This window comes from Pleurodeles waltl, chromosome 4_1, assembly GCF_031143425.1.
Source record: "Pleurodeles waltl isolate 20211129_DDA chromosome 4_1, aPleWal1.hap1.20221129, whole genome shotgun sequence".
NCBI lineage: Eukaryota > Metazoa > Chordata > Amphibia > Caudata > Salamandridae > Pleurodeles > Pleurodeles waltl.
In genome coordinates this window covers 734,499,708-734,621,603 of record NC_090442.1, presented here as the reverse complement: position 1 = coordinate 734,621,603, position 121,896 = coordinate 734,499,708, and the positions used below count along the sequence as shown (strand labels likewise).

Sequence of the window (121,896 nt, the reverse complement as noted above, 5' to 3'; positions counted from 1 at the left end):
ATGCCTCCGCCTGGCTTGTTTAGGCGGTATTTGTGTTGGAGTTTGTATCCCTTGGGGGTGGCTATGGCTATGTCGGGTTCTGAGGAGAGGTTGGTCTAGGTTTCTGTGAGGAAGGCGATGTCAGGTGAGTGTGTAGTGATGAGGTCCCAGAGTTCTATGGCATGTTTGTGAAGGGAGCGGATGTTGAGTAGTAGGCAGTTCAGGTGGTTGTAGTGGGTGGCGTTGGTGTGGTGCGTGAGGGTGTTGTTGTGGGGTGTGTTCTGGTTGTGGGCTGGTGTGCTGCGGGGTTGGTTGGTGGGGGCAGGGTGGGTGAGTTTTGTGTTGGGCTGTTGTGTTTGTTGAGGTTGGGGTCGCTATGGTTGGTGTGTGGTGTGAGGGATGACGAGCAGGAGAAGTGGCAGGTGTAGCAGGTGAAGGGGCCATGAGTCTGTGTGGGGCTAGATAATGGTGCATGTGGGGTAGGGGCCTGGGTTGAGGGAGTGGAGGGTGAGGGGGGAGTAGGTGTGTCTGGGAGGGCCAGGGGTTCTGGCGCTGGGCGCGGTCCAGGCGCGGACGGGCACAGACGGGCTTGCCTTTGGTGCGCCTTCGGCGCTCGCCCGCCCGCTGTGCGGCCGCGCCGCAGCTGCCATAAGAGGATGGGAGGGTGGGAGTGGCAGCTGGGAGGCGGGAGGGCCTTTCCTATGAGAGGGCTGGGGGGTGGGGCGGCAAGGGATGCAGCGGCGGGTATTGGAGAGAGAAGAACGGTGAGAGAAAGGAGGGGGAGGCGGGAGGGGCCGCAGGGGACGCAGCGGCGGGGATTGGAGAGAGAAGAACGGTGAGAGAAAGGAGGGAGGAGGGGGAGGCGGGAGGGGCCGCAGGGGACACAGCGGTGGGGATTGGAGAGAGATGAACGGTGAGAGACAGGAGGGGGGAGGTGGGAGAGGCCGCAGGGGACTCAGCGGCGGGGATTGGAGAGAGAAGAACGGTGAGAGAAAGGAGGGGGGAGGCGGTAGGAGCTGCAGGGGATGCAGCAGCGGGGTTTGGAAAGAGGGAGGACGGGAGAAGGAGGTGGCGCGGAGGGCAAGGCGGGGAGCGACCTACCTGCAAGCAGGGTCGGAGGTTGCAGGCTTCTTTGCTTCTCATACTAATTTGCTCACCATTGTTCCGTTCCTTACCTTTGTTATTTTGCTCCTTGTTCTGTTCCTCCTATTCTCTCAATTTTGACTTAATTTTAGATTACTATTTGGCTTGTTTGCTTTCCTTGTTCTTGTTTCCCTCCAACCCATTTTCCAGGATTGCTATTAACCTGTAATTCGCTAGTACCGGCTTAAAGCTCCAGTATAGGTTCACTATGGCTTACCGCTTTGAAGCTGGTAAGCATAACAGCTTATATTGCCACAGTTTACTATACTGCTTGATGTCTGTGAATGATATGACACATCTTTGAGTTCTGTGTATCCATAGTGTACACTTAATGTGCCTGAGAACGCCAGTTTATGACAGTGATGTTGCAAATGCTTAGAAGCCTGAGAGACACTCACCTGAAGAAACCACAAGTACTAGCTGTCTATTTTCGCTTTCATTCTTATTTCCTCTTTTCTTCAGTATGTAGTTCTGCCGTTAGTGCTTACTCACAGCTTACTCACATATTTACAGGACCACATTCTGGAGAGTGGGGCAGATTGACATCAGCCTCTCCTGTACAGTACCTTTGAAACCTGAGAGAGCCCTCCTGTGCACGAGACCTCACAGAACTTAGTGGTAGCAGGAACTCACACAGGTGAATCAGAGCCCAGCTTAATGTCTTCTGTTCTTCTCCCATGGGGATTGCAGCACTTAGCGAATCAGCTTCTTCTGGCATGTGTGCATCCTCCACACTACACATCTAGGTATTCATCACAAGGGATGACTAAGCTTTGCAGACAGTTCAGGACCTCGCCTTTGACCTTTTTACAAACTTCTCCCAGCTTTTCATCCTGATGAATGTCACTTTGACAAGGAGAGGACAATGCTATGTAAGGAGGATTTAGGCATTTTGCTCAGAAAGTAGACAACAAGAAGGGATTCTTCCTCATTGGATCAATAATGTGTTACTACCCTCTGCATTTTCAGGACGAAATTTGACATATAGATCAGGAATCTCAGTGGTCCCCTTTGTTATAGTAATTTCATTATTAAGGATATTTTCACATATGAGGAATTCTCTTCAGGAATTACTGTTTATCAGTCTGAATCTGAAAGCTGTCTTTTCTTTAATTTACAGCTGGGGATCAGGCCTGAATTTAAGATTTAAGACTCCTGTCTACTGAAGTGGAGTCAGAAACTGACATATGCTGTGTCCCCTTTTATGCTGATTCGAAAACAATGTCAGAGATGTTCAGGTAACAGGGATTATAGTTCTAGTTGTGCTGATCTGTTTGAACCAGTCCTGATTTGGTCTTCTGCATCACTTGTTTTCTCAGGAAATGGTGCTACCTCGCTAGCCCTGATTGACTTACCCGCACCTTTTGAACCATTCCTCTCTTCTCATTTGCCTCTCTGAACTGGGCATCCAGGATAGCATTTTTGGGTGGATCTTTGTATTTGTTTTCAACTATGTCCAAATATTCTCTCTTTCTCCTTACTGTTCTTCCTCTTATCTTTCTTGAGCCCCTCCTGACTTCATTATCGATCCAGATTACCATGAACTTTCAACATTCAGATGTATGAGTGGTAGAATTTTATTTTCCTATTGACAATAACTAAATGGCCGCAAATCACCTAAAATTAAATTCTAACAAGAAGGAAATACAGGAATGTGGTCTCAAACTCAACCAGCCTGTTACTGAATGAAAGAAATTTGCCTCCAAATTCCCTTTCAAATTCTATATTTGTATATGGGATCACATTTCACTTTCCTTACAAAAAATCCACTGGCTGTCTGTGCACCAGGTAATCTAATCAAGGCCCTTGGCAGTATACATTGAGCTGTCCATGGAATAAATACAGCAGTTATACATTTCAAATTGCACTGCTACCGGCTAAATGTATCCTTCGCTCAAAACATGGTTCTGTACCAAGGTCCCTTGGTTTTACAAATCAAGCATGGAAGGTACTTCATTCTCAGTACAAACTACTACCTACTAAAACTCTCTACCTACCTGCAAATGGAAAATACCACCTCTTTTTGGTAGGCCTGTTAAAGTATGTTTTTCCTTCCACCAATACGTGGGGCAGCATTGTTCCACTGTACAACCGAAATGTCTACCTGACAATAATGGTGATTGTCCAAACCTGGCTACTCTAAAGTTCAGGACTGACAATCCACAGTTGACCTAAGGGTTCACTGAAATATATTTATAATTGATGTAACTTGGCATGACTGTTTTGTTCTCTGTAGAAAAAAAGAAAATGTTGTAGTGTCATGTTATTGCTGAGAATGCATGGGCGGAGTGGACATTCTGTGGAACACTCAGTGTGGATGCTGTGAGGTTGTGATAAATGCCTGGTATGCTGGGGTTCTGTGTGCTGGGGTTACCCTTGCAGTCTATTATATTTGAAGGGAGGATGGGGCCTTGACACGAGCAAATGATGGCATGGCTGTAACTAGGGCTTAACATGGATTAAAGAACCTTTCTCCTACCTAAGTGGCACCAAGGTAATTAAATCCAGTGAAGGTAAGTAGGGTGGGGTAGCTGTTGCTATGTCATGGTGGTTCTGTGGGGACAGGCAGCTGGGTCAAGGGTTCCCACCATCAGAGCTCAGCGAGGCTGCGTCTACCGAAAGCCTTTTATTCCCACGTCTAAGTGGAATGAATAGTGCATTCTCTTTTTATGGGGCATTCATGATTCATCCAAACGATAAATGACCCCTTAAAAAATGTATTTACTGTTGCTAGTCCTGATGAACTCACCTGCACCTTTTGACACTGGATATCATTCCCCTCTTCTCCTTTGCCTTTCTGAAGTGAGCATCCAGGGTAACATTTTAGAGGGGACCACAAATATAATTAGACCCCTAGTCTTTTGCCTTCCCGAATGTCCACCGATTTGTTATGCTTATTTTCAATCTTTTTTGCATTTATTTATGCCATATATAAATATTTCTTCCTCCATGACAAGATGTCTTATGTCTAAAGTGGTTCAGTTTTCATAATTTACTTTCCCAACATGACTCTTGATACCGAGACTTATCTGGCTCATAAATAAAAGCTACCACACTAAGGGGCATAGTTACAAGAATGTGGGGCTTCAGCTCTGATGCTCCACTTTTCTTGTATCGCCCTGCGCCCCCCTGACGTCACCATAGTAACGCTGTATTTACTATACAGCGCACCATGGGGCACTTTAGCACAATAACATCATAATTTATTACACTTTTGTGGCGCTTTGCTGGATTAGCGCCATAAATTATGGTGTGAGTCCAGCAAAACACAGGGAGGCCCATAGGTTATTATGGGAATGTCAGTTTGATGCCTGCCCTGAGCAGGCGTTAAAAATGACTGGAAAAACTCTTGTAAATTCACTGCGCCATTTGTTTGGGCCTTCCTGCATGGCAACGCCCCTGTGCATACGTTATACCTGGCGCAGGTATAATGTGGTGAAGGAGTTACAGAGTGTTGCAATGCATGTATTGCACTATTTTATAAATATAGGGCACAGTGGGGGCCTCCCTAATGCCTCCTTAGTGTAAAAAGAAATGACACTAGGGCAGTGCAGGGAGGAGAAAGGGGCTTGTGAATATGCCCCTAAGAATTTCCTTCACTTTCCAAATTATAGACAACGACTCACACTTCCTTGTTTACTTTAGTTTTCTATTCCTGTTCTCAAGGATGACATTTCGTTGGCAGAATCCAGTACTGACTAGAGAAATATGAGGTTGATTTGCATACTGTGTTCTGTTAAGGTACATCAAATTTCAGGTATCTGTGATAATTTCAATTGTTGCTTTTGTGCTTTCATGAATGTGTCTCCAATGGCCACATGTCTCCTGTTACTGCTAGAATGGCTTAAACAAGCATTGCACAATTTCCCTCTGAAGTGTTGTATTATTATAAAGTAAGTAACAGAATGAGCATTCCATTCATCATGTACCTGAGACAATACAGCCAAATACAGTTTTGTAGAGTGGTGGCAATAATTCTGGTTATGGCATAGGAAGTTGTCTCTAATTACTGGAAAGAGCTAGTAAGGGCACATTGAAAATGCACATTCTTTATTGTCAATAAATTTTCCTGTGGAGTTGATGATCAAGCAACGTATCACCAACAGAAATGTGAAGATTCTAGAAGATCCCGGGGGCCTCATTTAGACCCTTCTCAATGGCTGTTGCGCATGTGGGGTGGCAAAGGCGTCCCCTTCACTGCTCCAGCCCGACCCCACTCACTATGTTTTGATATTTTCACCCATTCACCTTGGATATTAATCTTTACGTTCTTCTGCTGATATGGTGCGAGGTCTTTGCCAAAAAGTGCAAAGCCAGCCTGCCAGCTGGAATGGTGGACTAGTGATTTTTGTTTTCCGTTTTTAACAAACAAACCCCCAAAAGCAAGACTTGTTTTTGTTAAACAAAAACAAACCAATGTCCCTGACGTCCTGGGAATTTTCACCTAACATGTGAGACATTATTAGTTTTTTTCTGACCTAGAAAGCCATACTGTACATAACAGTCTTGAGCAAGTAAAAACATGACTGGTATTGTGTTGGAGGGCTTGCCCTAAAGTGGGTGTACCTTAAGAAACCATGTTTTTGTTATCTGCCTTTGGCTTACTCTGAGTGGTTTTCCAATGGCATAGGCTCCACTGTTGGAAACACTGTGGTTTTTCTCCTCTGAATGAGGTAGAGGTATAGAGTAAGACAGCTATTGATTTTTTTGCAGATGTCCAGCTACCACCAACCTCTAAATGAGGATCTACATGTTCTCCACATTCAGTCTTGAATTTGTTGCACTTTGGACAAATGTATATAGTTACATGTCCCCATATTTCCACATTATGGCAATGAACATCATACTTCTCTAATTTGACATACACTTTTCCCTCATGTATATATTTTAGTACTAGTCTTACATGTCATGTATGTCAAGAAAAACGTAATTATATTGTTAAGGCGTATTATTCAGAAAAATTGAAATATAGCTGGACCATAACAAAATCCTGAGGGCCAAAATGCTGCTATTATGTCATAAGCACGTTTTTTTTTGTCTGTCTTCTTTATTCTTGAAACTGTCAGAATTTATTTCTCAGGTGAGGGGCTTGGAAATTCACAGGAGAGACAAGAATCATAGGGTGACTTGGTGCTTGTGGCATTTGGGGAGATGAAGACTGTGGAATCCTCATCACAGTTATTGACATCCTACCTGTCTCAAGGCGGTGGAGGTTCCCTGTGTAAGTAAAAGAGATTAGACTGAAGCAAGTAGGGGTTTAAATGTCCTTCCTGGTCAACATGGGCAAAGCAATATTTAAGGACTGCATTATCAATCAGTCTTTGCCTGTCATCCGTGTGTATTGTAGGGGTATTCGATCATCCTTCCAGTTTGCAACAGCTTCCCTTCCATTTGCACATTTTGGCCCATATATATACTTTTTAGTGCCGCATTTGCGCCGCTTTTTGACGCAAAATCGGCGCAAATTTACAAAATACCATTGTATTTTGCAAGTTTGCACCACTTTTGCATCAAAAAGCAGCGCAAATACGGCACTAAAAAGTATAAATATGGGCCTTATTGTTTTCTAGCACTCCTGTGGGCAGCTTCCCTAGGCAGAAATCATTGTATTGTTATTGTTGCTGTGTACCTCTCGTTCATCCTCCTTCTACTCCTATTGCCATTTTATAATCTCTGGATACAGTCTAGTGACAACGCTGTACTATAACCATTAGGTGCTGAGTGCATGTGGTTGACTGTGTGTTTTAGGGTTAGACTTCCTAACTTTCCAGTTTGGAAGTTCTAGTCTTGAATGCATGTGCCTTTTGTTTACAGGTGGCGAAAGGGGCTTCGTCCAAACTGACCCTCTGGTTTTTTCCCCTTACTGTTCCTCTCTCCCATGTTTTCCCATGGCCTGATTCTACATGGTTGTGATTATTTTAATAAGTCTGAAGAATCTTAGGCTCAAGAATGCCTGGGCTTATCTCCTTAGATAGCAGTTAAAGCCTAGGTTGAGACAGCAACTTTCTAAGATGTCCCTATTTCAAATTTAGAAAAAAACTGTTTCTCCATGCGTTTAATCCAAAACGCAAACAGTGTAATGTTAATCCGGTATACGAATATAATTTTAGCACTTGAAACCTTTACAGAGATGAGAGCACCTGTCTTTTTCAGTAGAAAAATGGTGCAGCCACTGCAGTTTAAGAGAAGGGTTGAATAAATCATTTCTGCAAACTTACCCTAATAAGTTGAATTTACTGCTCATTGCTTTGTTAAGTGTGATGCATACAGTTGTTTTGTGCTGTTGTTAGTAGCAGTGGTCGAAGTGGGCGCCATCAAAGGGGTATGGTGTGCCTATACTTTTTTGATTTATGGAACACAGGCCCATATTTATACTTTTTTAGCAAATACAATTGTATTTTGAAAGTTTGCGCCGATTTTGCGTCAAAAAACGCGGCACTAAAAAAGTATAAATATGGGCCACAGTTTCCCTACTTTTTGTAAAAAGACAGCAGTTAATTCCGACAGTTTGAATGCCTCAGCTGAAGTATCATTGTGAAACCAGAGCCAGGCAGACAGCTAAACAAGCCTTCTTGCCAGGGTGCCTGCTTGCCTGAAAAAAAATGAAAATGTGCACTATGAGTAAATCTGTAAATGTAAAGTAAGCTTTGGAACTGGTACTGGCTTTAATTGACTCAGTTTGATAGTCTGGACTCTACACGTTTTGTTGCTCCATCGCACTGGGGTGGGACTACGATTCCCAGAAACCCTGCCTGGAAGGAGTGGAGAGCCAGGGCGAGAGATTCCTGAATTGCACTAAAAGCGCGAATGGTAGCCTGCGGCACGGGTTTCTTTGATTTTCCAGCTTTTGCTTGTTTTTCTGGTCCATCACGCTGGGGTGGGACTATTATACCCAGCAACTCTGCATGGAAGGAGGGGTGTGGCGGGGCAAGAGATTCCTGAATTGTGCTAAAAGTGGGACTGGTAGCCCGTGGCACAGGATGCGCCCGAGCCAAGACGGGGCCCGCCTTCGCCCATCATTGGCCAGAAGAAGCTGGGCTTGGCCAGCTTATTTTGATCTTCGGGCTGGTGTTATCGTGTAGTAAGTTAGATTTTATTATTTTATTTCCACGAGCTACTGATCGTGATTATGGGCAAATGCAATCTGGCATCAGGGAAGGACATCACATCAACTAATCCTACTACTGGTACTACTCTGGACTCATTTTTGGTGCGAGCCGTAAGTGTAGTAACAAAGGAAATCGCACTGGCAGAAAGGCGGTTGTCACTGGATCTGGGGGATAATCCAAGCACTGTGACCACACGGTCTAGCCCTTCACAATTTGACTCTATTGACACAGTTTTAGGAAAATCTACAAAGATAGCACTTGTTGAGGATTTTATTCCAAGTTAGTGGGACTGAGGGAAGGTGGCCTACATCTGGTCTTTCTTGTGCGAGCCCTCTGCAAAAAAGAAAAGGAAAACAAAATCAGGCCCAGCTTCAGTCAGTTCTAAAAATGTGGCCCTAAATTGACTCGACTCAGTATGGGATCTTTCACCTAGCTGGTTTCTGCACCTGCTCTGAACAAAGATTCATGTCTACATGTCTACAAACTTTCCCTGGGAAGGTTTAGTGGACAAAGTAAAGGCCATTCTTGCGTCGGCTATTGCTCCAATTCTGGAAAGGTTAAGTGCTTTGGAAGGGGTAGTCAACAAACTAGTTTCTCAACATAAGTCTATTTCAGGCTCTCTAATCCCCATATCTCCCCATGAACTAGCAACCATCCTTAGTGGGTCGAACACTAGTAGGGGCTCTGGTAAGCAAATCCACAACCTAAGGAGCTAGGCCTGCTCCACTACGGCTTCTGTGAAAATATCCTGTCTTTGATGCAACGAAGAGACTTGCTCCATCCCCGGTAATTCCCAAACGCAGGCTGGGCCCGGCACTGACAGGCCTACTGACCATCCTATCACCACCGGCCATACCCCCCAACTGAGGTCCTAGTTGAGGCCACCTCACGTACAGCAGTTTTTACACTTGTCACCTGACTGTTGCTCTTAAGTGGCAGTGCTGGTGGGGATACCTCCAGTTCCATCTTACATAGACAAGAAATACATGGCTTTAAAAAACAAACTGTCATTGGCTTGCCAGAAATTCAGACTTTAATGTTCAGGAGTAGGATGACATCCTCATGGTGAGGAGAGTCAGCTGGATTGGACCTTTGCCAAAAGTCCTAGAAGGGGACTGTATTTTTGTTAGCTGCAGGAACCCTGCTTTGATTGATAAGATCTGGTCAAAGGAGCGGGGTTAAGGGAACCTCTGATCATTGTATGTTGTTCAGTTGAGTTATTTTTATCAGCTATTTGACCCATAGCGGACAGGTACCTGTGCATATTTACTGGGAGTTCCTGGGATCCCAACTCAGAACAGATTTCAGATCCTCTTGGCGTTAGACTCTAATAATTGACTTGACTGTCACGTTGTTCCCCTCAAGGGGCAAAGTTACCAAAAAGGAGGATTTGCCAGATCTGTGTTTAATATTTCCCTTACCCCCTAAAGGGCTAATTGTCGAGGAAGGGGTGGCTTATGAACCATTTGATATCTGGTCCCATAATCAGGCCACGGTGTCCTTAACTTCTGGAGATACGGGCTTGTTTAACCCTTGCTGCACTATGTAGAAGGCTGTAGGTCTAATCTTTTTAATATGTCAGATACCAATATTAGGGTTGGCAGGATACAGCCATTACAGAAAGGGTTGTTGGTCTCCGGTAACATAGAAGAGCCATTGGCATTTATTCCCAGCCCAAAGAATCTTACACTGAAACAGAAGGAACCCCTACCAATTAAGGATAGCTCTCCTATACAGGACTTACGGTTCCTCTCTTGGAATGTGACAGGGCTTTGATCTTTTTGTAATAAGGAATGGTTGAGTTTTATCGAAGCTTTGGATATTATTTTCTGTCAGAAGACAAGGGCTTATGTCCATATCTCAATTAATGGATTTAGGTCTTTCTGTTCCCCTGCAGTATCTTTCACTGCTGGTAGTGGGAAGAGAGGACTTTTAGTACTTGTATCAACAGCGACTGGGAATGTGCATGTTAAGGAATTGTTTTTTAACTCCCACTATCAAATACTGAAGTTATCATACCCTAAAGAGTTTAACATAATCTTAATACATTTCTAATATAATTTTCATGTGACTCAACTGGTGGGGATTATTGATGAGTTGGAGTTTACGCTTTCTGATTTAATAGATGAAAAGCCCAGTGGTGTTCCTTTTTATGGGTGGGTGATTTTAATGTAACTAAATGTAGCTTTAGTTAGAGCTATGTTTGTGGAAACATTAAGGGACAGGATGACCCTGTTGGCCATTTTTTGTATTCTGCGTAGAGAGAAGCACTAACAAGAATAGTAGTAATCAATAATCTGTCCTTTTCGATGGACAGAAGAGTTGATAAATCTGTGGACATTCTAACTTTTGTAGAGAGGGATAAAGGCTGTATTATTGACCACATTCTAGTGTCAGATGACCTGGTTCCATTGCTGAAAAATCACGAGGACTGTCCCTCCTCACGGAATGATCATTATCTTATTACTATCACTCTGGCTCTTGCTCATCTAGCCCCATCTACTCCCAGAAAGATTCAGCCTGTAACCTATACTTCTAATAAAGGGGTATGCAGAAAAATGGCAACATGTTGATCCTAGTAAAAAAAATACAGACGTGGTCAGTAAAAATCACACAGAGATTTAACATTTTCTCAGAGAAAAGAGTGATCCAGTTAGTATTCATGACAACTTTACTAAGGGGCTTGTTACGAGTTTGGAGGTCCCAACAAAGGGCCTCCAACATCGCGGGGAGGACACCACCGCCATGATGGTGGTGGGGTTTCTCCCCCCGCCCTGTCCCAAGTTTTCCGGTGACCTGACCTAGCTTTTCCAACCGCTATGCGTGGTGTGGTTTGTAGTGTGTCCAAAATGATTAAGTAATGCCTTAAATTGAATGTTTGTTATTGTAAAATGGTTGTTTCCAGAAAGGTTTTGGGTTATATTAAGCATATGGAGTAAGGAAGTACGAGCGAAGAATGCCAATAGTCTAAAAATGGCCCCAGGTTCCGGATGTGTAAGAACAGATGAATGCGAGTATTTCTGCATTCCAAGCATATTTTTAGGCGACGCATGCGCACACGCTAATTAAGTATATTTAACGTGAGCTTTTTCTCTTGTCACATCCTTAGCTGACAGAGAGAGACTGCGCGGTTTGTCGAGAGACATTCTGGCAAACAAAAAGGTAATGGGCCCTTTGGGGATGAGTGATGAGCTTTTCTTGGAGCTTTTTTTGATAAAAGGTTTCTAATGGATTACATTGAAATGGATCTTGGTCTCATTTTCAGTGAGGCAGGTTTTGTGCAGTGTAAAAGAGGGGTGTGGGGGTGTATCTGACCGAATGAGGGGTCAGTAATGGTGTCTTTCTAGTAAGAATGTTTTATGATGAAGTGTATGAGCCTTAAAAAGTATATAGGCTGGAGTTGTTCTTAAAGATGTACAAATGAAATTTAGGAAAATAGGAAAAAATAAGATTGGAAGAAATGATACATGGAAGGATTCTGGAGTGAATCGGATTGAAGAAAAAATTGGGAATAATTAACCATATGAATTTAGGGTTAGAGTGAGTTGTTAGTGTTTTGTGCATAAGTAATTTGTTTGGTATGTGAGGTGACTAATTGGGTTCCTATTTTCATTTATTTTTTAGATTGTTGGAAAGTTCAAGTGATAATGGTGAAGATGGTTGTTTAACAAAATACGGAGCAATGTGGGTGACTACTGAGGTGGAAAGTAATGCAGCGTAGTGGTAAGGAGGTTGAGAGGATAATAAGAGGGCTGATGTATTCTTTTGGATAATTTTAGGTGTCCCCTGTCGACTAGTCCTGAGGAAGACCCGTTGTGGAGTGTGGAATTGGCCCAAAAGCTAGATGGGGTCGAAACGTCAACGATGATGCTTTAGCCTGGATTTGTTTTTTGAATATTTAATGAAGGACTTAATTGGGGATTGAATCCTGATGAGAATAAGTTTTGATTCAATGCGGAAAAAGGATTAACCAACAGGTTGATATAGATTTTTTAAAGTTTATTCTTTTGATTGGTTTAGTGGGAGATTGACTATCTCTTTTCTTTTCTAATTCACAAGCACTTGATCTGCTTGCACTTTGTTCTGTCCTTCTGTGGTGTTACGATGGGGGATCTGTTTTATCTAATTTTGTATAAGAGTAAAGAATATGTTTTGTATACATAATAAAGGATGTTTTCATGAAAGAGTATGTTTCTATGCTGCATGTTGGATGTAAGGGATATTGTGGTTATGGTTGTCATTGTTTTCTAAGGGGGCATTGTTGTTTTGTAATAAGCAGACAGTGCACCTACCAACAGTGCTGGGCAGGGGGTCTGGTGGAGAGCAAGTGTTATGGGCGTGGACAGCGCAGGGGCCCCTCTGTGCCCCCCAGCACTTGTACTTCGTCAGTCTTTTCATGGTAGGGAGACCGCCATGAAAAGGCTGGCGGAGAACAAGGTTGTAATCAGCAGGGTGGCACCTCAGTTCAGCGTTGCCCTGGCTAGTTACAACCAGGACCACCGTCAGCCCATCGGGATCTTTGATTCTGGAGAGTCGCTGGTCTTTAGGTGGGTCCTCCTGCCAAACTTGTATTGTGGTGGTCAGACTGCCACAGCCGCGGTGGTCCGACCGCCACCGTGAGGCTTGCAGTCTTGTGACCACCAGCCTCGTTATGAGGCCCTAAAACTTGTAAATCATACTCTGATATGTTCAATACTCCTCAGACAGATCATCCTGCCCGTGCATGGTTTAACTTGGAATGCACAAAAACTCACAAAACTTTTGAAATAACACCCCCCACTAGCTGACTCCGCTGTTACGTCCATGGCCCTAGTTGAAATTAGTAAGACCATTCAGTGGGAGAAGTGCAATCAGCCATTCTGTGATCCACGGCAGGAAAGGCTTCAGGCCCAGATGGAGTCCCAGGGGAGATTTTCAATTATAACCTTGAGTTCTGAGTCCCATTGATTACAAATATGTTGAGGGCTGTAATAATTGAGGGGACACTGGAATCCTTGAGACAGTCAGGTACAGTCCCCAAATACAAGAAAGGAGACAAAAAAGCTCCCTCAAATTACCAGCCTATCTGGTTGCTTGAGTTGACTGTTCAGATTTTTGGCAGGGTCATTTGAAGGAAATTGGAAGCCTGAGTGAAAGAAAAATCTTTTTCCACAAAAGCACTGTATGGGTTTCGCCCAGGATTGTGTACTGCCGAGCAAACTTTAAATCTTTCCCTGATTTTAGGTAGGTTTGTCAAGGCCAGGAGAGGTGCCATACATATGGCTTTTATGGACCTCTCCTGTGCCTTCGGCCTAGCACATAGAGATAAACTTTGGGAGATTATGGGCCAGGCAATTATCGATCCTCCTTTATTGTATGTTTTAAAAGGTCTCCATCAAGATAACACCAGGAGAGTGCCTTACTCTCAGCCAGGTGATCAGACACCCCCCTATTCAAGTTACCCGTGGGATGAGACAGGGTTGCATATTGGCCCCTTTCTTATTTTATTTTATATAAATGCTCTGGATTCATTTTTAGCAACTTGTACCTCTGATGTCCCCATAATTGGTTCACCACTAGTTTCCGTACTGTTGCACGCGAATGATGCAGTGCTGTTAGCTCGTACTGCAAATGGTTTGCAAGCACTTTTAGATAGGTTGTACAGTTTCATGCAGGGCTGAAGCTCAAGGTTAATAGAAGAAATCTTATATTTATATTTGTGTAATTTTTTTACGCTAAAGCTGCGCAAACTTACAAAATACAACTGTATTTTGTAAGTTTGCGCCACTTTTGCGTCAAAAAGCGGCGCAAATGCAGTGCTAGAAAAGTATAAATGTGGGCCTTAGTTGGTGATACCAGGGAAAACCAGAAAGATTCAGGGCCCACCATTGCACCAGCTGATAGGGAACTGGTCATGGAAGAGGACTTTTCTGAACATTATCATTTGCATGCATCCACAGGTAAGAAGGTTCCCTAGAGGATCATCTGCTGAGCAGGTGAATTTGGTTAGCTAGTTGGAGATGAGCATTGTAAGGAGAATGTTGTGCGTGATCTCCTTGCAGGAGACGAAGGGGTCGAGAAGGATAAAGACAGTAGTAGATAAGGTAGATAGTCAGACAGTGGTATGTGCAGAGGTTGCTAGATAGACTTGGATTCGAAGGCAGTTTTAAATGAGAATGGACGGTGAATGGTTAAGCTAGGATAGGTAAAAGAGTGTGAGTTGATGAGGGATCCGGTAGTGTGTACTGTAAGGGCTGTCCGGGAAGAAAAAGAGAGATTCAAAATGACACAGAGGGAGGAAATAAGTGCACTAAAGCAAAATGCCTTGGTATGGCTGTGAGCACACATTAGGAAGGTAATAAAGAGATAGTATGTTGTTCCAAGTTCTGTTGTATGTAATTTCTGCTATTCTGACATTTTGAAGTTTAGCTTGGGAAACTCTGGGATTTAGGACAAGGTACTCTGGAGGAACAAGTGTAGAAAAGGCAGTAGGCATTTGACTAATTGGGCAACATAGTTATTAAAGCTGTGGTGACTATGTTATTAAATGTCAAAAGAATCGGGAATGTCAGACAAAGCTTAATAGGTCAGATCCAAGTATTGAGGGACACATTTGGGTTGAAATGTGTGCTTGTGTATGGGGTGTAGAAATGGCAGGGCAAGGAGAGGATGTTGAAGGGCATGCGCATGAGATATCGGTCAGATAAGGACAGATTGAGGGTAAGCAGAGAATGCTGTATGGGACTACTGCACGTGGCGGGGTTTGGGAATTTCTCACAAGAGCTTGGGTAGTTAGGTGATGTTAGTGGTATGATCAGAGTTGAAAGCCATGTCTTGACTTAAAGTTCCTATACAATATTTGTGTTGACGAGGTTAACGGTATCCACAAATAGGAGGTCATGGAAATGTGAGGGCTATGTTGTGGACTTGCTTCATTGTAGGAGTATATTTGTCAAAGAATGGATTTTGAGACAGGTCATGGTGTGTCCAAAGGAGAGGGAGTGAACACTGAGACCGAGTAAAGGGTGGCAGTGAGACTTTAGAGCCATGCAGGCGTTTTTTCTGGCACGTGTTCATTGTTTTCCCTTCTAAAGACTCCCAGATTTTCCCTAGTAAAGAAAATCCAGACTACTGGGGAAGCCAATGGAACAGTGAAAGGGGGAGTCTCTGTTTATCACAGTGCATTTCTCGCTTGGAATAATTCATATGTTGGCCGAGAGTGGGAGAGGAGAGAAGTGGTTAGATGGAGTAGGAGTGAGTAATATAATGTTTTTAATTACAGATTAACCTGGCAAACCCAGGCAGGGCCAGATGAGATGATTGTGAGACTGGTACCTGTTGAGGCATGTATGTGAAACATAACTTGGAGATGTGAAGCAGGGAGGTTTCAAAGGGTGCTGAGAAATCATCAGAATGTGGGATGTGGGTGGAAGATGTTATATGATTGGTGGGTGAGTGGTGAGGAAATTACATTGATAAAGTTTGATAACTGTGAGGGTGGAGAGGTAGAACAGGAGGATTTGGATAGCTGGGATAATGTGGGGAGAATGGGTTGGCTGAGTGATGAAGTGGGAGCTGGTTCGTGTTTACGGTCTCCAGAGAAGTTGTGGGAATTCAAGGTTGCTGGCTTGAAACACTGGCTTTCGATGGTGGGCCACTGAAGAGCTTCTATAAAGTGTGAGGGATGATGGTTAGTGCAGTGGTTAGGGAAGCAGGGTAAGAGATGCCAGAGGCTTCGTTGTTGTGGAAGCCATGAGATTCAATGTCTCTGGAAATGCCAGATGGTGGCATACAGCTCAATACAGCTGTCGAAGGGATGGTCACTTTTGTACTGGGTGGTAGGGCATGCAACAGAACACAACACTACACAGCTGAACAACACTGCACATTGTGCGATTCCCTTAGAATGTTCACAGGTACTTTCTGGCTTGTTTTGGGGCTTTGCAGCTGGTTGGATGCTTAGGTGTAAAGATGTCCATCTGCATGCGGTCCTGGGTAAAAGTGGTAATTAGGTGCAGGGACTTCTGGGAAGGGTGTTCCTTCCCTACCTCCTCGCGGTTGTGGAATATTGCTGTCTTGCACACCCTTCAGTTAAAATTCGTATTGAACTGGGGAGAGGCTTTGAGCCTGTCAAATGTGGCTACTTTTTTGTCTCAGTGTTGCTATTCTGCAAAGCATTAGAATAGAATATCTCGCAGTTGTTGTTTTAGACTGCTGATTGATTAGTTTTGTGAAAATGACATTTTTATATTTATGGTGTGATACAAGAGGTTGTTACATAACTGAAAGGCACATCACAATTACCGGTGTAGTCATTTCAATTAAAACTACCACATCCAATGATGCAAACTTTTTTTAATAATCGTTTTCGATTTTTTTTTTATTTTTGAAATCCCAATCTGCATACAAAAAAATCAAACTCAATAATATTAATAATAATTAATTAAATACATCTGCATCCTAGAATGGGACTTTAAAAACATCAGTGCATGGAAGAAAATGGAGACATGACAACATCTCTGACCTGGTCACGAAAGGAGAGGAGCCAGGCAGCTAAGAGATGGTGTATGACACAATGCAGCTCTTTAGGACCGAAAACACAGCAACGAGTGAACCATTTGCACAACAGAAAGTTCGTCCCCCTCCACAGAAGGGGATGTGGAAAACGGACTCTATCGAGAAAGGGTTCCTCAGGGTGTGTCCCTACAACTGTACAATCAGTCTTGCCTCATCTTACGCCCATCAGGGCCTATTTGCTTTTTCTAGGACTGGCTTTCACTTCCTTCGACCAATCTGAGCCATCAACTGGGCATTGGCCGCGGCCTTCGCCCGCATGTTTTTTGCCTTGGCGATATTAAAGAGGATATTCATGAGGTTGGTGGGAACGTCCAGCGAGAGCGTAACTTTGGTCCGGCGGTCGCTTTTAGCCTTGTTCTGGTACACTTTTCCCTTCAGATGGGCTTGCGAGACGTATTTGTAGCGGGCCCCTGGGAACGTCCTTTTCTCCTTGTCCTTGTCATCTTCTTCCTCCTCCTCTTCGGAGAGAAGGTCCTCGCCAGGCAGGTAGTCGAAGCTTCTCTTGCTCAGCAATGAATCCTCCTCCAAGTGTCGCCTTTTGGCCTCGGAGAGGACTTCGTTGAGGCAGTTGAAGAGGGGCTCGGCTTTGTAGACCTTGTAGGAGAGGTTGGTTCGGGCAGCACACAGCATTATCAAAATAAAAAAGAGTCTGGGGCGAGGCATCATTCCAGCCCGGACCTTTAGAGAAGGACAAGAGTAGAGGCAACAATGTCAATGGTGACCAGAGGAAAAAAGTGACACATTTGTAGAATATGACAAATTGCCTTATTTAATCAAACACACATTTTTGAAGACTACTTACTGTTCCAACAGTTTTACTGTCACCCGGAATGGAGAGTTAAAAATTTATATTTTCTTAGGAATTGCCCAGACAACTGGTACGTATCCCCACTGATATGACCCTGAACATATAAATAGTAGAAAGACAAAATCTGCTTTCAAGTGTTTACCGATGGAAAAAGCGAAGATGACAGCGGTGAGCGGAATAATGCTAAAAAGCTCCACTCACTGACTGTCTTCTAGAAAGTGAATATCATGGGACAACAGAACAGAAGCAGACCAACAACTTCAAACAGACGTTTTATACCAGTGTTGTTGACACAGGAAAAATACAACAGTTCACATGTCTCAGAAGAGGCAAGTAAAGGAACAAAACGGTTGAACTTAAGATAGTGGTACTGTGGCCAGCAGGTTCTGAGTGGGGTAAAGGTGGAAGGGAGTGGTGGAATGCTGGGTAAAAGAAATTACACTTCAGATGTCTATCAGCTCATCACAAACACAAGTAAAACATTAACCTTCAAGGAGTATCAATGACAGCTGTAAAATAAAAAGAACTGTTGTTTAACAGTAAAGAGAATAGCATCAGATCTGTGCAAATGGCTCTGAGATGTACTAGAAATATACACCAGCAAAGATAAAAGTAGTGGAACTCTGTTTCTACTAGTTCCATCTCACCTTGATCACTGGAGGAATGTCTTCTAAAGCTTATTGCATGACTGGTAGAGTATGTTCATTCACAAGTGCTACATCAGTACTGAAGCATCTTAGAATGCAAGGAACATTGTAGGGGAAAACTGATGCAAATTGCAGTTTTCTGGACAAATCTCAGTCTGACTTGTGATACTAAAAGAAAATCAGATTTTTTGTGACTAATTCCACGTTGCAAAACTACCACAAATTATGCACTCAGTACTGCATTCAGTAGACATTTGGCAGTATATTCTCTTCTGTCCTTTGCAGAATTTTCTTTAGCCAGGACAGTGACAACGTCAATGAACATAGGTTTTTTTTGTATCAGTCCGTTATGCGAGAGTCTTTTTGGTCAGAATGCTGTTGCAATAAATATAGAAGTCTAAAGGAAGCGGGTGGGCAGGACTGATCGTGTTTATAAGGGTAAGGGCAACAGAATCACTGATACAAGATCTGTGATGAGTAGGCACTCAGTGTACCTGTCATTACTTTTGGAGAATGGGTTTGAGGCAAGAATGGTCAGGTATTCAATTCTTTACACATTGTGGGAATTACGAGAATAATACCGGTTATCATAAATTAGGGTCCAATATCTTGTTGCGATGATAACAGTAATAGCGCTCCATAAGGGGGCCCTGGTCTATTTTTCTTAGCTTCAGCAAGATTAAATATGGTTTCTTCTCTAACCATCGACAGTAAGTTTATTTTGTTTCTCGGTCCTTAGGTACGAACTGTACTTCTACTAAAGACCGAAAAAAGGCAGGGTATCATCTTAGATGCCCACATTTTGGAGCTGTGAAGAGGGAGATTCTGAAAAAAAATGGGGGAATTTATTGTTCCCATTGACTTGCATTGAAGCAGAGGTAATTTTAGGTGGGAGCCGTGCTTAGGCCCATATTTATCATAGTGGTGATTTGCACTTGTGTCACACAAGAGGGGGCGAAAGGGAAAGGTGTCCCTTCCTGCACATTAACAATCCTGCTTACAACGCAGGCACCCTTGCATCATAATGCAAGAGTGCCTGCATTGGCTCTAGGCAGCAAAAGTGTGGCAGTGCAAGGAAAAGACAGGAATGTGCCATATGATGTTCAATAAAGCATATTCCTGCCCTTTCACACAGTGCAACGCAGCAAGGGAGCTTGCTGTGTTGTACTGAGTGAAAGTATGATAAATATGCCCCTTAATTTGAGCCAGTGGTTTCCGGTGCTCGGCACCTGCACTTCATTTTCAATAGTGGCTCTTATGATAGGTGCCACATGGGGGCGCTGTTTATCTAATTTGAAGAAGAGAGAACAATCAATCAATCAAATCATTTCTTAAGCGCACTACTCACCTGTTAGGGTCTCAAGGCTCTGGGGGGGGCGGGGTTGCCGGTTACTGCTCAAAAAGCCATGTTTTAAGGTGCTTTCGGAAGGTTAGGAGGTCCTGGGTCTTGCATAGGTTGGTGGGAGGGAGTTCCAGGTCTTGGTGGCGAGGTGGCAGAAGGATCTGCCGCCGGAGGTGGTGCGTTGGATGCGGGGGACTGTAGCGAGGGTGAGGTCAGCGGAGCGGAGCTGTCGAGTTGGTATGTGGAAGTTTACTCGTTCGTTGAGGTAGGCCGGTCCAGTGTCGTGGAGGGCTTTGGGAGCGTGGACAAGGACTTTGAAAATAATCCATTTGTTGATAGGCAGCCAGTGTAGGAATCTAAGGTGGGTGGATATGTGTTCGTGGCGAGGGAGGTTGAGGATGAGACGTGCGGTTGCGCTCTGAATTTGCTGGAGTTTTCTTTGAAGCTTGACTGTGGTCGCCGCATAGAGGGCGTTGCCGTAGTCCAGTCTGCTGCTGATGAGGGTGTGGGTGACTGTTCTTCTTGTTTCTAAAGGGATCCATTTGAAAGTCTTGCGTAGCATGCGAAGCGTGTTGAAGCAGGAGGATGATATGGCGTTGATTTGCTGGGTCATGGAGAGGGATGAGTCTAGAACGATGCCAAGGTTCTGTGCGTGGGTGGTGGGTGTTGGGGGTGGTCCGAAGGTGGTGGGCCACCAGGAGTCGTTTCATACTGTCTTGTTGGGGCCGAACATGATGATCTCTGTTTTGTTTGAGTTTAATTTGAGGTGGCTTGCTGTCATCCATTTGGCGACGTCGAGGAGTCCGGCGTGCAGGTTAATCTTGGCGGTGGCTGGGTTCCTGGTGAGGGAGATGATTAGCTGGGTGTCATCTGCGTATGAGATGATGGTGATGCCGTGGGGGTGGAGGATGTTGGCGAGAGGAGCCATGTAGATGTTGAAGAGGGTATGGCTGAGGGAGGATCCTTGGGGGACCCCACGGATGATCTTGGTGGTTGTAGACCGGAAAGGAGGGAGGCGAACTCTTTGGGTTCTTTCGTCGAGGAAGGAGGTGAGCCAGTCCAGAGCCTTGTGGCGAATTCCGGCGTCAATAAGGCGTGCGTGGAGGGTTTGGTGGCATACAGTGTCGAAAGCTGCAGAGAAGTCTAGGAGGATGAGGGTGACGGTCTCGCCCTTGTCGACTCTGGTCCTGATGTCGTCTGTGCAGGCGATGAGGGCGGTCTCAGTGCTGTGGTTCTTGCGGAATCAAGACTGGGAGGCGTTGAGTATGTTGTTTTCTTTTAGGAAGCGAGACAGTTGAGCGTTTACTATCTTCTCACCGACTTTTGCGGGGAAGGGGAGAAGAGAAATGGGACGGTAGTGTGTGAGGTCTTCTGGGTCTGCTTTGTTAAATAATTCAATATATATTAAAAACACCTAATAGCTAGAATAGTCATTCTTATGGCTTTGGGGGCCTCAGACATTCTGAACTGTGACGCTTGTAGCAGCGCGTTGGTTGGTAGTTGTGCAGGTACTGTCATTAGCAGCACCGGCAGTGGCAATGTGTAGTGTGAGCTGCGGTGAACTCCTGACAAAGGCTCTGGCACTTATTACATTTTTACAATTTAAGCAGTGAGCGAGAGGCAGCTAAAATAAAGCCACTTTGGCATTAAAAATCGCGAGTTTCCCGCCTGGTCTATTGGCATGCACGCAGCCATCATGGACTTGTGTGTTCGCCTGCATGACATTTTACGAAAGCACAAGACAGCTTGGACTGTGTGAGGTATACAGTGTTTTCTCTGTTTTGCTGTCAGACAGTACCCTCTGATGGCGATAGGAATGTACTGCATTGTTTTAACTAGGAACAAATGTATTTGTTTCCCTGCAGGAAACAGCAAGTGTAGTTACAGTAAGTATACATATATCGCTGGTTCTGTTTGCCGTTCAGTGTGCTCGCGAAGGTTAGTCTCGCCTAATTGGAAATAAACGTTATCAAAACCCTAGAACATAGATGATTACATTTTACGGCCAGAGGTCATGATCTGTAGCACTTAGTGTAGAGAGAGCACGAGAGAAGAGAAAAACAGAAATCCAATTGAAATGAGGAGTTCTCTGCAAGAGGAGGAAGAGGGGATCAGAGTAAGAAAGAGACTTTAGGAAAAGGGAGGCGAAGGAGAGACAGAGTCAGACAGAGACTTGGGGGCGGTAGTCAGAGCGGCGTTGCCATGTTGTGAATGAAAAAAATATATAACTACATTGAAAATGGTCGAAATCAGACACAAAGTAACCATATTAAGCCCCACGGTTGTGAAATCATCACTCCAGCTGTTGATATTTACATAGCGATATACTGCAGCCCTGCCCAGAGCGACGCATCAGGTGTTAGACTGGAGCAATTAAGGGCCATATTTATACTCCGTTTGCGCCGAAATTGCGTCGTTTTTTTTGACGCAATTTCGACGCAAAACTAACGCCAACTAACGCCATATTTATACTATGGCGTTAGAGGCGAATAGCGCCAAAGTTCCCGGAATGTGCGTCATTTTTTAGCGTGAACCCCTTCCTTGCGTTAATGATATGCAAGGGAGGCGTTCCCGTCTAAAAAATGACTCCCAGGCCTTTACGTGGTATTTATACTCCCGGGCAAAAGAGACGCCCGGGAGTTGGCGTGGCTAAAAACGGCGCATTTGCGCCACTTTTTAACGCCTGCTCAGGGCAGGCGTTAAGGGGCCTGTGGGCTCAAAATGAGCCCACAGGTGCCCTCCCATGCCCCCAGGGACCCCCCCTGCCACCCTTGCCCACCCCAGGAGGACCCCCAAGGATGGAGGGACCCACCGCAGGGACATTCAGGTAAGTTCAGGTAAGTATAATTTTTTATTTTTTATATTTTTTTTTGGTGGCATACGGGGGCCTTATTTGTGCCCCCCTACATGCCACTATGCCCAATGACCATGCCCAGGGGACAGAAGTCCCCTGGGCATGGCCATTGGGCAAGGGGGCATGACTCCTATCTTTACAATGATAGGAGTCATGTTGATGGGGGATGGGCGTCGTTAAAAAATGGCGCAAGTCGGGTTAAGACGATTTTTTCGACGTAACCTGACTTGCCCCATTTTAAGACGCCCATGCGCCATTTTCCCCCTACGCCGGCGCTGTCTGGTCTACGTGGTTTTTTCCCACGCAAACCAGGCAGCGCCGGTCTGATTGCGCCGTCTAACGCCATTCCATAAATACGGCGCCCGCTTGGCGCTTCAGAATGGCGTTAGACGGCGCAAAACTTTTTGACGCTAAACTGCGTTAGCGCAGTTTAGCGTCAAAAAGTATAAATATGGGCCTAAGTGTCGTGGTCCTAACTACCATACTAAAATGCATTAATCATGCATTTTTAGCACCTTGACAACACCTGCCCTCGGTGAGAAAGAACCAGGGAGTGACCCCAATCGTCAGAGCTGCATTTACAGTAGCTCGGCGAGAGTTGTGCAGATGGCACTGCAAGACTCGTACTGACCGCTCAATCAGGTCTGTGTGTTAATAAATTCACTGATATATTGATTAAACAACATTAAGACTAACTTTCATTCTCATGATTCCAGAGAGGCGGCACCGGTCGGCGAAGGCTGTGGCAGGATGTTTTTAATTTCAATTTCCTGCCACCCTGGGCCTCCTAGGAATTGCTGCTGCCACCGGGCTCCGGAGTTAAATTATAGGACATGAGGGGTCCATCCTCCCTGACCTCGACACGTGCTGTTGCCTTCGGGAGGGCAGGGGTTGTGTCCCATCAGATAAGTCAGTAATTAATTTGGCACTGCATGGGCGGGCCGGCCCGGAGCTTCACTGAAGCTGAACCTGGCCTGAGGAATTTCGTTGCCGTTCCACTGCCAGTGTAGTCCAGTGTCAAAATAGCATGTGTCTGTGACATGTCTTTGTGTGGGATGAACAGGGACGGCTCCTTTGCAATGAAAATATATTTCACTATTGTTTTATTTTTAAGCTGCTGGCTCAGCCAGCATGTGCAGGGAGGGGTGGGACTGGGTCATGGGAGGAAGGAGGAGGGCAGAAGAGGAGTGAAGTAAGTGCACTAAGTGCGCATCTCAGTTTTGCCGGTCATCTTAGCCTGGCCAAACTGACATGCGCACTTAGGTTTCTCCAACCCGGCTGTGTGGCACAGCTGGGTTGGAAAACCGCACAGACTCCAGTGCACTGTCTCAGAGGAAGACCAAGCTGCTCAGACCAATCCAGACGCTGTTAGGTATTTCATGAGAACAGTCCCTAGATTTCATGGGGAACCTGTGCTGGTGTCCCAGGGATTGCTGTCACACCACCACCGTAGGAATGCATGCTATGGTGAATAGTTCAGAATAGTTCAGAAGCTAAGATGAGGATATATTTTCTATAAGTATCTTTTGCATCCATGTGGGAAAAAAACATGACATGCTGAGTAAAACACATACGTCCAACAGCAGCACCAGCCTTTAAGTTGATTCCCCTAAGTTATACTGAAGTGCCACCACACAGGTCTAAAGAGCATGCAGAATGCTAACATTCTATTTTCATGGCAAAGTCAAGGCACTCCTGGATGCCATTTTTCTGAGTGTGCGGTGTGGGGAAGCATAAAATCAGGATTCACAATGTAATACAGTAGTTAGGCTTGAATTTACTAATAATTTATTTCTACTAAAAAAAAAACTTTTCAGCAAAATTAGGATAACCAAAGGCTGGGAAATAAAAACATAACTTCTTAAACTGTACCAAGCAGTTTGCATGCAGCTCTTTGAGGGCAGTTCACAACTCACTGTATTAGATTAAGATTGTAATTTATAAACTGCGCAGTAACAAAAAGATCTCTATGGCAAAATAAGTATCCCACTGAGCTATGCTCATAAAATACTGTTCTGGTATATTAACCCTCTACGCTTCCTTTGATGAGTCAAAACTGCCAGTACACAAAATTCCGGTCTCTCTAGAGCAGGTATAATAATCACCAGAGTTATCTTGCCACTTTTATTGTTGCCTGAAAACTGTTGGATATACAAGGAACTCTGCAGTGCTTTTAAAGCTACTGCACAGCTGCAAAAACGGTCCACCAGTAACAAAAGAGGCCTCTCACCCTTCCAGCCTCCCGGGTAAACGCCTGATGCCCGGTACCACCAGTCCGGCCTTGAGCAAGTTAGAGGGAGTGAACTGAACAGGGAAGGAGATGCACAGAGATGAGAGAAAAACAGAGAGAGTAAAGTTAAAAAATAGAGAAAAAGAAGTAGAGCACATGCTTGCAACAACACAGTAGTGAAAGAGGTGAAGTGTAAAGTAAAGAGGTAGAAAGAGAGAGGGGAGGTGGACACTTGAGGCTGCGAATGAATGGTGAAATAACTTGAGTGGTCAGGTAATTAGATGTGAGACAACGAAAAGGAAGCATGTTAGAGGACTAGAGAGAGGTGAGATGGAGAGTTATGATCTAGATAGAGCTGGGGTATGAGAGAAATAAAGATGTGAGGTAAAGAAGAAGATGAGGTTGAGAGGGAGGTGAGGTGAAGTTGATGGAGGAGAGATACAGGCATATAAGATGGAAATAAAGAAGTGAGGTGCAGAGAGGGGGTTAGATAGCAAAAGAGTACAGGTAGAGAAAAAGGGGAGAGCATCCCACCTACTCTGGGTGAGCAGTTTGCATCCTCTTTAAAAATGTACTACTCAGAAGTATATGAGCAACCACTAGGAATAAATAAGAATGCTTCTTTACGAAAGAGCAACCAGGCCTTGTTAGTTTGGAGATCACATTAATAGTGGGGTGATTGTGTGTACAGCCTGAGGGGCAGTGCTTAATTTGAGCAGGTGGGTGCACTTGGGGCCCACTGGCAATCATTTTTGGTGACCAGCACTTATTTGGTCTTGACAGACTTTGATCTAGAGCAACAGAGAAATTGACCAAAGTGGGAAAAAAGGAGGAAGGGAAAGACAGAAAAGCAGTGACAAAAGGAGAAAGTAAGGATAAAAGGAATCGTATGGGTGAGATAAAGAGACCTGGAGTGTCTGGTTGTGGATTAAAGAGACACAAGGTGGAATCAAGACTAAGCAGGTGTGGTATTTGGTGCCACAACCTTTGATAACGCTGAGAAAAACTTTGGGCCACGCATTTATTCTTTTACAAATTAAATGCTGCAGAAGGGCTGCAGGAAACACCAAGCTTGACTATGCGAGGATATGCAGACACCTAGAATACACAGGCAGCACGCATGGAACCCTTTATCTGATGCAGTTACTTTGCGAGACACCCATGCTCCTCCAAGGACTGCACTTGTGTTCTGGTTGAATACCTCCATACATTTACTCACAGCTGGACAAACGTCAGTCCTGCGGACTCCCCACCCTGCACCTCTCTTTTTTTTTTTTTTTGAGTCTTCATTTACGGCAAAAGACCAGAGAGATCTTACCATGTCACCGCCCTTATCAGGTCCCAGCGCTGAGAGCGGATACCTGAGACGCTTCCTCCATCAACATAGAGAGAGGAGATACGGGGAAGGGCACAGGACCTTATCCACCTCCCCCGCCTCCTCTCTGTTGCATCTAAATTAATCATTGGACTCTTGCCATGATCAGCTGTAGAGAAATAGTCCCATACCATTCTACTCTGTAAAATTACATCTATAAAAGGTCAAAAAAAATTCCCACATTCTCAGGAGTTTGGGTTGGCCTTTACTACAATCGAAGTCAGACACTTTCTTTACCGACAATAACCAATCAATATGAGTGGGGGAAGAACTAGCTATCCACTTCATACATATTTCCAGCTGTGCTATCAATATTAGATAGAAGGAAAGGTATGCCAAAGATTTAGTCAATTTATCATGTGTGTTTCCCCAAGGCCCTCATATAGTCCGAATACAATCATTGTTAAACTAATTTCTGCTCGGCCATTGAACATGAAGAGGATCGACTTGCCCACAGTTTCCCAAACATTTTTTATTCCCAGACACCTCTACGAAAAATGTATATCATCTGCCTCCTCCAGACCAGACTTCGGGCGATTTCTCCTCTTTTGAAAGCCTATTTTAGCTAATCTTCTGGGAGTCCAATAAACCCTATACAAAGTAAACAAATGATTCCTCCTCAAAGAGGCGGGTTTCACCACAGACCAAAGTATCTTCAAAGATGTTTGCCAAAAGTAAAAAAGATAAAATGTTGGAAAATCAGATTTCCACCCCCCTAGGGGTGGTGGGAGCGAGGCATCCTCGGTCTGTACTAATACCCAATACCATCTTGAGACTTCTTTCTTCAACCTCTGGGTGCCTATAATTTTACTTTCCCAGTCTGTAACAAGCCGAGCCTCAGGCTCTCTTTGTACCCAAGATTTAATTTGTATATATTTAAATCTGGACAATTTAGCATTTGTCACTCCGGATAAGAACTCCCAAGAGATCGGAGAGCCACTAATAACTATTTGTCCCCATCGTACAATTCATCCCTTTATCAATGGGTTAGCTAAGGCATCTTGTAAACATATCAGTGTGCCTGGGGAATCCCAGATTAGGGCCAACTCGCTATAATAAGGAATTCCTAATCTTGTTCTCAGAGCGGTACCATATTTTACAAGCCGAGGTAAGAACTTTTAATCTTACTTTTTTGTAGTATTTAGGGTGGCCAAATTTATTTAAAAAAACTATGTAGCCTACTCCCGAAAACTGACTGTTAATGCCCGTAGCCGGGAGAACCGTATTCTTTAGAAAATAGTGGTATAATATTTTTCAATTGGAATGCTCAGTAGTAAAGCTGAAAATATGGGAGTGCGATACCTCCATCTAGCTTCTTTTTCCTTAATTTTTTCCAGGCAATTCTTGGGTTTTTATATGACCAGATAAACTCCCTACTTTCCCCTGCAGTTTTCGTACCCAGTTGGGTTTAAAAAATAGGGGGAGAGTGTTAAAAATTAATGTAAATTTGGGGAGTATCCCCATTTTTATTAAATTTGTTCTACCTAAAATGGAAAGATGGAGGTGCGACCATCGGATAAGAAGCCTTTTAGTTTCCCTAAAAAGATTCAAAAAATTTACATGGCCATCTCTGCCATGTTTTTGACCACTTTTACCCCAAGATAGCGAATTTCATCTTTCTCTAATCTACTATCTTGTGGGCCATTCCAAGTCATCATTTCAGATTTACCGGTAAGTACCCAGAGATTCTTATCTGCTTCTACCCTAGGGAGTGTGTCTCCCCTAAGCCAGTTTTTGATCACCTCATCTGGAGCCATAGTGTCTTCCATTATACAGTTCCAAAAAGAATTTAACAAATGCTCCTTCTATGTCATAGTCTTCTGAGGACACCTTACCCGACCCATCCATCACTATGCTTTTAATAATATTTCTAGTATTATCAAACCTAGTTTTCCAAGCTAATAGCCTCCCACATCCTTCTCCATAATCAAAATGCACAAGTTTACTAGCTTCCCATTTGCTTCTCACAATTGATTCCAGGAAGGTCTCAAGTGAATTTATAGCTTCCAGAATACAGTGGTTTAGGTCAGTCTGCATTTTTACATCCTTAGCAATGTTTGTCTGAGCTTGCAGATTACGGAGGTTACCCTTCAGGGTCTCTATTATAGCTTTGGGTTTTTTGTCTTATAAGCTGCATAGCTGATCAATTTCCCACGGATAAAAGCCTTATATGTCTCCCGTACTATGGCTATCGATGCCGAGCCTAAATTAATCTCAAAGAAGTCCTTAGAGTCCATTTTCAACCATTGTATGATCTCATCTTCCCTCAAAAGAGATCTATCTAGTGTCCATCTGAGATATGCGTGTAGGCCAGTAAGAGTTATGTCCAGCTGAACCGCCGAGTGGTCCGAGAGGTGGGCTGGCTGGTGGAAAACGACCGCTAATTTGTTCCGAATTCTATGAGGAAAAAATAAGTTCTAGAGGCATGGCCATATTTTTTGTTCCAAAAGTGAACTCCTTGTCCTGTCCCATTCTGATTCGCCAGGGGTCGACCAGGCAAACATTCTTAATTATGTTGTGAAGACAGTTTCTCATTTTAGTTGTGTTGACAGTTGGTCTAGCAGTAGATCTGTCTAGAGTAGGAATGAGCAAAACATTGAAGTCCCCTCCAATTATTATCTGATTAATGGCTCTGTCTGATAATTGCTCATATAGATCCATAAGTGGACCAGGGTCATCCACATTGGGTCCGTAGTAAGAGACCAAAGTATACCCAACCCCATCTAGCTTGACATTTGCCAATACCCCACTCCCCCAAGAGTCACCACTCACATCTGTCAAATGACCTTGAGTCCCATTTTTCACAATTATTGCTACCCCCTTCACATTACAAGATTGATGAGTACAGGCAAATCCATTTTTGTGTCTTAAGAACATCCATCCACTCCTCATGTCTTAAATGCGTCTCCGGCAGGAGAAAAATATGGTTGTCAGATAGGCTTAAAAATTCCAGAATTCTCTTTCTCTTACCACTTACTCTGAGACCATTTACATTTACATTCCAGGATAGAATCTTAAGATTAAACACAATATCCGACTCCGTAGTCCTGTCCTGATGCCAACCGCTGCCTCCTGTCTAACCCAAAAATGATATTAGTTTGAGGACTCTTTTTTTTCTCTTTTCTCCCAACTGTTCCCCACCCAGTGCAAACTTAACCAAAAACATTTTACTATGTGACACCCCCAGACTACCCTTCCTTTGACCTCATAATGGGTAAGTTATCCTACCCCTGAGCCATGCCACTCCAGAGCCCGCTAGCTCTCCTTCCTTATCTGTTCAATTAGTGCCATAACTTCTAGAGGATCTCTTAAATTATGCATTTTATTCCTCCACATTACCCTTAGCGTGACCGGAAACCTCAGTTGTGAAGTGGCACCTAAGGATTTAAGCTCCTGCATATATTTCCCCGGCTCCCATCGTCGATCTTGCGTTGCCCTGGACATGTAGGACCTGACTGTAAAGGACCAACCTTCATGTTTTAAGCCTCTGTAAGAATCTGTTCCTTCACTCGGTAAGAAGCAAAAGTAACCAAAACCTTCCTAAGTTTATCTCTATTGGAATTTCTCCTAAAGGGATCCCGATGGACTCTCTGTATTTCCAAGTCTAAATCAATGGCGGCTACCATAGGAATATGTTCTTTAATTAAGGCTATAATAAGGCCTTTAATATTATCTCCTTCCTTTCCCTCCGGAATATTCAGGAACCTAAGGTTATTCCGTCTGCAGTGGTTCTCCAAGGATTCTACTTTGTCTCTCAGGTCTTTCTTATTTTGTTTTAAAGTGTGGAGATCTTGCCTATTAGCCTCCACCTCAGTCTGTAAACCCTCAATGGTGGACTCTATAACCCCTAATCTCTCCGTCAGGTTGGTGATTTTAGCATTACGACTATTGCAAACTCCTTGAATTTTAGCCTGATTAGACTCAGATATAGCAAACTTGCCTCTCATTAATTGCAAAAAAGATTGAAGTAAAGAGTCCGTATAGCATGTACTATTCAGTACTACCTCCATCTTCTGTAATACTGTGGGATCCCCTCTTGGCATAAGATGTCTTGTCTCTTGAGTGACTGAAATCTGTAATAAATCTAGCGGAGTAAATGCTTCCTCTGCTGTAGCAGCATCCCTATTTCCCAGGAGGGGGGGGGGTAGACATACTCTGGTGCGTGGGAATATCAATCTGCTCCTGTACCTTAAAAAAGGACCTGAGTGAGGGCGTGATTTTTGTTTTTTTAACTGTGGTTTTCGCAGTACTTCTGCTTTTCTATTATTTCCAGCAAGTAGGGTTTTATTGCTTTAAAAAGGTGACCCCTCCTCACATAATGCAGAAATGTATAATAATTTGGGGGGCTTACCTTTATAAGCGCTCTTGCTCTTGAATCCAATATATCAGAGAGTTAGATGTAGCTAGCAGGGGGCCCAACTGGTCCAATCCGGGCCTGGAAGAGGATCCTTTCTGCCCCTGCTGCTGTGTCCTGGGCCCAGGCCCTGATGTACGCCTGGGGGTCATGCAGAATTGCCCCCCGCAAGGGCAACCTGGCTGGTCCTGAAAGGATTTTTTATTGCAAAGGGCTCTAATGGCTGCCCTTTGCCAAGCTCTGCTTTAACCGGGAAAATGCTGAGGGAGAGCCTTTGCTGACTCTGCCCCAGCCGCCCCAGTAGTGTACCCTGGCCACCGCCCCTCTGTCCCTGCGGAGCAAGCAGGCTACTTGGAAGCAGCGTGGAGGAGACGACGAAGCAAGGCATTGTACCGCCTCTACCTGCCCGGTGGGATCCCCTAACCAAGGGGCGCCCATCCGGCGCGTGCGTTCTAGGCGCGTTTGCTGCATGCGTCTCCAAAGGCGCAATGAGCTACGAGGAGCCGCACGGAGCAGGAGAGGTAAAAGAGCCTCCGATGCGGGCGGCGAGAGGGCGGGGACTCACGGTCAGCGACGCAAGCTGGCCACCATGTTCCTGGGCTTTCCAAACCTGCACCTCTCTTTCAATCTAAAAGCAAGGCATATAGATTTATTAAAATATTTAAAATCTCACTTTACCTCTTTAAACTCCGAACAGATCAAGAGGTTGCCTGTTTTCATTAGCTGTGTCTCCAACATAAAACTAAGCCTATGCCCTGTCCACCCACCAGGCTTGCTTTAGCTTCACTAAACCACTTGAACATCATTACTCGATCTCTCTTTCAAAAGGCCTCAAATGAGTTTAAATCCGATATAGCAGAATAATTGCCATATGACAATCTTGGTCTACACAACAAAGCAGTTGAGGTCAGAAATACAATAGTGAACCTGTCTCTTCAAAGACAAGTTAGAGGACAATAGACATATAGGAGATAAGAAGACAGCTTAATCTGTATCACAAGTGCAATAATGCACAGTGTAGAAACAGGACCATGGAAGTCTTCTGCAAACCTGAATTAATTACTTTTGGTGTCACAGCACACAGGTGACCAGCGGGAATGAATATGGTGCATATGTTTTGTCAGTCATTCTGGTTTACATAAAGGTATTAGAAATACATATATGTCCTGGTCCTTGTATAACATTTATTGTGTCGATATCTAAGTTTACAACCTTCCTAATTGTGCCTGAACAGGAAATAAGTTGCATGGCCATGATGTGATTGTGCTCAATGTTTTAATGCCCAAGCGAGAGCCTCAAGGTTAGACTTGAGTGCTCCTGTTTTTATATTTTTCTTGCAGCCTTACTGTTTCCTGAGGTTCACACACCAGTTGGCGGTTCCTTAACCCTCTCTTGACTGAACTACGCCAACTCTGTCTACCTTGGGCTTCCTGAGACTCAGATCAGTTCACTGCAGGGAGTACAGACTATCCTCTGGAAGGGCCTCCCCTAGATCTGCGACAGAAGAAGGTTCTCCAGCTGATTCAAATTGCATTTTTCCTACTTGAACATGTTATTATCGAATGTCAAATGAATGTTCATTTCCATTAAAATATGATTTGCAGGGGTGCGTGCTTCCTTCATAAGTGTCCACAAATAGGGACTGTTACTACGACTGCAAATCTGAGAGATGGAAGCTACAATTGTTTAACTTTTGAAATGCACTGGCTTGTCCGACCTTCCCTAGTTTCCTGCAGGGCCTCTGTCTTGGTCACCCCGGTGCTCCTCTGTGCCTTTTCCACCCTTTTTTGAAGGAAACTGAAAAAGGACAACGCCCCGTTTGCGGCATTAATTCATGTCCTGCATTTTGAAGTTCTACTGGTGAGGTTGTGCTAGGTGGAAATTTAAACATGTTTTTTGAACAAGAGAGGTAGGCAAGAGTGCTTCTTCAGGAAAGCATTTTTGTTTATTCACTCCATAATAATGTTGCATTGTATATTTTCTTTGGTGGGACTTTAGGCCAAAACCTTGTCTTCACACAATCTATTGGAGACAGGCTTTTGCGGTGAAAACATAAACTACATCACAGCTTTACTTGCTCAGTAATGTGTGACACCCTCAGCCAGTGGACACCTTCAGCACTAAGAAAATAATTAGTTCTTGGCATAAATTGAATGTGCACTACATATGAATGTGTTCTCATTCAGTAACATCCTCAACTGCTGTCTATTTGACTTCACACTTACACAGAAAATATTGCTTTTTTGATTTGTTCAAACATTGCTTCATTAAATTATGTAATTCTGTATTGCTTTTGCATGAGTTACTTTGCTCAGGATTACAATTTACAAATATTGGTACCTCATTTAAATTAAATTAAAATAAAAACCCCAGACTGACCAAATTGTGTTTCTAAAGTTGAGGAGACTTGAAAGATACCAACAGTGTGATATACCATCATGACAATAGTAACACAAGGCCAGCTGCGGCACAGTGCCTGCTCAATCACACACATACTTACAACTAGGCTGGATATATTACAGAGGACGCTCTTCCATTATGCGTATTATACCATTGCTCATTTTTGTCATTGTGCCCGATATACCAATTACATGCTGGACATTACAATATCTATATTACTGCATAGTGTACCGCTGTGACTTTAGTTCCACTGTGTATGTGGTACTCTTCGATTCCTATACCACAGCAAATGACATGTCACTTTACGAACTAGACCACAACGCATGCTGTGCTACTCTGCTGACTATAATCAATGCATGCTGTGCCACTCTGCTTACTATATCACAATGCATATTGTGCCACTCTGCTAACTATATCACAATGCATGCTGTGCCACTTTGCTAACGATATCACAACGCATGCTGTGCTACTCTGCTAACTATAGTACAATGCATATTGTGCCACCCTGCTAACTATATCACAATGCATGAAGGTCCACTCTGCTAACTTTAATCACAACCCATGCTGTGCCACTCTGCTAACGATATCACAATGCATGCTGTGCTACTCTGCTAACTATATCACAATGCATGCTGTGCCACTCTGCTAACTGTAATCATAATGCATGCTGTGCTACTGTGCTTACTATATCACAATGCATATTGTGCCACTCCGCTAACTATACCACAATGCATGCTGTGCCAGTCTGCTAACTGTAATCACAACCCATGCTGTGCCACTCTGCTAACGATATCACAATGCATGCTGTGCTACTCTGCTAACTATATTACAATGCATGCTGTGCCACTCTGCTAACTGTAATCAAAATGCATGCTGTGCTACTCTGCATACTATATCACAATGCATATTGTGCCACTCTGCTAACTATACCACAATGCACGCTGTGCCAGTCTGTTAACTATTTAGCAATGCATGATGCGCCTTTCTGATAATTGTAATCGCAATGCATGCTGCACCACTCTGCTAACTATATCACTATGCATGCTGTGCCACTCTGCTAACTATTTAGCAATGCATGCTGTGCCTCTCTGCTAACTGTAGTTGCAATGCATGCTGTGCCACTCTGTTACTATATCACAATGCATGCTGTGCCACTCTGCTAACTATGTCACAAAGCATGATGTGCCACTCTGCTAACTATATCACAATGCATGCTGTGCCACTCTGCTATATCACAATGCATGCTGTGCCACTCTGCTAACTATATCACAATGCATGCTGTGTCACTCTCCTTACTTTTTTAATTGTGAATTCTGTACCACTGTCCCCACTGTGTCCCATGCAAGGTATGTTGCTATTCTTGCTATTTCAGAGTGCATACTGTGGTGCTATACCTGTTATGTAATAGTTACGATTGTTCCATTATGCCAGCTACATAACCGTACATGCTGTGCTGTGATTCAGTGCCTACTGCATCATATTACAACTTGGGTTCTTATGCTATCTTTATAACAATGCATGCTATGCTTCTTTACCTGCTACACAATGATACAGGGTGTGCCACTTTGCTTTCTGTACCACCTCTTGTGGCACAATGTTTACTTTATTCCACTGCTTGCTGTGCTTCTGTGCAAGCTCTGTCAGAGTGCATGCTGTGACAATATGCTTACTATATGCTATGTATACCACGTTCCCTATCTTCTATATCACGTTGCATGTGCCACTTATATCACAGTGTATAATGTGATATTCTGTCCCCTCTATCAAAACACTTTAGTTCTGCTGTGGATAATTACATACTCACCCACCATGACATTAAGATCGCATTGCATTATTTAGATGACAATGCTCTAGCAATATATATTTGGTTGTTCTATGGAGCAATATAGCGCATTGTATGACATTGTTGTCAGCTATTGCCAGAACATACGTCACAGATCTTGCAATCTTACTGCGCAGCAGTCCCAGTTCAAGTACAGTGTATGGTGTGCCACCTTCCCTGCTGTAGAAAACTGTATACCAGCAGTTGTTAACCTTGTGACTTCTGTGGACCCCCACTGTATCACTTCTGGAAACCAGGGACATTTATCTAAGCCATATCATTTGAACCTCAAAACAATACACAAAAATGCAGAAGCAGAAAGTAGTGTACATTAAACAAATACACTAGTTACAAAATATCTTATACAATTTGCAAATGATAAATATACAAAAATGTCAATTTCAATGGGAAGGTTTTATTTTTGAAAGGCGAAGCAATTTGCTAGACATTAGCATATCACTTTGTCTTGTTTGCTCCTAATGCTTGTTCTCTTTTTATCGATGCTTACTAGTGTTTCAATGAAGACGACAAATTGCCCATACTAGATATTGTTTGCTGTAGAAATCAAGCTATGGATGATAACTTAATTTTCAGCCTTCTATGGGAAATATCTTTAATGTTTCACAATTGCACTGTCTTCCTTAGAGTACATTAAATTAGCCACAGGCACAGAATTTAGACACATGGGATTCAAACAGGAAAAGTGTTGAATGCAGGCAAGACCTGATGATGAAGAATGCCAAAAACCGAGGGTGACGGGATGTTAATAATATTATTGGTTCCACTAGGGAACAGATTAATATGTTGGCCTATCTTTCTTTTGTTAGGCTATACCCTTTGAGCTGTCCATATGGACTTAGGGAGGATGGTGTAGCCCCTTTTCCTCTTACTCCCTCTTGTTGGATATTTCACACATGCCAGACATCTGATGCCACAACTCATTTCAGACCCCCATTTCAAGCACTATATAACACCAACAGGGTAAGAAAAAAACTTATGATCTCTGAGGAAGGGGAAAATGAAGAGGGTGTACATTAGAAACAGAACAAGGGGCAGCCACAAGGAGGTACATAGGGGAATAAAGATGGGGTTGTGGGGTGGAGGGTTATCCTGTCAAGCTTGACCCTAAAGAAGAACAGGACAATAGAAAGACCATCTAGGGAACTGAGAGGGAGTAAAACAACAAACTCGAGGGACATAAATGCACCCAAGCCACTCACTGCCAAGCAAAGACTAGATCTCAGAAGTGTTACCTAGAACTCTACCTCTCGTGACCCAGAATAGATCGCAAACCCAGTAAGTGCAAGTCTAAACTGAGGTTAGCGGTCTGGTGTTCCAGCCCATTTAAGTTTCCACTAGTCTGTTTTCCTGCACATCCAGCCTCCATGTGTTTGATTCCCTGCTTGAATCATAACAGTATAATGGCAGCAGGCGTGCCTTAGGTGGTGAGCCGCTAACATCATAACCAATGAGAAGGTCATAAACTGCTTCACTAAACTGCATTCAAGTAGCTGACGTCAGTCCATCAAGAAATGTTTTGCTTCCTCCACGCACGAAAACATATATCTTATTCTTGTGCCAGACTACCAGTCTTGAAGGGGTTCACACTGTGGCCTTTATACCCTCAGAAAGATTTTGATAATGACTTGCAACTTCTGTCTCTCCTGTCGAGTCAGTGCAAAAAGGTCAGTCCGGGAAGAGAAAAAAGTGTTTACCCTCCAGTTAAAGTGTATCCCTGAGGGAAGCTGCCATCAGAAAAATCACATCTCTGAAGCCTGGGTACTTGAGAGTGAGAATAATGGTCAAACCATATAACATTTGTAGTCTCCTTGGATATACTTGAGGAAGCCGATAAGCCTTAGTTACTCACCTCCACAACTCCCTCTTCTTTTGGAAGGGTCAGATGTTATTTAAAGAAGACATCCATTGCCCACAGCAAACGTATTTCCCCACGTACGCAGATGCTGCCCACCCTTTTGCCATTTTCTAGCACCTCAAACCTGTTACGTAAGAGTTGCAGTGCATCATGCACTGTGGCCCTAAATCCTAAACAGTCCTTCACATGTTCCCCTATGCCACTGTATCTGGTCTCTCGACATTGTCCTCAAGTTCCAGTGCGGGGTCACTGCCTCCACATTACTCATTCTGATCTCCTTTGCTTCCAGTTTTTTCTCGAGGGCGGTGATGAATTTTCCACCTTCTCCAGTTATTCAGTATGGAGCCTTCTTCTTCCATCATATTTTTCAGACCTCAGAGTCTAGCCAAAGCACTGGGTCCAGGTGGATCAACAATTAGCTTTAACAAGATTGGAATTGGCCAGGCAGTATCCTATCCATCCACGGAGAAGCCTTGTGACTTCAACTGTGCTGCCCAGCCCCTTGTAACAGCTTTAGATATTCTACCCATTCCCAGAGGCTAATGTTACAATTCAATTAGCTAATAGCGGACTGGGTGAGTGTTGTCTCTAAGTACTAGAATTCCCGGTCACACAAAGGAAAGCAAAGCAGAGTTTCGTGTCAATTTATTTACCATTAGAGAAGCCAGCGGACACACTGCAAAATTGTGCAGCATTACGTGAGTGCTAGTGCAACCCTTAGTAAATTACCCCCTATGTATTGTAACCACTATAAAAACTATTGATGAAGCACCAAGTCTGTGAGTCTCATCACCAAAAGGATAAGGATAACTTACAGATGGTCCAAAGTACTGTGGCTGTAGTGGACACAATCTGTATGATAACTCTTTTCTAAGAGAGTTGCAAAAACTTCAGTCTGAAGTTTGTAGATTGGAGGACAGGGAATGGATATGACAAAGATGTGTTAATACTACCAGGAAGCATGGAACAGCTAGTAGTAGAAGTAAAGATATCCCATTAACAGTGTGGCTGTAGACCAGGCTCTCATGAGACATGACTTGTGGGAGGTTTAGTTGAGTTAGAAGTGGCTGGGGTTTCTCAAGGTAACATGGGAAGGTTTTCACAAAAAGGGGGTAGTTGAATAGACCAATAGTCCAGTAGTTGGAGTAACTATGCATTGTTCTGAATTTCTAATAGTGACAGTACATTTTGAGAAGAAAGAGAGAATGTGCCCATTATATAATTTTGGGTGATGTTTAATGATGAAGCTCTGTGCCTCATATGTACAGGGCAGTACATGTGTTAGGCATTTACAATATCTGGCTAGAGTAGACGGACAGCGAGGAAGTGATTTTGCTTAGTTTGGTGCAGATCCATTCAGTAGTTTTTAAGAAATTAATGTTTAAAAAAAGGTTACAGTCTTAACATGAAGAGTTTAATTTTTCTGGACTTTTAAATCATAAATCCTCGGCGGATTCTCAACCCCACAGAGGATTTGTGAAGACAATAAAAAATAAAGGGAAACCATTGGACTAGGGATCTTATTCTCTCATCATCCATTTGAGAAGCTGGCTGTGGCTTAGCGAATCCACTGTTCTCTGATTGACTGCCTGTCACAGAGAAAATTCTGTTGTAGCTGCTATTACACAACATAGTGAACTGCATTGTGTTGAGAAAGAAAAATACAAATAAAAAGGCCATAAAGGGGCTAGGTGAATACACCATAACCCTCAGGCTCATGAAGGTGGTGGGGTGGAACAAACAGACCCTCTGGCAATAAAACTTGTATTAGAGAATGATTTATATTTTGGAATTCATTAATCCAGTGCTAGATTCGTAAATCCTAGCCACACCTTGGATCACTGAGACTTTCCTGGGGACATAGGATTTGTGGATCTAACAGGATGTGAGGAATCTTATAAAAATGAAAAAAGTATGGAGTGTACTACAGCTGCACTTGGCCAGTAGCCACATGCAAGGACAGGCCACATGCAGACACCTGTAAAGGGTTGGGTGCGGGGCATGGCCAAAGCCATACCCTGTGTCCAACCCTCGCTGCATAAAGCCCAGTCCATGTGCAGGGAGGCTGGGGGAGGGGGTTAAACTTCCAAGAGGTTTGTGTTCTAGACCTGACCCAAACATTGTGGCCAGACTTTGTGGTGGGCAGCAAGGTTTTACTGCCTTTGGTGGGTTAGGTGTAGAGCCAGGCTGCAGTCTAGACCCTGTGGCTAACCCCTACAATGGAAAACCAAAGGCTGTTTGCAGGGGAGGCTGGCTGCCCATGGTGGGTTGGGCACAGGAAACTGTTGCATGTGGTATATGATAAAAAAACAAAAGCTCACTGAAGAAAACAATAGTAAAAATGAAGTTATGTTTAGCTTTTGTTTTCAAACATTAACATATATTAGAAAAACTTACAATATTTATACTGAAAAGTAACAACATCTACAAGTGAAACATAATTAAACATCTCTTATAAGTCAATGTAGCCACAGTGAGGTTGTGTCCCCTTTTGTTTTTTTCACTATTTCCCCCGGGGTTGGTGGCCCCCGGGACAGGCCATCGGGCCTTCCAATCTTATTTAAAACACATTTCCTCTGGGGAGTGGTCGTCCCCACATTAACCTCAAATGCCCCAGGGACCTGTCTCACCCAGAGGAAAATAATAAAAAAAGCACAGATTCATCCACGGATTTTTCAGATTTTTAAAAAAATGCTTTTTAGTCCTCAGGGACCACAGCACCAGGGCTAGGGGGTCAGAGTGACTCTACCCTGGCCCCTTTTCTTTTTTTTGTCTTTTCTTTCTGTGACTCGGCTGAAGCCGAGTCCCAAGATGGCTGCTAACTCTTCCTTGTTGAAGTGTTGGCAGCCAATCAGATATCAGCACAGGGACAGTTGGATTTGCGGAGGATCCGCATCCCTATGTATCTATATTTTTTGGTCTTAAATTACTCCGAAACTACTGAACGGATTTACACCAAACCACATATAGCGTGATCTGTGGAACATAATCTAGCTTTGTGATAAATTTGGTGTAATTCCCTTCAGTGGTTCAGGCTGTAGGCTTGTGTAAAGGTCCTATGTAAAACTTAATATGGAAAGCATGCTGTGGGACCCGCAATTTTCTCGCTCCCTGCTTGACAGATCACTCTGAAACTTTCAAGACAGAAGCTGAACTTAGCAAAGTATATGCATTTTTTTGGGGGTGGCTGAAAAAGCCAATGGTTAATAATGTAATAGGTGAAAATGTCAGTTAAAACATTCTGGTTTAAACTATCAAAACCACAGAAATTCACCAGTTACAGTTAGTTCAAGTAACTAAGGGCCAGATTTATCAAGCCTTTTTGCATTCGCAAACAGTGCAAATGCCTGTTTGCGAATGCAAAAATGCCTTTCAGCATTTATGAAAGGCATTCGCAACGCAAAGTTAAGGAATCACTAAAATAGCGATTCCTTAAATTTGCAACCCTGTTTAGAGAATCGCAAATTGCGATTCTCTAAATAAGAAATCGCAAATAAGAAATCCTTATTTGTGATTCCTAAACCACATGTATCAAGTAATTCCTTAATGCGAATTTGGCATTAAGGAATCGCAATTACCACCAAGTAAAACTTGGTGTTAACCATGTACAAATTGGCATGTAACACATACATGCCCCTTTGGCATGTGTGCGCCTTACATGTCCCCAAAAACTTTTTGGGGTACAGCAGAGGGGGCCTTAGGCCCCCAGCACCCTGGGGTTTTGCATTTCCAAAATTGCGAATTCCAGTTAGGAATTTGCTATTTGGGAAATGCAAAAAAATCGCAAATATGGGCCTACAGGCCCATAGGTGCGAATGGAGGCTGTATCGCTATTTGCGATTCAGTAATAGCATTTGCAATTTTTAAGAAATCGCTATTACCGAATCGCAAATATGATACACAGCATTTTGCGAAACAGAAATAGCGATTTCTTAAAATTCACTATTACCAATTCGCAAAAGGCTTTTTTGATACATATGGCCCTAAAACTCATGCTCTAAGGTAACTATCTATAGCTCGCGCCCCTGCCATGCACAGTGATGTCATCAATGATGTAATTTCAGATGTTTCAGTGATGTTATCAATGAACATGTCCAGGTTGATGCAATATATAAGGTAATTAGCATTACATGGTAAGGCAGCAAGTTATAGTTACTTTAGGGCACGAGTTATAGTTACTTGAGAAGAGAAATGGTAAGGGTCAGTGGATTTAGGTGATACTTTGGCTGCAGTGCTTACCACCTCATTGTGGAATTATTGCATTTACTATATAATTTCAAAATGTGCCATTATTACCAAAAATGTTGTTTGTATGTTAAATGGATGAAGATAATACTGCAGGAGAAAGTGCTGCATAATTTGTATTTCAGCTGCATAATTTAGATAACCTTGTAGCATAATTTGGTCCTTCATGTTGCATAATCCTAATACACCCAAACAAAGTTAAAGCTCTGCTGAATAGCTTAGGGGCTGTCATTCTAATGATGAAATTCATATATATGTGTTAATAAAACTTGGAAATTAATTTGAAAACCTCTGATAAAGTGGCGTTATGGTTGCCAATTGAAGCCGAAAAACCATTGAAAATCAGACGTGATGGTTATGATTGGAATCCACAATTCACACAACAGGCATGCAAAATGATGACTCGTACCCTAAGGTAACTATACCTCACGCCCTCACCATGCACTGCTAATTAGCCCACAAATTATGGCACTCGTGACATCTTTGATAACATAATTGATAATATCAATTTAATATTTGCAGTAAAATGTTTGACAAAAAAATCTGTGCTTTGCGGAGGCACGAGTTATACTTACCTAAAGGCACCAGTTCTAGGTAGGTGAGATAACTGTGACTATAACTGGCAAATTTGTAAGGTTTTGTACATTTAAAATGTGAGCCTAACGAATCTGTAACCTTTGGTTTTTTTTAAAGTGAATTTCTTAGTTTAAAAAAAAAAATCTGTTTCCTAACCATAACATCCCTGTAGCCTTTGTTTTTTTCAGTGAATATATATATATATATATATATATATATATATATATATATATATATAATTACTTGACTTTTTGCCTTCCTCCTCCTCTTCTTCATACCCTGTTTTTGTGACACCACGCACTACAGCGGCATCTCTTTATCGGACCGCTGTCGGGCTGGCGGTCCGCGTTTTAAGATGCCGGCACCGCCGCGGCCCAATTTTCTGTTTGCATTTTTCTGTGGGCGGCCCAGGAGCCACCTTTTGTGCTCTGGGTCGCGCTGCAGCCCCTGCCAGTCTCCCTGATTTTTACCATATTTACCTCCTTGGGTTTTTTTCCTCTTCTTTCCTTTTTTTCTTTTTCTTTTTCTTTTTCTTCTTTTCATCTTTTTCTTGGTGTCCATGTTGTCTTCCTCCTTGGTGTTCTTCTTACCAGCATGCCTTTTTGCTTTTCCTTTTCTACTTGGTCTTTTTTCCTGTTCTTTTCTATATGTTTTTTCCCTATCCAAGATGGTGTCATACTTTCTTCCTTTTGTGTCAGTTCCTGTTTTCTGGTATATATGCACTTCAGTTCTTGTCTTCCTTGTGTTGCAAACACTTCCGTTTTGGTGGTGATCCTCGCTCCTGTTTTTCCATGTTTTCCGAATTCCTGTTTTTTCCTGCAAGATTATGTTCTATTTTTTCCTTTTTTCATTGTTTCTTTTTCAGGAGTTCCTGTGGTGGAAGTTTTTTTCAAAATTCTGTTTTTTGTTTCCTCTGGGACTTCTTCTGGAGGGTACAATCTGCCTTGGCATCTTTTCCAGTCAGCAGCACTGTGGCTACTAGAAAGGGTCGTCCCTATCTTGGCTAGTCTAGAACCAGTAAAAGACCAGGTGTTCTTTCAAGTTCTTCAATCAATGGTGGTAAGAGACTTGCAGACCATGACCGTTTTTGTTGGTGTTGGGATTCTGTGCACTTTTTCACTGCTGACCAGTGCTAAAGTGCATGTGCTCTGTGACTAAAACATGGTAACATTGGCTTCTCCATTATTGGCATATTTGATTTACTAGTAAGTCCCTACTAAAGTGTGCTATCTATGCCCATAGCCTGTAAGCTAAATGCTACTAGCAGGCCTGCATCACTGGTTGTGTTACCCACTAGGGTAGCCTCTCAAACATGACTCAGGCCTGCCATTGCAGAGCCTGTGTGTGCAGTGTAAACTGCCATTACAACCTGACAAGCGTACCATCTTGCCAGGCCCAAACATTCCTTTTTATTACATGTAAGACACCCCTAAGGTAGGCCCTGTTATCCTAAAAAGGCAGGGAGCAGTGTATTTAAAAAAGTTAGACATGTCCAGGTAGTGAAGATATCTTAAATTCGTTTTTTACTATTGCCTTAAAACATCTTTTACCTATAATTTCCAATTGGGAAAAGTTAGAAAAGTGGAGTTTGGTGTCTCTGGACTCACAATTTAAAAACACATATTTTGGTAAAGGTGGTTTTTAAATTGCAATCCTGAAAATACCACTTTTAGAAAGTTGCCATTTTCTTACTTTAACCATCCTATGCCTTCGCCTGCCTTCAATCCACATCTGGTCTGTGTAAGGTTAGATGACAGCTACCTTTATGCATTCCATCCAGACAGCCATACGTACAGGACACTCAGCTTCCCCTGCATTCCATCTGCATATCAATGGGTCTTCCTGGGCAGGAAGGATGGAGAGGCTGTTACTGACATTTCAAAGGGTAGCGGCCTGATGCCCCCTGCCCCCATAAAGGACTGATAACCTCCCAAAGTCCTTCAGGCAGGCAGGACTGGGCTGAAAGTGAACCACTCTTTGATGTCTCCCCCATTTCAAAGGCACATTTGGGTATAAGTACTGGCCCTCTGACACCATATACTCAGAACACTTCTGGACTGAGGACATTCTACCAGGAAGAAGGACCATGATATTGCCAGGAGGGACTGCCACTCTGCTGTTTCCTCTCCTGTGATGGCATGCTACCTGCTACTTCTTGTCTGGGAATGCGAGGACTGGATCTAACTCTCTACATCCTGCAATCTAAAGTTTCTCCAAAGGCCTGTCTGAGCTTGCCTCCTATTTCTGAAGTTTCGAGGATATCAAAGTCTTCATCTGCATCTTACTGCCAGCACTTGGGCTCCTCTGCTGTGAGACCTACTCTGCCAAGTGGTGCCAAATCTAGTTCTGAACCCTTGGAGGTGAGTGTGGTGCTGCAACACAAAAACTGATGCAATGACACTGGCACGTCACTTGGTACTGGCACATCCCTCTGTAGAAATGGTGTTGTGCTCCTGCCTACACCGAAGCCACAGGCACCGCTCGCCAACTGCCTAGCACAATGACCCCGACTAACAATGCAGCCTTGGCTTGACCAACGCATCACTGGTGCATCAGAACCAGTACTCATCGCTTCTAAGTATGCATCGCCTGCAAGTGCGACACATCCCTTCCTCTGGTTTAACGCCTCATCACCGAGCATTGGCACAACAAAAGTACTGTTAGTGGGTTTTCACGGCTCCTGTACCCGGCAGTTGGACTGCACTTTCGAACTTGCCCCTGTCCAGTACGACCAGGCAATTCTGGTTGTAGCTATTGTCTTCTAAGCCTGCATATTGAATGAGTCTTTAAAAATTCATAACTTGACTTGTGCATGTTGGATTTTTGTAGTTCTGGTCTTTTTTGACAGTTTTTCTAACCTGGTGTCGAGCCCTTTTGTGGTGTTTTCACTGTGTCACTGTGTGTGTGCACAAATACTTTACACATTGCTTCTTTAGCTTAGCCCGACTGTTCTGTGCCAAGCTACCAAAGGGTGAGCACAAGTAAGCTTTTATTGTGTACCTTGGTATCTTAATAGCCCTGACTAGGATTGTGGTCCCTACTTGGACAGAGTGCAATCCTCTGCCAACTAGAGACCCGATTTCTAACACACACATATATATATATATATATATATATATATATATATATATATATATATATATATATACACACACACACACATATAAATCAGTAGTTGTGGTCAGTTCAGAGCAGAGTTTTTATTGGTAAAGTGTTCTTTTTACTAAAAATCTGCTGCCGTTTGACAAATCTTCACAAAACTTTGCAAAAAAAAAAAAGTTCATGCACCTCAGTTCCCTCCAGGAGAGTTTCTCGTGATGATCAGGCAAGCAGGGGCCAAGAAAAATTTCTGTAGGAAACCTCTATTGCAGCTACAGAAATAATGGTTGAACACACTTACATCAAATTTGGCAAACAGCTAGAACTTTACTCAGAAAGCATGCTTTTTGTGATTTGTTATTAATTTGTTAGCTGTTTTGAGAATTTGCATTTAAAGATGTGCTCAGAGTGGGCTTTAACGGGTTTAAAAGGTATATTGGGTTGGTTGGTCCCGCAGGACTGTTTAAAAAATGGGCCCTTCTGATTGGCCCAGAGAGGTTTTTTATCCCTTGGGCCTTTTCAGTACTACAGGACTGAGATCAATCCTACAGAACAGAATAATTTGATCGGCTTGCCTGAGCTAGAAATAAAAAGCTAAAGCCACCACTAAAGGAATCGGGAACTCAGTCCATGAGTGCTGGAGGTTTTTTAAGATGCCCATAAGGGCATAGGATGGGCAGTTCGTGGCCAAGGCCAGGTGGGTGGGAACCCCACTTCTGTTAAAATCATAAAAAAATATTTTGATGGCAGGCAATCACAGTACCACAAAACATTTTTTTAAATATATTTACCTGGCCCAGTGAGAACCAGGAACAAAAAAACAGAGGGTTGGTGGAAGGGTTTGGGGGACCTCATAAGCAATGGAGGGTGCACAGGAGTTTTAAGGGTAGCAGATGGACCAATGCGGGCAGGTGGAAGGGGCAGGGCCAGCAAGCTGACCGTGGAGGGGAGGCAATGGCGTAACAAACCTCGAGGGAGCCCCCTGCAAAGTACAGGGAAGGGTCCCCTCCCCCACCGAGTCTGAAGCTCTAAGGCCAAGTGCTCGCACAATGTACTGTGCTGAGGGGGCCCCCTGGGTCTCGGGGGGCCTGCACCATGGAGTTCAGGTGTGAGGGAAAGTGGCAGCAAGCTGAACATGGAGGACAGACAGAGGGCTTGGAGAAGCACAATGAGCAATGAATGGTAGGCGCAAGGGGTGTGGGCAGCACACAGACAACAGAGCATACAGGGAGAAAAGGAATGGGCTGCAAGCTCACTATGCAGGGCAGGCAGGGGAGGCAGGGGCAGCACACAGAAAATGGAGAGTCGTGGGAGGGACAAGGGCTGCACATGGACAACAGTGGGAGGGGTGGGGGCAGCACACAGACAGTGGCGGGAAGGCAGAAAGGTGCGGGCAACACACAGACAACAGAGGGCACGTAGGAAGGGCAGGGGCACCACACAAAAAATGAACTGCAGTTGTGAGGGACAGGGGCAGCAAACTGACTATGAGGGGCAGCAAGCTGACAATAGAGGGTGGGAGGGGGCAGCACTCGGGCAACGGAGGATAGGTGGGGGATAATAGCAGCACACACACTACGAAGGGTAAGGAGGGAGGTGGGGCAGCAAGTTGACAATGAAGGGCAGACAAGGGAAGCTTTAGCAGCACACGGACAATAGAAGGTAGGAAGGAGAGTCACAGGTAGCAAGCTGACAACAGAGGGTAGATGGGAAGGGCAGGGGCAGCAAGCTGAAAAACAGAGGGATTACAGCAAGGGCTGGGGAAGCAGACCCTATATTCATCCGGCAATGCGCAGAACATATGCCACAAGCAGTGGGGGTTAACCACTTGAAGTGGGTTGAACACAGGGACAACGTGTGGCTGTGCATTGTCGAGGCCTTGTGTAGGAGGGGGTTGGCCATAGATGGGTTGTTGGCATGGTGCAACCTGCGAAGCACAAGGCTGAAGGCCCTGCGCAGTGGGGGTGTTTGCTCACTGAGAACAAAAAAAACCAGACATTTACACAAAAAAAAAAAAAAAGGTTAAAGAGACATTATATTCAGGTATGGTAATATGAGTGTCTCTTACATTAAAAAAGCACTAGAAATTCACTGAAAAAATAAAGGTTATAGTAACTTTATAGTCAGGTATGGTAATAAACTCTTAGCAAAGGTTAGAGTGACGTTATAGTTAGGTGTTCAATATGTTAAAAATGATTGATTAAAAACCAAAAAAACACTGACATTCACCAGTTATAGTTCAGTGAGCTCACTATGGCTTGTGTCCCCGCCATGCACTGCTATGCAATGTTCCACTAAGTTTCTAACTGTAGTAAAATATCAAGACATCAAACTGTAAGCTGAAGACTTCAAATTCTGGTAGGTGAGGTAACTTAGAAGTTAAGACAATCAGCTTCAGTGAAGAGAGAGACAATTGTGTTGGCAAATAAAGGCATTTTATACCTGGGTAAGATGAGCCGCGATGTCCACCAATGATTTTTCACCGGAAAAAAAAACTTACACTAAAGAACGTTATGGTTAAATTATCTTAAAACAATTCATAAATCCTCCGTCTCGTTTCCTCTCATCCTTTGCGTAGGTGCTATACTGAAAATTCCAGACAAGAGTTCATAGTTCAAGGTTCGGCTGCTGACTCATGACAGCTCCTCCTTGCCGTCTGTGTCTTTGACCACATAAATCGAATGAGGCTATGAGGGCGGGAGTCTCGTGAGGTCATTCCATGCGTGCACCAGGTCTGAAAACCCTGCTGGTATTTTAAAGATGTGAAACCTTACATCAGGCTGCACTTATCACATTTGACTGTCTGCGTGGGTCATGGTGCCCTGTGCAGTGCTCAGGACAGACACACACTGCAGACATGTCTCCTACAAAACTGCATTACTTGGATCAGGACAAGAAAAATGAGTGCGCGCGAGAAGCAGGTTTCTGTTTTATGTCCTAAACCCTATATCATAAAGAAAGGTGAAGATTCTGTCAAGCGGGAGAATAGGACTATTTTTTTAAATTAATAATGACAGTGGGCAGAAATATCAAGGGGTTGGATACAGGACACCATCATTAGACAAATGTCTATTTTTGATTGCGTTCACCCTAAAAGGTGTTTTGTTATCTATAACTAAAATGCACTGTTTTTTCACAGTGGCATCTCTAGATGTAGGTTTTAAGGAGGGAGGAATAAGCGGATAAGATGGGCCAGTCTCTCTCTCTCTCTCTGTCTCTCTCTCTCTCGTCTTCAAAATTCATCAGGCACTCCTATTCTTTTCACGTAACTTTCTTCTGCAGTTACACCCATTTTCATCAAAAAAAAATCTGGCACCCTTCATTTAGATATTTCCACCTCATCTCTTACCTCTTTAGCACTCTCGATTCACTCACTCCTGCACATAATCCCTTGCAGTTTATTAACATCATAAACCCCACACAGGCGGACTTGGACTTATAATAGGCCGGGCACCAAAATAAAAGTGGCTCCCATTAGAGAATCAAATAGCAAAACAAGTGGCCCACATTTGTAAAGACGTGCTGTAAAAGTATTTTGAAATGTAGCAGAGTCTGCATGCATTGTTGCTTACTGCAAGCAATGTTTGTGGCAATATCAGGGAAATCAACAGTAAAAACCGGCCCACCAGACAACAGCACAAGCCCACAAGGAGTCCATCAGGCACTGACTGATTGTCCTGTAGGCCAGTGCGCCACTGCTAACACATACAACACTCCTGTAAGCTCTGCATATTCTTGCATTCTTCCTGCGTGTTAACTTTTGCTCTGTCAAACTTTCAACAGCTGTGTAACTCCAAACACTTTTGCATAGAATCCAATTACAATGTGCACACCTGACCATTGGTCTGTCCACTCTGAAGAGAGGCCAAGAATTGGATGAGCATGTAGATGAACCTCTTTCTGACCAACGGACAGACACAGTGAGCAATCTGCATTGAATTCAGACAGAACTCTGCAGCTCTCAACCATGGCCCATCATAAACACCCAACCACAAGCTGAACTCACACAGATACTTAGAGGCAACTCATTTCACGGTACACACTATATAAGAGCAATATTTTGTCTGGAAAAAAATTCTGAATCACAAAATCCCGGATAAAGCAAATGCCCTTAGGAAATGCAGATGTAAGTAAAATGTGAAACATAAACAGGAACAACAGAACCATTCCTAGGCGAGGCGAGGGCAGTGCCTATTTTTGCCAGCTGCGCCTGTCACCTGGTGGGGAGGAGCAAGGGGAGCACTTGGGCAGTTACTGATGAAGCACTGGTTCCCCGTGCTCCCTCCTCCCTAGAGATGTCACTATCTTTCATAGGGGTAAGTGTGCAACATCTGGCTTAACAGGAATCTCGAACTAGTAGTTTCTCCGTGATGTCACATACAATAGACAGCAGCCGATTACAGGAAAAAATGACTGAAAGGCTAAATTTGGATTTTGCGTTTGAAAATACAAAATGTAATGGCCCCCATACATTGGGAGTTGTCTCCTATGATGTGGGGGCTTTCTCTGCCCCTTACCGCCAGGTGTGAGGGACAGTGACACTGGCCATTACAACACCCACTCCGAATTGGATGGACGGCCAAATGGCAAAACCTCCGACTGCCCTTAATCTGTGAGATTGTCAGGGGATTATGTCAGTGACGGAGACAAATTATTCTACGGTGCTGGCATACTTCTGTAAATCAGGCGAGCACATAGAGGTATTTATATTCGGAACAAAGCCAACTGTCTCTAATAATAATCATAACTTTAGGCAAGGCTATCTTTAAGAGGTCCATTAATACTTCCTTGGTACTAAAATGTCTCCATGAATCTGTCTTAGGGAAGCACAAACCAATAAGCTATTTCCATAGTCACAATCAATTTATTGCTAAAATGATATTAAGATGCCTGATGTTTCAATGTGCCATAGGCACTTGTGTCCGGTAGTGCACATTTGACCACTTCATTAAGCAGTGCTGCCATGACGCTCTGCTTCTTCCTACTCTCTAGAATACTTTCATATCCATCTGGATGAAGGTCTTACAAACCAGGATTCAAAGCTGTTCAGCTTTCATTTGATTATGGAGGTTTTCAGCATTCTCTATGCATGAATGCTGACATAGTTGTCATTATTATTTCTGCATCAGAGGCCCTACCCCTCTCATTAGTTGTATATTAGAATATTGTACAAACATCTATTAGCTGATATAAATTTTGTGTCCTAAATATTGTTTAAAATATTGTTCCATTGGGTATAGATTTTTCACTCTCAACTTAATTGAGATGGTAGTTTTGTAAAAGATATTAAGAATACATAAAATAGCAATGGCGGACTGCATTCTGATAATGATATTTTGTTACCACTTCCTCTGATGCCTTCATTAGCAGCTGTCTAGACTATGGAAAAACCCTGTATACAGGGTTTACCAACCAGCTCATAAGAAGAATGCAGACTGTCCAAAAAGCAGCAGCCAGACTAGTTCTCACCCTCCCTTGCTGGACCCACAACACACCACAGGGAACTCCACCGACTCCTGATGTACAAGTGTGCACAGTATAACCTCCCCGCCTACACCTACAAAGCTCTCCACAATACTGGGCCTGTCTATCTGAACAGATGCATTTATTTTTACCAACCTTCCAGACATCTCTACTTTGCCGGTCTCTCACTAGCATGCATCCCACACATACACAAAAATAGAGCAAGGGCCGCACCTTCTTGTGCCTGCTCACTAAGGCCTGGAACAATCTGCCACAGTACATCAGAGCCTATTCCTTCCTTCTTGACTTTCTCAAGAAGCTGATGCACATGGATACCCTGACAGGTGATTAGCACACTATGAAAACACCAATAACATAACATGTCTAATAGCACATTACTTTGTTTCTACAATGGGGTCTGTTTGATGGGCATCTTTGAAGTACCCTTACCATTTTGTATCTTCCCAACTACATGCTGAAGTATTATTTTCATATTACCATCTAAATGGGTTAAGTCAGCAAGCAAAAGAGTTAGTAGTAAAAGATTTTAATGAACTGGAGTGTCTGGGCTTAATAAAATAGGAAGCAAGATTTTACATCACTCAGAGTGCTGCCCATGCAATATTTCCGAGTGTACAAACCTTATTTGATTCTGATGGGATCATGAAGCCACTTCCTTTTGTTTTATATTTGCACACCTGTTACAGGCTGCAGATTGGTGGACCTGAAAGGTATTCCTTGGGAACAGGCAACCTGAAGCCTTAAAGTTCAGCTGCATGGCAATGCCATGACGGAGAGGAGAGCCACCAGTGTCCTCCAGATGGCACAGTGTACCTGCGGTTCTTCTATGCAGGTTTACCTCTCAGTCAATGTCAAGTAGATTTGGTGTCTGCTTTGATCATATTGCACACGTCAGCTCTGCATTTTGTGCCGACAGATAAACCAATAGCTAAATGTGTTATAGCTTACAGCCTTAGGGTGATCTTTGCCCAATCCATTTTTGCTGATCTTGTTTTTGTTGACCTTAGGACTCTGTGCACTTTACCACTGCTAACCATTGCTAAAGTGTGTGCTCTCACCTTTCAACATGGTAAAATTGGCTTACACCCAATTGGCCTATTTTACTTGTGAGTCACTAGTTTAGTGGTACTACAAGTACTCAGGCCCGTAAATTAAATGCTACTAGTGGGTTTGCAGCTCTGATTGTGCCACCCATTTAACTAACCCTTTAAACCAGTCTATGTCCTGCCATTGCAGCCTGTGTGTGCAGTTTTAAAACTGCCATTCCGACCTGGTAAAATATACCTTTAGCTAGGCCTAAACCTTCTTCTTTAATACATATGCCATCTACAGAGAAATACATAAATGGCCCATAGGACAGGGTGCAGCTTGTTTAACAAATGGGACATGTACTTTTAAGCTTTACATGTCCCAGTACTGAAAAACCTCTTAAATGTATTGCCCATAGGTTAACATTGGGTTAACTTTTAACATTTAATACGTGATAAGTTTCAGTTGGGAGCAGAAGGGAATGTTCAGTTTGGTGTCGTACAAATTGAAATAAAAGCCCTCTTTAATGGTCAATTCAGATTTTAAGTCACAATTCTGAAAACGCACTTTTAGAAAGTTGACATTTTCTTGTCTCAACCATTTGGTGTCTGCTGCCTGTATCCACGTCACATGACTAGATGTAGTTGGCAGGTGGTCTTTGTGTACTGCTCCCAGACAGTGAGTCCAAGGGCCAAAGGTGTTAGCAGGATGGGCATCTGTGACTTGAGCGGGAGAAGCTGCCACCTACACAGTTACACATCACAAAGGCTCTGCCTGACACACACACAAAGGGTTGTGAGCCCAGACACTCTGGGGCCAGGGCAGGTAGGTGGGAAATTCCAAGCACCTCTGGGGGTGAAGGTCTCTGGAACCTTGTTCTACTTCAAAGTGGGCACCAGATATAAATAATGTACCCTCAGACAAATCTCTGGAGTACACCTCTGGCCCTGTGAAAAACTCAGAAGACAGCTGTTGTGCTCTGCCAGAAGGCTAGCTACTCTGTTGCCTTGCTGCCCTGCTGCCCCACTGCCTGAGTGATGGCCTGGATCTGCATCTTGAACTCAGGACCACCAGAGTGACTTCAAGAGCTAGTTTTCTGACCTTCTGACGAGAGCCTCAATGACAGAAGGCTCCAACCACCTTAAACCCAGCACCTGGACTCTGCTGTGAGTCCTAGCCTCCCAAATGGTGCCACCCTCGTCCTGGACCCTTGGAAGTGGGCCTGAAGGTGCTCTGCCAGCCCAGCTGTGGTCTCAGAAGAACCGATGTAGTGTGACACAATTGCCTCACAAAACTTTGCATCAGAACTGCTGTGCGATGCATCTCTGATGCAGGACTTCGCATCACATCCCTCAGCCTCATTGGAACTGCTGCTATGCGGCATGTCATCAACATAGGCCTCTGATTGACAAGCCCTCATCAACAGCATTCCCAGCGACAACTCAGGACTCCGCATCACAAGTCCTGCAACTTCCTTGGAACCAGCTGGTGGGCAACACATCTCTTATGCCAGACTCCGCATTGCAAGCCCCTCGTCAATAGCATCCTCCATTATGATGCAGAACCTTGCATCGCAGCCTTGTAGCTTCCTGAAATTGCAGTTGCACAAAGCAACTCCACCCAAAGGGCTCGCATTGCCTCCCTCCGCTGAGCGACACAACCAGGATTTAAAGTACTCTTGTTTATCAGGTCTAACTTTGTCCCTATATCCGACCTGTGCTTCATTGCTTTCAGCCTGAACTTGTGACTTTGTCTGGTGCAACCAGATATCTACAGTTGGCACTTCTAGGCACTATTTTTACTTAACATTCTACTGATTGGATTTTTGTCATTGTGGGCTCAAATATTTTATTCAATTCTACTCTATTTTTCTAAATTACTGTGGGATTATTCTTGTGTTGCGTTTTCACTTTATTATTGTTTGAATTGTTGCATAAATACTTTACACATTGCCTTAAGTTATGCCTGATTGCTTTTGTGCCAAGCTCTCAGAGGTTTAGGCATAGGTTAATTTGGGGATTTGCTTGTGTTTCAACCTGACAGAGATTGTGGTTCCTGCATACATAGGGAATCAGACCCTAAACCTGTAACCAAATTTCCAACAGAATGTATATGTGACTCAACAATACATTTGCTTCCAATTTTGCTGGGCAATGCTCCTTGTGACTATTATGATGTTATGTTCCGATACATTATGCTATGCTTTGTTATGTTATGATACGTTATGTTACGTTATGATACTTTATGATATGTTACTTTACCTTACGTTATGTTTTGATATGTTATCCGGCTTTTGCACAATGTGCAACTGCCACTACTGGGGCATTGTGGTGCTCTAACTACAGCTATGAAGACAGACTGACATGACCTATGTGTGAAGAGTTGGTAGGGCTGCAATTCTGACAGTGGTCTGATCATGTCACGGTGAATGTGATGCTCTGAGTATGCATCAGTGTAAATATAGGGATGTGACAGCAAATAGGGCACACATTTTTTCAGAATTATTTGTATGTGCCTCTTAGCAGGACATTGTGTATTTTTCTATTTACTTCTCGTTGGAGTGGTATTGCAGCCAGAGAGACTAAATTAACGCAATTTTATATTTGTTGATTGGGTCCACCCAGAAGTTCTAAGGAAGTAAAACCACAGATATCTAGGTTAAGGGTCCCTGGGGTCCACAAAGTGGCTCAGAAGGTGCAGTCAATATGCGTGCGCAAAATCTGAAATCTGAGTATGAGTAGTAACTAATTCTCATCCAGTGTAAGGAATGTAGGTAGATAATAGAGAGGAGAGGTAGGGCCGGGCTTCCAAGGAAGGAGAGGATGATGAGTCGCAGGGGTTTTGGTGCTGAATCTTTTCAAAAGGCAAATAGGCCCATACAGGGAGGAGTAGTATGCATAGGTTTTGCACTGTTCGTCATATATGTCTCAATTTTAATTGTCTAGGTGTGTTAGTCTGCTTTTGGCAATGACTTTTTTAGCATTATTTAGTTGTTTGAAGAAGAGAGTCTTTCAAGGAAGACTTCCTCTTGGTCGTTATGCTGGAGGATGGTTTGCAGATACCTAGCAATTAAGTTCAGGATTTTGGTTAGACTACAGGTGGGAATTGATTATATGGATGGATGAAAATTGCCTTGTTTGTGCTTATGCTACAAAATATGATCTATCTACTCTGTTGCTTCTATAGGTCAGGCCAGTCACAGCTGTAATGGTAGCTATATTTTAGGAAGTCATGGCTGAGAGCTTTTTTATGTCAGAGCAGGGATGGACTGGCCATACAGGGACAAAAATAATTCCCTACAGGCTGCAGAACCGTGACCTGCTTTCAAGGCTGGTGGAGTTTTAAGAGGAACTTGCATTGTAAAATAATGCATACTGGTACTCAAAGCTCTGCTCTGACGCCCACAGCCGGTCCTATAAAATGCTGGTATGCCAAATACCAAGGCTGCTTGGTCGTAAATCCACTTCATGCCTCTTTAACCCACTACCAAACACTCCCAACCTGTTTATGTTACTCTTGCAGGTTCCTGCTGTCTCCCTTTATGGTGGGTTCAGTGGTGTAGCGTGGGGGGTGCAGGGGGGGCCGGCCGCACCGGGCGCAACATCTTGGAAGAGACTAAATCCACGGGTTAGGGGGCGCAAATTACTTGCCTTGCCCCGGGTTAGGGGGCGCAAATTACTTGCCTTGCCCCGGGTGCTGACAACCCACGCTACGCCACTGGGTGGTTTTCTGCCTTTCTCTTCCTCCTTTGTATGCTTTCCCTCTCTTGCACTCTGTGAATGTCTGATGAGGGAAAATAAAGTACCGTCCCTAAAAATGAGTGCCAGTGACCCCTCGGCCATCCACAGGCCCAAATTAAGCACTGGGTTAAGGGATCTTTTGCCTTTGTCAGAGAAAACTGAGCCGAGGTAAATGGTGATATGTTTAATACATCTAGAGTGAACGTTTTACCCTCTAGACATCATCCAGGGTGATCAGTGGTTTCAGTCCGCTCCATTGGGATTCAAATCGATGACCTGAAGGCTCCAAATACATCCCCGCAACATTAAGACACAAAATAATATTCTATCCATGTGCCAATCTGTCTTGCAGAGTCGAATTCACAAAGTGGCTGCTGAAAAAATCAGAGATGTGTGGTTGCAGCGTTACTCAATCATTTGGAGGGGATGTCCACCTTTGTAGTGATTCACAAAGTATTCAGGAAATTTACATCACTCGTGACTTTGCCAGAGTACACACCAATGCATAAAATGTATATCATTGTTACCTTTGCTAGTTAGTACTTGAGCAGGTTTTCCATCAGGTGGAAAATGTTTCATGAGTAGTAGAAATGCAGACGTGCATTAGTAGATGCAACTTCTATAATCTTGTTTTCTTGGCATGAAAGATATTTTCGACATAGATATAGTCCTTTCAACAGGCCTCCATTCAAAGATTAGTGTTCCGGCCTCATTACCACGCAGAAACTACACGCAACCCTACCTTTGACAGTAGAAAGTTCACTTATGCCGCAGTGGCAGAGGGCCGTCGCCACCCTGGCTGAGCCAGCAGATGAAATAAAAAACCTAATAGCTTCATTATGTTTAATCTGTTGGCTCAGCCAGCAGGGTGGGGTGGGCCGGTCCACGGGGCGGTGGCAGGGGGAGGAGGGGAGAGTGCACTAAGTGTGCAGGTGTGTTTGGCCGGCCGTGCAGTTAGGCTTCTCCAACCCAGTTGTATACACAGCTGGGCTGGAGAAACAGCACAGACCCCAGGCTTGTGTCTGAGTGGCAGTGACTGCTGCTCAGACCAATCCAGATGCTGCTTACATGCTATGTTTAGCATGTAAGCAGCGACAGGAATGCTGGGACAGAACAAGAGCAGTGATGCGGCAGCAAACAACAGACTTGGTGGCACAGCATGAGGTAAGTGTTTTTTTTTTTTTCCAAAAATATTTCCCCGTGGTCTACCCCCCTCCACCCCCACCGCCTTGTCATATGTAGCGGGTGCCACTGGTATGCTGATGTTCCATGGTGGAAGCAATCTTTCGTGATGGTGTAAATACATACACATGTAGGAGTTTTGGGGTGTTCACCTCCTTTTCATGGACTCTAACTCAAAAACACCTATAATGCTACCCTAGCGCTAAACCTGCAAAATAGACAGTATTTACATTTAGTCAGTGCTTTGTCATGCAAAAATCTTTGTTATAGAGCTCCTGCACACCAAAATGTACTTGAACTTTATAAGCAATTTAGCGTAAATCATACTATACAATAAAGTTAATCATGAAGAATAAAAGAGCAGAGTTGCTTTAACGTGCAGTTTAACACTGAAAGAAAACAGGATTGCACTTGAGTCTGTAAATGGTGTAATAGGTGATTGTACAATTAAGACAGCCCTGTCACGACAGAGGCTGACTTTTATTCACACAACCTTTCTACACGGAACTCCTTTTTCCCCACATAAAGCTTAGCATCTATACCATTGATCCACAAACTGTAGGTCACATGATTTGGCCTTAACATTCCCCACACCCATACTGGTAAATTCACTGACTCTCAAATTCTTGTGTACCTAGAAATTCACCTGTACTCACCCTCTGGTAGCTTGGCACAGAGCTGGTAGGCTTAATTTAGGAGGCAATGTGTAAAGCATTTGTGCAACAGTTAAACCAGTAACACAGTAAAACCACCACAAAAAAACACCACACCAAGTTAGAACGTTAGATTATATTTTTATGAGTGAAACAAGAACAAAATGACAAAAATCCATTACGTAGAAGTTGAGATATGAATTTAACAAAATGTCTGCAATTGCAGTGCTTAGAAGCTTAAAGTGCCAACCATGGCTATTTGGGGTAAACTCAGAAGTTCAGGGTAAACTCAGAAGAAGACTGGGGTAAAGTCAGAAGTTCAGGCTGACCACGATGGAGCGCAGGCTGGCTACAGGAACCAACCTTGTCCCCCTGAAAGAGTTCCTTGTATGAACGGTTGCATCGACATTGAGGATCCGATGCGAAAAGCAGAGGAGGCAATGTAATGGCGATGGGTTGGTTCTGCTCTGCACAGTCACAGATGCATCATCATCCATGCAACCACCAATGTGATGTCCTTGAACAGCGGTGCACTGGCAAACCCTTTGCAATGAAAGTCAATGAGTCATTGAGTCGCGCAGTCAGTTATGCAAAGGTGATGTGTCAGGGCGGATGGTGATGCGTTGATCCTGAGCCGTGCAATCAGTGATGCACTGTCCTCATCCTTAGTGGCAATGCATCAGCATTGAGGCGAGATGCAATGGCAAACCCACTTCCAAGGACCCAGGACTGGAATGGTACTACTAAGCAGGTCGGGACTCACAGTTCCCAGATCCCAGCAGCTGTAGCAGAGCGAGTGAAGTTTTTGATGTCCTGGAGACTTCAGAGCTGGAGGCAAGCCAGCAAGCCCCTGGAGTTACTTTGGTTCTGGGGATGCAGTGATGCAGGTCCAGTCCATCTCACTCCTACTGAAGGAGTGCAGCAGGGCAGGCACAGCAAAGCAGGAGTCCAGCAAATTCCAGCAGAGCGACAGTCCCTTCAGAATAGAAGTCATTCTTCCTGGCAGAATGTCCTCATGTCCGGAAGTGTACTGATTTAGTGGTGTCTGAGGTGCAGTACTTATACCCAGTTGTGCCTTTGAAGTGAGGGAGACTTCAAAGAGAGGCATCTTAATTGCACTTCCTACCCTGGCTCCAGACACATCACAGGGGTTATGCAGCCCCTTGTGAGGGCTCAGGACCCAGCCCATTCAGTTGCTCATCCCCTTATTCTGCCCCAGATGACCCACCAAGATTCTACTGGCCCATCAGGATGTGGATGGCCCATCAAGCACACCTAAGCTTCCTTTGTGTGTGGCTGTCTGGAGGAAATGCACAAAAGCCCAACTGGCCCCGCCCAAACTTTATTCAGAGGTAGGCAGAGTACAGAATGGTTAAAGTAAGAAAATGGCAACTTTCTAAAAGTGGCATTTTCAGTCTTGCAACTTATAATCCAACTTTACCATAACTTGTGATTTTAAATTGAGATTTCAGAGACACCAAGTTTGAAATATCTATCTGATCCCTATTGAAAATTACACTTATAAAATGTAATAAGGCAATCCCAAAGTTAACCTATGTGAGAGATATGCCTTGCAGTAGTGAAAAGCTAATTTAAGAGTATTTCACTACCTGGACATGTAAAACTTAAAAGTGCATATTCGACTTTTTAAATACACTGCACCCTGCCCTTTGAACTGGCAAGGGCTTACCTTATTAAAAAAGAAGGTTTGAGCCTGGCAAGTGATTTAACTTTCCAGGCTGACATGACAGTTTAAAATGCACAAACAGGCTCTGCCATGGCAGGCCTGAGACATGTTTAAAGGGCTACTAAGGTGGGTGGCACAAACAGTACTGCAAGCCCATGAGTAGCATTTAATTTTCAGGCCCTGGGCACAGGTAGTGCACTTTACTAGGGACTTACAAGTATATTGAATATGACAATTGTGGCAAGACCAATGTTACCATGTTTTAGGGAAAGAGCACATGCACTTTAGCACTGTTCAGCAGTGGTAAAGTGCCCAGAATCCTATTGCTAGCAGAAACGAAGTCAGCCAAACATGAGGTCAGAAGCAAAAAGGCAGGGGGAATCCACGCCAAGGATGGTAGGTTTAACACCTCTCATTCTCTGAAATGTTGTAAGTGACTCTTTCATGGATGTATGCTAAACTCAACAGTAAGCCTACAGTATCTCAAATCACTACATTCTTTGCCATAGCACTCTAAAAAGCCAGATGCGGACAATTCTTTATCACCAAATTAATTATTTTATCTTGCCAATTAGCTTTGGGGTGATATACCAAATTTATTTAGTGTGTATAATCTTGCCCATTCACACAGGCATTATCATTTCGGTTGATATGTGCTAAAAACTGCTTTTGAAATAATATCCTGAAGAAATTCTTATCTGGCAAGCACTAATCTGAAAAATAGAAAAACATTGCTTCTCGTTAACGAATCAACAGATTTCTCCTAAGGCCATTTTGAGAAAGAATCCGCTCTCACTAACATTTCTATTATCAGTAAAGAGACATTACATTGGCCACATCCATGAAAACTCCTGCCAAACATTCCGATGGATCCATTGAAGTGATGCATGTCTTCAGCAACCTGGCATAATTGCAGCAAACAGTGCAGTTCCTTGCTTACCTTTCCACAATCCAGCCAATGCAAAACCGTAAAAACACATAGTGCAGGTCTTTTCACATTTTTAAAATACCCAAATGGTCTTTTAGGCTGCTGTCATCAAAACTCTCCTGATTCCAAATGAAGATCCATACATCTTCCCCTGCACACCCACTCAAACATTTAGGCACAAATCACCAGCCACCTGCAGAAATGGAAATAGTTAAACTGTTGCCTGATAAACATTTAGATGCCCTCGGTGTGTGTTCTGATTACTCTAAAACAGCGATGCTCTTCCTCAGACTCTGATCAGTCATGGTCCATAACCACGTTTTCATCAATAGTACACACAACAGATTCTGAGATTTTGTCCAATGTATTTGTTTCTCTCTGTGAACATGTTTGATAACATAGCTCTGCTCTTGTAGTTATTGCTAAATGGCCAAGGCATGCAGTCATCTTCTCAGAACCAGCTGACGTCAGAAAGCAGACAAGCGCTTTTTGGTCTGTTTTAAGTACCAGTTAGGTTCCCAAAATATAATTCCTAGCCCCTTCCATGGCTCATGCATAAGTGAGTGCTTGACATTCAATTAGTAGTTTCCGACAGCAGTCTTCAAAGTACATGAAACAAATGTAAAGGTTTGAATGTCTAAGGTATGTCATGTGGAATGGAAGTTTCATAGTCTCAGAGGAGTAATCAAGCTGTGTGCCGCCTTCACAAATTGTATGTTCACCATTTGACTGATGCAATTTGCACTTTTCGCTTTTTAGGAGCAAGCTCTACTCTGTAGAATATATGGAGCAACCTCTAATACTCTGATGTGAAGTTACATTATCTGAGAATACTAAGGTATCACCTTACAAATAAACAACATGTGGCAGAAAAAACCCAATGCATTATTCTTGCAAACACACAAGAGGCATCCCGGTAAACTGAATCAAATGCTCTATGGTAGTTGTTAAGAGAGTCACACAGTGTTAGAAATTATGTTTTTAAATTGTAAGGGGTTCCCCCTTACCAAAATGATAAACACAATCTAATTAGGTCAAAAACAGTTCTTAGAGAATCTCTGCTCAACTCCTTGGCAACTATGGCACAAGCAGCAAGCAATCCCAAGAGATGTGTATATTAGATTCATGCAGTGCCAACAATTCGAAAGTCTAGACAGCAACATAATAACATTTTACAATCAGTTCAGGAAAAAAGAAGAAATGAGCAGACACATACCAATATCAATAATGTGGGATGAAGGGAAGTAGAGATATGATTTTTGTTTCGCTTTTTTATGGTAAACAAATGCATAAAAAATGAAAAGTGCCATTTAAAACCAATAGTTTGCTGTTGATTGGGAATTAGGTGCAATTTCAGGCTGATCAAAATGGTGCTGTGGTGGGATCAGCAAGTGAGTTACCTTAGTCAAAGTTTTTGCTTTGGGACTTAGTTTTAGACAAGTGGGGCAAAATCTAAGTCTGAGGCCAGTGAGGGCCCCTCAAAATTGCATATGTCGAGCTCCCATTGAAGGCATTCGTTTTTGTGCTATAAGCTCCATGCAGGGCAAAGATGGATTTCATCCCACCAAGGTTGCTTCATTACTGGGATTGACTTGCCTCCTCGCCCTGGTACAGTATTTCACCTTCTGATTTAGTTGATTCTTTGGTTGTTTAAACCCTCCAGAAGGGCAAGACTTGCAGTTGTAAATGAGTTTGGGTCCATGAGGCCAGATATTTTACCTCTAAATCTCGCTGAAGCCGTTGTCATAGCAGCAAAAAGCTCTAAGTGAGACAAGCCTGGATTTCTTGACTGCCTTAAGTGAAATCTCCCTGGATAAGCCTGAGACCCTTATATGGTTCTCCAGGGATGGAAAAAAACAACTAAGTCCTACTTTTCTCCAGGATGTAGGAACATTCTTCCTCGCAGTCCAACAGCCCCAGGCACTGAGATCAGGCTTTTAGGCAATAGCACTCTCTTTAAAGCCAGCCACCTGTAGGTTCCAGTCCTCTGTGGTCAGCAGGACCCTTTTGGAGTCAGGAGTCCTTCTACTTTCAGTATCCCTGAAACAGGACGCAAGTCACATGCCCTTGGAGTGCAGTTCCAATCTGATGGGCGCCAGCAAGACTCTAATGTTCTTGAGTCCTTGTTTTCCATCAGGCATCAGAAGTATTTTTTTCTTTTAGCAGGGACCTCTTCAGGTGCAGTCTTCCCAGGTCCAGGAATCTTCTGAAGAGGTGATGGTGAAGTGGCAGTATTATCCTGTGCACTAGCCAATCATAGGAGCTTTTCACCAATGAATCCTTACAGTTTTACTGCCCTAGGCATACCTCCTTTTGCAGCACTAACTCTTTACTGTAAAAATTCTGTTACACCCTAAATTCAAGATGGCTGAACTTGTTGTCCTTCTGCAGGAGCTCCTTAGTTACACCTCTATTTATTTAAATGAGCTCTCCTCCCCTCTGTTATGATCACAATTGGTTCTCTGTCTTTCTGGGATTGCAGCACAGTTTCTATGGACTATGAGAGTGAATGACAGCAAATCATATTACCCCCCCTTTGTAATTAGAAGGAAGGGTGTCCTTTTTTCTGCACATTTTCCAGATGACTAATCCCTGGTAAGTGGCGGTTGCTGACACCACTTCTGCCTTCCTGGGTCCGGAGGCCAGGATATTGTCCTCCGGCAGGTAGATTAATCAACTGCAGCCAGAAGTGTGTATTGGCATCGGGTGGTATGATGAATGAAAGAACTGATTAAGCCAATTTAAGCTAGGGCCACCCAAAGTACATCGTTACAAAATTACTTTTCCACAATAAATATAAAAAATGTGATTTCTCCATTAAATTAGAGTTTCAAAACCAAGCAGAAAATATCTTTGAATTATTTTTCTAGAATTTTCTCATGTGAAGATATAAAATAAATATTTTAACCACAACTAGATCTGCTTATGGAAAATGTAACTGAATCTATGTAGTGGAAATAACATTTAGACCTTCTGACTGTGTGAAGGCCCTTATTTCAAATATATACTGTGCCATATTTATATATGTTAGGCATATTGTCGTGTGTGCTTACAAGGCACCCTTTAGTGGTGACTGTATCTGCGTAATGCCTTTGTTTCAGTTTCATCAAATGATCTTCATTGGAGCCATATATAGGAAAACCTACACAATTGCATCACGTCTCTGCATGTGCAGCTTCTGCTCATTTGTTTTGCTTGGAAAGCTCTTTGTCATCTGACTCTGCGATTCACCAACATATTTTTATTTTACTAAACACTCTGCAGTCTTTGAGTTGGTGTGTGGGCAGATTTTCTTTAACATAATGTAGCCCCAATATATGGCTCATACTCCTGGGATTAAGAGTAGTCTCAAAGATTCCTTACAAGTGAGAAACAAAGCAGACAAAGCTGGAAGTAGTTTATTGGTATGCCCCAAAAGGTGCAGATGCCAACACATCTGGAAATCATTTGAGATTAAGGGGCAGGAAATCTTAACACATGGTTCAGAGATGTGGGGCTAGTCCATATTCTGGTTAGAAGAATGTTTTCTGGTGAGATCTCATCCTCCCACAACCATACATAGGTGACCTTTTGGACCCAAAATGTCGGTTTGAAATGATGGATTTGAGCATGAGAAAAAGATCAATATCACAAATTAAAAATAAACACCCTTGAAGTACAAACTAACACAAAAGTACTGGAAAAGAATGGTAGAAACACCACCAGTTCACATATTCACAACAGCAAGTGAGATGGGGGCAGGAAAACTTTCCACCATTCATACCCACAGAATGCTCCATCCCAAGTGCACAATTAAAAAATCTATTCAAACATTCATTTGAGGAAGATAAGATCCTGAGGTAAGCCTGAACCCTATACCTCTGAGAAAGAGAGATAGGGAAGTGACATTACTCAAGTAAATGATCAAACTTGGAAATACAATTTCAAATGTACACATATGCAATCTAACAAACACAGAATAAAAGAAAAGAGATAGAACTGTTTGTAATGGCAACAATGAGCCTCTTGGTTTGAAGTGAAGTAAGAAATTGTGTGATAGGGAAAAAAAGCATACAGTGCCTCTTAAATTGGAGAAGATGCAAAATAAGTCAATGGGAAGATGATGAAATAAAAAGATGATGAGAAATCATTAGCTCATAGTATGCCCATCTCATGAGAGTTGTTTCTAGACTTGGAAACATTTAATAAAGTGCAATTAAGCTGAAACCTGTATGGTGAGACCAAGAGGAGCTGTCAAGACTGACACATTAAAGAGAAAACATGCATTTTGTTTTCCAAAATGTTATGCATTTTCTAAAGTAGCTACTAGTTTTACTGCTTCTTCCCACTATGTTTTTCACATTCTTCAGTTTTCCCAAGCTCTTCATTATTCTCTTTCTCCTTCCTATTTTACTTGTGAGCACAAATCATAACCTAGGATGTGATTAACAGTTCTTTATTTTGGGAGGTGCGACTTGAGAATCCAATATGGCAGACAGAGTTTTGGCTGTTTCTGTAATATCGTGCAACATCATGTAATCACAGCAACTTATTTAGGCTGGATTGTGGAAATCTATTGAGCCACCCATGCTAGCTCCAGATGGCAGAACTATCAGCGAGCAAGCAAAGAGTGATGATCAGGAGGAGACTGGCAATGGCCACGCAATGAAGGGAAGGCCCAAGATGGTGGCTGACTCTAAGACTGGTCCCGCTCAGTGGAGTGGTGTCTCCCCTTGTTTGTTTGGCAACTATTTAATTCTTTGGCTTTAGAACATCACATGGTGAGTTTGTGTGCAGAGTCAACAATTCTTTTATGCTAGCATGCATGACAAACCCACTTCAATATATGGAGAAAGTATATCTATTAGTCGGGCACCTCCCATGCTATGGTTGAAAAGTTATCATGGCTATTGTTAGACTAATAACTTGGAATGTCAATACCCTTAATGATCAAATTAAATGAGGGTCTGTCCTGCAATTCACTAAATGACAATGTCCTGCCATGCTGCTCTTGCAAGAGTTCCATCTTCTTGGGACAAAACAGTGCTTTTGAGGGGCAATTCGTATATGACAGGGGGTATCATGCTGGATACTTTAGGGCTGACTTTATACCAGGTGGTTCATAGACATCGACTTCATAAATTTGATGAGCACTGAAGTAAACTCGTATTTAGAGTACTATGCAGGTTTGGTATATTCAGTGGGCACACTGGAAGCTGTGGGGAAAGTAGTTTTTCAAGGTAGAGCCAAAGCATATCTCAAGGATGAAAAAAGGCAGAACGAACAGATGATTGCAGATCTTGAGTCCAAAGTGCTCAAGAAGGTATGTGAAGGTCTCAATATGACCTTGGGTGGACTGCAGAGCCAGCTAGACACAAGGAGAGAACACTTTCAACCATATATACTAGATGAGGCAAGACAGATTTTGCATGTCTAAGACGTGGGAGATAGATCAGGGAAATTGATCTACTGGCTGGCAACTAGAGACTCAGGAATTACTTACATACTACCTTCTTTACTCTGATAAGACTGTTGCATGTCGGTAGGCTTCTGTTTTTTGATGTGTCTCAGAACAGGGTAACCTTTTCCATGAGGTTTGGAGTTGTCCCCACAGAAGTGAGTTACCAGAATATGAATATTCATCATATTGTAAAGACCAATTGACCAAATACCACATAATGCTCTTTTGGGGATAATGGAGGATCTTGGTGGCAAGCTGACCTTGGTGGGTATTGAAGATGAGGTGGCTAAAAGGGATATCTCCAAATATTGGAATGTCAGACAGCAAATCCAGTGTCTGAATGGCTGAGGGCTATGTAAAAGTGCACAAAACTAGAGGAGTCCATGTACAACACCAAGAGCTGTCCCCACATATATGAGAAAATCTGGAGTTGTTGGTGTGGATACTTTGATATTCATGACAATTAGGCAATAGACGACAGTGCTCAATGTTCTAATGTATAATGTGAATTCGGATTGAGTACTCTGTTTCACCATAGACCATGTTGGTTATTTCTTCGATATTAGGTAGAAAGTGACTGTATACCATAATCTAACCAGGATGTCCTCATAAATCATTCATATTCCCATCTATCAAAAGCCCCTTCTAGCTGAGACAATGGGAGGCTGCCGCTCCAGGGATTGAGTCTCCTTTATAATTTTATTTGCATATATCGACCAGAGCATTTCCTGCACAATATACCTGAATGTCACTTGTATTTTACTAATACTTTTACTAATACTATGCCTCAGTGGTTAAGCTCCCCTATTTAGATATACCCTGTTCGTAAACCCCTTAAATTTAAATAAAATACCATTAGCAACTGGAAACATTCGAACAATGTCATTGCCATGTTTCTTACTTCCTCTTCTAAAATCAGAGAAGATATTGGGGACTATCCTTAATTTCTTATGTTTGTACTCTTTACTGCCCCTGTAGACTTTGCCTTGCCTTCTTGATTCTTGCACTAAACGTTAGCTACAAAATTGCCTTCTATGTGTAGCTTCTAATTTTCGCTGGCCCCTTGTTGTAGTATGGTTGCTGTAAGCTTCTTTGGTTGTATTCTTACTTTTTCTGTACAGATGCTCTGAATCTACAGTGTAGGGAAAACCAGTCACCCAACATCCCTAGCTTGAACAGCATGACATACATAACACAGGTGAATTCCTTGGTGAAATCATGAAATCGTACTTGTGAAAAGGTAATGCATTAGTTAAAATGTAAACCCATGCGATATTGAATAAGTATGTGAGATTTCAGAATAAGTCCAGTGGAAGAGTGACCACCTGAATCTCCGCCACTTTTGCTTCGCCAACAACACGTTTGCCTGCTGACTTGTCAGCTTGTTAGCTGTGCTAAGAAACAGTATTCATGTCTTCCAGGTCCATTTTTCTTTGATTCATGCTATTCAGCTAGAAGTTTTATTCTGCTACTTTGAGGGGTGGCTTTGAAAGCTATGGCGTAAAGTTCAACAGTAATGTAAACCCCCAATCTACTCCATTTCTATCTACTCCACTCCACCCAATCTACCCCACTCCACTTATCTAACCCTATCTATCCCACTCCACTCCAATCTACACCCCTCCACGCTACCCCATTCCACTCTGATCTACTCCACTCTATCCCAACGTACCCCACTCCAATCTACACTACTTCACTCCAATCTACCCCAATCTATGCCACTCCACTCCAATCCTCTCCAATCTAATCCCATCCCACTCCAATCTATCCCAATCAACCCCACTCCACCCCAATCTAAACTACTCCATTCAAATCTTCCTCACTCACATCTACCAGCGGAGCTCCTTCACTATGGCGGAGGAGCGTCACCCCACCCCTGCCAGCAGAAGCCACTGCAAACCTTTAACAACTAAATGATAATAAACTAATTTATTATCGTTTTGTTGTTAAAGGGGCAGGGCATTGTGGATGATGAGGACGATTGTTTAGCCTGTCGTCTTGGGCCAGCCAAATATGCATGCACACTATGCTCCCTCCAGCCCGGCACTGTATTGCTGGGCTGAAGAGTGTAGGCTGAGGCTCCCAGCTTGCCTGGAAGTGCGCAGGATGGCGCTCCAGCCAATCCTAACTCTACTTTCATGCAGCGTTAGGATTGGTCACAGAGCAGGCTGGAAGCCTGTGCCTCCTGTGACCAGGAAGAAGGAGCAGTGGTGCGGCAGCGAGGCAGGTATGTTTAAAAAAAAAGAGCATTTATTTACAACGCCCCACATGCCGCTCCCTCACCAAGCAGCGAGCTGCGACTGATATCTATCCAATGCCTCTCTAATCTCTGCTCCACTCCAAGCTATTCTACTAAACTCTAATCTACCACAACCCAATCCACTCCAATCTACAACACTCCAATCTACCACAATGTACCCCTCTCCAATCCCATCTACCCCACTTCACTCCAGTCTACCCAAATCTACCACACTCCAATCCACCCAATCTACTCCAGCCCTTTCTACTCCAGTCCACTCTACCCCACTCCACTCCAATCTACCCCAGTGCACACTAATCTACCCCAATTTACTCCAATTGACCCCCAAACCACCCCAATTCAATCTACCCCACCCCAATGTACCCCTCTCCAATTTTCCCCATCCCACCACACCCAAATCTACCCCAATACACTCCAATTTACCCCACTCCACTCCAATCTACACCAATCCTCTTCACTATGATCCAATCTACCCCACTCCACTCCTCTCTGATCTACCCTAATCTACTCTACTCCACTCCACTCCACACTCCACCCCAATCTATCCCACTCCGCTTCAGTCTCCCCATTCCACCCACCTTAATCTACTCCACTCCAATCTACCCCACTCAACTCCTCTCCAATCTACCCCACTCCACTCAATCTAATCCAATCAACCCCACCCAACCTACCCCACTCCACTCTTCCACAATCTACCTCACTACACTCAAATCTATCCCACTCCACTCCAATCTTCCCCATCAATCCCACTCCAATATAACCCACTCAACTCCAAGCTATCTCAATCCACTCCAATGTACCCCAGTCCACCCCACTTGAATCTACCCAAATCCAACCAACTCCACTCCATCACTCCACTCTACTCCACTTCAACCTGCCTAAGTCCACTCAAGTCTACCCAAATACACTCCAGTCTACCCCACTCCACCCTAATCTACTTCACTCCACTCTACCCCACTCCAATTTACCCGACTGCATACCAATTTACCTCACTCCACTCCAATCGCCATTCCACTACAATCTATTCCATTCCACTCCTATCTATCCCACTCCACTCAAAGCTATCCCACTCTAATCTACTCCACTACAATCTACCACACTTCACTCAAATCTACTCCACTCTTTTCCAACCCAGTCCACACCACTTCAATCTAACCCACCCCACTCCACCCAAATCTACCTAGCTCCAATCTAACCCACTTCACTTAAATCTACCCCACCCCAACCATTCTACCCCACTCCATTCTCCCAATCCAATCTACCCCACTACAATCTACCACAACCTACCTCACTCCAAACTACCTCACTCCAGTCTATCCCACTCCAATCTACCCCAATCTACCCTGTCTGTCTCCAATCTACCTGTTCCACTCTAATCTACCCCACTCCATTCCAGTCTACCCTACTCCAATCCCCCAGTCTACCCCACTGCACTCTACCTCATTCCACTCCAATCTACCCCAATCTTCACTCCACCTAAATGTACTCCAGCTGACTCTACTCCAATCTACCACGATCTACCATACTCCAATCCACTTTAGCCTACCCACCCCAATCTACCCCAATCCACCCCACTCCAATCTACCTCAATCTACCCCAGTCCACTCTGCCCTGACCTACCCCAATCTACCCCACTCCAATCTACCCCAATCCACTACAATCTATCCCAATCTACCCCACTCCACTCCAATGTACTGCAATCTACCTCACTCCACTCCAGTGTACCCCGCTCTACCCCAATCTAACTCAATCCACCACAATCTATCCCAATCCAATCTACCTCACACCAACCTATCACACCAATCTACCCCACTCGCCCACTTTAATCCACCCACTCAATCTACCACATTCCACCCCCCTCCACCCTACTCCACACCAATCTTTCCAACTCAACTCCAATATACACCACTCAACTCCACTCAATTCTACTCTTCTCCAATCCACACTCTACTCGTCTACAGTCTAGCCCAATGTACCCCAGTCCAGTCTATCCAACTCTATCCCAATCTACCCCACTACAGTCTACCTCATTCTACCCCACTCTAATCTACCCATGTCTACACCACTAACGTTTAGCCATGCTGAACAGCAGCCACACTGGTGTAAAACTTGGCTAAAACACATTACCAAAGCCATTAGCTCTTGCATTGGCGGAACTGATTGCCATTGCCAATGCTTTTTCCTTTTTCTTTCTGTACTTCATGAGAGTGCATACGTTTTTAGCCTTCTCCCTCTTGTACTGATTACCCTGTCAATGCACCCGCAAGCTTCTTGCTGCTGTCTCCTTCGCCCACTCCTATCTGTTACTGTCACCTTATAGCCCCCCCTAGCTGGCTATACCGGCCATTAAAGGCCCGCCCCAGCATTAAAGGCTTGAGCTGAAGTCTTAGTATTGTGAACCATGTGCATTCAATTTTTCTTCATTTCTTGTTCATCAGTAAAAAAAAAAGCCTTTCTTCCCAGTTCTGAACAGGGTTGCGAAATAGCATTGGCAAATACAATAGGTCAAAAAAGTAAGACCAATTGGCTTTGTCAATGCACATTATGACGGAGAATACGTTCTATTGAGTTGCTCATACTGTGCTGGGACTAATAGCAGGCACTTAACCTGAATTACCTCCTTCACACTTATGCACTTAGTGCATGAGGGATACAGTGTATTGATCATGTAAATAAAATAAACTCTCCTGGCCATGTAAATATATAGACCGATTGCAAGAGCGGGCTCTTACTCAGGCGTTGATGCCATTGCTGCAGCATGTGCAGTGACACCGATGCCCAGCGGCCTGAGGGGTTCTTTGAGCCCTATAAATTATTGTATTTTACTATTCCAACAGCAATCCAAGGAGCCATTTTCTTTTCTTTCACCAAGGCTCAGGGCATTCTTGCTGCACTTCAACTCTTACTAGCTAAACTACGCATATACTGACTGCCAGCCAGGGGAAGTTTACTATGCTGTAAACCAGCAGACTAACATTAGCCCCCGCAGGCCCCACGGTGCAGAGGGCCCCAAGCTTGAGTGGGCCCCCTCAGCACAGTGCACTGTGCACGGGTGGCAGGGCCCTGTCCCGAAAGCTCCTGACTTGGTCAGCGGAAAAGGTGGGGGGGGGGGATCTCCATGTACTTTGCATGGGGCCCTCTCAAGTTATGTTTTGCCACCGGTGTTAAAATATATAGGGGGTTATTCCAACTTTGGAGGAGGTGGTAATCCGTCCCAAATGTGACGGATTTACCACCAGCCGTATTACGAGTTCAATAGGATATAATGGACTCGTAATACGGCTGGTGGTATATCCGTCACTTTACCGTCACTTTTGGGACGGATTACCACTTCCTCCAAAGTTGGAATAACCCCCATAGTGTCATATTTAAGACCCTCTTGCACCACCTGAGGGCCACCATAGCGTAATTTTGTTTTACGTTAAAGCAGCGCTAAGGTGGCTTTTCTACCAGACCATTTTTACAAAATGGCATTTACAATGTGGCATAATGCTTGCATTGAAACACTTCATGACCCCTTGCGCCACATTATGGGCCTCATTACGACCCTGGCGGGCGGCGGAGGCCGCCCGCCAGGATGCCGCCCTCCATAATACCGCTCCGCGGTCAGAAGACCGCGGAGGGTATTATGAGTTTTTCCCTGGGCTGGCGGGCGGTCTCCAAAAGACCGCCCCCCAGCCCAGGGAAAAACTCCCTTCCCACGAGGATGCCGGCTCGTAATCGAGCCAGCGGAGTGGGAAGGTGCGACGGGTGCTACTGCACCCGTCGCGTATTTCACTGTCTGCAAGGCAGACAGTGAAATACATTTTGGGGCCCTCTTACGGGGGCCCCTGCAGTGCCCATGCCATTGGCATGGGCACTGCAGGGGCCCCCAGGGGCCCCGCGACTCCCCCTCCCGCCATCTGGTTCCCGGCGGGAGAACCGCCAGGAACTGGATGGCGGGAGGGGGAGTCGGAATCCCCAAGCCGGCGCAGCAAGCTGCGCCGGCTTGGAGGATTCCTTGGGGGCATCGGGAAACCGGCGGGAGACCGCCGGTTTCCCTTCTCTGACCGCGGCTAAGCCGCCGCGGTCAGAATGCCCTGCGGGGCACCGCCGGGCTGTCGGCGGTGCTCCCGCCAACCGCGAGCCTGGCGGTCACAGACCGCCAGGCTCGTAATGAGGGCCTATGTCTGCTTCAGGCATAATGTATGCATGGGGGGCATTCTGGTGCAGGGAGACACGAAAAAATGGCACAGTGAAATTTACAACATTTCACTGCCCTATTTTTTCCATCATTTTGAACGCCTGCTCAGAGCAGGTGTTCAAACAACGCACCCATTATATTCAGTGGGCCTCTCTGTGCTTTGCTGCACTAGAGTCAACATTTTTGACGCTATTGTAGCAAAGCGCCACAATAGCGTAAAAAATGACAATGATATTGTGCTTACGACCGCCATGGTGCACCGTATTGCAAATACGGCGTAACAATGGTGCAGTTAGGTGCTGGTAGGAGGGCGCAAGAAAAGTGTTGCATCATTTATGATGCGCCACTTTCTTGTAAATACGGGCCTTAGTTTCCTCGTGAGAGGTACCGTATAGCTCGACTGCGAGACGGTTCTTTTAGGCATGGAACCATAAGACGGTACCTGTTAATTATATACAGTAAAATCAGGAGCGAGGTGGGTTAATGAGCGTCCTAAAATGTAAATTAATATCATCCGACGTGCCTGTTACTGACGCTGTTAACATACACATTCTGACAGCAAGAAGGGCGAGGTACTGATTAACCATAATTTTGAAGATAAAATGTGGTTGCTCTCAGACAAAGCGGTGCCTTACAAGGCATTCATGTCTTGGCCTCCAGTGAAAACCCGGTGTATTGTGGTACTTGCAGTCTTTCACATCACATCCATGGTGGGAGTCGGGATTTGGAACCAGAGACACCCTTTCACTTTCAAGATTATTTTAAGACCTGCCGTCCCTAAGGCTGTCTTCAGATGTTTTAATGCCGTGCCCCTGGTGCACAAAAATGTTTTCAGGGAATCCTTGAAAACTGTTTTTTCACAATTATTCTATGAAATTGACAGCTCTCAATATATTTTACAATTCAAACATTGCAGTTATGTTCCATTACTGATAGCCCATTACTTGTTAATTTAGTTGCACCAAGCGATCTGTAGCAGTAGGCATCATGCTGCAAAGAATCCAGAAAAGAATGCGCTCCAAAGCTGAAGGCACAAAACAGTCAAGGCCTCAACTCACGACTGAACACGTTTAGAGCGTTAGACCTTCTGGAGAAAAAGAGCCCTGGATTCCAGGGGCCTCCGTGGGCTATAGAAGGGCTGGGAAGAATAGCAGGACCCGTCCAGTGGAAGGCACAGCGAATAATGAATGCGGACTTCAACTGAATGCATTGCTTCTGAACCTGATGCAGCGAACGGCATGCAGGGAAAGATAGGAGAATGTTCTAGTCCACCAACCTGACTGTGACCTGCAACCTTTGCAGTGTGTTCCCAAGTCTGGGAGCTCGAGAAAGATTGCATTACTAAAGTCCAAGTGTGATAGGGCACATGGGAAAACACATTAACATAGCTGCCAAGTTACCCAGGTCCATGTGTGATGTGCTGCTCTAGTCCAGGTTTTTCCCTCTGAATTCTGGGACTTGCAGTCCTGTTTTCTAATGGAATAAACAAAACTATAAGTCCCACAATTCAAAGAAAAAACCTGGACTGGAGCAGCACATCACACATGGATCTGGGAAACGTGGGAGGGCTATAATCAAGTGAGCAGAAAGGAAAGGACTTTCCAGATGCAGGAACCCTGCTGACCACAACTTATGTACCTGGGCGTCAACAGAGAGATCGTGATTGACAAAGGCGACCATATTTTAGCTCTTTCACATGGAGCAGGCCGAGGTTCCTGTGGGATGGAAAACTCCTCTGCATGGTATTGGATGTATACCCCTGCCTTGAGTGTCCAACTGTACCTTTGTCTGGATACATCATGCTGATTTTTGGTGTCATACGCAAACACGGATCATGTGTGTGCGCCATGACACAGCCCTGTCTCTTGGATTGTGGTTTTGTTGGACTGGGATGGGCACCCAAAGCACTACCCTCATAGTGATAGAAGGCTGTCACCTTCACCAGGAGTTAAATAGCGTACATGCTAACTGGGCAACATATAGTGAAGTGATCAGTAGGTGTGAATAGGTCCTTTTCAACATGTATCACTCCAGTGAGGCCTACAAGCTCACTCATTTTTTTTAAAGTTCCACTACTACGTGCTTAACCCATCCCTTGGCCTACATCAGTTAGAAGTGAAGTGCTGCAAAGTGCAGGAGTGGTGACTCTACACTGTTGTATGTGTGCCTGGGAAGGGTACAGTGCACGGAAAAAGCAGTGCTGTGCAATGTGTGCATGGTGAAGTGCATGTACTGGGTGTATGTGTAGCTTCAAGAAGTGCAGTACATAATGAGTGTGTGTACCTGAGAGGAGTACAATACATGAAAGCTGAAGCGTTGGAAAGGGTGTGCATGGTGAATATGTGCGCTAGCTGTACGTGTGCCTGCAAGTGGTACAATGCAGAATGGCTACAGTACTGAGCAGTAAGTGCAGAGTGAATGTGTGTGCTGAATGTATGCGTGTCTGGAGTGGCACAATACATGGAAGCAACAGTGCTGGACTGTGTATGCTCTGTGTACATACACTGCAAGTGAGCCTATAGTGGTACTTTAAATGGAGGACCCAGGGTTACATTTTGGAAACCAAGGCTTGCCTGGTGAAGACATGAGGAGGTAGAGGACTCCCCCCACTACCCCCCACCCTCCAGGCAGATTTGTACATTGCTGCATTCCTGTGAGCTGAACAACAAGGAAGGGGCGGGACACATCTCAGGACGGAGATGTGGCTGATAAATAAATCATATAGAGAAGGGCTGGGAGCCTGGGATCAACCTTTTGTTGCACATATCACTGTGGCTGACATCCAGGATTGAACTCTAATCATTCTCATGGCCTGTGTAGTGGGATTATTAGCTTCTGAGACTCTCCTGCTGGGACAGACAAGCTTTCAAGACGAAGAGGGAGAGGAGAAGTGTGCACTTCAAAAGAAGCAGAACCCCCAACATAAAACTTCAAACTCTAGATCTGAAATCACATTTCATGCCTGGAAAGGGACTATAAAAAGGGAAGGTTGAGACCCCAAAAATTGAAGTTTGCCAAGCAGCCAAACAAGCTGTGTGAGGAGGGGAAGCTCAGCTAGACTTCTTTCTGTTACCTGGACTGGGAGCAAAGGCCTGCTAGACACCTGCTGAGGGAGGGGACATAACCCAGGGAAACCCAGACCACCTACTCTGGAACCTGGAGCACCAGCGCCTGCTTGCTTGCCAAGACCAGTGTGCCCTCTGAGGAAGACGAGAGTGTTGGAGGGAGCAAGGTCCGGTGGGGAGCTCTGTCAAAACTCCTGGGGCGAGGTGTGAGGAAACAACTGCTGAACTGATCAGGATGACCATGTGCAGATTCAAGTTGATGACCCATATATGCCAGGAGCAGGCTGCCGTGACGATAGCCATGGTACAGGTGCTGAGCAGTAAGCGTGAAGCCTGTACGGCATAGTTGCAGCAACCCTCTATGTCAGGAGGAGCTGCCATGGAAGATACTGCCTGACCTGGTCTTACCACGTGGACCAAGTGAGGATGCCATGGATGCACCTCCTCATCACTGGAATCGAGATCAGGAGCAATGGAAGCACCCTCTCATTCTAGGGAAAATGGAAACTTATCTTGCAGGAAGAGTGGGGAAACACCTCTGATTGGTGCTGGAGCCAAACGTGTAGGCTCAGAGGAGAGCTTGCACATTCTGAATAGTGATGAACCTCCCACGTGCAACCAACTTACCAAGCAGGACCAGAGCTGTAAGAGTACCAGTGGACTGGGCACTCTCCAAGATGCTGCATGCTTATTCTCTACCAGTCTTGGTAAGACTGAGTATGGGCCTTTTGGGCCCATGGAAATCGCTGATAAGAACACTGCGGCGCCCATGCAAACACTTGACTATTTGCTAAGAATTGGAGTGGACTCTTGAGTTAAGGCCTGCTAGTGAGCATTCCCTGGACGCGGCCACCGGTGATTGGGGAATATTTCCGATCGCATTGCAAGGAGCAGGTCAGAGAGGGATGTGCCATTGAAACACTAGTGCCCCGACCACAAGGGGGGAAATGTGTTGGTGTCTATAAATTATGTTATCTTCCTTTGAATGAGTAGAGTTAGAAATAAAATACTTATTTTTATAATAAAATTAAGTATTTGACTAGACATTGATATATTGCTATTCCTGCACGCTCTTTGAGTTATGAGTCGTATTCACTAATTGGTATCCACACACCCCTCTCCTCCATGAGGGAGCTTAGGCTGCTCATTTACTTCTAGTGCTGAGGATCAAGGGCAGAAGAGGTACTTGGCTCAGTTTCTCAGGATCCATAGTAGGTTGGACCCCAGGACATCAGGAATAAATCTCCTCAACCCTCATGGCTTGGCCCAGAAACCCTTGTGTGCCCCGTGGCCATCTGAAAGGGGTTCTGGCAGTCCCTTTTAATCAGGTGAAGCAGCCCTGGGGGAAATGTTCAAACCTGATCCACTACCCTTCCTTCCCATCTCTCTTTCCCGGCATCCTCTGGCTGCCTCCTGCTCTTCTTCGCTTCTCTCTCTCTCTCTCTCGCTCTCTCTCTCTATCCTCGCTTTATTTCCCTTCTCACTCTCTTAATGCTTATTTCCCTCATCACCCCTCCCCCCATTTACGCCTTCAATAAATGCTGGGAGCTGAAGCGATTCAAAGAAGAACCAGCAGTAGTACTGGACCTTAAAAAAATCAGCCTTATATAATTTCAGCCCCTGCAAAACCTCCTCCACCGCTGCTCGATTAGATAAATATCAGTCTGACCCAACCTCTCTCCAACCATTTCTGTTTAGAGCATTTAGGGACAGCAACTGCTGAAATAACAAGTTCCAATAAAGAGCAGTAAAAATTGTAAAACATACATAAGGGGATCATTTTCATGCAATGTCTTACTTGCTTTAAAGTGAGAAAAAATAGAAATGATTGTGCTTCGTGTAGCATCCTCCCCAGCCTGGGTACCCGCCAATGACTATACCACACACATATCTGGGTATCACACGTCTTTATTCCTCTGTGTGTAATTGCGAATCCAACATTCTAAACCTGCATTCAGATCACTACGCTCTAACCCTTATGTCACAGTTCTACCGAGTCCATCTGGAGCCAAAAGGATTCTGTCATTAATAACTCACTTGACACTACATCTTCCCCTCTGTTAAATATAAAATTAACTATGTTTACAAATATATACTGTACACAATCATAGTTCTTTGATGAGCCTTCGTGGTACTCTGATTGCCACATCCCGACTGTGTTGTCAGAAACTGGCACCGGCAATTAAGATGTCCATTATCTGTTTTGGTGATGCAGAAGCAACATCAGTCAGGGGGTTTATAATTGTCCTGTCAGAACTAGTCTATATGTTGACATCAGTATCTGACGAGTAGGGACTACATGTCGGAAATGCAAGGAATCTCTTGTAATGGACTTCCTAAGATGTTGGGCAGTCACCATGTGTCCTTTGTTGGTTTCTACATGGAATGGCCAAGCATCAAATGGAGCATCAGACTAATGTTGTCTCGACTGAGAGACAAGCACCTGATCTCCTCTAGTTAAAACAATGTATTTTGCATGTCGTCAATTGTCTGCATAGGCCTTCATTTTCCTTTTAACGATCCAACTCTTTGGTAAGGGTTTTCTTCCTCAGTACTTAATCTTCAGTTGGTCCATTGAGGTACTTTGGTGGTCATGGCTGTCCCGAACATCAAAAGTAGCAAGGCTTTCACCTGTGGTCAAGTGAGGGGTTGAACAGTAAGCTTGCAGGGTATAATTCACAACAGTTTTATGGTCCAGCTTTTTCAAAACAGCACGGTGTGCAGCTTTCTCTAATGTACTCATGAAACGTTCGCCAAGCCACAGGCCAAAGAAGCGTGCTCTTCTGATGCTTTACATTAATATGGCTGAGAACGTTTCTGAATTCTTGACTGCTGAAAGGTGGCCCATTGCCAGATTTTAAGATCGCAGGAACACTGCATGTCACAAAGATGCTTCCTAATCTTGCAATGACTCTTGCGTAAGAGATAGATAAGAAATCTTCTATCAATGGCAAACAAGAGTATTCATCAACAATCACCATCAGGTGATATCCATTGTCAAAAAGATCGAAAAAGTCAACAACATTTTTTTCCTATACACACTTTGGCTACTCTAACATGCTTAAGTGTGTTGGGTGGTTTTCAGCGACAGAAGTTGCATGGATGACAGGTCTTAGACCCTCTCGTCGAGATGAGGAAACCAGACTCGATCTCAGACAGCTTGTTTTGTGGCAATGATCCCACAATGTCTTTCATGGGCCACTTCAATTATCAGTTGTTGCAAACTCTCTGGAAAAACAACTCTCAAACCGCTCAGGATAATGCCTTCTTGTGTCATGGGCAGTTCATCTTTGACATTTTTAAACTGCTGGTATTTACTGTCACTGGCAAGAGGTTGAGTGTGCTGGTTCCAGGATTGATGTGTAATAATATCTTTCAGTTTTAACATGTCAACATATCACTATTTTGACTTTTGCCAGTGACAATTTGCTCCAATGAAACGGCAACTGGTGTGTTTGATTTCACAAGGAAATTTATGTAGGCTTCAGCTGTCTTGGAATCTGTACAATAACACTGTAAAGGCACTCTAGAGAAGTAGTTGGCAGGGTTTTGATCTTTCCCTGGATGGTGCATGATTGTGCAGTATTATTCTTGTAACCACAGACCCCAATGTTCAATGTGAGGAGGCATCTTGGCCTTTGGATTGCCAAAGATGGTCAACAATGCTTGATGATCTGTCACAATCATAAAAGGCTTACAGTATAAGAACACGTGGCAATGTTCACAAGCCCACCTGACTGCTAAAGTTTCTTTCTCGGGCTGTGAATAAGCACATTCAGTTTGGGACAAACTTGCTTGCATATGCCAAAATATGTCTTTGAGCATTTGGGTCTGCTGTGTTGTACAAGGATTGCACCTCACTCGACTGTGCTAGCATCAACAACAACTTCTGTATGAAGCTTTAGATTAAAATATGCCATTTCAGTAGTGTTCTTGATAGCTTGTTTGGTTCTCTTAAAGCTTTACTCGCATTCATGTGACCAATGGAATGAGACATTCTTTTTCATCCAGTGTCTCTCTGGAGCACTCACAGTAGCAAAGTCTCATTAGTATCTGGACTAGTAACTGGACATGCCAAAGAATGGACTTAACATGGAAACATCTTGTGGGGGACTGGCAGTTGACAACACCTGCACTTTAGCTGGATTAGGTGTCATACTCCCATCAGAAAAGATATGGCCAAAGAACATTAGCTTTGTCTTATGGAATTCACATTTCTCAGCATTCAAAGTTAAACCTGCAACAACAAACAAACAACACATTTGCTTGAGAGCTTTATCTTGTTCCTTCTGTGCAGCTCCAAAAAACAATCTGTCATCACTATAGTTGAAAGCATTCATGACAGGCTGTATGATACGTCGAATGACATCTTAAAAAGGCTTTGCAGTTAATGACACATGAAACAGTCTTTTATATTGAAATAGACCACTATGTGTAGAAAACGTTGCAGTGTACCTGCAATTCTTCTTGAGTTCCAACTGATGATATACTTTATTTAAATCAAGGTGCGAGACAACCTTCACACCATTCAATTGTGTTTTCATGTCAGCAATGTGCGGACCTGGATGTCGTTATCTTTCAGTTGTCTTGTTGGCTTGAAGTATAGCCACACACATGCATACAGTTCCTTCACTGTCCTTTTTGGGTACTACGACTATGGGAAAAACCTGTGGTATTGGACTAGTAGAATGTTCAATTATATCATGTTTAACTAATGATTCAAGTTCCCTTTCAACAGCTTCTTGTAAATTAAATGCAATTTGTCTGTGTCTTTAAGAAACAGTATTGATGTCCATTATTAAGCAACTGTACTTTCATAGTCTTAGGTTTTCTTAGTCCATGTAACTGCAGAGGGAACGAACTTACTATTTCATGATGAGCATTCATGTTGTAGTTCACTAATATGCGTCTCATATCAGCAGCCATGCTGAAACTGAGTAAACAGGCACTTGACGCAGTACCTTGAAGCGCATGAATGGGCGCTTGCACTTCTGTCTTCTTGTATTTCATTGTTGCTACAAATTAACTTTGACTTCTCAATGGCGTAGATGCAGCCCATGTATAAACTTTTGTTTTCGATCATATCAGTTGTGGCAATTTTGATTGTTCATTATATTTCTCTTCAGGCATGACACACCATTGTCAATATTGAAAGGTACTGAACAACTATTTAATTTCAGTGTAGTCTTCAGACAATGTTTGAATCACTTTGGTGCTTTTTCATGTAGACTTTTCCTTGGCCGGTATTTTTCTTCACATGCGGCCAGTTCAAAATGCACACGTTTTTCTGAGGTAAACATTGATATTGCACAACCATCTTCACTTTCACTTGATATTGAAACTGAAGAACTTTTTGACGATGATTTAGATGACAATCCACTTTGTTTGGTTTTGAATTGTCTCAACTGCTGTTGTTGCTTGGTCTTATAAAAAATGGTTCTCCTCCCACAGCCATATCTGTCAATTGGCTGGACATTTACCTTTGTATGGAAATGAAAATCCACACCTTAAACACAACTTCCTTTCCAGTGGAGACATCACTTTGTGTCCTTCCACCTTGTGCTTCTGCTTGCTTTTCATATTCATGACTGACTCACTTTGGGCACCTCTGGCCTCCATGTCAGCAGCTTGTCAATTGGCATGCTCTGGCAACCACGAGAACTCACTCCAGACTACCAGACTAAGAGTTTCTCTCAGCATTTGTTGTCTAAATGAATCTGAAATGCATCCGTCAATAACTCTGAGACGTGTTGCTTCATCATTAAATTCATTTAACTTACAGTGTTTTATGAGAGTATCCAGTCTTTCAACAAATTTGTCCATTGTTTCATCAACTCTGTGTCATCAGTGACCGAAAATGCACCTTTCTTATTTACATTCAGCATGGGACTGAACTTGAGATTCGAGACTTATTTAATTTGACTGTATGTAACTTCATCATCTTGCGGCATTTTCTTTATGACTTCTTTTACACACTCACCAGCAAGATTCTTGAGGTATTTGATAACCTTCTTTGTATCTGTTTCTTCTATTGCATCAATGAAATCATCAAATGTTTCAATGCAAGCAGTCCATCTATCGACAATATTCTGCTTTTTGGTGGTATCAAATGGTGGTTTCAGGAAGGCAGCTGCATTATAAAGTTTCCGGGATAGGCTGACACTGAGAATGGAGTTCTCTACAATACTGTCTGTTGTCCACTAGGACCTGCTTCCTCCGTGCCATCTTTAAGGCTCTATGTTGTGCTGGCCTCTGGGTCATCTTGGGCAGTGTGTGAAACTGTGACCTCTTTCTTCTTCTCCATTGGAGTCCTTCACTTTTTGGAGAACTCTGGTGGTATTCTCAGCTGCCACCCGGCAGCTTTGGTGGTGTGCCGCTTCATGTATTGGACAGCTCTGTAAGCACAACCCCAGTGCTTCTTCTTGGGTCTCTTCACCCGCTGCTGAGGTTGTAGAGCTCTTCTTATCAAGGCTCTGGTAAGTGCAACAACAGTATGCATTTTATCAATTAATCTGTCAGCTAGCGCTTTTGTGTATTCTACTTGTATCTGACTATGGTAGTTTTCAGTGCCTCTTTCGTGTATCTGTTTATTGTCCACCTTTTGTGTTATTGCTCCGTATGATGTAAAGCTTTCTGTTGCATAGTAGTGTTGTACCTCTCTTTATGGCTTGCCAGCAAGTTCTTGGCCTGTGATGTGCAGACTTCTTAGTGAAGCTTTTGCTATCTTTAAGTGCTTTTCACCCGCTGGAGTTGCACTTTGACTCCACATATGACCAAACATCAATTCTGCACTTCAATAGGTGTACACTTGGCATGCACTAGCAATTTGTTTGAACCACAGCAAAATATCTAGGAGAGCATTATCCCCAACAAAAACATACTTTTTTTTAAACATTAAAATACATATCTGCAGGCTCAGGCAAACAATAAATACTAAATGGATGGTGCTTATAAGCTCAAATCTTGTTATAAAGTACTAAAATCAGTTATTAACTCATGTCATATAAAAATACATATTGAGTAATGTGTAGTATGGTGCACCCTTTGATGGCAATATAGGCCCATATTACACAGTTATTTGCTTTGTACCTGTTCTCTCTAGATAGATAGATAGATAGATAGATAGATAGATAGATAGATAGATAGATAGATAGATAGATAGATAGATAGATAGATAGATAATGTGAATGTATAACAGCTATTTGCCATTCACATACTACATATGCACATACTCTTTTGTTAAGAGAGGAGCTCCTGATAAATCATATGAAGTCTCACAGAAACTGAAGTGTCTCACGGAAACAGAAGTGCCTCCCACAGATGAAAGAGACACTTAAAACCTTACAACAATACCTGTGTTACCACAGTCAATATCAGCATACATACTCCCACAGCATGAGAGAAAAGTTTCTCTCTCTGACCATGCACAAGCATACAAACTCAGATTTCTCTTACGGTGTGGCATGAAAGTGCTAGTAGCGTCAGATTATGGGGTTTTATCTGGAATCATAGCGAGTGCAGTGAAATGTGCCTGATCATAGCTTTTTTATCACTCTTGATTCTGGGGTGGAATCACTTGATACAGTTTTGAAAAGTTTAAATTAAAATGAAATGTGTGTCTTTTTTACTGAACATCTTAGCAGGAGGTGCTATCCTGTCTTTTTCCACTTGCCATATTATTGAGGTGGTTTAGGACAAATGTATACTGAAACTTGATCACACAAACTAGGGAGTACTAGGGTCCACTCAAAAAAATGCCAACAAGCATTGGCAATTCCAATAGGTCTGGTTTTAAAGCAATGTTGTATGATAATGTGAAACATACAAGTACACAGCATGGAAAAGGATATGTCTTTGTATGGAAGCAAGAACTGTAGAATAATATGGGTGCATGTTAAAAGGTCACATGACAGCTGCTTTGCCAAGCCAAACCTAAACGCATGTAGATTAATGACTGCCCTCCTCCCATCTGTGATGCTGCCAGAGAAAAACAACATAAATTACCTCGTTATCTAAGAAACCTTAATAACATTACAATATCATGCGCGCCCCTGAAAGTTGAAGCTCAAGCAGCTCGATCAACAACATGATCACAGATGTGTGGAGGGCCAATACTTTTTGTGGAAGCACACAGCTTCTGCCCAATCAAAACATGTATTACTGGCTCCCATCATGTGGCCTGAGCCAAAGCCCCTCTCTTGGTGATGCTCCCCTAATTGTCTGGAGACAACCCAGACCATAAAAAGTGCAGAGTACACTGCCTCTAATGTCAATGGTTACAGGCACCATTGATGTGTTACAAGAAATGGGGTGTGGTGTCTTGCTGCTTATTTCCTTGTATTTTTTTTTTATATGAGTTTCACCTTTATGTATCTCCAGGTAATCCACCTGTTTTCATAGGTTGAGCTGCATACCCCTTGCACTGATCTGAGGGGTTTTGTTGTAGTAAAATTACAAACAGGGCATAAACTTTCGTGATGCGATGAAAACATATTTCTACATTTATTTTCTGTATGAAATAACCAAAGGCACTTTATTAATGACCATGTGTTTTTATACAGCTCAATAAATTGTACATTTAGATAAAATGATACACTGTGTTACAATTAGTAGTTCATCTAATCCATAAAGCGTTTTCTGGAACAAGACGACACGGCCTCTAAATACATAAATTCAACCGGCCAGTTCAAGCCCTCTTTCAGCAGATCCTCACCTCATGTCCCTCCAGATGATGAAAGGTGACGTCAAACTCCTCTTCATTCACTGTGTGGCCATGAGACTGCGCAAATCTTACGGCTGGCCCCATATCCTGCACACCTACGTCTCTAGTCTTCTCTACATCTTATTTTATAGACTGTCAAATGTGCGAATGGGGTTAAAGGTACTAGTGATAAAAAATGATTTCTGATGCGCTGCCTCAGCCATTACCGTAGGGGGCGGGTGTGTGTGTATATATTGCATATATTGCTAACAAGTTGGAACACATATGTAAATATGCAGAGAATGCATCTGTGAGAGTGAGTATGTGCGTGTGTGTCTGTCAGCGCCCTTTAGTCTCCCCGTGTGTAGTTACTTCTAGTAGCATGCATGGGTTCCGTCTTTTCCAGGGGCCCCTATTCCTCCTTCCTCGTGTGAAATCCTCCTGCACATACCGCCCCCTCTTCCCATTACACGCCCACGGGGTCAGGGACACTGCTCTGTACCGGTCCACAAGACATTTACATGTTCGTATTCCTACTTGTACGTTGAATGAGTGAGTGCACTCCCGACAGCTAACGTCCAACGCACACCGTCTAAATTAGTTGTTTTTCATTTTTTTACACTATGGTTCATGTCTGCATCTGACCCATTTTCAAGCGCTACCAAGGACTGGAGAATGTGCCAGCTAAGACACATGCGCTGACAGAGATGTGACAAGGATCAAACAACGTAGTCAGTAGGGAAAGGCGTGGATTTCACTCGTTGCCCTGGAATCACTCTCTGTATGTATAATTTAATACCAGTTGATACAAACACTTGCCAAACTTAAAACCCACAATTTTCGAGTCTTACAACCAGCCTTGAAACCAACCACTTAGCGCCTAGTGGTTATTCCATTCGCATTGAGGCGCTATAGCATCCACTCTCTTATTTACAATTACGCACCTTATTACGCACGCATCACTGACACTCCAGAAATGCTGGACGGAGAAATTAAACGTCATGGGCGGTTTTAGTAGAGCAGATGACAGGGTACTTGTGTAAAGGCAAGCCTTGCGTAAGCCACGTGAGAAAACCCCATAGTCAACCTCCCAAAGTCAAACCTTCGGTGTGGGCAGGTCCATGTCCAGTTATTTAACAGTGACTAGCGACCTTTCAGTTTTCTTCTGAGAGCCCTGGGACGGTTCTCACTGCTCAGTAGACACAGACATCCGCTGCAAGAGTCTGTATCCGTCCCCGTGGGCTTGTTCATATCCGCGCCGCCTTTCATACTTCCAAGGTCGATAAAAAGAGTAACAATAGGCATCCGCAATATGTCAAGATGGTAACGATATCCCATGGGAGTACGTATCCTCGTGTAATACTTACGTTATATTCCCAATTAGAACTGATCGGAGTACTGGAGCATGGGGAGATGAGGCATTTTAACTTAAAATCATACAGTGTTACAAAGCATGAACTGGGATTACAACTCAGAATCTGCAGCCAGTAACACATCTTTTAGACTGTGTGTCCCCAACAACTGCATTTTCTTTTTCTAAGCTAGAACGCGCCTGGAGGCTACTCAATTTACTGCACTACCCTTTAAAAGTCGAAATGATGTCCCGTTGCCCTTTTGGCAAGTCGCTATTATATACATACCTTTAAATGTGTGTCGATTCATTCACTGCACCGTTACAGTCCAACCGCTCATATACACAGACTGCCACAGAAAGGCAACCCGCCCTTCTGATGTCGATAAAAAGGACACCTCCTCACCAAGAGGTCCCCTCAAGAAGCACATTATCATCATTGCACTGCCGTCTTGCACCATCATGTCCCTCTTCTTCAGCGGAGAGGCGCCAAGAGAGACCTGCTTGCAGTGCTCTACAAGTATCGTTCGCCATTCATTCATGTATTCGTTCTACCAACTCGTGAAAACTTTCGAGCCCGACACGTTGGCTAGAACGGCAACTTGTCCTAATGAACAAACTTAAATACTGGGCAGTTCGCAGGCGTCAAGAACTCACAAAAACTTTACCATCTGTTTTGGTCTTCCTGCTCTCAGGAGCTTCGAGGAGACATAGCGCCTCTCAAGTGTCCACCTGAGATCGCGGCGCGCGGGGACTCACCTGAGCCGAGTGTGCCGCGGAGCAGCGCCTCTCTGCGTCTTCCTGGCGCTCAGGAGCAGCCGGTCACCACGAGCATCGGGCTCCGAGCGCTAGATGTGGCTCCTCTCTCTCCCCCCTCTCCCCTCGCGGGTTGTTATGAAGTGGGCTCGAATAGTTTCTCTATGGAAACGCGTTCCCTCCCTCGTGTATATATAAAAGTGGCGCATCACGAGGAGGAGCCGTAACTCCAGACGTACAGTCTTCATTTGGAGATGATTTCATTAAGGAGGAAATCAGCAGGGAGCCAGCGGGGGAGGGGTTCAGAGAGATGGAAGAGAGGGGAGGAACGTCATAGGGTCTCTCTTAGGACCAACTCTTGCATATGCCAAGGAAAGGCGACGGGAGTAGCTTGTGAGGAGAACTCTCTCAACAACTACTTGTTGAATATTCCAGTTCCTCCATGCCCCCAACAGGCACTACAGGTGAGGCGGTGCCACAGAGTTAGGCTGCCTCAGGTGCCTCAAGGGTCTGGCCGCCAAGCGGGTACTCCAGCTCTCGGGTTACTGGTGGGAACCCCACCCGAGCACGGGAAACACCTCGCCTGGTAGGCGCCGTGAGCGTGGCGCGTACGTGTGCGTACAGACGGGACCACTGGCAGCTTAAAGTCTCAGCCCCAGTGTGCCATAATGGAACTCTCCTCCCCAGAAACAAGGTTTCGCCAGACGCCCATTCCTTCTGCCTAGAATATGGGTCCAGAATGGCCCGTGATCCTTCCAGGGCTTCGGGGCACTTCTTCTGCCAGGGAGTCATTCTATAAATTCCGACCTTCCATCCCCCATACACGCGGAAACGGGTAACATCTGCATCCTCAGTCATTCCCCTGGCGAGCGGTCACACTCGATGCCTATTCCTCCACCCTTCTGTCCAGCGGGCGCAGGGTGCAGCAGGTGCAGTGGCCCCAGGTTTGAGCAGCGCACATTATAGCAGTTTCTTGCTACATACGATGTGGTCAGCTTGCATTAGAGCCGATATCAGGGCCGGACTGGCCTATAGCTATAGGGCAATCAGGTAGTGCCAGACCAACTGGTCTGACAGTTGAGTATGTGCGCAGGTTTTTGGCTGTGTGTGGTTCGGTTTTCTGGCATCAAAACAAACTTAGCCGGCAGAAAGATCGATCCATGTGCAATCATCCTTAATTTCGTTTTGAGGCGGGAACTCTCCGACCAGGCTCTTGTTCCTTCCCTCATGACTCTTGATACGCTGCGGACCAGACCCCGTCACCTCGGTGTCCGGAGCGCAAGGGGGCTCTCATTTCTTTCACCGAGATACGTGTGTCAAATGACATCTGAAACTTCTTGGCAGGATTGCCATTGGCTTTCACCTTGTGATTTGGGATTCCTGGCATCCCGTATCCAGTTCATATTTACATGTGCTGTTTGGCGACACCTCTTTTCCCCTGCAGTGGATTAACAGAAAATAAGGAGGCCCTTTGCAGAATGCGATAAGGGCCTCAACTCTCCAGTATCTCACAAATATTGTTAGACTTTGGGCTGAATAGTGTGTGTTGGGGGTCCGAGAAAGGGGGGAGGGAAGGGGGCTGAAGGGCTGGGAGCCCCCTGCTCCGCTTGAGCTGCTGAGGTCTGTGTTACGCCCTGCTCGTTTGGTGGGCTGCAGCTTAGGAGTGTCTGCGATGGGTCGCTAGGGATGGACCACCATCAAGATGGCCACAGGTGGTAACTAATTGCCGGCACTCCTGCAGGAACGGGTAGATGGCCGTTTCAGTGTCTTGTCAGTGTGAAGCGTTCTGCCTCCTCATTGGTCTGCGGTCCTCAATACAAGACGTACCTGTGCTGGATATTTGGCTGTGAGAAGATCTGCTGCAAGCTCCCCCCTTTTGAAGGGGGGCTGTTGTCAGGTTGGATTTCAGCGGTTAGGCCACGGGTGGCCGTCTTCTTCTCTAGTTGAGGAATCACAGCAGCAGCCATGGTCCCAGAGCTTATCACTCTGTGGCTCAGATTGGGTGGAAGAGTGTCTGTCACGTGTCCCTGTGGCCTGCCTAGTAGTACGTCGGATGACGTGAAACTCTACGCCTGTAAAGTCTTGCAAAGTACTCCAACTTCATTCAAGTGAATAGTTACACTTTACCAGACCCACTGCATGCAGGCAGCGGTCTTTCATAATGTGGACAAGTGGTCAGGCTGCAAGGAATTGCATTCCACTTTCATTCAACGTCTCGCTGGCAGCGGGGAAACATTAAAAGAGAATGTCTGGCAGCCACACCACCCACTTTCAACAGCAGTAAGTTTTACCCTGAGATTTCTAGTAGAGGGGAAAGAACTTTGCTAGGAGGGCACACGAGGCAGTCTCTTATTAGGTTCACCATGGTGTTCGTCCGTGGAAACCATACCTCTCACTCACATTGACCTTGGTTGGGCAATTCCTTGACGTCTGTGGTGCACAGGTGAAGTGTCTTGAGATAGAAGCTTCTGGTAGAATTAGGCTGCACCTTTCCAGGCCCTACCATCAGAGTTGAGTAAGACTTCCCAGTGAATATTCAAGATATTGGCTTTGAACAAGAATTTGCAATGCTAATTTCCTGTGTGAGGTCTTTTCCACTCACTAATGGGGTACGCAATTATGACTGCTTGCTGGATGAGGACTTAGGTAGCGCCAGCTCGAACTTTGTTCATGCCAATGGCAGAAGGCATGGCCCTTTCTACAATCATGCGTGCAAGCTCTTTGGTGTTCTTGGCCTCCTCTTCAGTGGTGAGCACCCCTGGGAATGCCTTGGTAGGTAGTCAGCAGGTTTTGTCACTTCTGAGTGCTGTTCTAACTACCAGCTAGTGATAACTTTATTCAGATATCCATAGACAAACAGGTGGGAATGACAAACCCCAGTGAACAGCAATAGCTTCCTCTTAAACCTGAATTCATCTTTACTCCATATTCCCAAGTGCCTGGCTTAGAGGATACCAAACATGTGTTGTTGTTATTCTTTTGTATTAGGACAGCCTTGGTCCACTAACTTAGGGGGTTATTACAACTTTGGAGGAGGTGTTAATCCGTCCCAAAAGTGACGGTAAAGTGACGGATATACCACCAGCCGTATTACGAGTTCCATAGGATATAATGGACTCGTAATACGGCTGGTGGTATATCCGTCACTTTACCGTCACTTTTGGGATGGATTAACACCTCCTCCAAAGTTGTAATAACCCCCTTAGTCTCTTGTTGGCGACTGAAGTATGTCATAGTGGTTGCTCGCTGGCGCACTGCCATTTTCTTCTCAAATGCTCCTGTTTTGTTGTCGTCCCAGTTACATAATTCTCATTCCCTAAGCAGTCCTCTGAGCGGTTCAGTGAGCATGGCAAGGGTGGGGGATACACCTTTCTCACTTGTCTGCCATCCTCAAGAAGCCACATAATTCTAGTACATTTTGGAGGATAGCACTCTTGACGTCCCTGACTTTGTAAGGCTCTGCTGTCCCACATAAGTAAGGAACATCAGTCAGTCATTCAGAAACTCACCATTTGTTGGTAAAACAAGAGGCCTGCCCTCAGCCTTCGAAGCTGCTTGTACAAATAAGAATCAGTGCATTGCCACTTATGGCCAGGACATCCAGGAATCTTAGCAGCACCTCCTGGTGTTTTGAAATACATCAGCTGCACAATATATCCAACATTTTTGCCTCATGTATCTCTAAAGACCCACATGTCTAAAGAAGGTGGTGATGTTCTTCAAATTGGGGTGCACATCCAGCTGCTGGTATCGCACATTCATATCAAGTTTAAAGAACCATGTGACACTATTGATACCTGCCACTGTTTCTTCAATGCGTGTTAGGGATTCTTATGTCAACACTTAATATCACCTCTCCAGACTACTTGACCTTGCCGTTCACCGTGAACGAGTACACTCTGGGGATGGTATCTTCAACCATCTCAGTGAGGAGGCTCTGACACACAGCTTACTGACCTGGAATTCCTACCTGTTAGAAATGGGGTCTCCAGTTGGCAGTGGTTTGCACCCTGTCCAAGTAAGGACCCTTGCTCTAGTCAGGGTGAAGGAGTCACACAGCTAAGATAACTACTGCGCACCCTCTTGGTAGCTTGGCACAAGCAGTCAGGCTTATCTCAGAGGCAATGTGTAAAGTATTTGTACACACACACACACACATACATACACACACACACACACATACACACACAGTGAAACCACTACAGAAGGACTCCACAACAGTTGAGAAAAATAGCCAATATTTATCTGAATAAAACAAAATAAAAATGAAAAAAAATCCCACATACACAAGTAAAGATATCACTTTAAAAAAGTTTAAATGAGTCTTAATCCATAGGAATGAATAATTGTATCTTTTTAGCAAGAAGTACCTGGGATGTGTCAAAAACAAAGATGATGTGGGCCACAAGGGAGGTGAGATGCAGAAAAGCGAAGCGAGCATCGGTTCCTTATTGTGCAGGGGAGTTGAAGCGTTGATTCTTTCCTCACAGGAGCAGCGATGTGTTGGTTCGTTACTGGCACAGGAGGTGATGCGTCAATTCTTTCCTTGCAGGAAAGGCAAGCGTTGATTTCCGGGCACACAGCGTTGGTTCCTTACTGCAGTGCAGGATCGATGAGAAATTGACACCTTGGGGACAATGCGTGGAAAATTGAGATGCGCTGTGTTGATGGAGCCACGGAGAAACAGGTGCTGTGTCGATTCTGCAGCCGCAAGACAGATGCTGTGTCAATTCTCCTGTTGTGGAACAGGCGCTGCATCGATTTTCCACTGTGGCACATTGCTGCATGGCTTTGCCCCTTCAGGTCACCGGCTTACACTTCCAAGAGCCGAGGGACTGGAGTTGGCACCGCTTGGCAAGTCAGGACTCTCAGAAGAAGAGTCTAGGCACTGGCAGATTAGGTCTTTGATGTCCCTGAGACATCTTAGCAGGAGGCAAGCTCAGTTCAAGCCCTTGGAGAACCTTGGAAAGAAGGATGTAGAAAGCACAGTCCAGTCCTTTCACTCTGAGGACAGAAGCAGCAAGCAGCAGGCCAGTGCAGCAAAGCAACAGGCAGAGCGACAGTCCCTCTTACAGCATCCAGCTCTTTTTCCTGACAGAATGTCCTTAGTCCAGAAGTGTTCTAACGTGTGGTGTTAGAGGTCCAGTACTTATACCTATTTCTGTCTTTGAAGTAGGCAAACTTCAAAGATAATTCTTTGTTGTGCACAAGACCCTGCCCTGGCCCCCAACACACTCCAGGGTATTGGAGACTGCTTTGTGTGAGGACAGCCATAGCCCTATTCAGGTGCAAGTGTCAGCTCCTCCCACCACTGTAGCTCAAGAAGACTCACCAGGAAATGCAATGCACTCCTCAGCTCCCTTTGTGTGACCGTCTTGAGTGAATTCACAAAGAGCCCAACTGCCATCCTAACCCAGACGTGCATTCCACAGACAGGCAGAGGCACAGAACGGTTAAGCAAGAAAATGGCCAATTTCTAAAAGTGGCATTTTCAAACTTACAATTCAAAAACCAACTTCACCAAAAGGTGTATTTTTAAATTGTGAGTTCAGAGACCCCAAACTCCATATCTCTACCTGCTCCCAATGGGAAATTACACTTAAAAGATATTGCAAGGCAATCACCATGTTATCCTATGGGAGAGATAAGCCTTTCAAGAGTGAAAACCAAATCTAGCAGTATTTCATTATCATGACATGTATAACACACCAGCACACGTCCTAACTTTTAAATACTCTGCTCCCTGCCCATGAGGCTGACTTGGGCACACCTTAGGAGTGTCTTACAGGTAATAAACAGGAAGGTTTGGGCATGGAAAGCGGGTGTACATGCCAGGCCAACATGGCACTTTAAAGCTTCACCCACAGGCACTTGCATGAGAGGCCTGAGATATGTTTGCAGGGATAGTCATGTGGGTGGCACAATCAGTGCTACAGGTCCACTAGTAGCATTTGATTTACAGACCCTGGGCACACTATACTAGGGACTCACTGGTAAATCAAATATGCCAGTCATGGAGATACCAGTTGCCAATATAATTAAGACAGAGAGCACTTACACTTTAGCACTTGCCAGCAGTGGTAAAGTGCCCAGAATCCTAAAGCCAGCAAAAACGAAATGCCGCACACAGTCAAAACAAGAGGTCAGAGGCAAAAAGTTTGAGGATAATCCAAAAAAAAAGGGCCATTTCCAACACTACTCATGAGTTGGAAAACTCCTATTGCTTAGCCCAGGCAGCAAGCCTGGTGTCCAGAGTGCATAGTGTATTAATGTGTTCAAGGACTTTTAGAAGCCATAGCTTTTCCGTCCCAGCATGCCCATAAGAAGCATACTTCGCACCCAGTTCTGCTTTTCCTCTTTGCATTCTGTTTTTTGAAATTCAGTGAGTTGTTAAAACAATGGTAGGAATCATTACCTAACAGCACAGCTGGTAAGGTAGCTCAGCAAGTTCAGAAATAGCTGACACTTGTATGTGCTTTGACAGTTAAATCCTGGCCATTTTGAAGTAGTACCTAATCCACCGGCCTACCAAAACGCCTTACCAAACCAAGCAGCTTACCAAGAGGCAAGTTCATTCGTCCTTATTAAAGCATGCCCTATCATGTGTGTTCTTAGTTGTGTCACCTTCCACTGTATACCTGCATTTCGCCCCCATGGCTTCAGTGCAGTGAGCGAACAAACTCTCCATATAGTCGCGGCTGCAACATTAGGTGACCTGTGCACCATCAATCGCCTAGCATTCTGTTTGCATGACTGTTGGCAAATGTGCTCAGCACATAACACCAGCACTGAGCCCTGAACATTTAAGGAGTATCCATAATTATACTCCATGTGTACAGGGACTAAGTCAAGAAATAAAAAGGAAGCTCGTTGGTGTCGTTATGATGAAATGTTTTGAAGCCTACCAAAAGAGCACCCGTTCTACATTAGGGGAAGGCACACAACAGATAAAGGTTGTGGTCAAAACACTACCTGATAGGTTCCTTCATGGAGGCACCACTCCTGTGTTCAGGAATGAAACAACCATTAAAAATGGTTCTGCTATCCGTGTGGCATGGGGGAATATTTTGTCTTTGTATTGTCCAAGATTGTCTGCCAGCAATATATGTCTTGAAAGAATTGGAGATTTCGTTGGAGGAATATGAAAAGGCACAGGCAGTTCCATTTTTAGCCCAAGTGTCTCCCATAAAATTTCAAGATCCCTTTCAAAGGGCTGGGGAATGAATTGCGAAAGACAGTGGTTCCCAACCTTTTGATTTCTGTGGACCCCCACTTTAACATTAATGGAACCCAGGGACCCCCACTGAATCATGATGGGAATCCGGGGACCCCCACCTGAGTCATTCCTGGAAGCTGGGGACCTAATTTGTCAATATTTGTTAATATTTTTTAATTTTCTAGGCTCTCGCGGACCCCCTGAGAAGGCTTCGCGGACCCCCAGGGGTCCCTGGACCACAGGTTGGGAACCACTATCGTAAGACAATTTAAAAATCTGTCAGGGCTAATCTGGAGAGCCTGAAGGGCAGAATTGAGAAGAAACTTAAGCTGTGAATGGTAGCAGGTCAACTTGACTGCCGATTTCTGTCAAATTTTAATGTATCAGCATTGTGCTACTTTTAAAAGGGATGTATGGAGTTTAGTATTATCCACCAGCCCACATTTCCAGGAGGAACTTCTATTACCTGTGGGTTGCACCATCTCCAGTATAGTTTATGACGGGGTCAGCATACAGACCTGCACTGGTTTTGCACCAAGAAATGTAAGCTCCTTTGGAATGGACACTACTTGAATGGCATCCTGCTTGCTGGGAACACAGGATCCACTGAATCCATAGGCATTGATACATTTATCTGATTCACCTGCAAGGAGGGTGGATGTTCCATTGCCATTCAAGAAATGAGAATACCCCCTACATACTTATCTTTTTAAGACATTGAGTAGGTATTAGGGATACTTAGAGAGACAGTTCAGCCTTTTGAGGAAACTGTGAGATATTGTCTGTTTTTTAGGAAGGTGAATTTGTGGCAGTAGATCCCTTTGGAACACCCCACTGCTGGAGGATGCTGAAGGCCACGACCGGCCTCAAGCACAGGAATCATTTTACCAGCCATCCAAAGCAGTACAAGAACTCTTGGTGGGTCAGAATGAATTTGTGTTTGATGATGGGATCTCTCTATGAGGAGACACAAAGGTGTGTCGCAAAGGACTAGAAGTGTACAGCATAAACATATTGGAGTCCTTGCCAATTCTAGTGATGTTGATAGTGCGCTGGTGAAAAGTAATATTGTGTTTTGGTCTGACAGTTGTTCTGTGCGACAGGGTTGAATAAGCTGGTTTCCAAGTGCCCAAGGCTACCCAGTGCATTTGTGTTGTTATGTTAGACCCTTAAAGGTCACTGTTATATGTGCTTTGTGCAAGGAGGCAGACACAAATTGCTTACTCATTGTCTTGGTTAAAGATGAACACCTTCATTACTCACAATTGTATCAATAATCAGGTTGGCCTCATGCCCACATCACCTTTTTGGGACCCCAGTTTGAGCAGCATAGCTTTTAATTTTCTCACAAGGGAACCACTTGGCTACCTTTGTAAGGTTGCTGCTTCTTTAAAGCAGCCTGTATTATCCACACAGCCCTAAAACAAAAAACACCAACATTGCTAAAATAAAAATTCAAAATCTCCAGTGGGATGGGAATGATCTGCAAGCAATGCTTCACATTGTAACATCCTTTTCTGCCTCCGCAACAAAGATCTGGGACAAGATACCTGTTAAATCCAGACGAGGAACATCCTTTCCCTTCAAAGAAAGAGTACCTATTATGTAAGTATCTCCTTGGACCTTTATGGTGTCTACACAAAGAGTCTACTGTAGCTTGATAGTCTCCCTTTTTCTTCATGGACCTTCAGGCAGTGGCCAGCACCACTCCTCTAGGATACCTAACACCCCTCTTCCACTATGATTCTACATCTCAAGGCTGGACATTATTTCAAATCCAGGATATACATGTACATCTACTCTTTTGTGTCTAGCCTTCTCAACTCTCATGTAGTCATCAACTTTATCTACCTTCCGCGTCATGGCTTAAATAAGATTACACTTATGTTCCTTGTGAAGATGTCTGTTACAAAACGCCCTATGACACTTTACATTCAACGTAAAAGTTTGCGTCACTATGACATTTGGCACTATATTTCAGCTCAAAATTCATAGGAGGCATTTCACGCTGAAAAAAAGGAAAAAACATAAGTGGCGCAAAAAGCATCCTTTCGTGTTCTAGTTGTTCAAAATGTTCCTGTGTGCGCTTGCTAAATTTGTGTGGCAAACTATGTTTAATTATACAATATAGAGTAACAATGTAATTTCAGAATTTTCATGTAATAAATGTAATGCTACATTTCAGAAAGAATGCATAATTTAACCCAGGCCAAATTCAAAACACAAAACTCCTGTATTCTCTCTCATGATGTAGAGTTCTGTTGTCATGTACTCTTACCATAAGCAAACTATCAAAACAAATACACCCTCCATTTTCCAGTTTCCTTTCACTCTCCTAATCGTTTTCTGGGGATTACTAATGTTGTAATTTTGTTTTTATTCCTCGTGAATGTCTTTGCTCACCCTGACAGACACTCTTTATTTTCAGGTCAGGCAGCCAGGAGCTGGACATGCACTATTTGTGCAGGCTCCTGGCTGCCTGAGATGAACTTTAGTGGGCTGAAGAAGTCACAGTCCTGAGGGCGTGACCTCTTCAGCCTAGCAAAGGTGCCTCAAGGCCCTCACCCTCATGACGGGAATTGCTTCGGATCTGGGCGCTTCTGCTTGTAGGGATTTTATTGGGAATCAGTAGATAGCTTAGCCTTCTGGCTTACATGCCTGTGCCACTGTCACCTAGTGACTTTTAACCTACTTAGCCTGCTCTGTTTTAGCGCATTTATTTAAATATTTCTACCAAAATGGCTGCTATGTTTATAGTTAGGGAGATGTTTTGATTTCACATTATCAGTGCCACTCTGTAAAGGCATCACTATCCGCGTCAAAGACAAGTCATATACATAGGTTTTCACATCATGTCCCTTTCACACTTACGTGTGACAGGAACATAATGTACTTTGGAAAGAATTGTTTATATAATTGCCGCACCAAGCATGCCTTCTTATCTATTGTTTGGGAACATACCTGTGTCAGGGGTCCTACAAGATCTGTATAAGTACATCTCATGCAGACAAGGATATCAGAGGGATTCCTACCAGATGCCATCAATGCTATCTATGCTGCACATCACCTTGATGCAGTTCCAACCTTCGTGTCCCCACAGAGTCTGATCTAGAGACCTCATTCCAAAGTAACGAGGGTTGAGGGATTCTTATCATGGACATGGTACCTGCAGATTAGGTTTTTCATACCTAGCTCTCTTTAGGTTAGAGCTAGGTTCATCATGCTAGGGTATTAGGGCCTATTTCACATCTCATGTTGTTGTAAGATGGTGGAGGTCTTTATATTCACAACTCTTGTTTTTACAATTCTGTTTCTTGCATTGTTCATTATCCTAATCATTGCAGCCCATGCATTTTACAGTATATTGCAGTCTTGTTAATAAAAACTATTGAAAACTTTACTGCATCTCCTTCATTGCCTGTGTGTGACTGAGACTTGTTGCGCCTGTCAAAAGAGGGCAATCTCCGTTTATCCATGACTCCCCTGAGATGTCACACTCTTCAGTCCATGCGTAAAGGCTGCCACATATTACCTTTTACTGTTTCCGGTGAGGCACTGCTTGTGAGTCGGAAGGGTTGGCCCGACAGTTACGACTTGTTGTAGGATTGGCGTAGTCACCTACAAACAAAAGTGCTGTCATCCCTAAAACCAGCAGTGTTGCCTAGAGCAAGAGTCCAACTACGACATGCTTTAAACCCCAAAGCGCCTTGGGCTGAGTGTCAATCAATGACACCTCATCACAGAGTGGGGTGGGGTCAGCAGTCTCACTGACCCTTCCCACTCTGTGATGAGGTTGGACTGCTGCCTTCCCTCATTGGCCGACCTTACGTTAGCCAGTGAGGAACGGCAGCAGTCCCAATCCTCCTGGGTACTCCGAAGCAGAGCTGAAGGTAAGTTTGTGTGTGTTGTTTTTAAATGAATGTTTGGTGCATGTGTGTATGTTTGAATATTTGATAATGAATGTTGGGAATGGATGTGTGTGAACAGGAATGTATGTGCCTGTGTGTCCCGCCCACCTGCCACCCCCTCCTAAAATTACCAGCTGCCACTGGCTTGTGGAGCATGTTTGCATCTATTGGGATACAGTACACATATAAGGTTGATATTGAAGGATACTAGGAGTGGTATAGGATGTAGGGGCATGTGAGAAGGTAGCCTCTTTCTAGCCTTGTTACCCCCACTTTTGGCCTGTTTGTGAGTGTATGTCAGGGTGTTTGTCACTGTTTTCACTGTCTCACTGGGATCCTGATAGCCAGACCTCAGTGCTCATAGTGAAAACACTATGGTTTCAGTATGTTTGTTATGTGTCACTGGGATCCTGCTGGTCAGGACCCCAGTGCTCATAGGTTTGTGGCCTATATGTATGTGTCACTGGGACCCTGTCACACAGGGCCCCAGTGCTCATAGGTGTGCATGTATATGTTCCCTGTGTGGTGCCTAACTGTCTCACTGAGGCTCTGCTAACCAGAACCTCAGTGGTTATGCTCTCTCATTACTTTCAAATTGTCACTAACAGGCTAGTGACCATTTTTACCAATTTACATTGGCTTACTGGAACACCCTTATAATTCCATAGTATATGGTACTGAGGTACCCAGGGTATTGGGGTTCCAGGAGATCCCTATGGGCTGCAGCATTTCTTTTGCCACCCATAGGGGGCTCTGACAATTCTTACACAGGCCTGCCACTGCAGCCTGAGTGAAATAACGTCCACGTTATTTCACAGCCATTTTACACTGCACTTAAGTAACTTATAAGTCACCTATATGTCTAACCTTTACCTGGTAAAGGTTAGGTGCAAAGTTACTTAGTGTGAGGGCACCCTGGCACTAGCCAAGATGCCCCCACATTGTTCAGAGCCAATTCACTGAACTTTGTGAGTGCGGGGACACCATTACACGCGTGCACTACATATAGGTCACTACCTATATGTAGCTTCACCAGGGTAACTCCGAATATGGCCATGTAACATGTCTATGATCATGGAATTGCCCCCTCTATGCCATCCTGGCATTGTTGGTACAATTCCATGATCCCAGTGGTCTGTAGCACAGACCCTGGTACTGCCAGACTGCCCTTCCGGGGGTTTCTCTGCAGCTGCTGCTGCTGCCAACCCCTCAGACAGGCATCTGCCCTCCTGGGGTCCAGCCAGGCCTGGCCCAGGATGGCAGAACAAAGAACTTCCTCTGAGAGAGGGTGTGACACCCTCTCCCTTTGGAAAATGGTGTGAAGGCAGGGGAGGAGTAGCCTCCCCCAGCCTCTGGAAATGCTTTGTTGGGCACAGATGTGCCCAATTCTGCATAAGCCAGTCTACACCGGTTCAGGGACCCCTTAGCCCCTGCTCTGGCGCGAAACTGGACAAAGGAAGGGGGAGTAACCACTCCCCTGACCTGCACCTCCCCTGGGAGGTGTCCAGAGCTCCTCCAGTGTGCTCCAGACCTCTGCCATCTTGGAAACAGAGGTGCTGCTGGCACACTGGACTGCTCTGAGTGGCCAGTGCCACCAGGTGACGTCAGAGACTCCTTGTGATAGGCTCCTTCAGGTGTTAGTAGCCTTTCCTCTCTCCTAGGTAGCCAAACCCTCTTTTCTGGCTATTTAGGGTCTCTGTCTCTGGGGAAACTTTAGATAACGAATGCATGAGCTCAGCCGAGTTCCTCTGCATCTCCCTCTTCACCTTCTGATAAGGAATCGACCGCTGACCGCGCTGGAAGCCTGCAAACCTGCAACATAGTAGCAAAGACGACTACTGCAACTCTGTAACGCTGATCCTGCCGCCTTCTCGACTGTTTTCCTGCTTGTGCATGCTGTGGGGGTAGTCTGCCTCCTCTCTGCACCAGAAGCTCCGAAGAAATCTCCCGTGGGTCGACGGAATCTTCCCCCTGCAACCGCAGGCACCAAAAAGCTGCATCTCCGGTCCCTTGGGTCTCCTCTCAGCACGACGAGCGAGGTCCCTCGAATCCAGCGACACCGTCCAAGTGACCCCCACAGTCCAGTGACTCTTCAGCCCAAGTTTGGTGGAGGTAAGTCCTTGCCTCACCTCGCTGGGCTGCATTGCTGGGAACCGCGACTTTGCAAGCTTCTCCGGCCCCTGTGCACTTCCGGCGGAAATCCTGTGTGCACAGCCAAGCCTGGGTCCACGGCACTCTAACCTGCATTGCACGACTTTCTAAGTTGGTCTCCGGCGACGTGGGACTCCTTTGTGCAACTTCGGCAAGCACCGTTTCACGCATCCTCGTAGTGCCTGTTTCTGGCACTTCTCCGGGTGCTACCTGCTTCAGTGAGGGCTCTTTGTCTTGCTCGACGTCCCCTCTCGCTGCAGGTCCAATTTGCGACCTCCTGGTCCCTCCTGGGCCCCAGCAGCGTCCAAAAACGCCAAACGCACGATTTGCGTGTAGCAAGGCTTGTTGGCGTCCATCCGGCAGGAAAACACTTCTGCACGACTCTCCAAGGCGTGGGGGATCCATCCTCCAAAGGGGAAGTCTCTAGCCCTTGTCGTTCCTGCAGTATTCACAGTTCTTCAGCCTAGTAAGAGCTTCTTTGCACCAACCGCTGGCATTTCTTGGGCATCTGCCCATCTCCGAGCTGCTTGTGACTTTTGGACTTGGTCCCCTTGTTCCACAGGTACCCTCAGTCAGGAATCCATCGTTGTTGCATTGCTGATTTGTGTTTTCCTTGCATTCTCCCTCTAACACGACTATTTTGTCCTTAGGGGAACTTTGGTGCACTTTGCACTCACTTTTCAGGGTCTTGGGGTGGGTTATTTTGCTAACTCTCACTATTTTCTAATAGTCCCAGCGACCCTCTACAAGGTCACATAGGTTTGGGGTCCATTCGTGGTTCGCATTCCACTTCTGGAGTATATGGTTTGTGTTGCCCCTATCCCTATGTTTCCCCATTGCATCCTATTGTAACTATACATTGTTTGCACTGTTTTCTAAGACTATACTGCATATTTTTGCTATTGTGTATATATATCTTGTGTATATTTCCTATCCTCTCACTGAGGGTACACTCTAAGATACTTTGGCATATTGTCATAAAAATAAAGTACCTTTATTTTTAGTATAACTGTGTATTGTGTTTTCTTATGATATTGTGCCTATGACACTAAGTGGTACTGTAGTAGCTTCACACGTCTCCTAGTTCAGCCTAAGCTGCTCTGCTAAGCTACCATTATCTATCAGCCTAAGCTGCTAGACACCCTATACACTAATAAGGGATAACTGGGCCTGGTGCAAGGTGCAAGTACCCCTTGGTACTCACTACAAGCCAGTCCAGCCTCCTACATTGGTTGTGCAGTGGTGGGATAAGTGCTTTGAGACTACTTACCACTCTTGTCATTGTACTTTTCATAAGAGAAAAATATACAAAACAAGGTCAGTGTATATACACATAGCCAAAAAGTTTTGCATTTCCTCTTTTCACTCTTTTCTAAGTGCTGAAAAGTACTTCTAAACTTTCAAAAAGTTCTTAAAAGTTTAAAAAGTTTTTTCTGTCTTTCCAAAAAGTTCTGAAAACTTTTTTTCTCTTTTGTCTATCACTTTAACTCTCTCTAAAAATGTCTGGCACAGGCCAAAAAGTTGAACTGTCCAAACTTGCATATGATCACCTTAGCTGGAAAGGAGCAAGGAGTCTCTGCATAGAGAGAGGTTTGAGTGTAGGGAAGAATCCTTCCTTAGAACTGTTAATTAATATGCTTAGAGTACAGGATAAGGCCATAAGTGCCCAATCTGTAGAAAAAGTAGCTAATGGTTCTCAATCTGATCCAGGGACTCCCCCAGGAAAAGGTTCAGGAAAGAAACTTCTCAGCCTGCCCATTACTAGACAGTCTAGCATAGTTGGTACAGAGGTTGAATCACATCATACTGAGGATGTGCTCTCACATTATACTGGTAGCCAAGCTGTTAGGGTGCCCTCTGTAAGGGACAGGTCTCCTTCTGTTCATTCCCATCATACCTCTGTATCTAGAAATGTCCCTCCCACCCACCCTGATGACAGATTGTTGGAAAGGGAGCTCAATAGATTGAGAGTGGAGCAAACCAGACTGAAGCTCAAGAAGCAACAGCTGGATTTGGATAGACAGTCTTTAGAAATAGAGAGGGAAAGACAGAAAATGGGTTTAGATACCCATGGTGGCAGCAGCAGTATTCCCCATAGTCATCCTGCAAAAGAGCATGATTCCAGGAATCTGCATAAGATAGTTCCCCCTTACAAGGAGGGGGATGACATTAACAAGTGGTTTGCTGCACTTGAGAGGGCCTGTGCTGTACAGGATGTCCCTCAAAAGCAGTGGGCTGCTATCCTATGGCTATCATTTACTGGAAAAGGTAGGGATAGGCTCCTTACTGTAAAAGAAAATGATGCTAACAATTTCCAAGTTCTTAAGAATGCACTCCTGGATGGTTATGGCTTAACCACTGAACAGTACAGGATAAAGTTCAGAGATACCAAAAAGGAGTCTTCACAAGACTGGGTTGATTTCATTGACCAGGCAGTGAAGGCCTTGGAGGGGTGGTTACATGGCAGTAAAGTTACTGATTATGAAAGCCTGTATAACACAATCCTGAGAGAGCATATACTTAATAATTGTGTGTCTGATTTGTTGCACCAGTACCTGGTAGACTCTGATCTGACCTCTCCCCAAGAATTGGGAAAGAAGGCAGACAAATGGGTCAGAACAAGGGTGAACAGAAAAGTTCATACAGGGGGTGACAAAGATGGCAATAAGAAGAAAGATGGTGAAAAATCTCAAGATAAGCATGGGGATAAGGGTAAAACCAAAGATCCCACTTCAAATCTTAAACACTCTTCAGAGGGTGGGGATAAAACAAATTCTTCCTCTTCTTCCCAACCTGCACACATTAAAAAGCCTTGGTGCTTTGTGTGTAAAAATAGAGGCCATAGGCCAGGGGATAAGTCCTGTCCAGGTAAACCCCCTGAGCCTACCACCACTAATACATCAAGCTCTAGTGCCCCTAGCAGTAGTGGTACTAGTGGTGGGACTGCTGGCAACAGTCAAGCAAAGGGTGTAGTTGGGTTCACTTATGGGTCCATAGTGGAAACTGATGTCATCAGTCCCAAGACAGTTCCTGTCACACCTAGTGGCATTGGCCTTGCCACACTGGCTGCTTGTCCCCTTACAATGGATAAGTACAGGCAGACAGTTTCAATAAATGGTGTTGAGGCCTTGGCCTACAGGGACACAGGTGCCAGTTTCACTTTGGTGACTGACAACCTAGTGCACCCTGATCAACACATCATTGGACAACAGTATAAGATTATTGATGTCCATAACTCCACTAAGTTTCTTCCCTTAGCTATAATTCAGTTTAGTTGGGGTGGAGTTACTGGCCCTAAGCAGGTGGTGGTATCACCTAGCTTACCTGTAGACTGTCTCTTAGGTAATGACCTAGAGGCCTCAGGTTGGGCTGATGTAGAGTTTTATGCCCATGCAGCCATGCTGGGCATCCCTGAGGAATTGTTCCCTCTCATTTCAAGTGAAATGAAAAAGCAAAGGAGAGAAGGCCTGAAAAATCAGGATCCCTCTCCATCAACAGGTAAAAAGGGTATCACAGTATCCCCTAACCACCCTACCATTCAGGATACCATTCCTGTGGTGGGAGAAACCTCTCCTGGGGTGGCACCTGTTCCAAGGGAATCATCAGTTGGCAAAACTGTACTCCCTGAGGTGGAAGTACCTCTCTGTGGGATAACTAACATTGGTGAGAAAAAGAGCACCATTTTAGTTAACATGGAGCATCCCTCCAACCCTCCCAGAGAAACTTTAGTGCAGAAACTCTGCACTGCCTCACAACACTTAGGACAGCATCCCTGCCCTAGTGTGGAGCTGATAGGACAGCATCCCTGCCCTGCTCCAACTCAAGAGAAACAGCATCCCTGTTCTCTCTTCCAGCCAAATGGACAAAGTTGTTGCCCAGCTATGGCTTTACTGAGACAGCATCCCTGTCTGGCATTTCCATCATTACAAATAGGTTCAGTGGATAATTCCCACTGCTCTAAACTAAAACTTACTGATAGAAACTCTGAAAATACATCTTCACATTGTTGGCTAGCTAAAAAACTTCAAACAGGGTGGTTTACATCCCCACAGGGAAGTAACCATATAGTGGATGATAAAGGGAGTAACCAGTCTATTGCAGAGCTACTCTCTACTTATCACCACTTAGACAATAAAGTCTCAACTGGCCAAGGTTAGCCTTATTGTCCTTCATTTGGGGGGGGGTTGTGTGAGAAGGTAGCCTCTTTCTAGCCTTGTTACCCCCACTTTTGGCCTGTTTGTGAGTGTATGTCAGGGTGTTTGTCACTGTTTTCACTGTCTCACTGGGATCCTGATAGCCAGACCTCAGTGCTCATAGTGAAAACACTATGGTTTCAGTATGTTTGTTATGTGTCACTGGGATCCTGCTGGTCAGGACCCCAGTGCTCATAGGTTTGTGGCCTATATGTATGTGTCACTGGGACCCTGTCACACAGGGCCCCAGTGCTCATAGGTGTGCATGTATATGTTCCCTGTGTGGTGCCTAACTGTCTCACTGAGGCTCTGCTAACCAGAACCTCAGTGGTTATGCTCTCTCATTACTTTCAAATTGTCACTAACAGGCTAGTGACCATTTTTACCAATTTACATTGGCTTACTGGAACACCCTTATAATTCCATAGTATATGGTACTGAGGTACCCAGGGTATTGGGGTTCCAGGAGATCCCTATGGGCTGCAGCATTTCTTTTGCCACCCATAGGGGGCTCTGACAATTCTTACACAGGCCTGCCACTGCAGCCTGAGTGAAATAACGTCCACGTTATTTCACAGCCATTTTACACTGCACTTAAGTAACTTATAAGTCACCTATATGTCTAACCTTTACCTGGTAAAGGTTAGGTGCAAAGTTACTTAGTGTGAGGGCACCCTGGCACTAGCCAAGATGCCCCCACATTGTTCAGAGCCAATTCACTGAACTTTGTGAGTGCGGGGACACCATTACACGCGTGCACTACATATAGGTCACTACCTATATGTAGCTTCACCAGGGTAACTCCGAATATGGCCATGTAACATGTCTATGATCATGGAATTGCCCCCTCTATGCCATCCTGGCATTGTTGGTACAATTCCATGATCCCAGTGGTCTGTAGCACAGACCCTGGTACTGCCAGACTGCCCTTCCGGGGGTTTCTCTGCAGCTGCTGCTGCTGCCAACCCCTCAGACAGGCATCTGCCCTCCTGGGGTCCAGCCAGGCCTGGCCCAGGATGGCAGAACAAAGAACTTCCTCTGAGAGAGGGTGTGACACCCTCTCCCTTTGGAAAATGGTGTGAAGGCAGGGGAGGAGTAGCCTCCCCCAGCCTCTGGAAATGCTTTGTTGGGCACAGATGTGCCCAATTCTGCATAAGCCAGTCTACACCGGTTCAGGGACCCCTTAGCCCCTGCTCTGGCGCGAAACTGGACAAAGGAAGGGGGAGTAACCACTCCCCTGACCTGCACCTCCCCTGGGAGGTGTCCAGAGCTCCTCCAGTGTGCTCCAGACCTCTGCCATCTTGGAAACAGAGGTGCTGCTGGCACACTGGACTGCTCTGAGTGGCCAGTGCCACCAGGTGACGTCAGAGACTCCTTGTGATAGGCTCCTTCAGGTGTTAGTAGCCTTTCCTCTCTCCTAGGTAGCCAAACCCTCTTTTCTGGCTATTTAGGGTCTCTGTCTCTGGGGAAACTTTAGATAACGAATGCATGAGCTCAGCCGAGTTCCTCTGCATCTCCCTCTTCACCTTCTGATAAGGAATCGACCGCTGACCGCGCTGGAAGCCTGCAAACCTGCAACATAGTAGCAAAGACGACTACTGCAACTCTGTAACGCTGATCCTGCCGCCTTCTCGACTGTTTTCCTGCTTGTGCATGCTGTGGGGGTAGTCTGCCTCCTCTCTGCACCAGAAGCTCCGAAGAAATCTCCCGTGGGTCGACGGAATCTTCCCCCTGCAACCGCAGGCACCAAAAAGCTGCATCTCCGGTCCCTTGGGTCTCCTCTCAGCACGACGAGCGAGGTCCCTCGAATCCAGCGACACCGTCCAAGTGACCCCCACAGTCCAGTGACTCTTCAGCCCAAGTTTGGTGGAGGTAAGTCCTTGCCTCACCTCGCTGGGCTGCATTGCTGGGAACCGCGACTTTGCAAGCTTCTCCGGCCCCTGTGCACTTCCGGCGGAAATCCTGTGTGCACAGCCAAGCCTGGGTCCACGGCACTCTAACCTGCATTGCACGACTTTCTAAGTTGGTCTCCGGCGACGTGGGACTCCTTTGTGCAACTTCGGCAAGCACCGTTTCACGCATCCTCGTAGTGCCTGTTTCTGGCACTTCTCCGGGTGCTACCTGCTTCAGTGAGGGCTCTTTGTCTTGCTCGACGTCCCCTCTCGCTGCAGGTCCAATTTGCGACCTCCTGGTCCCTCCTGGGCCCCAGCAGCGTCCAAAAACGCCAAACGCACGATTTGCGTGTAGCAAGGCTTGTTGGCGTCCATCCGGCAGGAAAACACTTCTGCACGACTCTCCAAGGCGTGGGGGATCCATCCTCCAAAGGGGAAGTCTCTAGCCCTTGTCGTTCCTGCAGTATTCACAGTTCTTCAGCCTAGTAAGAGCTTCTTTGCACCAACCGCTGGCATTTCTTGGGCATCTGCCCATCTCCGAGCTGCTTGTGACTTTTGGACTTGGTCCCCTTGTTCCACAGGTACCCTCAGTCAGGAATCCATCGTTGTTGCATTGCTGATTTGTGTTTTCCTTGCATTCTCCCTCTAACACGACTATTTTGTCCTTAGGGGAACTTTGGTGCACTTTGCACTCACTTTTCAGGGTCTTGGGGTGGGTTATTTTGCTAACTCTCACTATTTTCTAATAGTCCCAGCGACCCTCTACAAGGTCACATAGGTTTGGGGTCCATTCGTGGTTCGCATTCCACTTCTGGAGTATATGGTTTGTGTTGCCCCTATCCCTATGTTTCCCCATTGCATCCTATTGTAACTATACATTGTTTGCACTGTTTTCTAAGACTATACTGCATATTTTTGCTATTGTGTATATATATCTTGTGTATATTTCCTATCCTCTCACTGAGGGTACACTCTAAGATACTTTGGCATATTGTCATAAAAATAAAGTACCTTTATTTTTAGTATAACTGTGTATTGTGTTTTCTTATGATATTGTGCCTATGACACTAAGTGGTACTGTAGTAGCTTCACACGTCTCCTAGTTCAGCCTAAGCTGCTCTGCTAAGCTACCATTATCTATCAGCCTAAGCTGCTAGACACCCTATACACTAATAAGGGATAACTGGGCCTGGTGCAAGGTGCAAGTACCCCTTGGTACTCACTACAAGCCAGTCCAGCCTCCTACATTGGTTGTGCAGTGGTGGGATAAGTGCTTTGAGACTACTTACCACTCTTGTCATTGTACTTTTCATAAGAGAAAAATATACAAAACAAGGTCAGTGTATATACACATAGCCAAAAAGTTTTGCATTTCCTCTTTTCACTCTTTTCTAAGTGCTGAAAAGTACTTCTAAACTTTCAAAAAGTTCTTAAAAGTTTAAAAAGTTTTTTCTGTCTTTCCAAAAAGTTCTGAAAACTTTTTTTCTCTTTTGTCTATCACTTTAACTCTCTCTAAAAATGTCTGGCACAGGCCAAAAAGTTGAACTGTCCAAACTTGCATATGATCACCTTAGCTGGAAAGGAGCAAGGAGTCTCTGCATAGAGAGAGGTTTGAGTGTAGGGAAGAATCCTTCCTTAGAACTGTTAATTAATATGCTTAGAGTACAGGATAAGGCCATAAGTGCCCAATCTGTAGAAAAAGTAGCTAATGGTTCTCAATCTGATCCAGGGACTCCCCCAGGAAAAGGTTCAGGAAAGAAACTTCTCAGCCTGCCCATTACTAGACAGTCTAGCATAGTTGGTACAGAGGTTGAATCACATCATACTGAGGATGTGCTCTCACATTATACTGGTAGCCAAGCTGTTAGGGTGCCCTCTGTAAGGGACAGGTCTCCTTCTGTTCATTCCCATCATACCTCTGTATCTAGAAATGTCCCTCCCGCCCACCCTGATGACAGATTGTTGGAAAGGGAGCTCAATAGATTGAGAGTGGAGCAAACCAGACTGAAGCTCAAGAAGCAACAGCTGGATTTGGATAGACAGTCTTTAGAAATAGAGAGGGAAAGACAGAAAATGGGTTTAGATACCCATGGTGGCAGCAGCAGTATTCCCCATAGTCATCCTGCAAAAGAGCATGATTCCAGGAATCTGCATAAGATAGTTCCCCCTTACAAGGAGGGGGATGACATTAACAAGTGGTTTGCTGCACTTGAGAGGGCCTGTGCTGTACAGGATGTCCCTCAAAAGCAGTGGGCTGCTATCCTATGGCTATCATTTACTGGAAAAGGTAGGGATAGGCTCCTTACTGTAAAAGAAAATGATGCTAACAATTTCCAAGTTCTTAAGAATGCACTCCTGGATGGTTATGGCTTAACCACTGAACAGTACAGGATAAAGTTCAGAGATACCAAAAAGGAGTCTTCACAAGACTGGGTTGATTTCATTGACCAGGCAGTGAAGGCCTTGGAGGGGTGGTTACATGGCAGTAAAGTTACTGATTATGAAAGCCTGTATAACACAATCCTGAGAGAGCATATACTTAATAATTGTGTGTCTGATTTGTTGCACCAGTACCTGGTAGACTCTGATCTGACCTCTCCCCAAGAATTGGGAAAGAAGGCAGACAAATGGGTCAGAACAAGGGTGAACAGAAAAGTTCATACAGGGGGTGACAAAGATGGCAATAAGAAGAAAGATGGTGAAAAATCTCAAGATAAGCATGGGGATAAGGGTAAAACCAAAGATCCCACTTCAAATCTTAAACACTCTTCAGAGGGTGGGGATAAAACAAATTCTTCCTCTTCTTCCCAACCTGCACACATTAAAAAGCCTTGGTGCTTTGTGTGTAAAAATAGAGGCCATAGGCCAGGGGATAAGTCCTGTCCAGGTAAACCCCCTGAGCCTACCACCACTAATACATCAAGCTCTAGTGCCCCTAGCAGTAGTGGTACTAGTGGTGGGACTGCTGGCAACAGTCAAGCAAAGGGTGTAGTTGGGTTCACTTATGGGTCCATAGTGGAAACTGATGTCATCAGTCCCAAGACAGTTCCTGTCACACCTAGTGGCATTGGCCTTGCCACACTGGCTGCTTGTCCCCTTACAATGGATAAGTACAGGCAGACAGTTTCAATAAATGGTGTTGAGGCCTTGGCCTACAGGGACACAGGTGCCAGTTTCACTTTGGTGACTGACAACCTAGTGCACCCTGATCAACACATCATTGGACAACAGTATAAGATTATTGATGTCCATAACTCCACTAAGTTTCTTCCCTTAGCTATAATTCAGTTTAGTTGGGGTGGAGTTACTGGCCCTAAGCAGGTGGTGGTATCACCTAGCTTACCTGTAGACTGTCTCTTAGGTAATGACCTAGAGGCCTCAGGTTGGGCTGATGTAGAGTTTTATGCCCATGCAGCCATGCTGGGCATCCCTGAGGAATTGTTCCCTCTCATTTCAAGTGAAATGAAAAAGCAAAGGAGAGAAGGCCTGAAAAATCAGGATCCCTCTCCATCAACAGGTAAAAAGGGTATCACAGTATCCCCTAACCACCCTACCATTCAGGATACCATTCCTGTGGTGGGAGAAACCTCTCCTGGGGTGGCACCTGTTCCAAGGGAATCATCAGTTGGCAAAACTGTACTCCCTGAGGTGGAAGTACCTCTCTGTGGGATAACTAACATTGGTGAGAAAAAGAGCACCATTTTAGTTAACATGGAGCATCCCTCCAACCCTCCCAGAGAAACTTTAGTGCAGAAACTCTGCACTGCCTCACAACACTTAGGACAGCATCCCTGCCCTAGTGTGGAGCTGATAGGACAGCATCCCTGCCCTGCTCCAACTCAAGAGAAACAGCATCCCTGTTCTCTCTTCCAGCCAAATGGACAAAGTTGTTGCCCAGCTATGGCTTTACTGAGACAGCATCCCTGTCTGGCATTTCCATCATTACAAATAGGTTCAGTGGATAATTCCCACTGCTCTAAACTAAAACTTACTGATAGAAACTCTGAAAATACATCTTCACATTGTTGGCTAGCTAAAAAACTTCAAACAGGGTGGTTTACATCCCCACAGGGAAGTAACCATATAGTGGATGATAAAGGGAGTAACCAGTCTATTGCAGAGCTACTCTCTACTTATCACCACTTAGACAATAAAGTCTCAACTGGCCAAGGTTAGCCTTATTGTCCTTCGTTTGGGGGGGGGTTGTGTGAGAAGGTAGCCTCTTTCTAGCCTTGTTACCCCCACTTTTGGCCTGTTTGTGAGTGTATGTCAGGGTGTTTGTCACTGTTTTCACTGTCTCACTGGGATCCTGATAGCCAGACCTCAGTGCTCATAGTGAAAACACTATGGTTTCAGTATGTTTGTTATGTGTCACTGGGATCCTGCTGGTCAGGACCCCAGTGCTCATAGGTTTGTGGCCTATATGTATGTGTCACTGGGACCCTGTCACACAGGGCCCCAGTGCTCATAGGTGTGCATGTATATGTTCCCTGTGTGGTGCCTAACTGTCTCACTGAGGCTCTGCTAACCAGAACCTCAGTGGTTATGCTCTCTCATTACTTTCAAATTGTCACTAACAGGCTAGTGACCATTTTTACCAATTTACATTGGCTTACTGGAACACCCTTATAATTCCATAGTATATGGTACTGAGGTACCCAGGGTATTGGGGTTCCAGGAGATCCCTATGGGCTGCAGCATTTCTTTTGCCACCCATAGGGGGCTCTGACAATTCTTACACAGGCCTGCCACTGCAGCCTGAGTGAAATAACGTCCACGTTATTTCACAGCCATTTTACACTGCACTTAAGTAACTTATAAGTCACCTATATGTCTAACCTTTACCTGGTAAAGGTTAGGTGCAAAGTTACTTAGTGTGAGGGCACCCTGGCACTAGCCAAGATGCCCCCACATTGTTCAGAGCCAATTCACTGAACTTTGTGAGTGCGGGGACACCATTACACGCGTGCACTACATATAGGTCACTACCTATATGTAGCTTCACCAGGGTAACTCCGAATATGGCCATGTAACATGTCTATGATCATGGAATTGCCCCCTCTATGCCATCCTGGCATTGTTGGTACAATTCCATGATCCCAGTGGTCTGTAGCACAGACCCTGGTACTGCCAGACTGCCCTTCCGGGGGTTTCTCTGCAGCTGCTGCTGCTGCCAACCCCTCAGACAGGCATCTGCCCTCCTGGGGTCCAGCCAGGCCTGGCCCAGGATGGCAGAACAAAGAACTTCCTCTGAGAGAGGGTGTGACACCCTCTCCCTTTGGAAAATGGTGTGAAGGCAGGGGAGGAGTAGCCTCCCCCAGCCTCTGGAAATGCTTTGTTGGGCACAGATGTGCCCAATTCTGCATAAGCCAGTCTACACCGGTTCAGGGACCCCTTAGCCCCTGCTCTGGCGCGAAACTGGACAAAGGAAGGGGGAGTAACCACTCCCCTGACCTGCACCTCCCCTGGGAGGTGTCCAGAGCTCCTCCAGTGTGCTCCAGACCTCTGCCATCTTGGAAACAGAGGTGCTGCTGGCACACTGGACTGCTCTGAGTGGCCAGTGCCACCAGGTGACGTCAGAGACTCCTTGTGATAGGCTCCTTCAGGTGTTAGTAGCCTTTCCTCTCTCCTAGGTAGCCAAACCCTCTTTTCTGGCTATTTAGGGTCTCTGTCTCTGGGGAAACTTTAGATAACGAATGCATGAGCTCAGCCGAGTTCCTCTGCATCTCCCTCTTCACCTTCTGATAAGGAATCGACCGCTGACCGCGCTGGAAGCCTGCAAACCTGCAACATAGTAGCAAAGACGACTACTGCAACTCTGTAACGCTGATCCTGCCGCCTTCTCGACTGTTTTCCTGCTTGTGCATGCTGTGGGGGTAGTCTGCCTCCTCTCTGCACCAGAAGCTCCGAAGAAATCTCCCGTGGGTCGACGGAATCTTCCCCCTGCAACCGCAGGCACCAAAAAGCTGCATCTCCGGTCCCTTGGGTCTCCTCTCAGCACGACGAGCGAGGTCCCTCGAATCCAGCGACACCGTCCAAGTGACCCCCACAGTCCAGTGACTCTTCAGCCCAAGTTTGGTGGAGGTAAGTCCTTGCCTCACCTCGCTGGGCTGCATTGCTGGGAACCGCGACTTTGCAAGCTTCTCCGGCCCCTGTGCACTTCCGGCGGAAATCCTGTGTGCACAGCCAAGCCTGGGTCCACGGCACTCTAACCTGCATTGCACGACTTTCTAAGTTGGTCTCCGGCGACGTGGGACTCCTTTGTGCAACTTCGGCGAGCACCGTTTCATGCATCCTCGTAGTGCCTGTTTCTGGCACTTCTCCGGGTGCTACCTGCTTCAGTGAGGGCTCTTTGTCTTGCTCGACGTCCCCTCTCGCTGCAGGTCCAATTTGCGACCTCCTGGTCCCTCCTGGGCCCCAGCAGCGTCCAAAAACGCCAAACGCACGATTTGCGTGTAGCAAGGCTTGTTGGCGTCCATCCGGCAGGAAAACACTTCTGCACGACTCTCCAAGGCGTGGGGGATCCATCCTCCAAAGGGGAAGTCTCTAGCCCTTGTCGTTCCTGCAGTATTCACAGTTCTTCAGCCTAGTAAGAGCTTCTTTGCACCAACCACTGGCATTTCTTGGGCATCTGCCCATCTCCGAGCTGCTTGTGACTTTTGGACTTGGTCCCCTTGTTCCACAGGTACCCTCAGTCAGGAATCCATCGTTGTTGCATTGCTGATTTGTGTTTTCCTTGCATTCTCCCTCTAACACGACTATTTTGTCCTTAGGGGAACTTTGGTGCACTTTGCACTCACTTTTCAGGGTCTTGGGGTGGGTTATTTTGCTAACTCTCACTATTTTCTAATAGTCCCAGCGACCCTCTACAAGGTCACATAGGTTTGGGGTCCATTCGTGGTTCGCATTCCACTTCTGGAGTATATGGTTTGTGTTGCCCCTATCCCTATGTTTCCCCATTGCATCCTATTGTAACTATACATTGTTTGCACTGTTTTCTAAGACTATACTGCATATTTTTGCTATTGTGTATATATATCTTGTGTATATTTCCTATCCTCTCACTGAGGGTACACTCTAAGATACTTTGGCATATTGTCATAAAAATAAAGTACCTTTATTTTTAGTATAACTGTGTATTGTGTTTTCTTATGATATTGTGCCTATGACACTAAGTGGTACTGTAGTAGCTTCACACGTCTCCTAGTTCAGCCTAAGCTGCTCTGCTAAGCTACCATTATCTATCAGCCTAAGCTGCTAGACACCCTATACACTAATAAGGGATAACTGGGCCTGGTGCAAGGTGCAAGTACCCCTTGGTACTCACTACAAGCCAGTCCAGCCTCCTACAGGGCATAAGTTCACTGATTCTCCAACAATGCTCTTATCAAACGAACTTGTCAAGAGAAAAAAGCGAAAACTTGGGCACTGGTAAGATGAGCAGCACTTGCATTTTTGGTCAGCGTGCCCAAAAAACTTGAGCAATCCTGCACAGATTTGTGGTAAAGAAAATGAGAGCATAGACTAGAAAATGACGATGGTTCCTGCTAGCTTATCTCTAAAGAAGTTCTCTAGAAATTTTGGGTACATTTCTATTCACATTATTTTCTACTATGATGTCTAGTAAACTGATTAGAAGAATTTAAACACATTCGCTTTTCTTAGCATAACTAGAGCCCACGAGTGCCGTGTTTTCTTGCTCATACTAACTTACCCTTCCCGAAATACCCTTCTCTAAGACACAGACACGCCATGTCCTGGAACTTAAGATGCAAAGGTTGCCAAACTGTTTGCTCAGCTGAAACTGTTTACATTGTTGTTACTCATAAAGGCCATCTACCGTTTATCCTGACCTCGCCTGTGCAATGGCTTGTTCTCCTAATGGGAACTTTGTTAGGTGATGAATTCTAAAACCGTGTGCTCTGGCGCTACATGTACCGGATATCAGTACAACAGGGTCCTCCACTTCTTACTACTAATTGAGACTGTACATCCCCAGGGGGCTTATTACACATGCTTCCTTCTATATCCTGTGCGCAGGTGGGGTGACCTCACCTGACGAAGGTCTTGTGCGGAATGCTTAGACCTGAGTATCAGTAAATGCCTCCTCACTAACAGTGGAATGTTTAACTAGCTGGCACCAGTCAGGGAGCAAGCCACGCTCTTCTACAGTGCATCGGGTGTGGCTAGGTGGCAGTTAAGTCTGGCTGCGATGTTGCTAGTGTTTACATAGAGGAACATTTTATTGAGATAATTGTGGCAGTTACCGGGCTCTTCCGGTAACCACATAGCCTTGCTTATTATGCCTGATGTGGGAGGTTCCCGGCGGTGCAACCAGCCAATGAGAGGAATAGCAGCTGGGGGCAGGTAGGCATCACTCCTGGGTCAACTGCAGTAACTTAGCAAATCGGTAGAGGGCGAGGTCCCTGGGAAGCACCAGTTTCTCATAATCACCCTTCCATAGATCCCACCTTGGCGCTATTTGCATTCTACCTATAGAGATTTCCCCGTTCACGTTGGATCGATCTTGGGAAATTATAGGGTCGAGATACAACCTATTTTACATTCAAGATACCGTATTCTATTATTATTAATTTAGCGTTCAGTTCCTTTATATTTTAAGTTATCTCTGCATATTTGAAAGGTATTCACAGCACAAGACTAGGTTTTACCCACTGCCGCGGCTTCTCCAACGCACTCCCAGCACAATACAGAGACTTTATCAAGTATTTTATACTTCTGGTTTCCAAGATTAGCAATAAGCCGAAAGCATTGTTTTTGTATGATTTTGGATTAATTTCAAGAATCTTGGTATGCATTTTCCGCTGAACAGTGACTAATGTTGACGTGTAGTTTACATTAACCTTCTAGCAAAGCCAGGAGTGAAATAATAAATCAATGCTAAACTGGTCTAAAAGTAGGCCAATGCTCCCAACCGGATCCAGCCCCTGTGCCGTGGGGCCAATGACATGCCCGTCTTAAGGCTGAAACTCTACACACCCGTGTCGGCACCTCACAAATCTGGGAGCGATTTGGTCACCTGGTATGCAGGTCCCGGAAGGTCTAGAGTTTTAAAGCACAGCTTAGGCCGTCCTGGGCTTTGGCAGTGCTCCCAATTGTTCTCTGATGCCTGTGTGCTCCCTGCCACCCAGATTACCAAAGAAATGGTGGTTCATGTACCTGGTAGCTCCCAGTCACCAAACATTTCCCACTGCACATCCTCTCCGTGGGGTTTTCTCCCACGGGAATGCCATGGCTGACTACTTGCCCTCAGGATGCACATTTTCGGCAATACACTAATGTATAATGTCGACTCTGGCTTTCATTTTTTTATGACTGCTCTCTTCATCCTAAACCAACACCCATACCTGCAAGCAGTACAACATAGGTATGCCCTTACCACATGCAGCAAACACACCTCTGATAACCCACCTTTGTGCTTTTACAGGATATCCAACAGGAATATGTATCCAACAATAACACCATTGTTCTAATCTCACCTACAAGTAGCCATAATACACCAGAAAACACTATGCAGAACGAACTTATGATCACATGCAAAACAAGAAACTAAATCCACATAGTTGGCAAAGCACTGCCAAACCAGCATCACTTTCACACACCACATCCACATTTAGTCTAGAAACATACAGATAAAAGTAAAACCAACTTAACATGAACTCATATGCACAACATCACATCATAAAACACTGACCTCACTTGGGTTGCATATATATAAAGCACTCTACTTTGGCAATCAATAGGCAGGTGATTCCCTTAGTTGAGAGAAAATGGAAAATCCTTTGGCAAGCCCAACCACACACATGAAATACCACAAAGATCGCCCTTGCAATAACTCATGCATAGCATTTTGAAAGTTAATATTATACTAACTACACAGCAGCAAAAGAAGACACTACCAAAAGATGGTTCCTTCGCTCCGATTGAGAGCATTCCCTGACACGAATGAAAGGACGCCCAAATAGAGACTTCAGTATAATGCCACAACAATGGTGGTAGCAGCCATACATCTGAGAATAACATACCTTTTCCATTAAGTCACAGCTCCATAGGCAATGCAAGGATTAAGGAGAAAAGGAGAGAGGAGAAAGGTTGTGTCTCCAGACACAGGACCTGATTTAGATCTCAGCGGACAGTTTATTCTGTCACAACGGTGACAGATATCTCGTATGGGATTTATATTTCGGCAAATGGGATATCCGTCACCGTTGTTAAGAAGTAACCCATCCACTGAGATCTAAGTCAGACCCATAGTGTTGTAACAATGTGTTTTTAGATGATTCTCCAAAGAAGCAGTGAATCTTGTAGTGAAGATTACATTTTCCTAAAGCAGAAATGTAAGCCAGGCTGTTGATTCACTGACCCTTCATTTTCTTTATTATAAAAATGGCATTACCTGTGCTTATTTGAAAAAATCTGAAAATAAATTATTACACCCAAATCAGCGGGGAGGGGACGATGTTCACAGTATATGTAAAGTTAATTGTAACACTTGGTGGAGCCGAACAGCAAATTATTCAAACTTGACTTATGTTTTCATTCAAATTTTTTATGTCTTATATGTACATATATATTAAAAACATCATTAAATAAATCTGGGTTAATTCCACAATACACTATTTCAACCCAAAATACAATGGAAATCCATCTTATACGGGACCATGTTATATAGACCACTACTTGATCATGTCATTTTTTAGGCCGTGTATAGTTTTCCAATCTAAATTGTTTGTCAATGCCGACATGAAGAGCCTGATTTAGAGTTTGGCAGAGGGCACTAGTCCGTCATAAACGGGATGGATATCCCATCCGCTGTATTACGATCCCATTATTGCCTATGACGATCATAATACGGCGGACAGGATACCCGTCGCGTTTGTGATGGAGTAACCCATCCACCAAACTCTAAATCAGGCCCAAAGACAGAAAGAGGAACAGATCACAGAACGGTGGGAGGGTCACAGACTACTAACTAGGGGTGAGTTATTTTGCAAAATCAACTTTGCAAAGGGGTGTACGAGAGCGTCAGTGACTCCGTGGCAGGAGGAATCATTTCTGCTGTGCAAGAGGCCAACTGGTGAATGGGTGTCTGTTGGCAGTCTAGTCCCTGCTTTGGGCCTCTTCCCCATCTCAAATCAGCAAGCCCTGCCAAGTTTTTCACACCCAGCTCCCACACCTTTATCACTAGGCCCACAGCTACACCTCCAACAAGTTTTCCCTGCCCATCTAGCAGCCTCCTACCCACATGGTCACTTGCAGGTCCAGAAAATTACCACACTAGGTGGACAAAGGGGTTAAATGTTGCCTTGGCAAATTGAGCCAACATCTCCTGCCTTTGCCAAGGGCAAATTGTCCCTTGTGCCAATAACATAGTTGTAATAATGCTTGAACTGGTGTATATTTAGTGCTAGACTGGAGAAGCAAGTGGCAGCAGTAGGGGAGCAGAGAACAGATGGATCACTGGACCTAAGGAAGTACCAAGTATGAACACAGAGAGAACTGAGCTAGAAGAGGCATCTGATAGAACCTAAAAAAGTGGAACTGAAAGAGGAGCAAGAGCAGAGAAAAAACACAAGCACCTGGCTTGATTGTAAGAAGGGAGAGCACAAGAAGGGCAAAACTGGTGAAAAGGGTACCCGAAGTAGTCAGGGATTAGATGAAGCATGGAAGGAGGGGGGCGGTGGAGGGTGGGCAGCACCTTGCAGGGTTGAAGGAAGAGGATCAGTGGAAGAACCAAGCAACTTGAAGGGAAAGGAACTTCTGGGGTCCCATGTTGGTAGAGTTAGATTCTTAGAAGCACTGGGAGGGCCAAATAAAAGAAATCTAGGGAAAGAGTCTGACCTCATAGAACTATAGGAAGGAGAACCAGATGAAAGAGTCAGGAGGAAGCAGCAGGCAGAGTGAGGGCAGAATCAGAGTAGGAATGAGAAGGAAGGATATCACACAAAACTGTGTCAGGTCAGAAAAGGCACCAGGAAACACAGGATGAATGGGCTGAATAGAAAACAGTACTAGAGGAAGAACTGGGAAGAGGAGAACCAGGTATACAGGGAGGCCTACAAAAGATGGAAGCAAGGGTAGAAAAGAGAGAACTACCAGAAATATATTTTATTGGTTTTTACATAGTTTTCAAGTATTTTCCAAAACAGTAGTAAAACGAGAAAAGGCGTTATATCACAGATCTAACATTCACAAAAGTTGACACAAAAAGATCTAAGATTATCATCTCTAGTAACATTGTTTCGGTATCTTTTCATTTAAACCATTTCTTATTAATCTCGTTGTGCAACTAATCTTTTCTACTAAGGAAAGGGATGGGTTGTATTAATAGAAAGATCACTGTCAAAGTCCTATATAGGAGGTATTTTCAATGTAAGTTAGACATGCATGTGTGTATTGAATACATTTGTCATATTAATATTTAATAAGAGATTTGTTCAGATAGTCCTCTGTACACTTGTCCAATGTCTAAGTCTAAAGTCTTTCAAAAACATGACATACTATTTATCAGAAATATTATTCAATATCAATGTCCATATCATATTAAAAAGGTATATCCTCTCTTGTACTTTATGTATGATATTTTTATTAAGTGTCAATCCAGGATAATTCAGTTAGCTATTCCCCATGAATGCATCTAAGCCACCCTGAGGGCGTATCTTCTATGTCAGAGATGTCTTGTAGTGGTGCCAGTTCATGGATGGTTGGAGAGAAAAAAAGGATGGTGTTTGATGATCTTTTTCTAAATGTCTGCTCAGTAAGTAGAGATGTTTGAACATTTCTATAGTATGCAGCACAGCTTGATCACATCTCCAATATTTTCGGTCGGGCCAGAATCCTACCTAGACTAGGCGTTTATAATTTCTGTATAAATTGTGCAAGATCTTGAAGAATGTGAATCTAAATGTAGCATTTCAAAGTCCTTTGTTGTGTGTTTCCATTTTTTGTAACATTTCCGTCATGATTTTGACTGCGGGGGTTGAATGTAGTTATGTTTTAGATACTTGTTATTCCTTGTCTGCCCCCACCATTTCTTAAAGTTTATGTATAGTGGGGAGGTGGTCCATGGTTGCGTTAATTATCCTAAAACACAAGTAACACAGTGTTTCACCCGGCTGTAACACTAGTTTGGATTGCAGTTAGGCCTTATTGACTTATACCATCTCCAAATGTATGATTTTTTCTGTAACATGTTATGTGTTTGATAGTCAGTATGTTTTTGTCTATACTCTTTTTCCAACAGATTGCATGCCCGTCTATTTTTCATTTTCATTTGTTGCAAATTGGGTCAAGTATGGCTCCACGTTTATGGATTTATGTGAAGAGAGCCAAACTATCAGCAGAGATCAGGCCACTGGATTTAGTTTTCTCCGTAATGGTATGGTGGTTGCATACATATGCAACCACCATGCCATTACACATGGCTCCTCACTGTCAGCTTTTTTGTGATAAGCTAGCAGAGGTAAAAAAATTAAGTGGAGGAAATATATGTCAAACTAAACTCCAACAGTAGGGCCTTATCTCCCGTTTCGGGTGATATTGTGGTAACCCTGGAGATAATTCTTTTTGGAAACTTCCTCCTCTCACAAACGATAAAGTAATGGAGATTTTAGGCCAAAATTGGGAGCGCCATCTAATCCCTGTCCCCCAAAATCTGTTCACAATGCAGCAGGAATGGTTACTTCTCCCTTAACTTTGCAATTGAATACAAATATTGACTCAGGAGAGTTTCCTAGTGAATTGAAAAAGTTCCTATCCTTCCACTGCTGGAGAAGTCCTCGCTAGATCCTAACGAGGTAACAAACAATCGGCCCATTTTGCGTTTTCCTTTTCCGGCAAAGATTTTGGATAAGCATATGAACAGCTCACTTTCTAAATATTTAGAGGAGAATGACATTTTTAGACTCAACACATTTTAGGTATAGACCCAATCATAGTACAGAATTGGCTCTGGTAGTGGCAACAGATGAACTGAGAAATATCCTGATATGGGCGGGAAGGCAGCGGTGATCCTGTTGGATTTGTCAGCTGCCTTCGACACCTTGAATCATGCAACAATGCTGGAACTCTTGATGGAAATTGGAATCGGAGGCTCAGGCCTTGAACTACTTCGCTCATCTCTCTCAGACAGAGAGCAATCAGTTTCCCTGGGGGACTTTATATCTGAGTCTTTCTCACTGCCGTGTGGTGTTTCCCAGGGTTCATCGCTGAGTCACACACACCCTTCAATATATATGCGGCTCCTATGACCAGAATGATCCATTCTTTTGGTCTTGTCCCTGTGGTCTATGCTGATGATACGCCAATTGTTGTGTCCATCTCGAACGATTTTGATGAGACTGCACAACACTTTTACAACTGTATATGTGCAATTGTAGGATGGATGAATAATAACAGTCTCATATGTTGAACTCGTACAAAACCGAGGTTCTTCTTTTCTGCAAAGACACAGCATTTTGAAACCACCACTACTACGGTTTCCGTGGTCAGGAACCTGGGAATAATTTTTTATTCAAGTCTTTCTTTTAATGTACATATTAACAAACATACTCGTTCCTGTTATTTTTTGCTCTGCATTTTGAAGAAAGTTCTCCCTTTTATTCCAAATTGCAGAAATCAGTGGTTGCTGCCTTACGGCCTGATGTAGCAACCGGTTTGCATGTCGCAAACTGCGAAAAACGCAGTTTGCGACATGCAAAACGGCCATCGCGATGCAGAGTCACATTTTGCGAGTCGGTACCGACTCGCAAAATATGATTCAGACTCGCAAATAGGAAGGGGTGTTCCCTTCCTATTTGCGACCACATCGCCATGCTGAGTTGCTTTGTGACCGCGAAAGCGGTCGCAAACCAACTCGCAGTTACCACCCACTTGAAGTGGGTGGTAATGCATTCGCAAACAGGAAGGGGTCCCCATGGGACCCCTTCCCCTTTGTGAATGCCGCTGAAAATATTTTTTCAGAGCAGGCAGTGGTCCAATGGACCACTGCCTACTCTGAAAAAATGAAACCAAAAGGTTTCATTATTTTTTTGTATTGCAACTCGTTTTCCTTTAAGGAAAACGGGCTGCAATAAAAAAAAAAAAAAAACTGCTTTATTAAAAAAAGCAGTCACAGACATGGAGGTCTGTTGTCTCCAGCAGGCCACCATCCCTGTGAGTGCAGGGACTCGCTATGGGGTCGCAATTTGCGACCCACCTCATAAATATTAATGAGGTGGGTCTTTGCGACCCCATAGCGAGTCGCAGAAGGTGTCTGAGACACCTTTCTGCATGCACTTTTGCGAGTTGCAATTTGCGAGTCGGTATGACTTGCAATTTGCAAGTCGCAAATTTTTTTCTTTCTACATCTGGCCCTTAGTTCTGTCTCGGCTAGACTTTTGTGATGCCTCAGACATTCATCAACGTTTTTTTGAGAAACCTCAGGGCTTACAGAATGCAGCCGCTCGACTCTTAAAGAAAATTCCTATGTTCAAACCTGTTTCTGAAGCATTATATGATCTCCACTGGCTCCCTGTGAGGGATAGTGATCTTTAAAGCCTTATGTGTAACACACAAATCCTTGCATGGCAAAGGCCTAGCCTATTTAAAAAACATACCTTTCCTGGTATGTTCCCAGAAGAACCTTGCACTCTGCATATTCAAGGACAGTTAGGGCCAGATGTATCATTTTATCCAATAGCGATTAACGAATTGTGATTTTTTGCGAGTCGCAATTAAGTAATCAATGTTGGAATGTATAAAACTCCAGGAGTTTCATACTGCGATTCGCAAGGGCTTGCAAATGAACCTACCTCATTAATATTCATGAGGTAGGTCGCATTTTCCGAGCCATTGCGAATGGCTACAATCACAGGGATTGTGGCCTGCTGGGTTCAGCAGACCACCATATCTGTGATTGCTTTTCATAAAAGCAATAATTTTTTTTTAAATGTAGCCCGTTTTCCTTAAAGGAAAATGGGATGCGTTCAAAAATCAAAAATGAAAAGTTTTCTTTTCATTTTTTAAGAGTAGGCAGTGTTCCGTGGGACCACTGCCTGCTCTTAAAAAATGTTTTTGCATGCATTCACTTTTTTGCGAATGGGTTACCACCAATTTGAAATTGATGATAACTGCGATTGTTTTGCAACCGCATTCACGGTCACAAAACAATCATACATACCTCTGCAATTTGGTATTAGGAAGGGACGCCCTTGACACGCCCCTTCCTAATACCGAATTGGTGTGTAGTCGCAATTCCAATTTGCGATTCGGTAACAAGTTACTGAATCACAAATTGGATTTGTTACATACCAGAATACAGTTTTTGCGATCGCAAATGGCCCTTTGGGCTGTTTGCGATCGCAAAACACTTTGATACATCTGGTCCAAAATGTCTCTAAATTTTGAAGATGTTGCTGTGGAGGTAGGAGTTTCATTCACATTACTTCTCAGTCATGGAATAACTTAACCCTACCAGCTTAGATTTAAGCCTAAACATTCCAATTTTAGGAAAATTCTTAAAACATGGCTATTCTCCAATTTGATGTGATCAAGTGTAGGCCCTGGCTGGTGGTAATTTTTGGTGGTAATTTCTGTGCTTGTGTTCGTTTCATCTTACTAGGTTAGCAGACTCAGCACCAAGAAGCCCTATGTATTTATGTGCCACATACAAATGATCAAAATCAATGTATATCTTTAGTTCCTAAGTGGAATATCAATGCCTCAGTGTCTAGTTTAGCCTGGAAAGGGGGTTTGTTGAGGCTTTTATAAGATAAACTAGTTGGGACATGTGTTGAGCTGTGTGGTATATATTTTACTTTCCAGGAGTCTAAGTCTCCTCCTGCGGCAGTATCCACATAAATCTCTGATGGTTTTGCACTCGGTGTGTCCAAATGAAGAATCTTACAGAGAAGTTTATTGGTGTAGTGTTTAGTGAGGGACTGACTAGAGGAGCATACCCGGACTGACTAAATGAGCATACCTATGATGCAGTTAAATCTGGATGCTATCATCATTTTAATGACCGGGATTTGTCCTCAGAGTGAAATATTAAGGGCTTTCTATCTGTGGAAATCTATTCCCATTTGATGTATAAGTGGATTGAGGTTGTCGGCGATCATGCTAATGAGATACTATTATTCTCAGGTACACAAGATTGTTTAGTGTACACTTGAAGTCGTATACTTCTTTGTCTGCTCTTGTGGTAACTTCGGACTCCCACTTTGACCAGTTTTACTTGTAGCCAGAGAAGCTGGGAAATGTTTCTTTTAGGAACATCAGTGCCCGCAGTGAGGTCTATGGCTCTGGAAGAGTTAGCCTAATGTTGCTTGCGTATAAAAGGATCCTTGACTCCCCCACAATAGTGCTAATTCCTTTAACATCAGGCGGTTATCTTATGGCTAGCTTTAAGAGTTCCAGAGCTAGTACGAATGGTATTGATGACAGTGGGAGTGGGTAGCCCTCCCTTGTTTCTCTCCATATTGGAAATGTTTGAGACAAGAACCTTTCATTTGCTACTTGAGCTGAGGGGGTATTATATAGCCACTCTAATTTGGATATGAAGTTTTTACCTAGACCAAATCTTTTCAGGACTCCAATAAGGTAGTCCAACTCCATTCGATTGAACGCTGGTGCTACATCAAAGGATAGGGGCACAGAAGGG

The 121,896-nt window shown here is 44.3% G+C and overlaps 1 protein-coding gene and 1 long non-coding RNA gene across 2 annotated transcripts; one reads left to right on the top strand and one right to left on the bottom strand.

The window, feature by feature from the left end:
• Window positions 1-11,334: 11,334 nt before the first annotated feature.
• Window positions 11,335-12,364, top strand: LOC138288573 (uncharacterized). Its single transcript, XR_011202466.1, has 3 exons — window positions 11,335-11,393; window positions 11,856-11,915; window positions 12,011-12,364. It is a non-coding gene; the product is annotated as an uncharacterized lncRNA (long non-coding RNA).
• A 4,307-nt stretch (window positions 12,365-16,671) lies between these two features.
• Window positions 16,672-85,031, bottom strand: UCN3 (urocortin 3). The gene is made up of 2 exons (XM_069230082.1): window positions 84,878-85,031; window positions 16,672-17,465 (listed from the first exon to the last, which is right to left on the bottom strand). Exon 2 carries the CDS (start codon window positions 17,451-17,453, stop codon window positions 16,986-16,988), a length of 468 nt encoding a protein of 155 aa, XP_069086183.1. The 5' UTR covers window positions 17,454-17,465; window positions 84,878-85,031; the 3' UTR covers window positions 16,672-16,985.
• Between the last annotated feature and the right edge of the window lie 36,865 nt (window positions 85,032-121,896).

What these genes read in the sequence shown, in the direction of transcription:
- UCN3 (XM_069230082.1), bottom strand. Translation starts at nt 17,453, where the DNA reads ATGATGCCTCGCCCCAGACTCTTTTTTATTTTGATAATGCTGTGTGCT.